This window comes from Mesoplodon densirostris, chromosome 2 (assembly GCF_025265405.1).
Source record: "Mesoplodon densirostris isolate mMesDen1 chromosome 2, mMesDen1 primary haplotype, whole genome shotgun sequence".
NCBI lineage: Eukaryota > Metazoa > Chordata > Mammalia > Artiodactyla > Ziphiidae > Mesoplodon > Mesoplodon densirostris.
Window position 1 is genome coordinate 110,477,350 of NC_082662.1, and position 119,435 is coordinate 110,596,784.

General features: G+C 41.6%; 3 protein-coding genes across 7 annotated transcripts; all 3 read right to left on the minus strand.

Moving 5' to 3' along the window:
- Window positions 1-7,191: 7,191 nt before the first annotated feature.
- On the minus strand, window positions 7,192-11,759 carry SF3B4 (splicing factor 3b subunit 4). 3 transcript variants are annotated; one of them, XM_060090450.1, is made up of 6 exons: window positions 11,671-11,759; window positions 11,054-11,182; window positions 10,258-10,800; window positions 9,489-9,695; window positions 7,800-7,973; window positions 7,192-7,598 (listed from the first exon to the last, which is right to left on the minus strand). In XM_060090450.1, the coding sequence occupies exons 1-6, from the start codon at window positions 11,702-11,704 to the stop codon at window positions 7,411-7,413; spliced, it is 1,275 nt and encodes a 424-aa protein (XP_059946433.1). In that variant the 5' UTR covers window positions 11,705-11,759; the 3' UTR covers window positions 7,192-7,410. The 3 variants fall into 3 exon arrangements, with proteins under 3 accessions (XP_059946433.1, XP_059946434.1, XP_059946435.1); XM_060090451.1 differs by having other exon boundaries at window positions 11,613-11,683; XM_060090452.1 differs by lacking the exon at window positions 11,054-11,182 and having other exon boundaries at window positions 11,671-11,746.
- An 812-nt stretch (window positions 11,760-12,571) lies between these two features.
- MTMR11 (myotubularin related protein 11) lies at window positions 12,572-21,046 on the minus strand. Of its 2 annotated transcripts, none has more exons than XM_060090449.1 (17): window positions 20,747-21,046; window positions 20,307-20,397; window positions 19,749-19,870; window positions 19,467-19,482; window positions 18,661-18,803; window positions 18,122-18,200; window positions 17,860-17,995; window positions 17,523-17,610; window positions 17,275-17,363; window positions 17,065-17,189; window positions 16,537-16,603; window positions 16,274-16,344; window positions 15,572-15,738; window positions 15,102-15,275; window positions 14,515-14,697; window positions 13,788-14,081; window positions 12,572-13,485 (listed from the first exon to the last, which is right to left on the minus strand). In XM_060090449.1, the coding sequence occupies exons 1-17, from the start codon at window positions 20,810-20,812 to the stop codon at window positions 13,339-13,341; spliced, it is 2,058 nt and encodes a 685-aa protein (XP_059946432.1). In that variant the 5' UTR covers window positions 20,813-21,046; the 3' UTR covers window positions 12,572-13,338. The 2 variants fall into 2 exon arrangements, with proteins under 2 accessions (XP_059946432.1, XP_059946431.1); XM_060090448.1 differs by having other exon boundaries at window positions 19,422-19,482.
- A 985-nt stretch (window positions 21,047-22,031) lies between these two features.
- Window positions 22,032-78,584, minus strand: OTUD7B (OTU deubiquitinase 7B). 2 transcript variants are annotated; one of them, XM_060090453.1, is made up of 13 exons: window positions 78,305-78,390; window positions 62,183-62,397; window positions 47,695-47,844; window positions 43,622-43,810; window positions 41,538-41,765; window positions 39,963-40,064; window positions 38,317-38,444; window positions 33,718-33,830; window positions 31,922-32,049; window positions 31,465-31,614; window positions 30,768-30,882; window positions 29,718-29,802; window positions 22,032-28,484 (listed from the first exon to the last, which is right to left on the minus strand). In XM_060090453.1, exons 3-13 carry the CDS (start codon window positions 47,777-47,779, stop codon window positions 27,276-27,278), a joined length of 2,532 nt encoding a protein of 843 aa, XP_059946436.1. In that variant the 5' UTR covers window positions 47,780-47,844; window positions 62,183-62,397; window positions 78,305-78,390; the 3' UTR covers window positions 22,032-27,275. The 2 variants fall into 2 exon arrangements, with proteins under 2 accessions (XP_059946436.1, XP_059946437.1); XM_060090454.1 differs by lacking the exon at window positions 62,183-62,397 and having other exon boundaries at window positions 78,305-78,584.
- Between the last annotated feature and the right edge of the window lie 40,851 nt (window positions 78,585-119,435).

Below are 119,435 nucleotides of genomic sequence, written 5' to 3' on the forward strand. Positions count from 1 at the left end.
ACCACTTGGTGAAATCTTTGCTCCAGAGGTGCGGGGAGCAGGGTGCTTTGGGGATGTTCATACTGAATGTGTCTACCTATTCTAGGTAAGGTCTTGGGTTATCTACACAGAGCACTGACCAGGGGCTCTGACTTGGGTTCTCACTTCCGATAAGCTGTGGGCTCTTGGTCCAGTTCTCTGCCTCTCTGAACCTCAGTTTTCTCATCTGGAAAATGAGGGGCTTGGACTAGATGCTGTATCGGATCCCTTTTATATTTAATAGTATGTGATTCTGTTCTCCTAAACATGGAGGTTTCAAAATGCTGGGATGTGTTACGTGGAGAGGGCTGGCAGGCTGTGTCCCAAGCAACCTCACAGATGGCATTTGTGGTGTTGAATTTACCACTGACAAGGATGTGGGCCTTTGGAGTTTTGCATACTCCAAAGCTACATCTTGGAAATACTGTTTTGTGCCAACAAACTTTACAATTTACTAAAATATAAAACCATAATACATAAGCATTAATTTACAGTGAGAAATTTAACTGTCACTCAGACTGAAGGAAAACTCATGTCTGCATGTCCAGCACATTTTCTCCCTTAAACCAAATCAGAATAATAATGTCAACATATAAACGCACAATGACATAACTGAACAGGAGTAGTTGTATCTTTAATGGCATCTGGCCATCCCCAGCAAGGAGTCGTGCCAATGGGTTCAGAAAACTCTTCTTTGGCTACAGTTCTCCACCCCCATCTCTAAGCTATGGGCAGCCTTGCCAATGCTCCTGGACTACTCTAACTCTGCTGGTTAAGGCACTCTTTCCAGGATGACTCTTGGAAAGGCTGTGCCCACGTGGGCCTCATCGACTCTCCCTTTACTGGCTAGCATTCACTGCTGACCTCTCTTCAGGTTGACATATTCTTTATTGAAATACGTTAATATTTTCAATTAGGTTATAGCCAAGTCCTGCTGGCAGGGAGCCATCTCTTCTCTTTAAGGTAACTTTGCATACTCTCTACTTATCCATTACTAAAATAGAAATCTTGTACTCTTAGAGAGAAAGGTTGTATATATTTTTCAAGTTCTGAGGAAAGACCATCATTTTTCCCTAGAACCAAGGACCCATGCACCTCACCAGCTACTCCTTCACAGGCCCCTTTTCTGGGTCCATTAACATTAGAGTTCCTTAGGGGCTCAGTCCCAGGCCCGTCTCTGCGTCCACCTACTCTCTTCTCCTTGATCACTTCAGGTGGACCCATGACCTTAATGCTGCCTATATGCTATTAATTCCCACACTTCTATCTCCAGTCCAGACCTTTCCACCAAGCCCAAACTCAGAATCACCATCTGTCAATTCAACATCATCACATGGGTATCTAAAAAGCATCTCAAACTTAACAGACTATAAACAAACTTCTGAACGAGTTCCTCATCTTTTTACCAAGGTGTTCAGGCCAAAAACCTTACAGTGATCCTTGTTTCCTTTCCTTCTCTTATCCCTATCAGCAAGTCTAGTCAGCCCTACCTTCAAAATCTATTTTGTATCTACCACTTCTCCACCACTGCCCCCTAGTCTAAGCCACCATCATCTCCTTCCTTAGCTACTGCAACAGCCTCCTAACTGGTTTCCCTACTTCCAATCTTGCTTACTTAAAAACCATTATTCTCAGCAGTCAGGGTGATCCTTTAAAAACAAATCAAATCTGATCCAACAAATACGCTCCCAAGAGAAATGAGTGCGTATGTCCCATAAAAAGACAAGTACAAGTATTTTTATAGCAGCTTTATCCATAATAGTCAAAAACTTCAAATGTCTATCAGCCAAAGAATGGTTAAACCTGGATAAACAAACTGTGGTATATTCATATAGGAAATACTATGTTACAAACTTTTAAAAGACAGAACTACTATATACAACTGCATAAAAAGATCTCACAAAATATTGAACAAAAGAAGCCAGGGCTTCCCTGGTGGTGCAGTGGTTGAGAGTCTGCCTGCTGATGCAGGGGATGTGGGTTCGTGCCCTGGTCCAGGAGGATCCCACATGCCGCGGAGCGGCTGGGCCCGGGAGCCATGGCCGCTGAGCCTGCGCATCCGGAGCCTGTGCTCCGCAGCTGGAGAGGCCATAACAGTGAGAGGCCCACGTACCGCAAAAAAAGCAAATTAATCTACTGTGAGAGAAAATAGTGGTTACATGGTGGGAATGTGCTACATTTAAATCTAAGTGGTGGCTAAAAGGGTACATACAGATGTAAAAATACACTTAAGATCTGTGTGTCTTTCTGAATGTATTTTATACTGCAATTTTTTAAAAAAAAGCTTTAATGAGATTTTTCCACTGTCCTTTCCTCAGATCCTCCAATGGCTTCTCATTATACTAAAAATTAAATTCAAACTCCTAACCAAGATCTAAAAAGCTGTGCATGTTCTGGCCCCTACCTGCTCCCTCCAACCCTCTTTCCTAGGTCTCTCCCAGGCTTCAACTCTGCTTTACCTTCACTGGTCTCCCTGCTGTGCCTCCAACATGCCCACATCTGAGGACCTGGGCAATGGGGGTCCTGCTGCCACTGCTGGGAACTAGTCTAGACTTGTTCTTACCTCCCCCCACCAGACAGCTCTCCTCCACAAATGGCTTAAATTGGGTGTGGTAAATAAGATTATGGAGTAGAAGGTGATCAATGAGTGTATAGTAATGATGTTTAACATTGTTAGAGCATTTACCTGACTTGGGCACTTTTCTGACCACGTTACATTAACTCACCCCACCTCCTCATTAACCTATGAGATGATCACCATTTACAGATGAAATTGAGGCACTGATTAGTTAAGTAGTAACTTGATATAATCACACAACTCAAAAGTGGCAAAACTAGGATTTGAACCAAGGCAATATAGATGCAGAGCTCTTATTCTTTTTAAATGCATCCATTTTAAGTGTATAGTTCCATGTGTTTTAACAAATGTATACACCCATGTAAGCAACCTTTTGATCAAGATAAAGAACATTGCCCCTAAAAGTTCCCTTGTGCCCTTCTGCAGTCAATCTCCCCATCCTTGGCAACCACTAATCTCCTTTCTGTCACTGTAGATTAGATTTGTCTATTCTAGAGTTTTATATAAGTAGATTCATACGGTATATAGGTCTCTGGCTTCATAGCTCTGGGTTTAAGAGCTTTCCAGGGTTTTTAACCACTGCCTTATACTACTTCCTGGTGTAGCCTCTTTCACCACTTACCTATCAAATTGGCTACTCCTTAGGACTTCCCTGGCAGTCCAGTGGTTAAGACTCTGTGCTTCCACTGCAGGGAGCATGGGTTCGATCCCTGGTCAGGGAACTAAAGATCCCACATGCTGTGTGGCATGGCAAAAAAAGTTTTTTTAAATGGCTACTCCTCAACATCAGCCACCCATCTATATCCTATCACTGCTTTTCCGCACGCCACTCCAAGTACACGAGACTGTCAGAATGGGGAGTGTAAAGAGGGACAAAACAGGGTCAGTGACAGCCCCTCTAAGATACCATAAAGTTCCAGTGAGAGATGCTAACAAGTGAAGCACCAAAATTCCTATCCTTTGAAGAGCTTATAATCCAGTTAAAGAGAGGGAATAGCTTATATATAAAGCCAATAAGTCGCAAGGCAAAACATTCATTCATTCAACAAGGACTTATTCAGTAAATATAAAATAGTATAATGTGACTAAGCAATTGGCTCTGGAGTTCAGACAGATCTTACTTCATCTACCACTTCTTAGCATGTGACCTTGGTCGAGTAAATTAGTATCAGTTTCCTGATCTTAAAATTGGCATAACAGCAAAATCTACCTAAGGGGTTGTTTTGAGGATTAATTGAGATAATGCATACAAAACACTTAGTACAGTACCTAGCACATAGTAAGAGCTCAATAAATATTAGCCATTATTATTTTTACAATTATTGTATATGTTAGGCACCTTTCAACACTCTCGGGAGATACAGATTAATAGAATGAGATTCATTAAAGGTTCTTAAGGGATTCAGTTTAGTGCAGGGATACTTAGACCGGGATCCATGAAACTTCTGGAATTTTTGCTTCAGGATATTGGATATATATGCATGTATGTATTTTTTCTTGGGTAGGGTCCACAGCTTTTGTCATATTCTCAAAGGACTGTCCCATGACCTACAAAACACTGAGGACCCATCGTTTGGAGCATGCATTCTCAATGGGGATGGTATCGCCCCCCCACACACAAGAAGTCAAAAATTGGCTCAGGGATGGGAATCTTAGATATTACAATGTTATGTCCTTCCAAAGGGCCACAGTACATATGCAGAGACACAGCATATTGGTGATATTAAAATTTCATGCATAGGGGGAGGGCAATTAGGAAAAAAAGTCAGAGGATGCGCAAAAACTAAAAAACAGGTGTGCAAACTGAAGTACCTAAGTGTACAAGCAATACTAGCTCTGTTCAGAGAATTGCTGAGTACTAGAGTCTGAAAGAACCAGAGGGCGGAGAGATAAAGGAGAGTTTAGGGGAGTCAAACTCAGTGAGTAGAGGAGGCACTCAAGAATCATAGAACGAAGAAAAGCTCAGAGATTCTGAGAATGAATGCCTGAGAAAAAAAGTGGCTCCAAAGAGAGAAGTAAGGAATTCAGCAAAGGCACTAATTTACTCTATGATGGTGTGAATTCATCAACACGATATCAGATAACAGCAGAAAATACCACATGGGGGAGTTCCCTGGTGGCCTAGTGGTTAGGATTCCGGGCTTCCACTGCCGTGGCTCAGGTTCAATCCCTGGTCGGGGAAGTGAGATCTCAGAAGAGTCCATTCATTTGATAGGTAACCTGAAGACAGAAAGGACACAGAGACTGAAAAAAGCCTCCCACCACCTGGGGCTGCTTCAGTGCTGTGCCGCGTTCCAAGTGCTCCTGGGACCTCAGCTTATGACCACATACAGCAGAACTCTGAAATTAAGAGGTCAGTTCGTCCCATTATGACTCAGAAGACTGGCATCCAGTCATGATGTGAAACATCACATCTAATCTTCCGAGTTTTTTTTTGGCTGTGCCACGCAGCATGCGGGATCTTAGTTCCCCAACCAGGGATTGAACCCATGCCCCCTACAGTGGAAGCAGGGAGTCTTAACCACTGGACCACCAGAGAAGTCCTTCCCCCAAGCTTTTGACATATGGAATCAGACATCCACTAGACAACCCAACCTGCATATCTCACAACACACCTCAAAGTCGACATATCCAAAACTGAACCTATCGTTTTTATCCTGCCCCCCTAAATTCTTCCTGCTGCATACTCTCATCCTTGATGCCACCCTCCCCTTCATTCACTGTATCCAATCTAATACCAAGTCCTAATTTGCCTTTTAAATATCTCCCCACTGCATCTCTCCCTTTTCTTCCCTACTTCTGTCACAGCCCTCACCTCTCACCTGAATTGCTGCCAGATGCATAACTTGTGACCTTGCCCCCAGTCTTCATCTCCCCCCATATCTACTTTCTACAGTGCAACCATGGTTCTAAAACACCAATTTGTCATCCCCTTGCTTAAATCCCTACTGTGGCTTCCCATCATGGATAGCAACTTCCCAACCAGTGTGCCTTGACAATGATGCTCAGTTATTAATTCCCTCAGCACTTTGGACTGCTAGGCAGAGCCTGGGATAGCTAGAATTCTTAAGCCAAGAGCCTCGAGCCTGAAGAACCCTCCTCTCTTTACCTGTGTTGTTTGAAATGGTTCTGTGCCCTGATGTGAAAAAGGGCTGAGAAGCACTGATCTTTGGGAGCTCCCTAACTGGCTCTGACCTCCTCCTGCCTCCAGCACCGAACAGTGTTATTAGCTTTAGCGAATTATATACCATGCTACTCGTCAATCTCCGCTTCTGCTCAGAAACATCCCATCCACCGGCAATGAGCTTCCCTTCATCTTTGTCTGAGAAGCTTCTAACCTTCCTTTAAGATTATATTCAAGTATCACTTTTTTTTCCAGGAAGTTTTCATGGACTATCATGCCAGGTTAGATACCCTTCCTTACGGTCCCCAAAATATTTTGTTTCCTATGTGTCAGTGTACGCCCTCGGTAATGATCAGACAGCAGAACCGCCTTGCTCATCTTTGCATCTTCAGCGGCCACCAGCACGGAGCCCTTGTATGTACCATGTTACATGAATGAGAATGATGCAAAAGAACAAGAGAGCTAGGCTCACCTTTTCTTTCCTAGAGTTTAGTTCGTGGTTACATAAGAGCTTCAGAGAAGGGGGTGATATAACAGGATTAAATGTGGCAAAGAACAGAATAGGCCATTGGATTTGGTCTAGTTACTGCTCTAGTTACTGAAAGTCTGAGCACAGATTTAAATATGATGGAAATCAGGTCTGGAAGGACTGAGAATGAGGAAAAAATAGGAATAAGATACAAATCCCTTACCCAAGATACCTGGTGGTATGAAGAACGAAAGAAAATGACGGCTTACTGAGCTCCTACTGTCCCATTTCAATTGTTTTGCAATCATTTAAGCCATTTATATGGTTCCAAAGAAAACCACACTAACATAGTACACTCAGAGAAATCCAGTTTCCTCCATATCCCTTCCCTTCCCCCAGTGGTAACAATTTCCATTAGTTTTTGGTTTATCCTTCCATTTTTAAAATATAGACAAATGTATATATTACGTGTCACCCCTTAGATAAGGAAACACACTATACATTCTGTTCTGCATGTTAGTTTCTTCACTTAACATATCCTAGAGCTCTCTCCAAACAGTAATGTAGAGTCTCCCTCATTCCTTTTTTACTGCTGCTCAGTACTCTACTGTATAGATGTACCAGTTTATTCCACCATTCCCTTACTGATGGATACGTGAGGTGTTTCCAATCTACTGTTATTACAAATAGTGCTGCAATGAATAGCCTTGTGCACGTTACTTTATATTTTTGCCATCATATCTCCAGGAACTTTACTTCTGTTCTCACTTAATACTCACAATAACCAATGCCATGGATACTGGGTCTCCATCTTGTGTATAAGCGTGATGTAAGGAAACAACTGCTGTAGTACACAGCAGTCCAGCAACTGCAACAGCACATTACAGAATAAGCCCTTAAAACATGGAATAAACACCCTCACTCCCACCTTACCATTCTTCTCCCAATATACACCTCTTCTTAGAGAAAAAGAAGTTATTTTGCCAAGTTAAACACCACAAAGAATAAACAAGGAGTTTAGTTTTATTTTCTCTGTGCATTTGCAAAACACTTAGGACCAACACAGAAAAAAATAAAACCTCCTGTGAAAAAAATTACACTTACAAAAGGAGGCTGGAGAGGGATTAGCGCCTTGGCCCCTGGGAGCTACAGCAACTCTGATTGGTCCAAGGAAGTGAACAGATATTGGGAGGCTATAACAAGAGGAAAGGCAATGAGAAATCACTGAGGGAGAGGGCCTCGAAGTGGGCCTCGAGGGGGAACTGGAGGCCGGGGAGTGGGTCTGGGTGGAGGGAGGGGCCCCCGCTGGTAGCCGTAGGGTGGAGGTCGTGGAGGGCCAGTGTATCCATGAGGGGGCATCAGCGGAGGAGGTCCACGCATACCATGCGGAGGCATAGGACCTGGGTGACCTACAGGAAGAAAAGGAAAACTTAGTAAAAACAAGAAACAGGAGACAGTTCACACTGGGACAATGCAGAGAGGACACACAGGGAGACAGTGAAAAGAAATCTAAGAAAGAAAAGTAAGGAAGTGCAGTGGATAAGAGGTGTGACAAAAGAAGCTGCAAGAATGCCACGTGAGGATGAGGGAGGTGGCTAGAGCCTACTCACCCATGGGAGAGCCGAACGGAGGCCCTCGGGGGGGCATGCCCATTGGAGGAGGTCCAGGATGAGGCATTCCAGGTGGTGGTCGGGGTGGTGGCTGCCCCCCAGAGCCAGGGGGCCCAGCATGGGGGTGTCCTAAGCCATGAGGGCCATGGTGGGCCAGCTGCATCTGAGACATCCCTATGAGAACAAAACAGACACAAAGAGAAAGGAGACAAAAGGAAGTTAGACAAGAGGGCAAAGGAAACGAGACAGGAAGAGAAGAAAATGGAGAAGCAAGTGACATCAGGAAGAAGAGCATGGAAAATAAGGCTGGTAAAAAGTGCCCTTATCCTTGACTCCATTCCAAGAGAACAAACCAACCAACTACCCAATCAACTCGCTGCCCCCTGCAGCTCACTTGCTCCTTCCATGATTTAGGCACTGTAATAGTGCTGCAACAGTACATAACAAATGGCGTGATTATTCTACGGAGTAGGATTTGCGAAGGTAACAAAGATGCTGTCTGAGCGAAGGTCTAATTCTAAAGGATGAAAAGGAATTTTTCAGGTGGACAGCAGAATGGGAACAGAACATTCCAGGCAGAAAAGATTAGCATGTGCAAAGCATGTGCATGATCAAAAGCATAGTATGTGAAAGGAAATCCAGTAACTCAGTAATCAGGAGCAGCACACAGTCATAGGAGTAAGGGGCAGGAGTCAGATGGTGAAAAGCCTAGAATGCTACGGCAGTGAGTTTGGGTTTCACTCTGTAGATAAAAGGGAGCAACAGAAGAATTTTGAGCAAGGGTGTGTGAACATCTGTATTTTAGAAAAATTACCCTGTGGAAGTCGATGAAAGGTAGAGATAATTAGAGTCAAAGTGTCAGGATATTACTACAATAAATTAGGTGTGAAATAATGAGGATATGAGAGCCTGAACTAGGGCACTGGCAGTGGAGGTCAATGCCAGATATAAATAAGACTTGGTATTAAGAGTGGGGTGACAGGGAATAGTCAAACATAACTCCTAGATTTCTGAATCAAGCACCTGAAAACAAAGAAAACTGGAGAAAGAATAAGTTTGAAGGGGAAGGGCAGAAGAATGGAGCTGCCCATTAAACAGCAAGATTAAGGGTATGGAATGTTAATAACCATGGAACAGAGATACAGATCTCAGAGGCATCAGTGTACAAATAATGGAACTATGCAGAAAAGAGAGCCAAACACAAAAACCTAGGTACAAGCAGAGAAAAAGGAGCCTATTAAGGTGGATGAGATTAAGGATTCAGAGATAGATGGAGAATCCAGAAAAATCAAAAGAGACAAGATTTTCAAACAGGAGGACATGGCCAGTTTCAAGTATAGCAAAGGTCAAACCAGATAAGGAGCAGAAGTGTCCCCTAGACCTGGCAATTAGGTCACTGCTTTTGGGTGGAATTCAGAGGAGAGAATGGAAGTAAAAGTTAAGGAAACAAAAAATAGCAAGTATAGTTATACTCTTTGGTAAAACTGAAATAAGAAATGAAGACAGGGTGGTAGTTGTTACAGTAAACAGAGTAAAGTATCTTGTATTTACTTTTACAAAAGAATGTCTGAAAGAAAGGAGAACTCTGGGACTATTTATTATTGCTGAAGGACAAAGAGCAGCAGCATAAGTGGTGATAGAGCTCCTCTACCAAGCTCATCCCTCTCCTTCCCAGCAAAGAACACTCACCTGGATGGGGCATCCCACCCGGTGGGAATGGGTGAGGATGTGAGTGTCCATGTCCAGGATGTCCAGCCCCTGGGGTTCCTGCTGATGGGGGGCCATGTCCTCCAGCTCCAGGAGGCATAGGTGGTGGGGGCATGGCTGGGGGTATCCCAGGTGGAAGGGCTCCAGGAGGCGGTACTGGGGGTGGGAAGGAGCCAGGAGGAGGCATGCCTATAGAGAAAATGTAAAAAGAGTTAACGACAGTGAGAAGAGAGTGCCTTTAGAGAGCCTGTTCCAATCTGGCCTCTCCAGGAATGATGAGCTCTTTCCCCCTCCTCCCAGCTCTCTAAAGTCAGAAGCAATGCTAGATGACTCAAACAACACCTTCTGGAGAAACTCAACAACTTGCTTCCCTCCACAATCATCACCCTTCAATCCCTTTCTTATCACTTACTGACTCAATGTCCTTCCCTTTCCAGGTTCTTTCCAGGTTCTTTCTCCTTCTCCCTACCTGCCAGCCCCCCAACCCAAGACAAACATATATATATATATTTTTGCGGTACGCGGGCCTCTCACTGTTGTGGCCTCTCCCTGTTGTGGCCTCTCCCGTTGCAGAGCACAGGCTCCGGACGCACAGGCTCAGCGGCCATGGCTCACGGGCCTAGCCGCTGCACAGCATGTGGGATCTTCCCGGACCGGGGCACGAACCCGTGTCCCCTGCATCGGCAGGTGGACTCTCAACCACTGCGCCACCAGGGAAGCCCCCAAACATATTTTTTATCAAAAGCTTTACCTGGTGGAGGAAGCCCAGACCCCAGTGATGATACCACAGGATTCGGAGCAGAGGGTGGAGGGGGTGCATCTGCAAACAGCTGATGAGGGCGGTCAGCCTGGGAGAGTGGGTTCTGTGCTGCCAGAAGTCGTTCAGCGGCTGAGCCATGGCGTTCACCCTTGGAGTCCTTCTTGAAAGCATAGGACACGGTGATTGGGCGGTTACAGAGGTACTGCCCATTCATGGCCTCAATCGCTGCATCCGAAGCATCAAATGAAGCAAAATTAATAAAGGCATAACCTTTGGAGTTGCCTGTGTCAGGGTCCCGCATAATCTTGGGGGTTTGTAAGATGACCCCAAAGGCGCTAAAAGTATCATAAAGCAACTTCTCATCGATCTCTGGGTCCAGGTTCCCAATGAAAATGTTGGCCCCCACATCCAGGTTTTTGTTGTGAGCTGATGCCTTGTTCACCCGTATTGGTTTCCCATAGAGTTTGATCATGTTCATGATCTTAATGGCATAGTCAGCATCTTCCTCACTCAAGAATTCCACAAAGCCATAGCCTGGGGGAGTGGAAAGAAGAGGTTAACAAGTGATTCAAAATGAGGTATAACTCATTTGCCTTCTGAAGCACAAAGAACAAGCAATAATAATCTCACTTCAACTGAGAATGGTTCCAGAAACAAACTGTGAGTTAGGCTTAAGAGAAAAAAATCCTTAGTTTGCTCATTCCAAGACAGTTATGAATACTGCTGGGGGCCTCCTGGAGCAGCCTGTCCCCTCAAAACATAACTGCAATTCTTGCCATGTACTCACCTTGGTGCTGACCAGTGACTCTATCCTTTGGCATGTGGGTGTTGACTACTGGCCCTGCCTGGAGAAATAGCTCCCACAGCAGTGGTTCGCTAACCTTCTCATCGAGGCCCCCCACATACACAGTGGCATCTGGAGGACAGGATTAGGAGGTTAGGGCAGAGATGAGAGGAAGTAGGGAGGGGACGGGAACATGAAGATGGAACCAGGCGGGGGATTTGGGGGTTGAGACAGGGTATAGGAGCAAAGAGGGAAAGAGAGAAAAAAAAAAAAAAAAAGACGTTAGCTTAAGCCCTTACACCTCCTCCTTTCCAGAAAATAGATAACCTTCTTAAGTCTAACTTAGAGTTATAGTGCAAATTCACTTCGTAATTTTTCTTTTTCTTTTCTTTTCTTTCTTTTTTTTTTTTTTTTTGAGTGGGAAGGCAGCAGGGGATTGGACATAGCATCACACCTACAGGCCTCAGCCTGCACCCGTCCATGCCGTCCCCAGCAGACATCGGGGCAGGTCTGGCACCCTTCGGAACGGTCAATCTCCCTCCCCGGAGAAAACACTGCTGACCCTAATCGGGGCCTCCCAAACTCCCTGAGTTCATTCCGGGCTTGTCCCCTCCAGTCACCCTGGTTCCGCTCGGAGATCGGCCCGGCCGCCATGGTGAAAGAGCTCCCGCCGTCTCCAGACAACGATCCCGCCCCCTGACCTCAGTCACAACTTCCACTTCCGGGGCGAAAGCTGACCTAGAGGCGGTGGGCGGGCCCTAGTCAGGGGAGGAGCCGGAAGCGGCCGCGGCCATCTTAGGAGCTGCTGAAACTTGAAGCGGCGGAGGTGACGGTGTTTGAAGTGCGTCTGGGAGTTGTCAGGGCGGGGCGGGCGAACGGAAACGCTCAGACCCTCCTAAGGCAGTGCTAGACGTTAAAGGGTCACACTGCTCCCGAAAATGTCAATTCAAGAGCTGAGAGAACAAAACTTCACTTTTCATGTATTTTGTAGCCTTCTTTCGTTTCCCAGAGAAGGGTGTGCTGAGGAACCCCCCAACGCAAGGCGTGGAGGCAGCTGTCCACCCCGACCCGCAGCCTTTGGACAGATGCGGCCTCACAGCCCCGGCCTGGGCTTGAGGTATTTCGTTTTTCCTCAGCGAGGGGATTGCGGAAGGTCTGAGCTCGCCTAGGCGTTATTGCATAGAGAGTGAGGGGAACCTGAGGCTCAGAGGTGGAGTGATAGCAAAGCTGAAGGGTGGTTGACACAGAAGCCCAGAGTCCTCCGTCTCAACGTCCAGAGCGCGCACCCTGACGCCCAGCAACCTCTGAGTGCGTTTTGCCCCATCTGCACGGAAGAGAGAACCCAAATTGCCTGTGAATTCTGCAGAGCCTCCCCTGACCCATCCGCTTATTTCCTTAGCAATAATATGGTCGGTACCTTCCTCTCTTGGGTCACACCCCCTTCGCCCACCCCCACCACCACTCTCTTACCTAGGTTCCTTTATTCAGACACAAGAAACAATACCAGCAGCGTGTATAAATACTGTGCTTTAATGAACTCCTTAAATAGAAATGTCACGACAAAAATATACAATTGGGGGCTTCCCTGGTGGCTCAGTGGTTGAGAGTCCGCCTGCCGATGCAGGGGACGCGGGTTCGTGCCCCGGTCCGGGAGGATCCCACATGCCGCGGAGCGGCTGGGCCCGTGAGCCATGGCCGCTGAGCCTGCGCGTCTGGAGCCTGTGCTCCGCAACGGGAGAGGCCACAACAGTGAGAGGCCCGCGTACCGCAACAAAAAAAAAAAAAAAAAGAGAAAGAAAGAAAAATATACAATTGGAAGAGACAGGGTGTCTCCCATACCCATAGAAAACTGTAAAGGAAGAAGTAGAAATCGGAATTAAAGGAGCAGCAAGAGGAGGTGAGAAGGAGGTCTGTAGGCCATCTTGTTGACACTGATAAATGGTGTCTCTGATCTCACAATTTACCAGCTCAGTATCCAAAATTTCCATCCAAAAGGGATGGCATTGCCCTGAAAAAAAGATGCGATCATATTCTGGATTGTTTTTGTTTGTTTTTGTTTCTTAATTCTTCAAATCACAAGAAACTATTTAAACCAAACAGGGCAGGGTAAGAGTTGGATACGGTTAGCACCACCCATCTGCAATGGAAACTCAAGTCAGTGAGCTTGTTTAAGGGCTGGTGCATGAAAGCTGAGGCAGAAAGACCAGGTAAGAAAAATTGAAGGATTAGACAAAACTCTCCCTCACCCCAGACCACCCTCTGCCCTGCCCATGAGAAAGTCAGCAATTTCAACGGGACTGGGAGAGAACGGTATTTGGATTTCTTTTCTTGGAGTGATCCTCAGGAGATATTCTTGGTGTCCATTTCCTTAATAACTCCTGAAGATGGGCTAGCTCAGCCTGAAGGCCAGAGATCGTGGGAGCTGAGAGTCCCATCTGGGGAGGGGGTGAAGAGAGGCAGAGAGGAATATTATTTTAGCTGTAGCTCACTGCTCCTGGCATCCTTAATTCTCTTTCCCCCTCCAACTATGCCCTAGTTTCCACTTGATATTAGTCGCAAGCAGTTTCCCCACACTCCCAGACCTATCCACTTTGATACCAACAAGAATGGTACCTCACCTCCCAGACCCCCAGCTCTTTCCCTTTCCAGCTCCTGGAAACATCTGGTTTCTCCTAGAACTTCTGGTTCAGCAGTCATGCCCCTTCTCCCACTCCCAGTCCCTGTTTTTCCTTCTCACCTGGACCTCAGGCCTTCCCCTCAGGTAGCAGCGTCTCCAGAGCCTGATTTGGGGTCCCAGATATCCAGGCAGCAGCAGCCCCGGGGGTAAAGGGCAAGCTCCCCAATGTGAGGGGAGCCCCCACTCCTGATCAGCCAGGCTTTCAGAGGAGATAGCAGGTCGAGGGAGCCAACGAGAAGAGACTGCCAGCAGGGAGGGACTGTCCCGCCAAGGACAGAGCTGATTCAGGGGGGTCAGGGCCCCTCTAGAGAAGAGCCACACAGAACTGGGGGGCCCAGGAACCATGAAGCTTGGCTAAGGAGGAAAGGGAAATCAACTGGCAACCTGGAAAACTGATGACCCCAGTTTCCCCAAACTGGGTCAGGAAGGAATGTCCAGCTGCCACCCACTCAACACTGCACGTGTGATCAAATTACAAGCCTCCACCTGAGAACTCTTTATCTGCTCTCCTTATTAGCCTTCAGACTAGGCCTCAGGACTGATTAACGTTGATTTTAGGGAAACATAAAAATGTTTGCGTGAGACAGGAAGACTAATAAGGATGAGGAGGACAAAAAAGATGCCTATGTTAACTTTAGGATTTCTGTCTTCCTGGGGACAGTCAGGGACTATAAATGACAGCTAACAGAAGAGGAGTGAGGAACTCAGACACTGTCTTTTCACTTCTCATCTAGTGAGATGAGCCTGTGAGAGAGTCAGAAGAATTTAGGAACTTTAGACACCTCACCTGCTGTCTAGGGAGCCATGAATCTGGGCAGTATTCTGGGTCATAGCCAAGATTATGGAATTGTAGTATCTGTTCCTTGCTGTAGCGTAAGTCCCAGTCCCAGACAGATAGCTGTGGGTTAACAGAGTTCCCAGCTGGGGGCTGGGAGTACCCTGCAGTATAGACTTGTGTATAGGTGTTGAACTGGATAGAGGAAACAAGAAAAGGATGGTTAAACAAGCAAAAATATATAATCCTTCTCCCAAGTCTAGAGAGAAATCATGAAATTCTCATCTCTTAAGAATCAGATATAGGGTGAAAGTCCAGTCCTGAAAGTGAGCACCAACCTCCCCCTTTCCCATCCACAGACCTCACTTTTCATAATCAAGACTAAACTTCAGAGAGTAGTGGGGGTTTTTGGTTTTTTTTGGTGGGGGGGGGGCGGGCGCACTGCACAGCTTGCAGGATCTCAGTTCCCCAGCCAGGGATTGAACCTGGGCCATGGGAGTGAAAGCCCAAAATCCTAACCAGTAGTCCACCAGGGAACTCCCAGAGAGTTCTTCTTAATGGGGGAAAAAAAAGACAAGTCAAAAATGGAACTCACTGACCTGTCCACTCTGCTTTCCACGCTCCCAGGGAGTGTCTCTCAAGAATGTAAGGGTATCAGGAACCCTGACGCTGTCATGAAGAGCAAGAAGGAAGAACTCAGAGAATTCAAACTCAGCTGGAGACTGCTGGAGGAGCTGCCAGACGCAATCAAGGAAGAGGAGAAACACTGGGGCCTGAGAAGAGGGAAATTAAGAGGTTGGAAGGGGTTATGGGGACCTAAATGGGGAGGATGACAAAATAACAGGGAATGAGGGGCACAGGAACAGAGGACACTAAGGAGGTCAGGGAGTGGAAATCTCAGTTGAGGTAGGGGGTTGTGGTCCCTCACTCATCTGGGTCTCCCTTCAAGCTTAGCCCAATCTCAGAACCCATTGGACCTAATTCACCTCCGATGGATTTTACTATTTAATTTTCTCATCCCTGTACTTCTTAATAATACTCTCCCAGTACCCTCCCCAAACATTCTCACCTCTTCACTGGCCCCAGTTCCCCCAAGTCGGGTCAGGAAAGGATGTCCAGCTGCCACCCACTCTCGCTGCACTAGTGATTGGAAGCCAAGCAGTGTTCGGGCTTCAGGGGCTGAAAGCAGCTGGACGAGTGAAGAGAGGAGGCCATTGAAATCACGATCACCGCGCTCTGGGTGATAAAGAGGGATAAGGGACAAAGAAGGAAGGCCAAGAAACTAGGGCAGAAGAGAGTGAGAAAAAGAAACATGGCAAGAGGAAGTGAGCAGCACAGAGGGGGAAAGTTTGGGGTAGGTAGGATTGAGAGGGCACATAAAAGTGAAGAGAAAACAAAGACTTTGAGTGATTCACTTCATACACTCCACCGAGATAGAAATACCCAGCGTCACATGTAGGAAGCAGAAGCATAAATGTCCAACCAGCTTCCACATTTTCCTTCCCACCCCAACCCCCATCCCCATCCACTGATGGAAGGACAGGAACAGAGGGCTGAGAACCCCTCTGTTAGGGACCACAAGCTTACTGGGGAGGCAGAGGTAGCAGTGAAGGATGCGTTAGAGCTGATGGGTAGTTCCTAGCAAACTGAGAGGGCGCTAGCACTGGGAGGGGACAAGGAAGCTTTGTAGGTCTCCCTCCCTGAGCAGAATCCAGTCAGATGAGTAAAGAAAAAAGGCGAGGAATGGAGTGGGTTGGCCCAAGAAACTCACCTTGAAGTACTACAGAGCGAACCCTGGATGTCACTAAGACTGAGATGTCACTGGCCTTTCGAAGACAAGACCTGGAGGGGTGGGTGAGGAAGAGAAGGGGAGAACAACAAGCCTGGAGGAAGGGAATGATGGGTCAGGGGATACAATAGAGACAGACTCCTAATTCCTGCCCCCTCTCCTTCTAAGGAGCAACAAATAACAGTCTTCTTGGGGAACCAAGGAGAAGAGTTAATGGAAGACCATTTAGGAGTCAGAGGGAGTACCTGACGTAGTCCAACCATCGTGTTCCATCCAGAGCTGAGAGCCATTTATCCTCAGCCACAGATGAATCTGAGAGAGAGCAGAGGAGTCAGAAGGGCAAAGAGATCAGGAGAGCTGGGGGTTCAGGATCCAGAACGAAGAAGGGTTAATAAGAAGTTGGGTAGTGGTTGCTTAGGTCTGGGGATAGGAATGAGAAGGAACTATAAATGGCTATGAGGTTTCTACAATTAAGTTGTGGCGATGGTTGTACAACATTGTAAATATAATGAAATGTATTGAATTGTACACTTAAGATGGGTGAAGGGTGAATTTTATGGTACATAAATTATATCTCAATAAAGCTGTTTAAAAAAAAAGAATATCTCGGGGTCAAGAAGACAGGAAATCAGTAAGTCTGTGGGACATGGGAGTTGAGTAGAAAACTAAGGATCATTGGGTTGAAGGGGTACTCATCCACAGCAGGCAAAAGGGTAAACCAGGTTAGGGTCAGCAGACCTAGAGGTGGGGTAAGGGGTCAAAGTTTATCTCACCAGGCAGGCAGAGGGCCCTCAGTCTCAGGTGGGCAAGTTGGACATCTGCAAGACTGGGGAGCTCATCCATAGTGTCTACCAGGACAACGTCTGAATGCCCAGCCTGGAGCATCGACTCCACTACTCTGGAGGGGAGAGAGTCAGAAAGTAAGGGAAGGTGTCTGCCCTGAATATCTAACGCTTGATTCTTCTCATCAAACCTCCCCTCACCTGATATCATCCTTGTTGGGGTCACTGGCTGTATAGAAGCCACCACAGCGGAGAAGATCACTACCCCCAGGGTGATGCCAGGACAGGCGCTTCACGTGGATGAGAGAAGGATCATTGAGGGAGAAACTCCTAGCCCCACCCTACCCTTGCCCCCACGCTGACCTCACAAGGATCCCCTCCCTCCACAATGACCCATAACCTCCCATGACCCTCTAATTCCCAACCGTTACCCTCACCCTCACACTGACCGGTCCACGGCCCTGATGGAAGTGGCCAAATGCTCTCCTGACCTCACTGTCCAGAGTTCGGTTAGGGACCCAGAAGTAACGGGGGAGGCTGTGAAATTGAGAGTTTATCACAGCTTGGCTCAGTGACCTCATTATAATGCAAACCTGTTATTACAAGGAAGCTGCTTAGGAGGGGATCATTCCAAGGGATCTCAAGTTTAGAGATCTAGGAGTTAAAGGGGATAGCTTTGCGGATGTCCTAGAAGGCTGGAGTTTGTGGGAAGTCCTAGTTTTAGAGGATCGGGGAAGTGTGGGAAGATTGAGGGGGCAGGAGGGGTTGGGTGGACTGGGGGATCACCTGGTGGCTACGTCGAACCTCTCGTTGACAGTGCTGACCCTCCAGCCCCTGGCCCCCTGCTTTTTCCGCTCAATTTCCCAGTCTTCTGATGTCTCCAAGAGGGGAATAGGTGGTTTTCTGGAACCAGAACTCTGGCCTAGGGCAGGAGGGAGGCACAGAGGAGGAGGAAGAAGAACCAGAGCCAGCTCAGCTCTTTTGTCTTCAGCCAGCTTCTGCTTTTTCAGACTCTACCCTTTCCTTATCCTAAAGCCCCCACACTTACCAGCCTTGCTCAGGGTTATCCCTGCATACTGCTGGGCTTGACTGTTCTGAGCTCTGGCTTGGACAATGGCCATGGTCACCTGTAGAAGAAAGGAAATCCCATCCTTTGTCTCAGACTGAAGTGAAAGAAGGAAATAGGGCTTATGTGTTGCTCCACTGTCTTTGCTGCCAATAGAGAAGAAAAGCGAAGGCAATCCCTAACGAAGGGAGCTTCCACAGGTCATGGGGACTGGAGTCAGGGGAACACGTTTAGGACCACAGAATGACAGAATGGTAATTCTGGGAGGAATCTTGGGGATAATCTTATGCAACCCTCCCTGTTTTTCAAAGGAAGAAACTTGTCTGCAGTTACACTCCTGATAATTGGCAGAGCTGGGCTAGAATTCAGCCCTTTACTCTCATTATACTATCACTTTAGTCACTCCTTGAGAAGAGAATGACAAGAGGGATCTTGGGAGACAGGGGACTATTGGGAATTTCCAGGGAAAGGATGCCAAGGTTCTAAGGGGAAGAGGGGTCCTTGGGCTGGAGGCCTCTTACCTGAAAGGCCTGTGGCTCTAGTCCTCCAGCCTCAAAACCAACTCGGAGTAGCCGGAAGTCTTGGCCATGAATCAGAATCTCCTCAGGGATAAATTTAAGCAGGGATCCTGGACGGAGGAGCTGGACTCGGGACAGGCCATTCACTGAAGTCAAGAGTTAGAGAGCGGAGTGAAGTAAGTCAGAAAGAGAAAAACAAATACCATATGCTAACACATATATATGGAATCTAAGAAAAAAAAATCATGAAGAACCTAGGGGTAAGATGGGAATAAAGACACAGACCTACTAGAGAATGGACTTGAGGATATGGGGAGGGGGAAGGGTAAGCTGTGACAAAGCGAGAGAGTGGCATGGACATATATACAGTACCAAACGTAAAATAGATAGCTGGTGGGAAGCAGCCACATAGCACAGGGAGATCAGCTCGGTGCTTTGTGACCACCTAGAGGGGTGGGATAGGGAGGGTGGGAGGGAGAGAGACGCAAGAGGGAAGAGATATGGGAACATATGTATATGTATAACTGATTCACTTTGTTATAAAGCAGAAACTAACACCATTGTAAAGCAATTATACTCCAATAAAGATGTTTAAAAAAAAAGAGAGCTAGAGAGCGGTATAGCCATGGATCAGGGTCCCTCTAGGAGGAACTCCTCCAGCCCATCCCACTCCATCCACTCAGGCTGTCCTCTGAAAATAAAGGAAGGATGAGGAGGGGTTCCGACACCCCCAGTGAGCCCCTTCACCAAGCTCCCACACTTACCAGCCTCTAATCGCCCAATGTTGGCCAGGGAAAAATCATACTCACTGCTCAGGGGAGTCTCCTAGAGGAAGCACATGAACTGATGCTAAAGACATCTGAAGTCTCATTCTTTGTCCTACCTTGGCAGCCCTAACCTCCCTAGAGATGGTCCCCATGGACAATCCCTGATACTCTCAGAAGACAGCCCTTCAGCATAACTCTCACTTTGTCACTTCCTGTCTACGTCTTCTAGACTCACCTACCCACTTCCCACTAGTTGTCCTACGTCTTCTAGACTCACCTACCCACTTCCCACTAGTTGTCCTTTGCACTGCCCTACCTTCTCACCTCACTCCGCTGCCATCCACAGGGCTGGAAGGTGACCCTCAGGTTGCTGCAGATCAGGGTTCCAGGCAGTTCAGGTTCCAGCCCTTTCCTCACCCCTGGGGCCCATGCTAGGATCTGCTCCCCTGCAGGGCAAGAAGGGAAGCCAGGTTATGACTGTTCCCAGTGCTGACCACACTTGTATACACCCACTCCTCTCAGACAGGAGGATCTAAAGAGGGAAGATTAAGATCCTCCCCTAACCCACTAGAATGAAAGCTTAGGAGGAGAGAATTTATATTCTTTTACTCTAGAGCCTAGAAAGTGCCTGGGACATAGTAGGCACTCAAATATTTATTGAATAAGTAAATGAGGAGTAACAGGGTCAAGAAAACAGAGGGACCATCAAGGTCCAAGCTGCCAGCCAGCCCTGGACAGAGAAGAGAGCAAACCTCAGGCAGAAGCACTTTGAGCCAGGAGGGGAGTACAGAGGTACCTTTGATGAGGTTTGAAACAAGGTCTGAGGAGCATGAAATTTGGAGGAGTCTTTGGAGATCAGAAGTATTGGAAGGGCATTATTACCTGAGAGGCATCCAGAGGCCAGGCAGCTGCCAAGCTGATGACTCCTGGGCTCTGGCATCCCACTCCCCTGGACAGACTTTGGTCCGGAGAGCTGTGAAGAGTGTAGGGTTAATCCCTAGGCCTCTCCAATCCTGGGGTCTGGGGTTACTTCAGCAACCACCTCTGGAGGCCTACACTCAGACACTCAGGATAAACTGAGATCAGTGGCTGTGGGGAGCTCAGCACGGGGGGTTGGCAGATAGTTAAGGGAGGGGCTGGTTAATGGATAATGAGACGATGAACTTGAAACTGCAAAAAAGACCAAGCTCCATCAACTGAGGTTGATATGAGACACACCCTCCTCCTCCTCTAGATCCTTTTCTTCCCTCTTTCTCCACACCATCCCCATTCACACCCTGTTGCCAACGCCCCCCTCGCCCAAGCCCATTTCCTCTCCTTACCCCCATCTCTGGCTCCTCCTTCTGGGGGGCGACGTTGAAACTCTGGCCCCGGCCCCCCCACCACATTTCTCTGGCTCCATCCGGGGATGGAGCGGTCAAGGGTGGGAAACCTCGAGGATGCTCAAGCCCCTTGGGGACAGGCTGAATCTTGTAGATGGGAGGAGGGAAGTCAGGGAGAGGGGCAGGAGGAAGATTCAAGGGAAAGGAGCATTTGAGGTGCAAGGAGCACGCTTTGGGGTCTTTTGAAAGGTGTGTCCAGCCCAGCTAGAGAAGGCTCCTCGGAAACTTCAGTCGACTCTGGAGAGGGCGGGAGAGATGCCCAGCCCCTTAAAGGAGAATACACACAATTTTAGAAAAGTGGAGAGGAAGTGGAGGAGCCTAAGAAAGGTGAGGAAAAAATAGGGAAGTGAGAAAATACCCAGATTCCCCGCTTTACCCCAAACCCAGATCCTGTTGTCTTCCTGTTCGTGAGCATTGGAGACTGTTTGAGGGGAGCAGCAGTGCCAAGTATTAAACTGGAATCACTGGGCCATTTCCCTGTACTCTCACTGATGGCTTCCCTGGGAAGTTGGTTTTGTATTTTTGTCTTCTTAAAGGGGGTGGGGGTGGGGGGAATGTTAAAGTAGTGCAGACTTCCTTGCTGCCTCCCCTTACAGACTTAACAGAAGTGGTTGAGAAGAAATTTATTAATGGAAATTGGCCCTCAGGATATTTTTGCCTGGGGAGGGAATTAGGGAGGGGGGTGAGTTAAAGTGTTTTTGTGTATCCTTCTCCAGAGAGCACGAAATATATCTCATGTGAAGGGTCCAGTGGAAAAGTAGGGAGAGAAATCGAAACATCTGCAGGATACAGACACAGGTACAGGTATGTTTACATGCAAGTTCTAGTGGTGGGGGTGGGAGGCTCAAGGAAAAGATCTTACCACTTAGTCCAACACACACACACACACACACACACACACACACACGCACACAACCAACCAGCTGGAAACTAGAGCCCATTCCAGGTACAGGAGCCCTCCCTCCAGCCCAGACATCAGATCTCCAAGTTAATGATTCATGTTAAGGACTTTGAAGGCTGAGGATTGGAAACCTCTGTTAAGTGCAACAGTCCCTTCCCCCCACCCTCCCCCTTGCAACCCAAGAAGCAAAGATGGGTGGGGAGGGCACTAGGAGGGAAGTAAAGGAACTGTAGGCAATGGTGACGGGGTAGGAATGCAAAAATCTAACTTTAAGTATGAAAAAGACAGAAAATAAAATACAAAGTAATGAATTCATGAGCTGCTGTTTTATTGATTTTGAGTTTGTACAGAGGCAGCAATTCTTAGGTGGGGGCCCCAGTTTTCCAGTGACAACTCTCTGTTCCCCCACCCCAGCACACACACCCTTCCGGCCTCAGCTTTAAAAGTTCCCTGTCTTGGCTGCAACTGTGGAAATAGTGAAGATATTCTGAGGCAGGGAGTCAGTCTGGAACAGAGGCATACACCTGCTAGGAAGGTAGCCCAGAAGCCTGATTCTAGAAGTCTTAAAAGCTACCAAGCCCCGCCACCCCCATCTGCATTCCATCAGCCTCAATCTCTTGGGGGGAAGAAAATATTTCCCAAGGTCTGTGGCAATAGGAAGAGCTGTGCACCACAATTTAAAAATCCATCATCCACTTTCCTTCTCCCCACCACCCTTCATTCAAGAGCCTCATTCTATTCTTTAATACTTGAGGTGTAGGAGCAGCAGAGGAATACAGAGAAAAAACATCAGGGAAATGGTGGAAGGTCAGAGGCAGAAAATAGATGGGTGACTTGGATCAGCGCCTCACCAGGAATGCAAAGGGGGCAGCAGCTGAGGGTTAAGTAGCAGGAGGACCCCCTCTGTCCATTCTACACACACCCAGTAGAGGTTTAGTGGATGAAAGGAAGGGAGAAGAGGCAAGGGGCTGTATCAGATTTTTCCATTTTTAGAATCCTGGTCTGGTTGCAGGTTTGTGCCAGGAGTGAAGGCTGCTGGGAGGGGCAGCTAGAGGAAGGAGGTGGAGCTGAGTGACTCACAAGATGAGTCACAGATCCAGTTATAAGCACAGAAAAGAGGCCAAGGTCCTCCCCACCCCCACTCCTCTCTGCGCCACTGTCAGCCAGCTTCCCTTTCTCTTTTCTACTGCCCCTTACCCAAGTGGCTGGTGAAGGGAGGTGGCGTGGAGAAAGTCTCCATGGGGGATGTCACGATATTTTGCTAGTCAACTTAAGTTCAGCGGGCAAAACAGCCTGTAATTTGCAGACCAGGTATCTACAGAGTGAAAGAGACAGACTGCCTACATGAGTCACTGAATCTGTTGTTGAAGGGCCTGGAGGGAAAACGAAATTAGAAAAATCTGGGGTGCAGGTGATTCCAGGCCGAGAAGGGGCTTCTGATTCTTCTCACCTGTGGTTGTGTGTCTGGGGCACTGACTCCTTAGAAGAGGACACAGAGTCCAGAGGTGTCCGAGTAACTGGGGACAGTTATCTTTGAACCTCCTTTATTGGGAAAGATAACATGTGACTGGAACCTTGGACATGTGGCTGTTTAGAAAGTAGTAAGAATAGCAAAAGCTAGGTTCTTAGAAGTCATTCAGAACCAGCTCCATTCTTTCCAGCTCAGTATCATTCCCAAATATACAACAAAAAGTCATTGCTAATTTCTGTTGTGTTGGTCTGTAAGCTTTAGTTTCACTTGAGAAGAAACAGCCAACAGGAGGGGGAAGGAACTTTCCTCCAGGCCCTGTACAGCACTGAGTTAAACACCATCCGCACTCCATAAAGAGACTGAATCTTTAAAAAAAAAAAAAAAACTTTTAATATAATCTTTTACTTTTGTTGTAGAATCCAGTGTGAGGGAAAAAACGTTTGGTTCAATCTTGTAACTCTCAATAAAAACAGCACAGATTAAGGGAGGAATCTGGAGGCCTCTCCTATAGTATACTTGCTCCTTCAGGGCTGAGATGGAGAACGTAGGGTGGAGGGGTAGCACTGTCTTAAATCAAAAGGGGAAAAAGAAGAGCCCTGAAAAATCTTCCCTCTCCGATTAAAACCTCAGTAGGTACCCCAGTGCCTGGATTAAAGGAACTAGGTGCACTTATTTAAGCCTGAGAGATATCATCCCTCAACCAGGGTTGAGGGGTCTGCCTCCCCCCTTCACCCACACCCTCCTTAACTAAGGAATTTGGCTCATTTTGAGTGCACATCATGTACCCTTCTCCTCCCTTTTCCCCAACGCAGTAGTTGCATGAGCTTGCCTCTTCCACCCCCTCATCCTCCCCAAATACCATAAACCAACCAGAGTCTGTCTTCACTTTGCAGGAATTATTTTTTCACCACCCTCCCATTCCACAGCCCTCTCAAAGGATGAAGCAAAACAAACTTTACTCATCCCTATGGAAAAACATCCATTGACTCAGGGTCCCTCATCTTTAGAATAGAGAGGGTGGTTTTTTTTTTCTTAATGTGTCAATAAATAGTTACCTTCCCAAATTAAAAAAAAAAATTATTTCTTAATGAAAAAGCTAAGGGCCTAAATAAAGCCCTATTTTACCATATTCACCCCTAGGCCACCCACCAGAATTTCCACCGTTTTTATTTGAAAAGAAGTCAAAAGCAATTGGGATTGGTTCATTTATAAATCAGAACAAAAGCAAACATGACACAAGGTTTCCGTTTTTGTTCATTTGTCCTCAGTTTTTAAAAACAAAAGTATTAACTAGAATCTAATAACAGGTCAAATCCAAACACAGCAGTCCAGTGGAGAATCAACTTTCCTGGTTTTATTCTCTGGGAAAATCCCTGGTCTGTTTCCATTTCTATTGGTCCAGGCCAAAATCCTATGATATAGATGGATGCCTATGGGAAAGCTAGGTGAGCTACGCAGATTCTCAATGTGAGCTTGAGCCACCTGTTGTTTGGGTGCACGTTAGGGGATGAAGATCATAAGGTGGTGGTCTCACCAGTGTTGTTCTAACCCCGGAAACAGGGTAAGGTGAGCAAGGCACTCACTTTGGGCACAAAATTTAAGGGGTGCCCCAAAACCCAGTAACCAAGATACTATTTTAACACAGTATATTTTGAAAATCAAAACTAATGAAAAAAAATCCACAATGAATAAAGTATCAAAATTTTAAATAAAGACAGGATTCAACCCGTACTTGCTCAATTCAGTGTTCCTTCCCTCACTCTAACCCCAGTCCTGTTGGATTCTCTTTTTTAAGATTCTGATATTTTGCTCATCATGGATTTTTTGCATTAATTTTTTAAAATACTGTATTAAAACAGTATTTATCTTGATTACTAAGTTTTTGGTAACTCCTTAAGTTTTGAACCTGAGGGGCGTGCTTGTCTCACACTAGTCCCAGTCCTGCCCAGAAATATATACATACCCTCCACCCTCCTTTGGAACCTATCTCCTTTGACCTCATTGCTTCCTTAATACCAGGTTTGTTTTCAAATAAAAGCCTAAGAATTAACAGCCATGGAAATTATTAAATCAACAATCAGATTTAGAAAATAAGTGACTTTTCAAGTTTGTTGAGGAGAAAGGAAACTTTCTAAATTGTGAGCAGTTCCAATGAATAGGACAGTCTTGGCTGGCTTTGTTACCAAGGGGGAGATGGGATGACAACTTTCCTGATTGGGCAGAAGCAACACAGGGCAAAAACGATTCCCCCTAACACACACACCCAGCCCACGTCTGCCTTGGATCAAATGTGGGGATTACATTCCACAAGATGGTTTATGAGTACATACCTCAAAAGAGAAATCCAAATACAGAAAAATAGCCCCAATTAACACTCTGGACACTTAAGTACACTTATTCCCCTTCCTCATATGCACCCAGGAGTGTATACAATTGCATAGTTGAGTTTTTTTTCCCCCAGAAAAAAAAAAAATTCAAAGAAAAGGGAAAATTGGCCCAGGATAGGTCCTCCAGTTTAAAGCTCTTAGAAATGGTGCTGGCCAGAGCATAGGCTGTCCAGACTTGTGCTTTGTGCAAAATGCAAAGGAGCTCCCCCCTACTGTGTCCACAGACCCACTCCCACCCTCTGGGGAAAAGGATGGGGGGGCGGGGGGGAGGGGGAAATCCAAAGACAGATCAGCTCATTGGGAGTAATCTGTGACCTGTGGTTATAGTTCACTAAAATATATTTCTCTACCTTTTTATAAATTGCCCCAACCCTACCCCAAGTTCCAACATCAGTCCTATTATCAAAAATATCTCTTCTTACAAAGTATTTTTATTATTTTAATAAACTAACCACAGATTAAGGTCAGCTATGGCTTAACAAAAGAAGCCGGGACGTTAAGTTCATTCTCCAAAAGTAGAGAGGAAGGAGAAAGAATCACTTAAATAGGAGGGAAAAAAAAATATTTTTTTAAATGTTTTTGCTTGCTGGGGTCTTTTTGTTTCTTTTTTTAAAAAAAAAAAAAAATTCCAAAAAATAAGTTGCTTTCTACAGAAACACAGCAGCAGAGGATGGTAGTGCTCTATTTAGGTTTTTGGTTTTGTTTGAAACAGTCTGGCCAAAAGTCTGTCCTCCTCCCACCCCCCTCCCAAGGCGCACTCAAACCCCAATATGTGGTTATTGCTAGTAGTTAAAAAAAGATCACCTGTGCACCAATTCACCTGGAGAAAATTCCACACACACAGCTGCTCTTATCATTCTCTTGCCTTCCCCAGAGGGAACTTTTGTTGTTGTTGTTTTTTAATAAAATTAAAGTCTTAAAAAAAAATCACAACCTTCTTAGCTCAGCCCTCAAAACGGATGAGAAAAAGATAGGGGGCAATTGGCAATCTCCTCTCGAACTAGAAGGGATGACAGATAGCTGTTTAGAAGGAAATCAAACTCAAGAGGAAGAAGATTCCCCTTTTAAGTTCCTCCCTTTCCCATCTCACTAAACTGATTTAAGCCAGCCCCCTCCTAATAAGCATCCATAAGCACACGTTACTGCCTTGTCTTTCCAGATCCTTCAGGAGGAAAAATTTATCCAACACTAAATTTCTACCTTAATTCAACTCAATAGCAAATTTGACTAATTTCCCAGTTTCCCTCCACACTCCCAACTCCACCACCATGTGCTTTTTTCCAAGCTAAAAGAACTTTGGTCTGTTTTTTCTTTTATTGACTGAGAACCTCCTTTGCCAGTTCCTCCCCCAGACTTCTGCCCACCTCCCCACCCCCTCACATCAAATCTTCCCTTACACTTTCCCTTAGGTCCTGGGATGGACCCAAGGGGTTATGACACAGAATTACCATCTTTCCCCCCTTGTACCTCCTCAGTACCATTAAGTCAAGATGGGCAAAGGACCAGTACAGCCCTTGAGGCACCATCCAGCCCTGACCTGCTCTTGCCAGCCTGGCAGCTCTCCAGAGCATACACACTTAGAAGTTTCTGGCCAGGCTCACACAAACATTACTGCATTTGCCCCATCAACATGGGGGCTGGGTCTTATGAGCCAATTAATTGAGCTTAACTTTCTTTGTTTAGCCCCCTTGCCCTCCAGGGTTTCCCCATTCAGAACCTGTGCACCAGCAGCTCCCCACCCGGTTCACGTTCCCTTCTCCTCAGTTCTTCCCTGTAACAGCAGGAGCAGAAGTTGTTTGTCTCAGGGTGTCCATAGAAGCTGCAGTTCGGTTGTTTGCATTTGGTCTGGGTTGGGGGAAGCCCCCGGGGACCTCCAGCCCATCCATCTGGCTCAGGGGGCTCTCTGTAGCCGTTGCTATAGGAATCAGCCACGCGGAAGTGGGGTGGTAACAATGCACCCCTGTGAACTCCATCCTTGGAGTGACTGCCTGGCTCCAGAGAAGGGATGCTGTCCTGATGGGGGTAGGGTCGCCCAGGAGGGCACTGTCTGGGGAAGGTGGCATATGGTGGCAGGCCCCCCCCACATGGCCCCCCTGCCATCTGCCTCCGGGGCTCCTGGCAGTGGACTCCACCCCCAGAAGGCCGAGGGATAGTAAAGCCACCAGGGTAGCCAGTAGACAATGCCACCGCCTTGGACTCTGCTGGAGGGGCAGTCAGCAGCTCCTCCCCGCCATCTGGCTCTGGCTTTTTGGCTGGAGGAGGCCCACTCCCTACCCCTCCATTCATGATCTTCCTCTCTGCCTCCTTCTGCTTCTGCTCTGCCAGGAATCTCTCCTCAGCATCAGAAAGGTAGCGTTGGATCATCTCCTCCTGATATTGGTGACGGTGACCCATCTTCAGGGTTCCAACAAAAATAAACTTTCCCTCCCCTTGCATTGCAATCCTCAAAATGCTCAGGCTTTGCATCACCTCCTGGCTATACTTGCTCCCTCCATTACCAACAGACTCAGATGTGGGCTTCTCAGTTACAGGCCCATCCCCAGCTGCCTCCTCCTTGCCACCCTTCCAACTCTTCAGTGAGTTTTTCTTCTTCTTCTCCAGTGTCTCAGTGCCACTGCTTACCCCCGACCCTGTTCCCATCCCTCCAGGCTTAGAACCCTTGCTGTGCATCAGGCCTCCCATGTTCTTCTTGAGCTTGCTGCCCAAGGTTTTGCCAAAGCTGCCCAGTTTGTTAGCCACAGAATCTGCTCTTTTCTTGTCCTTTTCCCGATCTCGTTTTGACTTCTCTTTCCGCTTGCTGCCCTCATTGCTGGCAGAACTGCTGCCAACTGACTCCTTGTCTGATTCCCCAGACTCAGGAGTGGACCGGGGCTCATCTCCAGCTGAGGCTGTCGGGGACTCAGGCTGGGCCAGGGGAGCCTGGAAGAGACAAGAACGTGGCTGACAGATATAGGATGGATAAACAACAAGGTCCTACTGTATAGCACAGAGAACTATATTCAATATCCCGTGATAAACCATAATGGAAAAGAATATTTAAAAAGAATGTGTATATGTGGATAACTGAATCACTCTGCTGTAAAGCAGAGATTGGCACCACATTGTAAATCAGCTATACTTCAATAAAAAAATGATTTTTAATTAAAAAAAAAAAAAGAACGTGACTGACAGTTATCCCATTGGTCTGGGTTGAGGGAAGCCCCCAGGAACCTCCAGCCCATCCATCTGGCTCACGGGGCTCCCTGCAGCTGTTGCTATAGGAATTAGCCATGTGGAAGAGGAGTGGTAACATCCCTATGAACTCCTTCCTTGGAGTGACTGCCTAGTTCCAGAGAAGGGTTGCTGTCATGACAGGAGAAGGGTCACCCAGGAGGGCACTGTCCTTCACCAGCTCATCAGCTCTCCCATGAACCAGGGAAAGAGGTATCTAATATCTAACTTTTATCTCACCCCCGGCAATTTGATGCCCTTCTGTAATAAGGAGATACCAAAATGAAGCCTGGATTTTGCTCTTCTAGAACAATGAGCAACTATACAAATATATGGCCTCTGGGTGAGGAGGGAGAATATCCTATAGACACTAGAATGGCCTTTATTATAAATTTCTCTATGCCAAATTCTGCTCAAAATCAATCTCAAGGAAGTCTTGAATAACCACCCCAAGTCTTAACCATTCTGCATCCCCTCAAGTTCCAGACATTCAGCACTGGAGTCCACCAGTTGGCCCTTGCTCCTGTGTTCCTGTTCTATGGATAATTATAACATCCTCAGAACCTACTGTATCAGGAGCTCTTTAAGCTATTCTGTCTCCTCTGGTGCCCAACGCAGAGGCCTATGTACAGAGGGCTTGGAACAAAGTAATAACAATCTCAAGTTCACCAAAAAGTTCAGAAAACTTTTCTTGAAGAATGTGTTTTAGTATCAGAAAGAAGAGCCTGGCCGGTGAGAAGATATAGAAAACAAAGGGCACTAACAGGTAGAAAGGCAAGAAAAAGTGTTGTTTGGAATTTATCTGATATTTTCTAGTTATTCCTAACCTTGAATCATAAGCCACTACTCAGAAGAGACTCAGAAGGAACCACCACCAGATTTCCTTGTTCTCCCTGACATGAAAATGAGGACATGCAAGGGTTGGGTGGGAGAAGTCCTCACCTGTGCATCCGAGGACACTGGGATCCACTTCACATTCATGTAGCCATGCAGCAGATGCAATTTGACCTCTAGGGACAGGATTACACTGTGAAAAGGAGAAAAAAAGAATTTCAAAATACTGTGACCTTTAAAAGGCAGAGCAGTGTGATCCATTTGGGAGGTAGGGTGGGAGAGGGCTACATGGCTGGGAACTCAGACAGGGCTGAGTTTGAATTAGGGCTCCACCAATTACTAAGCTTTATGACCTTGAGCAAGTCACTTCAACCTCCCTGAAACTCAGGGAGGGGTTGATAATGGGTATAGATAATAATATCTATCCTGCAAGGTTGCTGTGAAGATTAAAATAGTATTTGAAAAGGGCCCAGCACAGTGTCTGGAAACTAGGAAATACTTCCTAAACGGCAGCCACTATTATTGTTGTTGCTGTAAGTATTACTCTGAAGGAGCTTTTCATAATTAGGTGAGAACTTATTTAAAAAGCCATAAGCGCTGGGTTTTTAAATCAAACCGTCCCAGTTGGGTTCAGTTTTAGGAGCCCGAAGAAGGCGGCACTGGCTAAGAGGTAAGGGAGGAGCTTTTACATTCATAAGCTCTTACAGGAAGTTTGGAGGCAGGAGGAAGCCAACTTCTGGGAGGTGGCAGGAGGGCGGAGAGCATATTTTTCTTGCTGTTTAAGTTCCAGAAAGGCAAAAGCCCAGAGCAAACTGTTTTGGTCAGCTATTTAAAACCCTTCTCATTTGGGCTGGGAGAAGAAGTGTGATTGGATTATCTTGATTTTCTGATCACTGTTTTGGGGATTCTGCAAGAACACTCCTCATACTGTAAGGAGATCCCAGGATTCCCTTGTCTTTCACAGGGAGAAAAGGCAGCTGCAAGAGTCCTGGTGCCCAATCTGTCTCCCTCCTCTCCATCTTCCCAAAGACACTGCAACTAGGATGCGACTGTCTTTGCCTCTGAGCTGAGGAAAAGTCCCCAGGAGACGGACATCGGACATCGTATGTGGAAGAGATCGCAGCTACAAAGCAGATAGAAAGGCTAGGCTTGCCTCACCTGGCCAATCGGACATTGTCATTGTCATCTCTGCCCCACTCCCAGCCCTTTCCAGGGTCCACAGCAAAGTGCAAGGGCAGCAGCTTGTGCTCTGAATCTGTAAGTGGGATCACAGCTGGGAAGGAAAGAAACATGATCAAGGAGTCTCCTTGAGGAGAGAGGAAGGCAACTGAACACAGACTGACTTCAGTGAAAAGGAGGCTGAACCATACCAAAGGTCTCTAACTGCAGTCACTTCTCAGTTCGTAACATGTGAATTACCTTAGCATTTAAAAACTTAACGGGGAGGTTTTCCCTTGTAACCCAGCATACAATTTAGGCCACTAATCTCCATGACTTCCCACCAGTCAGCTAGCACCCATGATGTTCTTGCCAGTTAACAGAGATTCAGGGAACTCAAAGTCATTATCAAGACAAATACAGCAAAGCATCATTTGGAAGGTACTATGACCTTACTGTATTAGCTCTTTACTCCAGAGCAGGGAATACAGGCTGTGTTTTTCTCCAAACCTTTTTTTTTTTTTTAATTTTAAAACCTCTGTATATCTTATAGCTTAGTAAAACAGTATCAGCATGCACTGTCTGAGCTTGCATGTCACTTAATTCTTTCCTCCTACATTCTCTCTCATTTCAGTTTTTCAAAGTGAAAATAAAGCAGACCAAAAGACACCAGAGACACAGACATTGTATTCCACACCTTGTTCCTTGGCATTCTCCTTCTGTTCCATGGACACAAGTGCAGAAAAGTGGGCCTGATCGTAGGCGAGCACCAGAGGGGAGCGGTGACACTGGCTGGCTGGAACCTCCAAGGGCAGATAGATTCCCCCAAAGGGAATAGGGGCGAATGCTGCAGGAAACCACGGAGATTATTATTAAGGCTATATTCTTGCCTAGTGGGAAATCCCTCCACCCCACTCTGCCAATTGAGCCCCCTCTCATTCCAACCCATGTTTAATAATTCTTTCCTAAGAAGCCACATCAATTAACCTCAGCTGCTTTACTCTGAATCTCATGAGAATTTTGCCTTGTTCTAATTTATACCTTGTTTTTTTTCCAAGGGTCTATATAACCCCTTTCCTGCCTTCCTTCCAGTGCTTAGCCCAAGGCTCTGCAAATAGGGCTGCTCAGGGTAGAGTGAGGAGTGACTGACTCACCTTCCCCTCCAGAGTCCCTCAGCATGGTGTCTGCCACAACGACTATGGGCCTCCTAAGCACGTGGGCAAGGACAAAAACATGGAATTCTTCTAGGCTCTCATACACAGGCTCTTCTGAACTCTCCACCCTAGAGTTGCAGGAGGCGAGAGAGTGGAAGGGGTGCAGTGGAAGGGAGAGGGAAGAAAACAAAGCAAGAGACTCATGAAGACCAGCTCTGCAAAGAGGAAAAAACAACGTCCCTTCCTTGTTTTCCAGTCTTAAGGCTGCCACACACACAGCTGATTATTTTACGCTACCATGGCTGTTTCTACTTCCGTTTCACAGATGGGGAAATACAAGAAAAGAAATATGAAGGTTCAAGAGTAGTGTTAGGAATCGGCACGTAATCCCTCTCTTAATACCCATCTTGTTCAACAACCTTCCCCAATTCTTTGTCCAGTAGCTCAGTGTACAGCTGTGTAGCTTCATCCTGCTTATCACTTTACACACCACAACCACCCACACATCACACTCACCATGTCCTATCAAAAAAGGACAAAACAAAACACAACAGGAAAGAAACAAAAATCCCTCCTTCTATGTTCACTTACTGGAAGAACAGCCTCACCCATCTGCTTATAGCCTAATCAGAAATCTGTGAAATATTTACTGTTCTTTATATTTCATCTTCAATTAATCACCTGGCTTGACCAATTCCATCTTTTAAGTGTCTCTTGTAACTGTCTCCTCTGGCCTATCTGCAACCCACTACTCTTGCTCACACCCATTACTACTACTCCCCTCCGCTTCATCATCCACTCTGCTGTCAGTGTGTTCAAATACAGGAATTTGCTCCCGTCACTCACAAACTCACAATTTAGTGGCTTCCTGCCCCCTAAAGCAATGTTATTCAACATTGGGTGCTTACTACAAATGCAGATTTCTGGGCCTCACCTCAGTCCAATTCAACTGGACTTCCTTAGGGTGGAAGTCCAAAAATCTGCATTTTAAACAATCCTCCCAGATTATTCTTATGCCCAATAAAGTTTGGATAGGTTATAGTTTTTTTAACTTTCTAACTATAGAAAAATTTAAAATTTTAAACATATTCAAAACTAGAAAGAATATTATACTAAACTCTCATGTATCCATCACCCAGCCTCAACGATTATGAACACATGGTCAATCTTGTTTCACCTAGACCTTGATATATTTTCCTAGGGATGGCCCCCACACCCATGCCACCCCACCAGATTATTCTGGAGCAAATCCTAGACATCATATAATTTCATCCATGAATACTTCAGTTTCAATCTCTAAAAAATAAAGGACTCCTTTTAAAAACGGCCACAATACCATCAATACCACACTTTAAAAACTTAACAATAATGTGGACATTATTCACATTTCCCCAACTGTCTTATAAATGTCCATATATTCCAGCTGGTTGATGTGTCTCTAAAGTGTCTTTAAACTTAGGTTCTTTCTCCCTTTTTCTTTGTCTTTATTTATTGAGGAAACCAGGTCATTTGTCCTGCAGTTTCCCAAAGTCTGGATAGAATACAATTTTAATTCCTTAGCATGGCACACACAAATCTGGACTGCCTAGCCTCATCTACTATTCTGTGCCACATACTCTATATTCTGGTAACGCTGAACTACCTGTATTTCCTAGAACGTACCATGCTGTTACACCCTTCTGTGCCCTTGCCATGGCTTCTTTCCTCTCCTTCTAACATCCTCTTAGCACAGAGCTCTTTGGACACTGAGGACTCAGCAAAGATTATTTCCTGCTCCTCCAGTTAGACATACTTACCCACCACAGTTGGCTCCATTGGTACCTAGATGCATGCGGGGTTCACTTGAGGCAAGCTTGATCAGCTCATTCCATTCCTTCTGCCACTCATCCTCTGTGTATACCAGCCCCGACTGTGTGAAAGACAGGTAAGGAATATCAAGCAATTAGAGGCTAGGTTCAAGAGGCAATAGCCATTCCAACTCACTCGTGTTACTCCACTCCCTATTCTCTTACCACTTGGCTAACAATTTGTACTACAAAGTCCAATCTCTTCTCCCTTTTATAGTCAGGATCCATGAAAGAATGTCTATGATCGCTCACACTTCTTCCATTCTTTTCTGACCCACTGCAGTCTTAGCTTCTGTATCTGCCCTCCAGCCTATGCCCCCTCCCTCACCCCCACAAACTACTTCACCTAACTGACTCTAGCAAAGACAATTACCTTCTAATTGCCAAATTCAGCAAACTCTTCAGTTCTCATCTTTCTTGGCCTTCATGTGGCATTTGATCTCCTCAAACTTTCTTTTCGCTTAGCTCACACAACACTACTTTCTCTTACCTCTCTGAACTGTCTACCTCAAAAATATTGATGTTGTGTCAATGATTTTAGCCTTGGTTCTTTCTAGGTTATCTTTTCTACTACTATAATCTCATCTACTGCTATCTACATGCTCAGGATTCAAAAACCTTCTTCTCCAGCCCAAATTTCCTCTTAATTTCTATGTTCACATCCAGCTGCCTACTGAAGACTGCCACCAGCCCATGACTACCTCAAACTCTGTGCAGTCAAAACTGAACTTCTACCTCTTCAAAAACGCTCTCTTCCTGTTTTCCTACCTTTGTAAACAACACTATCACCCAAACACCCAACTAGAAACCAGGGGGTTATCTACGACTCCTCTCCTTTCACCCATCCCATACCTGGATCCTTTAGTCAACAATTATTAAGCATGAACTACTGCAATGGACCCTTAATTGGTTTTACTACTTCCAGTCATACATTCTTATGATCCATTTTCTACAATGCTACCAGAAAGATTTTTCTAAAATTAAAATCTGATGATGTTTGCTTACTGCTACAAATTCTTTTAAGACCTGTCGTTACCTATTAGATACAGTTCAAACTCCTTAAGCATAGCATAGACTCCACTTCCTGGCTCCCAACCCACTTCTCTAATACTGTTTAATTAGTCATAGTTCCTTGAATGCACTGTGTTGTTTTATACTTCTGAGCTTTTGTCTAGGTTGTGCCTTCTGCCTGGAGCAGCCCACTCCATATCCACCTGGTGAATAATTTCTCAACTGTCAGAAAAGAACTCAAGTATCACTCCTCTATGAAGCCCTTCCTAAATCTCCCTGGTACATCAACCACTCACTCCTTCCTTTGTGCCCTTCCTCCTCAACTGCTATGTAGACTTCTATCATAGAAGTCATAACCTCTTAATTTGTTGCAATTATGTATTTACATGTCCATCTCCTACTACTACTCCTAAGAACCAGGACCATGTTTTTATGCAATATGCCTAGTACCTACTATGTGATCAGTAATCAGTAAATACATGCTCAGTAAAACTATTAATTTTTATTAAAGGAGCGGAAGGAGTAGTACAAACAATCTTAAAATACCATATTGGCTTTAGGATGTATATGATGATTTGGAAGAAATTCTATATTATTAATTATATTTGGCCTATATAAGTGTTAAAATGAGTTTATACTTTAAACACACATTGACATAGTAGAAAGAATCACACTGCAAACATGAGAGGTATCAGAACAAATTTAACAGGAATTAAAGAGCTATTGTGACCACATTTTACTTTAACAATAAAAAAAAGACAAAGCTATTTTCAATGTGTAAAATTCTATCACAAATTTTTTCAACTAAAAATACAAAAGAACAATGCACAGGTTATATATGGGGTGCTCTGGTCACTCTGATAAATGGTCCCTGATACACATTCATGAGGATCTGTCTCCCTCTTGCTCTCACCTATTTTTGTTTGCTGTTTTTATACACACAGCCACTAGGTGGTGTACCCTCCTAGGCTGAAAATGTTCTTACTGTGTTTTACCACCATTTTTAACAACAAAACAAGGAGGCCTGGGAAATCAAAACCAATTTAGTTTGTTTGGTGTTTGGTACTGGCTAAAAGTAGCTCCCCAGTCCATCACCCACTTCCCCACCCCACTATAATGCTATGAATGGTCTGAGCTAAAACAATTATCTCGTTTCCATATGGAACTTTCAATGTGCTGAGCAAAAGGAGTAAAAAGATCGCTCCTTCAATATCTACTATCCTCCAGGCATGTATTTCCATTTGAGGACTTTGAGAGGGAATAGATGGCTGATCAAGAACAGGACTTGAGTATTTCTGGGTCTCCTGGCTAAATACCATCATAATCTAACCTCACCTTTAAAATAGTAACTATAACAGCTTAATATAGCTGGAATTGGGCCTACCTATCCTCTGACTGTGGCTCTCATGTCTACTTTACTAGCTGGCATGATCTGGTTTGGTGTTTTCCTGTCTCTAAAGTGGTCAAATCTAAGGTTCAGATATAGCCTGAATTCAACAATGAGGAAGGCAAACTCTAGGCTGGCTCTAGCTCAGGCAAAAAAAGCTCTCCACATAGTCCAGCTCAGCTCACCAGACTGCCAGGGGGTTTGGTGTCAATAAAGAATGCTGTTTGGGGCTTCCCTGGTGGTGCAGTGGTTGAGAGTCTGCCTGCTGGTGCAGGGGACGCGGGTTCGAGCCCTGGTCTGGGAGGATCCCGCGTGCCGCGGAGCGGCTGGGCCCGTGAGCCATGGCCGCTGAGCCTGCGCATCCGGAGCCTGTGCTCCACAACAAGGGAGGCCGCAACGGTGAGAGGCCCGCGCACTGCGATGAAAGGTGGCCCCCGCTTGCCACAACTGGAGAAAGCCCTCCCACAGAAATGAAGACCCAACACAGCCAAAAATAAATTAATTAATTAAAAAAAAAAAAAAAAGAATGCTGTTTACTTGGCCTTGCCCCTGTGCATTTCTTTCCCTCAGGAATCTTCTGGGGCAGACTGGCTGATCAAAGACCGGATTCTGATCTTAATATCATCCTAATTTTAAGGTTGAGTTCTTTATTTTTGAGAAAGAAACATAACACATTCTACTTCCATATTTCAAATCTTGAGAACATAAAATTCTAATAACTGAAACAAACAAAAATCTGTTAGTTCTATATTATGGCCAGTTATGATAGAGCAATAAAAAGAGAGGGAAAAGAAGCTGGAAATTAAGTTGCTGAAGAGATATTCCCATATTAATGCCAGAAACACCCAGCTTTATATACATGGCAAAAATAAAAAAGATATATGAAGAGCAGGAGATAAACATAGAAGACAGAGAACCAGGGCAAAAGGAAATAGGAAGACTCATTATCTTTATTTAACTGTATAACGTCATTATTAAAGGGAAGGGAATTGGCAAACTTTTTTCTGTACAGGGCCAGACAGGAAATATTTTAGGCTTTGCAGTGGGGCAATGTGCAGCTTCTATATTCTGCTGCTGTAGCACAAACACATGTAAATGAATTGAGTTGGGGAGGCCGTGTTCCAATAAAAATATTTTTTTAACAAAACAGTTGGTGGGATTTGACCCACAGGCCATATTTTTTTTTTTTTTTTGCGGTACGCGGGCCTCTCACTGTTGTGGCCTCTCCCGTTGCGGAGCACAGGCTCAGGACGCGCAGGCTCCAGACGCGCAGGCTCACGGGCCCAGCCGCTCTGCGGCACGTGGGATCCTCCCGGACCGGGGCACGAACCCGCGCGTCCCCTGCATCGGCAGGCGGACTCTCAACCACTGCGCCACCAGGGAAGCCCTACAGGCCATATTTTGCCCAGCCCGTTTATAGGGGTGGAAAGTACAAACAGTCCAGTGTTGCTTTTTTTCTGTTTTGTTTTTTTTTTTGGCTGCGTCGTGGTGGTGGGGACTGAACCTGGGCCATGGTAGTGAAACCGCCAGAGTCCTAACCACTGGACCACCAGGGAACTTCCCAGTGTTGCTTTCTTATACGAAAGCAGCCTCAACATTTACTAAACCCCTGAGAAGTACCAATTAAACTCAACTCAACATCTGCTGAACTTCTAAGAAGTACCATTCAAACTCATGCCTTTACAGTTTTTTAACAGATAAACTGAACATACGAAAAACAAACGGTATATATGGCCAAAACTATTTTTATGCATTAACATTTCTATAATGGTTGAAAACATAAGTCCTTAAAAATTGGTCTAGCCTTATTATAAGCAAAAAAACAAAACAACACAAAAATCCTATGAGCTTGTCGTATTTCATTTTGCAAAAAACACTGCCACTAAAGGCTTATTGAGTGCCTATCGGGTAGAAAAGCACAACGTTAGATACCTCCTCTACAAGTCTCCACTTCCCCACACCAGTTCTCATAACTCTATCAGAAGGCATGTACCCTATGGTGGTATCTGAATTTTCAACCATTTCCAGGATTACAAGAGGAGTAACACTGACCTAAGCACCTAAGTAGGAGACATTTCCTACTGGTAGGCACTGAGCATTTCCCCTAGGTAACTTTGGGAGACAAGGTTCTCCTGCCCAAGCTCCCTCACCTCTTTATTCTGCTGAGTTTGCTGCCACCTCCAGCGCCGTTTTAATGCTTCCTTCTCCGCTCCCTTCTCCATTAGTGCATACAAAGCTTTCCGTAGCATCAAGTCCCGATCATGGAAACCCCACATCCCTATGGCAAGAAAACATGATGGTTAAGACACCCTACCTTGACTCAACTCCACTTATTAATTATGATACACAGACCCTGGCATGAAGGAAATCAGGCTGAAGCCCAGGTTCAGAGAAACCCCTGCTGTGACTTGGGGGAAAGGTAATCAAGAAAGAAAAGATGTTCCTATTCTGGAGGTTCAGAAACTTTGAGAACCTGAAAGTGGGGTATATACCACATCCTACAAACTCCTGACAAGACGCCTTTACTCGTGATACCAAGTCTAACAAATTAAAATACAGAGTGGGAATTCCCTGGCCATCTAGTGGTTAGGACTCCTCGCTCTCACTGCCAAGGGCCTGGGTTCCATCCCTGGTCGGGGAACTAAAATCCCATAAGCCTCGTGGTGTGGCCAATTAAAATCAAATTTTTAAAATAAATAAAGTAAAATACAGAGTAGCAGCAGATAAGATGGGTCTGGCACATGGCAATCAGCATCAAAGCTTGAGGGGTGGTTGGAAAATGGGGACTTTTTTTAAAAGCTAAGGCAAATAATATATGGAATTATAAATAGGTATAACAATTTAAAGAAAACAAGTCAATAATTATGTAATATTTTTGTCTGGTAACTACACTTAACATGCTGATCATTTTGAAATATATAGAAATACTGAATCGCCATGTTGTGTGCCAGGGTATAACAGTGTTGTGGGTCAATTATACTTCAAAAACAAACTCATAGAAAAAGAGAACAGATTTGTGGTTACCAAAGGCAGGGGGAATTGGATGAAGGTAGTTAAAAGGTACAAAGTTCCATTTACAAGACTATTGAGTACTAGGGGCGCAATGCACAACCTGATAAATATAATTACACTGATGTACATTATATATGAAAGTTGTTAAGAGAGTAAATCCTGAAAGTTCTCATCACAAGGAAAAAAGAATTTTTTCTATCTCTTTAATTTTGTATCCATGAGATGATGAATGTCCACTAAACTTACTGTAATCATCTCATAATGCATGTAAGTCAAATCACTATGCTGTATAAAACTTATACAGTGCTGTATGTCAATTATATCAATAAAACTGGAAGAAAAAAAGAAAGAAAAAGAAAAATACATTATTCTAGATTAGACATACATTAAAAAATAATAATAAACAAGTTTCACAGGGGACTGATGAAAACATATCTTTTTTATATACCAAAAGAATAAATACTTAGTGGAATTATATGCATACACATACAGTATACTGCTTGCTTACTGCTGCGCATTACTTCTGGGGGCCAGTTCTCAGAGTGGGACTTGTGCTAAATCCTATGTACTCCATACGATTTCTCAGCAAGACTGAAAAACCAGGGCAGGGCTCTCTTCCATCTCCTCCTGCGCCAGTGAGCGTGCACGCACACACACACACATAGCCTTGCTCTGAGCCATCACTTCTGTGTGAGATCAAGAATGGTTGGATCAAGTCCTTCACATGAGATTTAACTACTGCTTCCTTTCTATGAGGGAATGAAGGGCCATTTTCAAGACTCACCAAGGGAGGCTGCGTGCAGGAGGCAGTTTCCATCTCCAGTAGTTGCCAAAGGAAGGAGCCTCTGACAGGTGGGGTCCACACTCACCCACCAGTTCAAACGCCCTACAGAAACAGGAGGAAAAGGAGAGGAGCAGATGATGCATAAAGTTCTCCCTACTTCCCTATTTCTAAAACAGACTCCAAATTTGCCTCCTCTAGGAAGCCTATCTAAAATCAAACCATCACTCTATTACTCTGTGTATCTTCTTCACTTATATCTGGTTCATCAGAATCTGGTGAGCACAACTGGTTAGATCAGTGGTTCTTAAGTAGGGACAATTTCGTCCCCAAAGGGACATTTGGCAACATCTGGAAATATGTTTGGTTGTCACAAGTGGTGGGGGGATGCTACTGCCATCTAGTGGGTAGAGGCCAGGAAGGCTGCTAAACACAGTATAATACACAAGGCAGCTCACACAACAAAGAATCATCTGTTCTTAGGTGTCAGTAGTGCTAAGATTGAACAACCCTGGGTTGGATGATGAGGCCTAGGTCATAGGTCGAAATCTGTGTTGGCTACTTGGTCTGGCTCTGATGTCTTCACTCTGGTCAGGAGACCAGCAGACACTGTAGCAATAAAGGTCAGCACAAATCCATCATCAGTAAAAGAAAAACAACCCAACACGTATATTCAAAGTGTCATGCAAGTATCATCTGCATATATGACAGTAAGCATGTCACCATGTATGTGGTACGACTTTAAAGACATGAGCAATAAGACAAAGTACTTAAAATACCCAAGAAAATGAGTCTCAATTCTGTAGTCATCCTACAACTGCTGATCCATTACTTATATAAGGAAAATATTTTATGAATGATACTTAAAAGTTTTTTTGAATTACTGGACAGTCTACTGAAAGAAAAACTGGCCTAAAACACAGCAGTCAGATAAATGCTTACTACTTAAAAAATTGTAAATAGATGCACACGATTAGTATAGAAGGGCACAAAATGAAAAGCAAGACCTTCCTTTCTGTGCCCCCATCTCCCACACCCAATTCTTCTTCCATGGGAGGTTTTTAATAACTGACTAGCTTTCCCAGAATTCTCAGCTGCCTCACCCCATCATACTAACAAATTTTAAATATAATTTAAGACAAACAATTGTAAAGGTAAATAAATCTTTTGGGAAAGGTTCGTATAAATAAATGTGACTTAGTTTAATCACCACTGTGCATCATCTACAGCATTGGTTCTTTCTGTCCATAAGGTGTTCCAGAGCCAATTATAATTCATTTGTATTTTTTTCATGTATTGATTTTTAGGTATTGATCTGTAGGCCTTTCACATGTGTATCTGGTTTCCTTTCAATCAAACAGGAAATTTCCAGAGGAAAGTGTCTTATTTGTGTCCTTTCTTTAACTTGAAGAAGCACCTAGCTCAGTATATGTCTCTCTGACTGACTGCCGAGTTTGACTGAAATCAATCAGATCGCAGGCTTAGACTAGAAGCTGCTTGTCAAGCCCAGCCCCTCCGCGTGGCTGCCTAGAGGTGGAGAGCAGAGGGAAGAGCATGGGAAAGGAAGTGCTCACTGACCTGCCTGCTCCAAGGCAACCAGCATGGACTGCTCAATGAGGTCTCTCTCTATGAAGCTGCGAAAGTCTTCATTGTACACAGTGAGATCTGGAAGCTGGAAGGCACAGATGGGCATTTCCAGGGGGTGCTCACTGCTCCCCCCACCCCCACCATTGGAGGAGACATGGGACCGGGCCAGGGAAACAATGCTGGAGCTGGCGTGGGAGATGCCCCTAGACAGGCGTTTTTCTGCAATGAGAAATGGAGTCACCTTAGAACAAACACAACCCACTCAGAGAACTTTCCACTCATGAGGTGATGGTTACCTCTTGACAAGGTTTCCAGTCAGGGAAATACTGTAAGTCTAACTGGCTACCAAATTTCATGACCCTCTTTCTCATGCCAAATACAGTCGGAGAAACATAGAAAGTGGCATTTTCACAGGCACTCACATTAGCACCAAATATACATTCCTCTTTCTACCCTTTTGCCTGAACTTCTCTCCACGACACTGTCTTCTTCCACTTCCATTTCCCAACATAATAGGGACCCTTCATTTGGCAACTTAGTCATTGCTTGGTGGGAGGAAGATGGAATAAGGGAAATGGAGTTTCATTTGGCTACATTGAGTCAAATAATCTCTCTGATAATTTTCAGGGCCTTGGAGAATGTAGAAAAGGATTTCCGTTATAGAAAATTAATGACAAATCTTACACATTCAGGAACTTTCTTATCTACCATCAATAACTTTATTTACATTATTTACTACAACTTTTCTTGATACTCATATTTATCAGAAATTTATAGGTACAGTCAATTCTTACTTAACATACTACAGAGGAAGGCGGTAATATAGATAGTGCCCCAAATTATTTCATTTGTTTTGAATACATGGCACTTATAATTCTCCAGCAGATATTCCAGTGTGATCATAATTTGCTCAGCATAGTATTAAAATTCATTTGCATGGCTTGAGTTATATAATGACTATCAGAAAGAGCTAAAAATTATATTGGGTATCAGGTCTTAATCCAATATCTGCCAGGGATGATGCATAAAGTAAGTAGTGTAAAGTTATTTTATAGTATTATTTTTTAAACTCTTCTTAAAGGTATTTTAAAAGTACCACATGCCCATGGTAAAAGATCAAAATACTACCAAAAGGTTTGAAGTGTTACAAAGAAATGTCCCTCTCATTCAAAATTCCTGATCCCTTCCCCAGAGGCGACGTTTTGTATCCTTCTAGAATTTTTTTGCCGTGCCGTGTCTTAATTCCCCAACCAGCAATTGAACCCATGCCTCCCTGCAGTGGAAGCACGCAGTCCTAACCACTGGACCACCAGGGAATTCCTAGAATTTTTTATGCACATAGAAACACAAATAACTTTTATAATAATTTTTTAAAACATAAACAGGAACATGCTATATATACTGTTCTGCATCTTACCTTTCTCAATAGATTTTAGAGATTTTTCCAAAATAGCACATCAAGATCTACTTAATTCTTTCTAAAGGCTGCCAAGTATTCCAATGGATGATTACAATTTATTTAACCACTCCTCTACTAATGGATAATTAAAAGTTGTTTTCAAGCTTTAACTTTCAAGCTTTACACTACATGTCTTTGTGTCTATTTATGAATTAGGTATGTATGTATTTATTTAAAAGGATACACACCACACACAGACACACACACACAACACATATATGATAAATTCCTAGAAACAAAATTGCTGAGATAGAGTATACATGCATTTAAAAATTTTGACAGATACTAATAAATATTAACAAAATGTCCTCCAAAGGGGTAGATGATAGTGATCCTTTGAATTCTATCTTTATGTGTACCTTATCTCAACAATTAGATCATTATTCTTCTTCCTCTATCTCTTTGAAGAAGGCATTTATACAGGATGGCACTCAAGATGCAGAAAGTGAGGGGTCCCAGCATCTGGACAGACTGAGGTCACCTCTGATCATTTGGCTGGGGAGGTGGGGGAGGAAAGGAATCATCTCCAAAAGATCACGAAATTCTCTGACTGGTCAGCAGCTGCCTCCCTTTCTTTCTACTCCGCATACGGAAACAGCCCTCAGCACCCGAATACCTTGAACGATGTCATCCTGCCGCTGTAGGGTGGGTCGGGGAGGGCGAGTAGACTCTCTATCAGAAAACCCTTTCTCAGGGGTCCTGGAGCCACCACTCCCCTCACTAAAGGGTGGAGGCAGGTTCCCAGCATGGACCTGACGTAGCTGTTCAAAATCACTGAGGGCGGCGCTCACATCCCAATTCTTTCCTGTCAGGACACAAAGCAAAAAGTGAATTGGGCACTGAGAGTATAGAAAAATTGAGGAAAGATACAGAACCATCATTCTAAGCATCTTATCAAAACCAGCGAGCATATACTCATGTGCACTTCAGTCATTCTCCTTTTCCTTCCCCTACTTTAATTTCCTTCATAACACTTCGATCTGGAATACCACAACTTCTTTGTTTACTTATTGTCTATTTCCTAAGAAAGCCCCGTGTGCATACAGAATTTGTCTCTCTGAACTGAAAGGGCCCTTGGAGACCTAGTAACCTCATTTTACAGATAAAGGAAATGAAGCCTAAAGAAGTAGAGTTACTTGCCCAAAGTCACGGGTAGTTCACACCAGGCCCTCAGCTGGACTGAAGCCCAGGTCTCCTAATTCTGAGATCCAGAGAGTTCTGAGTCTAGATGTGCTCTGGGGTGTCCTAAACCACCTGAAACTGTATACAAAGTTATAGGTATGTGCGTTTTTCTAAAGAAAGAGCTGATAGCTGCCATCAGGTTATCAAAGGGAATTGTTAATTCCCCTCAAATTTAAGAATCACTACTCTGCTGAAGAAAACACCTGAAGGATACAGTTGTCACAGCAGATTTTTCAGTTGCTTTCTCCAGTTAAATTAGTCAATAAATAACATATTGCATAATTGTCCACACTTCTTTCTGTTCTATTCCATTTGTCACCACCTTAATTCAATTCCTATATCACCTAGTGTCCCACCTCCAATCTACTCTAAAGGATCCCATGAGATTAATCTTTCTACAGCACAATTCTGATCATTTCAGTTCCATAATCAAATTTTTAGTGGCTTACCACTGCCTACAGAATAAAGTTTAGCCTCCTTTGTCTGACGTTCAAGGCTTTCTATGACCTAGCCTACTTTTCTAACCTTTCCTCTGTGCTTCAACTTCCCTGGCTATGAAAGTGGAGGTGATACCACATAGGGTTGTTAAGAAGATTAAATTAACTGAAAGCACTCAAAACAGTGCTTGGCATACAGAAAGCATTATATATGTATTTACTGCCATTGCTGTTATGCTTCTTGTTATAATTATAATTCTCCAGTTAAGCTGTATTAATCATCCACGCCAGATGAATTTACTTCTGAGCCATTAGATTCACCACCTGCTCCAACTCCCTTTGCTCACTCTGGACTCTGCGTCAGTCATACTGCCCTCTTTGCTGTTCCCAGAAACGGGCTAAGACTGCTCCCACCTACAGCCTTTCCACCAACTATTCCCACTGCCTAGAAGGCTCTTTCTCAAATATATCTACACAATTCCTCATCTCCTTCAGATATTTGCTCAAATGTCACACTCTTAATAAGGCCTACCCTGACTACCCAACTAAAAATCACAACCTACCTCATCATTCCCCTTACCATTTTCCACAGCATCTAACACCTTATACTATGTACTTTACAATTTACTTGGTTATCATGTTTATTGTTCATTGACGATCTCTCAGGCTAGAATGTAAGGGCAGAGATTTTTGCTTGTTTTGTTTTGTTCTGTTCAAGCATCTAGAACCTAGTGCATAATAGGTACTCAATAAATATTTGTTAAAGAATGGAGGACTTTTGTTCTGAACCAATGAATGAATAAATGATTTGTCTTGAGCACTGGATAGTTATCTCCAACTGTCTGCTAAAGTCCTTAAAATCAGGTCCTCCTAACAGTCAACATGTCTACTGTACGTCCATCATCTTCCCTCCTAAAGGTTGCTTCTTCTCCTTCTTCTACAGTCTCTAAATCAGTAATGGCATCACAACCCCTCCAGGCCAGAAACTACAGTCATTTCAGCTCTTCACCATTCCTCAGACCCCACTCCTCCTCTTCCCTCACTATCTACTGAGTTCTCAAGGTTGTTTGTACCCTTGAAACATTTCTCAAATCTATTCTCTCTTGTCCATTTTTATTGTCACTACCCCAATTCAGGTCCTCATATTTTCACCTGGTCTTTTGGGAGGGGGCTCCCTAGTCTCTCTACTCTTAGTCCCTCCCCTCTATAATTTGTTCTTTACACTACAACCAGAGTTAACTTTCAAAGGAAAAAGCAAGAGACAGAAAGATGGAGACAGAAAATGAGGATCAGGTCCTTTGGTTCTCTTTCTAAATTATACCTTAAATCTACCCACTTCTCACTCTGCTGTTACCACTGTAGTCCAAGTCACCATCACCTCTCACCTGAACTATGGCAACATTCGTAACTGATTTTACCACTTCATCTCTAGCCACCTTCCAATCAGTTCCATATCTTTTATCAGTACACTGTTCAGAAACTCAAACCCAATCATTTCACTCCCCTGATTAAAATCCTTCACCAGCTTCCCACCGAACATACACTGAAATGCACAACCCTTACCATGGCCTACAAAGGCCCCCCATATTCTGCTTCCTGCTTATCTAACCAGCTTCCTACCACTCTTTCTTGTACTACTCTTCCTACCTCGCTCACTATCAGTGCCAAACTCTCTCCCACCTCAAGGTCCTTGTATAAGCTACTTTTCTTTACATAAACACTCTGTGCTACAACCCTTTGTCTTGCTACTCCTGTGCATCCTTCTGTGTTCAGTTCACATGTCACTTCTTCAGAAAAAGCCTTTCTGCACTCTATATTCAAATTAGGTTTCTCTCTTAAACTTCCACAGCACCCTCAACTTTTCTTTCATAGTATGAGTGTGTGTGCACATGGGTGTGTGTGAGAGAAAGAGAGACGACATGCAAGAATTAACTTGTAACACACTTGTTAAAAGCCAGACTCTGAAACCAGATTGCCTAGGTTCAAATCCTACTTAACTTCTTGGACCTCAGTTTTTAAGCTGTAATACTGGGATAATAAAACATATTTTGCAGAATGGTTGTGAGAATAAAGTAATATATTTCAAGTGCCTCACACATATTGAACACATAGAAGTGTTCAACACATGTTACAAGAGGAAGAGAAGGCATTTGAGCTGAATCTGGAAGGATGAGGAGAATTTCAAGAGAATAATGGAGGAAAGGACACTGCAAACTTAGGAGACAACTTAATATGATCAGGGAAAGGAAACAGGTCAGGCCTGGCTGGAGCACAGAAACTGTGGGAGAAGGTAGTAGGAGATGAAACTGAAAATACAAGTTAAGGGCAAAGCCATACTGAATTAGCAAACTAGAATTTAAACCCTGATCTTCCGTTTCCAAACCAACACTATTCTCACAGGTGCCTAAGTAAATGTCGTATTGCCACACCTTACTAAGGGCTGAAAACCTAGAAAATTGCCTATGTGTGCTAAGAACTTGCTCCTTCCCCCACAGGCTCACCTATTTGCGTCATTATATATTTTCACCAAAAAGCATCTGTTAACTATGACTCCAAACAAAGAATCCTACTGACATGATGCCAAGCCTAAAGGACCTTAAAATCTAGAACATTCACACTTACATACACATACAGAAATAAGTAAACAAAAGCAGCTAAATGAAAACATTAAATTAATCCACTCTATATAGAATGACCCATACAAGTTAGGGAAGGAAAGACAAAAAACATGAATGATCCCAAATATGAAAATCTAATCATTTATACATAAAAAGGAAGTCTTACAGATCTAAAATTATGGTTTTAGTGGACTAATATCAAATTTCACTTGCATTACCTGAGCTTAAATTGACAGTGGAGAAAGCTACCCAAAAATTCAAGGTGAAAAGGGAATTTTGCATTTTAAAATTATGGTGGGTCATGCACAAGGTAGATTATGAGAAGTAACTTAAATGTAAGGCCTACCATACACAAAGTGTCTTTCTGATCACCTTAAATGTTCCAAATCATCCTAACAATAAATATCACATCTTATTTTCTCTCTTCTCATTCTCCCCCAAAGGCTCCTTACCTTCCAGGAGATCTCGGGCCAACCCTGGCTCTGCTCCTGTGGAACGGACAAAGTCGGACAGGACAGCGTCCATGTCCAGGGTCATGTGATCATTAAGTACTTCCAGGCAGCTGATGTAGGGAGGACATAGATCAAAATTCAGGCCTCCACCTGAGGAGCAAATAAACACATAAGGCCCAAATTACACTGGAATGGGATGATCATAGCCCAATGTCAGCAGCTTCCTAACCAAAAGGGGAAACTAATTATCCTAGCTCATTCATTTCAGTAGAATTTATTATAAAGAGTAACATTTAGTTTCCTAATTTCTCATTAACATTAGTTTTTTTCCCTTTTATTATATAAGTTTCAGGTGTCTAGCATTACAGTTCAACATCTATAAACACTACAGTGATCACCATCACAAGTCTAGTTACCATCCATTACATACAGTTCACCCACTTCACCTATATTAATTTCTTAACTACTACATTAACCACAAAACCATAATACCACTCCAAATAATGCTCTTCCTCTACCTTTCTAGAGTATTCCATTTCTACCCATCAGTTTGCTTATCCAAACTAATGGAAGGAAGCAACAGACTACCACCCTGAAGAATTCCCCACCTGCATTATTCTCTTACATAGCGCCTGTTTATTTCCTTCTTGGCACTTGATATACCCTGAAATTATTTTAGTTGGTTGCTGTCTAGCCTCCTCCTCCAACATAAAAGTTTCTTCAAAGTACAGAGCTTGTGTGTTTTGTCCACTAATGTATCCCCAGCATGTATCCCTTGGCACAGTGCTTGGCACACGGCTCTCAGCAAACATTTTACTGAATGAATGAATGAATACTATACACTGAATAACTTTAGAGCTGTCTAGTACTCTGAGGAAATGGAAGGAGCAAACTGATATCTAAACTTACTCAAAATAGGGACTTCCCTGGCGGTCCAATGGTTAGGACGCTGCGCTTCCACTGCAGGGGGAATAGGTTCAATGCCTGGTTGGGGAACTAAGATCCCACAAGCTGAGCAGCGTGGCCAAAAAAAATTTTTTAAATAAGACTACTCAAAATAAAACAATCTGTGATTATGCAAAGCAGAGTGGAGATCCCAAAGGTTCATAACAAAGGTCAATCTTTGTCCACTAACTTCATGAACCCAGGAAACATGCCTTTCTCCACTCAGGACAAATGACCACCAAGTAAGTTCACCTGAAAAAGATCGCTTCTTTCAGACTTGACTTTGGCAGAAACTATGTCCCTGACCTGTCTGCCTGGCACCAATCCACATTCCTCTGAAGTTAGCAGTCCCAGAGGAGGGAGCAATAACCGAGTGAAGAACAACTTCTCACCAAAATCTGCCACTTCAGACAGGTTTACAGTTCTCTGTAAAAGAGGACTTGTTGGTAAAGTCACCAGGCACATACCTGCCCCACCACACCCACCAGTCCCCTGCTTTGGAGGAATGCCGAAAGTAGAGTTCTCAAAGGCAACAGGGTGGCTCAGGTGACTGTCTCTTCAGAAGCATCTCCTTCTAAACAACCTAAACTCTAAGGGTGATTCTCAGGTACTTTTTCATCACACCTCCCCTGACCCCAAGACACAGATTCTTTAGTGGTGTGATCATCAGATCCTAATTAGCTAAATTCCTTAGAAATAGTAAGGTAAATAAACAGCAGTGATTTGTGGGTTATAAAACCAGTAGGCCACTAACTTAATAACTTCATGTAGAATTTTTTTTTTGGAGAGAGATGGCAAAATAGAAAGCATTCCTTCTCGTACTGTTCCATGAGTACAAGAGGTCCAGGAGCAGAGGGACATGTTTAATTCCTATTTGTAGCCGCAACGTCTAGCACAGCATCTACATTACTGTCGACAGTCAATAAATGCCTGATGAATAAATGATTAAATGACTAACTGAACCTCCACATCAGCCACCACCAAACCAATCAATTTGAGGTTTAACTCAGAAGATCAGAAATGTGAGGGTGGGACTTCCCTGGTGGCGCTGTGGTTAAGAATCCGCCTGCCAATGCAGGGGACATGGGTTCGATCCCTGGTCCGGGAAGATCCCACATGCCATCGAGCAACTAAGCCTGTGCGCCACCACTACTGAGCCTTCACTCTAGAGCCTGCAAGCCACAACTACTCAGCCTGCAAGCTGCAACTACTGAAGCATGCGCGCCTAAAGCCCGTGCTCCACAACAAGAGAAGCCACCGCTGTGAGAAGCCCACGCACCACAACGAGGAGTAGACCCCGCTCACCACAACTAGACAGAGCCCGCACCCAGAAATGAAGATCCAACACAACCAAAAATAAGTAAGTAATAAATAAAAACAAAAATAATTTTTTAAAAAAATAAAAAGAAGAGAAATTCAAAGGTACTTCATCTTTCACATCACCCCACTATTTCTAATGGTCTGTCCCAGTCCCAATCCATCTCTCAAAGTTTTACAAACTCTCCTTTCTAAAGAGACATCAACATACTGTCACTTCCACCACCCATATATCAGAAGAGTTCTACCTACACTTATATATATTAGCTGGGTGACTTTGGTCAAATTACTTACAGGGTGTCAGTTGCGTCTTGTATATCCTAGACTTGGATTCGATGACTTCTAAGATCCTTCCCAGGTTTAAAAAATGAACGTCTTTACTTCACTACAGCCTCAGAAACTTATGATCCTTACATTCTCTTTTGGTCTGCATATTACCAGTGTCTAATTTACTTCCATTTTAATATCACAACTGTCAGAAAAGACTACCATTACATAAAGAACTTCTGGCCTAAGATACCTCAAATTCAAAATGTTGTTGTTTTTAAACAATTTAGTTCCTCAGATAAAATACTTAAGAATTAAATTCCTTCAAAATTCACAGATGAATGAGTGGTTTCCCTTTCCTCTAATACATACAAGAATTCCTTCTTCAAGCCCATTTTAGTCACTGTCTTAGATCACAGGGCATGGTAGCAGCCCAAATAACTTAAACACATGAATAATCCAAAACCAAGAGCACAGATGAAAAATGAATTTCAACCTTCTCTCTTAAAAAAACATGAAAAGGAACTTGGTAAAGCCACTCTAATAACTTACTGAAAGGATGTGGGAAATATACAGTAAGTACACAAATAACAATCAACAAAAAGGTACTCAGCAGAAGAGAGAAGTTGATTAAGCCACAGGCTTATAGGCAATTTCCCAGCCAGCCAGAGGCTTTTGAGCAAGAGAAGCCAATGAAAACCATCAATGTCATGGCATCATAGAGCTCATATGCCAACGTAGTAGGATATTCTTTTAAAAATATATTTTTTAAAAATAATTTCCAAAAAAAAGAATTAATTGAGTAAGTCATCTGAAAAATTAATAAATAAATAATTTCAAGGTCCAACATTATCTAGAATGACTTACTCAAAAATTCGAAGCACTAAACCAAACTTCTTGGCAGCCCATTCTTATATTTGATGTCTCCAGGTGCATGCCATGGACTCCACCCTAACCCCACCCAACAGGTGAGGACTGCAGTTTTTGTTACATCACTACCAACACCTGGCTTGAGCTTCTTAAATTCCAAATGGGACTATCCAAGGTAATGACTAAGACTCACAGTCCTTGACTCTCAGCACACAGGAAGGAAAAAAAAAGAAAACAAAACACTGGCTTTCAAACTTTCAAATGAAACAGAAGAGGTACTCAAATATTTGTTGATTGAATGGTGTTTAGACAAATCTAAACTGGAGTCAACATCCTCCAACCTTCCAATTGGTGGGACTTTAGCGATTATTTAAACCAATGTCTGCCCCAATGCAAGAATCCTTCTATTACATCTCTGACAGATAAATCATCCAGTCTCCACATGAATACAAGCTCTGATGGAGACTCATTTCTTTGCCACAATGTCCATTTTATTGTTGCACAGCTCTAATTGTTAGAAAATGCTTTTTTAAACTAAATCACCAGCCCCCCTCTCTCTCTCACATAATGGTCCTTGATCTCTTCTCTAGAACAATAAAATCTACTCCCAGGAATGATGGAATTTTCATGGAAAAGGAACAGATAAAGCATTTCTTTCCATAAAAATTTGTTGTAGGTCAACACTGCAATGTTATCATAAGCCAGCCAGTGCCTTTTTTTTCTTTTACTAAATTCTTCCTTATATCAATACTTGCTTTTACCTGTATTCATTCATAAATGTTTATGCTGACCCTACAGTACAAACTCAACAAGTGGAATAAATGAAGTCATGTACCTTGTTCAAAATTCACTTCTGCTGCTATCTTTGCCTCTCATCCCTACTTCCACACTTTCATGCCCTCTTGAAGTGATGACAGCAATCAAGAATAAAAACTAACAAGTTAATATTAAGTAAGCACTTTCAAAACACTATCTTATTCATTAACAACAAAACCCCTAGAGCAGGCTTATTATTCCCAGTTTACAAGTAGAGAAAGGTATAAGGTTTGAAAAGTCAGGTGGGTTACCCAAAGTCTGAACCCAGATATTTTGAACACATGCTCTCTCTACTGTACTATGATGCTTCCCTAGGGACTAAGTCATTACTGATTCCCAGAACTGCACTGATTCTTATCCATTCAATTCTTTCACCATAGGAAAGGGCTGTGCCTATCTCTCAGTGTTTATTAATGACTTAGACACCTGCCTTATATTTTCCTCACTTCAAATCCTACCACCTTCCTGAGCAATTTCAACCCCCACCTGCATAATCCATCCAACATTTCTGCCTTAGAGTTTCATAATCTCATCAAATGCAAAGACCTCCATCTCCACTTCAACAACTCAGTCCTGGTCCCTGCCATGCCCTGAAACCATTCCACCTCTAAATCTTCAACTCCCAACATCTTACTCTGGCTACAACCTCATCTCCCTCCAGCTTTTCCTTACTACTAAACCTGCTATCTCACCTCAAGACATCCTCACCTCAGACTAAGACATCCAATTCCTTAACCACCTTATTCACTGATTCAACAAAAATTCATGGAGTGCCTACTCTGTGTCAGGCACTACAGTCAGGACTAGGAACACAACCATGAACTAGACATAATCTCTATCCTCACAAAGCTTCCAGTATGGAGGGAAAAAAACAAAAAATTTCACAATTATAATCATAATAGGGAAAAATATTGGGGGGAGGAGTGTTACAGCCTATAGGGAGTCAGGAAAAGCTTTCCCAAGAAAGTGACATTACACCTAAGAACTGACGAATGAGTAGGCATTGGAGACACACTAAGAAAGAAAGAATGCTCTTAGCAGAGGAAACAATATCAATGTTCTGTGGCAAGGAGGAACACAGAAGTGAAAATGGTGCAAAATGAGGATGAAGAAAGGGCCTAGTGGACCCTAATGAAAATTGAGATTTTATCCTAAAAGTAATGAGAAGGCTTTGAAGGGTTGTAGGCAGGGATAGGACATGATCAGATTTAAATCATTAAAAGATCACCCTGGCTCGGTGCTTTGTGACCACCTAGAGGGGTGGGATAGGGAGGGTGGGAGGGAGGGAGACGCAAGAGGGAAGAGAGATGGGAACATGTGTATATGTATAACTGTTTCACTTTGTTATAAAGCAGAAACTAACACACCATTGTAAAGCGATTATACTCCAATAAAGATGTAAAAAAAAAAGAAATTATAGATGGAAGGGGAAAAAAAGATCACCCTGGTTGCAGTGGGAAGAATAGTTTGTAGGGAACACAAGTGGATTTAGGGAGACTTGTTTAGAAAACTACTGGAAAAGAGATGATGGTGAGCTAGACTAGGATGAGAGTGGAGAAGACTGAGAAAAACAGATAGATTCCACTTTGTTCCTTCTTACCTACCTGAACATAAACACAATGAGTGATGACTTTATTTTCCTGTAAAAACCTATCCTTACCCTTCCATTTCATTGGCCCAACCTGGATGGACCCCACATTCAACTTCTCTGCTACTAAATAGGGCTACTGCACAAGACAAGATCACATAATACTACAGAGCAACGTGACTACAGATATATGGTGTTCCATCTCATTCCTTTCAATGAAACACTGCAGTCTTTTGCTTGACTTTGGTACCTCACCAGTCTTCTCAGCTACTACCCCACACCTTTGCCATTCTCTCTGAGCCTCCCACCAAAACCTTATTACCTCCCTTACTCCTGGTAGATGACCTTCCCTCTGACTTCACAGAAAAAATAATGAAACGAAGCAAGAGGAGTTCCTTCAGGTTTCCTCCTCTGCCCTACCTGCTGGCTGCTATTCTCTTCTTCCCTGCAAACTTCCTTAAATTAGACTACAGTCACTGATGCTACTTTCTCACCTTATGGTCAGTCCTCGACCTCCTAAAATGGGCGTCTATAGAAAGACAATGGCACCACTGTCTTATAGATAAGATTAACATCATCCTCCTTACTGCTTAGCTAAAGTATCTCTTTGTAGGGACTTCCCTGGTGGTGCAGTGGTGCTCAAGCCCTGGCCCAGGAAGATCCCACATGCCGTGGAGCAACTAAGCCCACGTGCCACAACTACTGAGCCTGCGCTCTAGAGCCCATGAGCCACAACTACTGAGTCCATGTGCTGCAACTACTGAAGCCCGTGTACCTAGAGCCCATGCTCCACAACAAGAGAAGCCACCACAATGAGAAGCCCACACACCACAACGAAGAATAGCCCCCGCTCAACGCAACTAGAGAAAGGCCGTGCGCAGCAACGAAGACCCAATGCAGCCAAAAATTAATTAATGCATTCATTAATTTTTAAAAATGCATTCGTAGTCCCCGACTCTTTCCAACTCACCCAGGAATCCCATAGGCACTTCAAGCTCAGCACATAAAAACATGAGCCCATTCTCTATCTCTGTCCCCCACCCTTTGAAGAAGAAGCTATTCTTCTTCTGGTATTGTCTATTCTAGCAAGTGGTACCACCATCCCTCCTATCACTCAAGTCACAAGCCTGGGAACCACCCCGGATTTCTCTTGTGCCTTATTCTCGCTCACAAATAGTCCTTTACTAAGGTTTACTAATTTTAACCTTAAAAAATTCTCAAATCCATCCAACACCTTCAGATGTTCATAACCTGGACCCCAGTAAGTAGCTTCCTAATTTCTCCCTCTTCCTCTCTCCAGCCACTTTTCACAGTGGTTGCTTGTAGAGGCTGATCAATCTAAAATACAAATATGATAGTATTACATCCCACTGCTCTGAATTCTTTATTGGATCCTCAGTGACTAAAGCTTAATATCCAAATTCCTATACATGACAAACGAGGCCCTTCATGATCTAGCTCTACCTAACCCTCCAGCCTTATCTACCTCCCATCATTCCCCTCCTTGTACTGGTAGTTCCCCAAGCATATACTACGTGCTTCACATTTCAGTTCCTTTGTGAATGTTGTTCCCTCTGCCTGGAATGACTCCTGGCCTAACAGGTGAATTCTTATTTCTTCTTTAAGGCTAACTTAAGTACTACCTCATCTGCAAAATCTTCCCTGGCTTCTCAAGCTAAAGTGCCTGCTTCCTCCTTGGTGTTACATCTTGTACTCTACCTCTATCATATTCTTTATCACATTGCACAGTATTTGTGTTTATTTACATGTCTGTCTCCCCACTAAACCATGAGCAATTTGAGGGCAGGAATCTTGTCTTGTTCATCCTGTATTCCTAGCATCCAAGCACCTGGTAGGTATTCAATTTTTGTTCAGATGATCTGAATTCTACTTGTACAGTATCCCACTACACACACACACACAAAACAGTATTGTTGATAATCAGATAATCAGTGTTGTAAACAGGCAAGTCATCTCAAAGTGTTTACAGTGTTGTAAACGCTGCTCATCTCAAATACATTTGCTTAAGATTGTAATATGATCTTATTTGCAACAGATTTCTCTCCCTAAGCATTTAGCTCAGACTAATATTAAAACCAGTCTGCATGATCTGAGTGCCCAACTACGTAGTAACAGAGAAAAGTGACTTAAAATTAAATACCGACTGTAGATAATACAGCTATGTTAAAATGCGTGAGAAACTACTGACCCTACATTCTCTCATCTACAACATCCCCCGAAGTGTCCACATTCTCACACTATACCCACTCTCCTGGTCCCACTGATACATTACAGCTGTGTCTGAGTACTCTCCAACTCCTCCCCAAACTCACTGGAAAACCACAACATTCAAGACTGTCAAGAATTTTCAAAGGTCAGCAACTCTTCCACGTCTATGATGTCAGTCCCAAGGAATCCAGACAGGGAGAAAGAGAAGGGACAGAAACCCTTAGACTTTCACACAATTCTTGACTAGGTGGGCGGGAAAGATGAAAGACTGTCTTGGCAGATTGTTTTTAGTTAATATACATCCTTCCAAGTGAAAGAAACAGAATATAACCTTCTTAGAAAAAAAATAATTGACCAAGTTCCATACTAAAGAGACCTATATATCACTAAATGTTATAACCCAGAGATAATAAGATGGGTCTAAATGGAAGAAAAGAAGGAAAAGGAAGTAATATGTGTTAAAGTTTTAGACATTGTTTTCATTTAAACTTCCGAACAACTCTTAGAGGTTTGTCTGTATTGTTAACTCCATATTATAGATGGAGATGCTAAAGCTCACAAAGGTTAGATAATCTACCCAAGGTAGATTGAAAAAGTGGTAGAACCAGAATCTTTATGAGTCCAGCCAATCTGACTCCCAAGACCAGACACTTGCACTAAATCACACTTAGTCCAGGGAGGAGGACTGAGCAAACACAGGCAGTCCACCATGTGAAAGTCCACCCTCACTGCTTCAACTCCTTTCAACTCCACCTGGAGAGAGAGAATAGGCTCTGGATTCAGACAGATCTAGGTTCAAATCCCTGATCTACTACTAACGGTGGTGCAATCATGGGTAAGTAATATGACTGTTCTGTGCCTCTGTTCCTTCATGTTAAATTGGGGGAAATACCTACACTTCAGACCTCTCGTTAGGATTAAATAACTTAAGATATGAAAAGCCTTTAGGGCAGTGCCTAGCACACAGTAAGTCCTCAAAAAATGTCACTTGCTTTCTTGTCTCTGCCTCACTCCACTGTATGCCCAACACAGCCTCTGTATCTCTCCTTCAAAAGCTCCCCCTACTTCTCCAAACCCTCCAGTCCTACAACTGTTTCCAAGGCACAGTCTTAACATATACACATTGTACATGCTCTATCACTCCCATTTCAGTGTCTTTCAACTCCTCAAGTCCTCAAGAAAACGTCGTAAAGGGAACTCCCTTACTTGCATCCTCTACCAGATGGTCCCTCAAAAAAAAGAGCAAAAGAAAAATGTCTGTCCTCTCCTAGAGGTACAGACATAGCTAAAGAGCTCCTTCATCCCCAAATCTCCAGGAACAGCAATTTCACACATATTGACCGAAATTCTAATGCCTTAATCTACCAGCCCTATCTCCCCACCTTACTACTCTCCTCATTCCAGATTCAAAGACTCTATAATATTCACCTAATCTCATGCACAATGTCTATTTTTTTGATTATTGGAAGGAATAATCCTACTCACCCTGCACAATTCTGAGATTTTTTCTACCTCCACTACAGTGTATACTTGGGTAATGTCTATTTTCTCCCCCAAAAACAAACTTAAGAGAAAAAAACTTAACCCGATCATATAATTTACCACTCCCAAAACAATGGTATTGTGTATACACACCAGTAAGGACTCAAGAATTGGCCCCTGGACTTTATCACTACAACTGGTATGTGTATGAATCAGAACAAGATTTAACTATTTCTTTTCAAAAGTTTCTAGTTTTGGGCTTCCCTGGCGGCGCAGTGGTTGAGAGTCCGCCTGCCAATGCACGGGACTCAGGTTCTTGCCCCGGTCCGGGAAGATCCCACATGCCATGCAGCGGCTGGGCCCGTGAGCCATGGCCGCTGAGCCTGTGCGTCTGGAGCCTGTGCTCCGCAACGGAAGAGGCCACAACAGTGAGAGGCACGCATACTGCAAAAAAAAAAAAAAAAAAGTTTCTAGTTTTTATCGGGCTACAAACAGCAAAATAAATTTCTAAGAGACAAATCCCATAAATAGTCAAATGCTAATATACAAATGAGACAGAAGTTCACAGAGAACTCCTTATGAACTGGTATTTGTCTTTTCGGTGCTACTGATAAAAGGCTCCCTGGATTACAGTTATTTGGGAAATTTAATAATTTGGAAGGCTTGTACAATGGAAGTGACCTTTGGAAAAATAAGGGCAGAGACAGTCACAGAGAAAGCCTATTATAATATTGGCACAAGAGTAACTTGAACAGAAACAGAAACCATGTTAATGTTTATTTTTTTTAGATCCAGACCAGTATGTCTATTTGCCACACACAATGAATTTTTTCTTTTTCCTTTCAGCTAAGGTCAAGGATAGCCCAAGGTTTGATTCTCAATAAGTTCAACTTTTAAAAGAATAGCCTGTAAAAACAAAAGTTCTACTGAGCCCTTAAAAATAGGACTTCCCTGGTGGTGCAGTGATTAAGAATCCACCTGCCAGTGCAGGGGACATGGGTTCAAGCCTGGTCCAGGAAGATCCCACATGCTGCAGAGCAACTAAGCTGGTGTGCCATAACTACTGAGCCTGTGCTCTAGAGCCCACGAGCCAAAACTACTGAGCCCGCATGCCACAGCTACTGAAGCCTGTGCACCTAGAGCCCGTGCTCCTCAACAAGAGAAGCCACCACAATGTAAAGCCCGTGCACCACAACAAAGAGTAGCCCCCGCTCACCGCAACTAGAGAAAGCCCGCACAGCAATGAAGACCCAATGCAGCCAAAAATAAAAAATATATAAATACATAAATTTATTTTTAAAAATTCTCATTACTGAACTTTTGACATGAGAGAAAAATAAATACTACACTATTTCTCTAGAATCAACCCTCAAATATTCAGTAGCTGACAACCTTCTCTCCCCTTCTTGATTCCTAACTACTGGTCATTTCATTGTCAATTACAGAACTTCCATTCAAGGGAAGAAATAGCAGAAGGGAAAAAAATTCCAATTACTATCCTATCTGAGATTAGTTATCCACAGGAAATTAATTCACTTTGTAAATTCCTTCTGATAAATTAACTTCCTTCAGCATACAACTACTAATTTTTATAAAAGCCTCAATTAGAAAATGTAATTTGCCTTTTATAAAATGATATAATTCAGTTCAAAGAAAGACACTTTTTATTAGTATTATTATTATTTTTTTAATTCTCCATCTGCAAGTTCCACTGTTCCATCTTTCCTGGCTATATCTAAACCTCACTGAACTCCCATAGGTACAATATGTGAAAAATTCACTGGCACTTGCTGTTATCATATACTGCCTTATCATATTAGTTGGCCTTCCGGATATTTACCTCGCCAATTTGACTAACAGTCATTCATTCAAAATTTACCAAGCCGGGTCCACCACAGCCTGGGGATACAAATGAAGGAGAAGCCAGAGTCCTACCTTCAAGGCACTCCAGTCTGCTGTGAGAAATCTAAACACGTTTTAGTGCCCAGTGGGGTAGGAAGAGGTATTGGGAGCAACTAGTTTACCTTGATGGGTTAGGGAAGTTTCTCAAACTTAGTCTTTAGGATGTGTAAGGCTGGAGGACAAGATACATTCTAGGTAGAATTAAGGTCCTTGAGCTTGGCACCTTTCTTTTACACTTTTAAAAATTCTAAACAGGCCTAACAAACTGCTTGGCACATAGTAGATGCCCAACAAATATTTGTGGTTCTAAATTATTCATGGTAGTCCATGTCTGTGGTTAACTAAGAGCTCATCTATACCTAAAATAGGCTGGTGAATATTCACGGGTTTCAAATGTCACCATTCACCCCATAGATACGTAAAATAAAGGTCTATATGAACAAATACATTTGTACAGCTGTCTGTTCACTAAGAATAGCTTCTCTTTCGCTGTAATTTTTTTTTTTTTTTCTTTTTGCGGTACGCGGGCCTCTCACTGTTGTGGCCTCTCCCGCTGCGGAGCACAGGCTCCGGACACGCAGGCCCAGCGGCCATGGCTCACGGGCCCAGCCGCTCCACGGCATATGGGATCCTCCCAGACCGGGGCACGAACCCGTATCCCCTGCATCGGCAGGCGGACTCTCAACCACTGCGCCACCAGGGAGGCCCGTGTAATTTTTTGTTTTTAAAGCACTTTCACAAATATGGCCTCATTTAATAACAATTTTTAAAATTATATACCCTTTGAGATTTTTAATCCCTTCTTTTCTGATGGAAAACACATACACAGAGAGAAGCTTACAAAGCTTGAGTGATACCCAGATAGCAAGGAGCTTGGACCTACATATTCTGAATTTGAATACAGGGTTCATATCAGTTCTCCAGGGATTTAGAGCAAAATGAAATCAGTCTAGCCATGCAAAGTCCACAAGCTGAAGAACTCTTTAATACTTTGCTTTTATAACTACTATCCACATTCACCCACACTGTCTTCTAGCCACCCCCACCCTCCCCATCCCCCAGCAATCCTGCCAACACACACCTATTTCTATTTCCAGGTTAGAGTTAAGAAGCAGAAACTCCAACCCAGGGTATCCTGAGCATTATTTGGGTCTCCTTCACTTGTATAGGTTGTACCTTTTGTGATAATAATTTCTCTTTTAAAAGCAAGCAAGCCTCTGGTGGCACAGTGGTTAAGAATCCATCTGCCAATGAAGGGGACACGGGTTCGATCCCTGATCCAGGAAGAACCCACATGCCACAGGGCAACTAAGCCCGTGCGCCACAACTACTGAAGCCCACGTGCCTAGAGCCCATGCTCCACAACACGAGAAGCCACAGCAATGAGAAGTCCGCGCAACGCAACGAAGAGTAGCCCCCGCTCGGCACAATGAGGGAAAGCCTGCGCACAGCAACAAAGACCCAATGCAGCCAAAAATAAATAAATAAACAAACAAACAAATTTATTTTTTAAAAAAGCAAGCAAGCCTCATATTTATGCACGTAAAATTAGTTACAAGTATATAATACAATCTGACAAGTCTAGTCTACCTGGGAATATAGGTTATACACTTCTAATATGTACATAATTAACATTTCACATTCAGGTCTTATGTGGAACAAGGCTGGTGGTAAGGTACAGAAAGTCAGTCTATTTTCCTTGTTTGGCACTCTAGAATTATGGACTTTAGAACTAGGATATCAGAGATCATTTCATTCCATGCCCTCAAGTTACAGATAAGAACACTGAGAACCAGGTGAGTGAGATTAAGTGACTTGCCCAAAGCCACACAGCTAACTAGCGAGAAAACTGTGTGTAGAACATAAATCTGTTAACTCCCATCCCAGAAATCTTCACTTGACTTCATATATATTGATAACTTTCAATTCTCCATGTAATCTGCACTGTGGATTGATATATGAAAACATCTTTTCCTCCTGCCACCCAGATAAATCTCTTACTTCTACAGATGTATATCAAAGAAAAAAATGTGTACCTGGGAAGTTTAATCACTTAAGCAAACCATATTGGATAAGGGAAATCATCTATAAAGAAGATCATGAAAACATGCTCAAATCATCATTTTTGTTTTGATCGTCACCACTAAAAATATAAATGGATTTGAAAATACTGTACTCTTCTATCCTATATCCCTAAGGTCTGAAGTTCTGTAAAATTTAAGTTTTATAAAATTATGTATGACATAGGGAGAGATTTTTTCTTTTTCTTTTCTATTGATAGCTTGAAGCTATAATACACTTCTCATACGTTAAGAAATCACAGCAATAACTAAATTTTGAACAGAATAAAACATAAAAACCAAGAGAGAAAGCACCAACCTTTAACACATTACTTCTCCTTGTCCAAAAATGTAAAATGCCTGGAAGCATCAAAGCAATCACTTTCCTCGCATTCACATTTATTCACGTTTATTTGCAGAAAAGTTACATTTCTTCTTCCTCTTAGGAAGGGCCACCATCAGCACAGCAGCACCGAGGTCACGCAACTCTCCCCTTATGAAAACTTTAACCTCCTGACTCAATAATTCAATAAGCACTTATGAAGGACCCGCTCAGTGCCAGGCAGTCTGCTAAGTGGAGGGGACACATCATGCATCAACTAATAAGGCATTATCCCTGCTTTCTAGAAGTTCATCTAATGGGCTGGTTCCAGAGAAAACCCTAAGATCGGTATCAGCTAACTTCCTTTATTCAGCAAAGATTTACTGAGTGCCAGGCACTAGAGACAGAAAAGGATGGCACGGAAATTTTTAAAAGTAAGAGGTCTTTTCAAAATTTACTGAACAAGTTCCTCTTTTGGATTATAAAAATCACATGTTCTTCTCTAAGAACACCAATCATCAGAAGTTGACTGTAAAGGCTTTTAATGATAACACCTAACCAAATATTTTGGTCAAAGGCACTGTTTCCTCAGTCTTCCTACACTGGGAGGCCAGGCAGATACTATCCTGGACCAACATAATTTTGTTATTTATTATAAGATCCATAATATAGGAATGTGGTTGATCTTACCAATAAACTGGGATGAGTTGTTTTCTATGTAGACAGATGCTTCCAGTAAAATGTACTATAAGCCTCTAAGGTCAAACAGATGATAAATCCTGTTAAATTTTCTTGCCACCACAGAGCACATCAAAGTAGTATAGGTAACCCTTCACGAAGACATAGCACCAGGCCAAGTTTTCAGGGTGTCAGGTCTCTGCTTTTCCTTCTCCCTTCCACAAAAACTACAAAAGGAATCAATTAGTACACAAGTCACCTGGCAAATATCCCATTGTCCTCTGAGTTCTTCTCCTTGAAATTAATCCAGGAAACCAACCCCTGTAAAAATGAATCCCATTCCATTAATATTTTTTTTTTTTTTTTTTTTTGTGGTATGCGGGCCTCTCACTGTTGTGGCCTCCCCCGTTGCGGAGCACAGGCTCCGGATGCGCAGGCCCAGCGGCCATGGCTCACGGGCCCAGCCGCTCCGCGGCATATGGGATCCCCCCAGACCGGGGCACGAACCCGTATCCCCTGCATCGGCAGGCGGACTCTCAACCACTGCGCCACCAGGGAGGCCCTCCATTAATATTTTTAATGTTATTATTAGTAATGATGGTGGTGGTGATAGCAACCACTAGCTTTGTGGTTCACAAAACACTTTCAAATATATTATCTTATTTACTAAAAAAAATGGAGAGGGGATAAAAGGAAACATCATAGGCAACTATCAAAAATCAAACCCAGTTTAACTGGAATTGAAAAGCAAGCATTTTTAATTCTACCAAAGAGCCAAGAAGTTATTTCTATTAAAAAAGCAAAGGGTTGACTCTAGCAAAGCAAAATCACAAATACCCCCTTAAATGCTAGGTCTAACTGATTCAATTTATAAATGTTAAGTCTCAGCAAGAATCTGATATTATAAATCTGTTACCCCAATCCCTTTCCCAAATGCTTTACCCACAGTTAAAGGCTCAACAAATACTCTTCTAAAGAACGAACAGTTAATGATGAGGAAGCTGCCCTAGGAAGACAAAGTGATAATACTCAGCATTCAAGTAACTTTTTAAGATTTAACTAACGTTTATTGTGCACCAAATCAAGTATCAGGCACTAGGCTAGACACACCCACATAAATCATGTCATTAACCTCATGAGCCATGCCCAGATATTCCTGGAATCCAAATACTAAATTGACTGGATCCCCATTACTAAATAGTTTTGACACTTACAACCTTGATCCCACCTTATTAATCCCTAGAATTCAACTCCTACTGGAATTTAGCTCATCACTCTCACAGACTTAAGCATCTTTTAATGCTTTCTGCTAGGTAATGCTCATGAAAAAACTCCCTGTGCCTGTTTTTAAGCTCCTAACTCCAGAAGACCACTCATTCCAGATATGGCACATGGTGATAATGGCCATAATCTAACAAGTATTCTCTTGGATCACACTTGCTAAAGAATAAACCTAAAATGCTAACAAAACTGGATTTCAGCTGGGCAGAAGACATTGAATATTAACAGTCTTCTCAACCTCGAGACTATTTTCTAGTCCTCTGAATACAGAAAGTCTTCTCTATTTGAATGAACTGCGAAAAGCAAGTGTGACCCAAGAGTCACATACTCATCAGAAAGAACCAAGGGAAAAAGAAAAAAATATTCCAACTGGCATGACCACATCACAAGGTTAACAACACATTACTCATCATTGTCCTACAAGAAAGAACTTGCAAGCAGGCAAGGAAGTCAAGGAAACAAACAAAACTCTCCCAGTGCTCAAAGCACAAACACATCCAAATGCCAAAGCAGGTCTCGCTGTCCAGTTCATGCCCAGGTATGAGTGGGTTCAGAGAGAGTGGGTAGAGGGGAGGGGAAGAGAGGAAAAGCATTACTGTGCAGGTGTGCTTGCCAGCACCAAGGCAGATTTCTTTCTCAGATTCATCAAGAGCCTTTTTAAAAAGAAATACTGGGGGAACCCACCTATTTTTATAGCTTGATTTGTGCAATTACAGAGAACATGTTGTATATGTAAACAGCAGCATATTGTACTGATAATAACTGTTGCAGACATTCCCTTTGGAATCCATCGGTTCTATACCTAAATCCTAGATCTGCCACTTTATTGCTATGTGACTTTGGGCAACTTACTTCTCTGTGCCTTAGCAGAGACTTCATCTGATATTCACTGTGATATCCCTCAGCACCTTAAACAGTGCCTAAATATTCTGGTGAATTAATATTTTATTAACATAGTAATAAATACTTCGGATGAATTACCTGCGAGCAGGTATAAGAATATCTACCTAACTTACGGAATTGTTATCAGTATTAAATGAGGTGATTATATAAAACACTTAGTACAGCTCAGGGTAGGGTCTTCACTATTAAATAGCAAAGTTTTCTTCCCTTTATGCCCCAGGCAGGTCACAAGTTATAAAAGAAGAGTAGTCATGGTAAGGATTAAAATGGGATAAGAATTGTTGAAGCCAAACCATGGAATATGTTGACTACAAGGGAGCTAACATAAAATCCAGGAATATTTAATCTTGGCTGATGAAATTACATAACAGTGCCAGATCCTTATAGTAGATACATAGTGTTAGCTGATCCAGAAAATGCTATTTTGCATCTGCAGGTATCTGTTACCAGATAGATAAAAGCCTGGTAGAAAGGAAAAGGAAAGGAAAGGAAAGGGGGAAAAAAAGGGAGTAAGAAGGAGTCACTTCTTAAATATGCCTGACTACATATTTAAAAACAAAACATAAAGAATTCTTCAGAAGGCCATTCAATTCTCTAAAAACACACCATTAGCAAAAATACCCTATTGATTCACAGTATTTACTGCACTTTTTAGGTAATAAGATCTGTGTAAGGAAACTGTTCATAACTGCTGACAGGGTAAATAAGCTTGAAAGATTTGGGTCCAAAACTCTCCTCCTCCAAAAAGACTAATGTGGCCTTTGAGGCTACTTCACCTATAGTTTGTAACCAAAGCAACCTAACTACATGCAGGGGGAAGGACTATTTTATCTTGAAAATTGGCGGTCAGAGAATATATGCAATTAAATCCAAAATCTGAAAGAATCTTTTTCCTTGACTGTGAAGAAGTGAAACTCAGAAGAAGATAGCTCTAAGAAACCTAGATTACCGTTACATTATGAACCTGACAGAAGTATACACATTTACCGCCTAAATATAAGGAAAATCTATGCAGAACTGAAACAGCTTGTGGTTAAACCTCATCATAATGTGGTCTTCAACTTCCCATTTCACTTCCAGGCATTTGCTCTGTGTTTTTAACCACCTGACCCACCTCCTCGTAAGCCGTATGATATAACAGAAAGAGCACTGAACAACAGTCAAAAGAATGGGCTCTACACCAAGTTCCACTACTTACAAGGCATGCACACCAGCCACTTAAACTCTTTGCATTCAGTATTATCTGAGTGTTGGGCTAGACTCAGTGCTTGCTTCCACCAGGGTATCCCTTTGGAGAGTAGATCAGAAACCAACCAAACCCAGCTCCCCTACTGCTATAACCCAGAATAAAAACATGAGCATTGTTCTCATCTATCCCTTTACCATAAAAGCAGTTACCAAATTCTATTTAGTTTTCTTCAAATCACTTGAATCTCTCCCCTTTCTCCATTCCCATCACCCCTGTAGAGACTCTTTTGTAACAGTCCTCTAACTGCTCTCTCTTCCTCCATTTCACACCACACGGCTGAATCAGTTTTCCTAAAATACTAATTTATACATACAATTCCCTGCTCAGGAATTTTTCACTGTAAGGATAAACCAAACTCCCCGGCCTGAGATTTAAGGCCCTCTCCAATTTACCTAACTCTCCAACTTTATTAATCTCATTGCTCTCCTAGGTGAAACACTATGTCTACTTGTTCTGCCTCCCAAGCAAGATGGACTCAGCTCAAAGTTCTTACTTCGAGTGTTTCCCCTCTGTAACTACCCAGTCTTCTCTCTTCTCTAAGGCCTAGATTATCCTAAGGGTAAAAATTTTCCCTACCCACTCCCTCTAAACTTCTGTATAACTGTATATAACTGTACCCCTCACTTGACACGTAATGCCCATGACTTTGTATTACTATTTATCTTTTTATGCAAACATTCAGTCTTCATAACTTACTAACTTTTTGATGACTTTAACTCTTTCTATACCTGAGGCCTAACTTTTCAGAGGGCAGATATCTAACAAAATGTTTGTTGTTGAGGGTAACTACCTTGAACAAGTCATTTAAATATTCTGGGCCTCATTTTCCTCACCCAGACAATGATGACAATATGTAAATTTCCTTTCCATTCTAAAATGCTATGTGAGATTATACATAATACTACATAGCCTGTATTTCTTTTTTTCTAAATATGTGTGTGTAAATATATAACACTATGTCCTATTTTAACCCAGAATATAAATTCCCAAGGGGCCAAGTCTCCTACTACTTGTTTAGTTTATTTACTGGGTAACACTTCCTTGGCATCTCCTTAGAGCATCTTGTCCAAATTCCAGTACACAGCAGGTGTTCAGTAGAAAGGAATTTATAGTCTCAGCCAGACAGCAAACATCAAGGGAAATCTGCGTAGATGATTTTTTTCAATCTTAATTTCCATAATGAACTAGTATATTACCAAAAATTACAAAGATGATGTGAGAGAGAAGGAACTTAATATTAAAATGAGAGGTCACTTTGTGTCAAATAGCTAGGAATTTATTTTAGGCATCCAAAGAAACTAGGATGCAGCAAATCTTAAGTCTAACTCTCAAATTCTATTTTCAGAATTCTGAGGAGTGTGTGAAGTCTCTATCCCTAGACAGTAAACAGGGACCAAGTATTCTTCATATCAGATAAGATTGTCCTTAGTACTGATGGAAAATTTCAGAAAATGAAGAGTCCAAACACTCAGCCAGGTGAGCTCCTAGTTCAAAGAAGATAAAAGCAAACACTCACAAAGGAACTCATTAGAGCAGTAAAGTTTTAAAATGAGAGCATGCTATCCAAAATATTTTTGTTAGTAGCATTATATTTTCCCACTGTCTTGCCTCCATTCCTCACTTGGGAATATCTTCATGTAAATATCAAGACTTACTCATTCTAAAGCCTCAGAGGAATTCTTTTCTTTTCCTTTGAAGTCAGTTATTAATGATTCAAAAGGCACTAGCAGACCAACTCATTTAAAATGACCTAACTTTTCAAAGAATTATTTTAGAACACAAAGCTGATACTTTCAAAGCTGACGTCTATATATGATGTTTTCCAAGTAGGTATGTGGCCTGGATACAACTTTGATATAGTTCAGGTACAAGGTTTATAAAGAATTCTAAGCGGTTTTGAACGATGAGAGGAAACAGAACCTCTTTAAATTTTTATACATAGCCCTTTTTCCCATTTCTGTTCCTCTGCTAACTCTCGCTCTCTACTCTGTTTCTTTGCTCTTTCTCCTGACTTCTGCATTCCTCCTCGCTCTTATCCTAAGAACTGTTTGGGGAACCACGGGTAAGAATCTGATGCCAGGAGCGAGGGCTCTTACCCTCTTCCCTGTTAAGTCTCCAAATATCAGTAAAATCAAGGGCCACAAGCAATTTTCTCTTCCCACCACCAGATCTCCCTTATCAAGACTAGAGACGAGACATGAGGGGGGCAGGAAAGGATAGTGGGGTAGTCATCCACTCAAAGGAACTGTAAGCTCATTAAAGCCAATTCAATCAATTATACGTAGCTACTGACAGCATAAGTTTTCATCTCAGCCTTATCTTCCAGGTACTCTGGCCTATAACCTTCACACATTCCCCTACAACCTTCCCAAATATACTAAATGTGTGCTGAGAAATAAGAACATTTTATCAAAAATTTGAGCTAAAGATAACTACAAAAGATAATCGGTTGTAAATTAAAGTTCAGAAGTGCATTTTAGAATTATAAATAGATTTGGGATTAGCCCTCAGAAAGGTCCATAATAACGTTCTTCAGAACCCCCATAGGAAATCAAGATGTGACATGTTAAGTTTAACCACAGTTTAAATTTAAGCAATAACCATTAAGTATAAGCTTAAGCAATAACCATTTAACATAATAACCATTAAACATAATAACCGTTTAACATAACAACATAAACATAAGTTTAAGCAATAACCATTGGTGATATTTTACTTACTTTATCTCTAAAATTGCAATTTCATTATAGTTCAACTTAACATTTAATTTCTTCCTGGTGGGGGAAGGGAAGGGCTTCCGTGAGGCCTAAACAATGTTATACTGGTACTACACATTCCAGAATTAAAAGCTTAAAAATATTTTGCTGAGATACAATCTGGTCTCATCAATAAAAAAGGTGCTGTTAGGGCCTCCCTGGTGGCGCAGTGGTTAAGAGTCCGCCTGCCGATGCAGGGGATACGGGTTCGTGCCCCGGTCTGGGGGGATCCCATATGCCGCGGAGCGGCTGGGCCCGTGAGCCATGGCCGCTGAGCCTGCGCGTCCGGAGCCTGTGCTCCGCAACGGGAGAGGCCACAACAGTGAGAGGCCCGCATACCGCAAAAAGAAAAAAAAAAAAGGTGCTGTTAAAAGTGTAAGTACAGGGCTTCCCTGGTGGCGCAGTGGTTGAGAGTCCACCTGCCAATGCAGGGGACATGGGCTCGTGCCCTGGTCCAGGAAGATCCCACATGCTGCGGAGCAGCTAGGCCCGTGAGCCATGGCCGCTGAGCCTGCGCGTCCGGAGCCTGTGCTCCCCAACGGGAGAGGCCACAACAGTGAGAGGCCCGCGTACCGCAAAAAAAAAAAAAAAGTATAAGTACATATATATGTACTAATGTGTACATTATTTAGGCTTTCTTTTTTAGAGGCCTAAGAATTCCTGTTTCTCAGCAGTATTTATAAGGTGAACAGATGGGCTACTTTTTCCCAATGCCAATATAAATCTCCAGTGAAGGTGTCAAGACCTTGATGACAATAGCAGAATTTGATAGCTGGTGAAATGAGTCTGGCCACAGGAGCACATTGCCTCAAATGCCATCAGGATCACTTCCCAGGAGTTTCCTCATTGGAATGATATCACCAATCAATTCCTATTTCATTTTTCAGGGAATGTTTGCTCTCATCTCCTACAGGAAGTGAGTCTTGACTGCTCTCAACTTTTATGTGCATTTCTATATAATTTTCAGTGCTGAATGTTTCTTTATAAGCTTTATTTTTCATTAGGGCCACTATATCGCTCATAATTAAACAGTTCACCAACTCAAAGGACTGTCTTTATTTTTTTATTCATTAATTAACCATTTAGTCACTAATAGCGACTAAATGCCTACTATGTTTAAGTTACTGTGGCAAGCCCCTGAGGGATACAAAGATTAAAGAAACTACTTATCTGCTCTCAAGGAGCTCACAGTATAGTAGAAGAGCCATGCTAAGGGCACAAATAAACTAAAATACAAGAATATACAACTACTACCAGATCAGTACCAATAAAATGACAGGCGGATTCAGAAGTAGGAAAGATCACAGCCTGCAGGAGAAAAAAAAACAGGAAAGTTTTCATGGAAGACAGGGTTTAAACTGGGACTCTGATGGGTAGGATTATTTCATGAGCAAGTGGGGAGGGCAGTGGAGGAAAAAGGCTTCAAGATTAGGTGATTAAATGAACTAGATCTACATGTACACAAATGTGAAAAACAATGTTGAGAGAAAAGGTTGCAAAAATATACATGCAATATGACTCTATTTATGATTTCAAAATAAAACTATATGTTGTTTGTGTCTATATTACACATTTTTTTAAAAAGTATAAAACATGAAATGGAATGATACATAACAATTCAGAACAGGATTCATTTCCCAAGAAAGAAGAAGGGGATAAGGATGCAGAGTAGGACTTTGGCTATATCTAATACCTAACAGTTTATATCTTAAGGACAGTGAGAGATCTAAAACAAATATGACAAAATGTTAATATCCATTAAATTTGGGTTGTGGGCTCAAAATTGTGTTAGGGTTTTTTCCCCTGAACTTTTCTAAATATTTAAAATATCTTAGTATTCAAACTTTTTTAATTAAGAAAGGGCCAGGTGACTGGAAGAATAGGGGAGTCATTAACACAAAAATAATCAGGAGCAGGTTGGTTCCCCTAAACTTTAAGCAAACAGTTGATAAGCTCAGTTTTAGACTGAAGAGGGTCCTTCAGATCCCCCACCTAGTGTGCACAAAAGGCACTTAGAACAGAGTGAGGTGGAGGCTGACATATATGGACAGAAAGGAAGTTTTTATTGCCATCCTAGGTCAGATAAGTGAAGGGAGAGAGAACCACCTTCCCACGTAGCTTAAATGCCCTGTAACCAAGTCATCTGCCCCAAAACAAAGCCAAGGAAACTTCCAGTTACACAGGAGTTCAGATAAAGACTCACTGTGAGTAGCTATTCTATGCCGCCTCTCTCCCCACCCCTCCCCCAAACACTCATAAACAAAAACGAAATGTACCCTTGCCCACTTGAGAAAGAATTAAGAATTGGCAGCTCTGCTAAAGTGGACAGTATCCAATCCAAGGCCCTTCTCTGGAGATGTTGACAGAGCCCAGAGAAAGGAGTAGAGAAATAATAATTCAGTTAAGTTTCGATGAAGAATTACCAGTGGAAGGCATCCATCCTTCCACAGCCCCTCATGTCCCAACTTTCCCCAGGGGAATCTAAGGACCTCTAAGATGTCCTCTATCCTGTTCTGTTCTTCTCCAGCAAAAAAGACTAAAACACAAAATCCAAACTCTCACTTCGCACTTTAAACCCAAATAATTTACCCTCACAAAAATCCAATGAAATTAAAAACATGGGGAAGAAAGATTTAGAATCCAAGTATAATGACAAATCTTGTTTTTTAGATATACTTTTTGTCGGTGCCCAATTTATCATAGCTTATTTCCTTTACCAAAGTTTCATTGGTACAATTTAAAATTAAGTTTAAAGGAAAACTTGAAGGCAACTTAGCAGGAGAGATAAATACATCTGCACACACAATAACACAAATACCTTGACATTCTTCTACATCTGAATCACTATCGCTGAAGAATCCTAACATCCTATTCACTCCACTCCAGAGCATCCAACTGCCCCAGGTCAAAGTCCCTATTCTCCATGGTACTCTCAGGACAGATCTTCCTCAGTCAGACCTGGGAAAATACCACTGTTCACTTTGGACTAGTAAAAAGGACAATGGAGTGAAACGTCAGAAGTCCTTCTGTCTTCTAGCTCAATGCAGTGTGGCAGAATGGAACAAACACTGCAACGGGACTTGTGAGGGAATGAGAGAAGTGAGCTAACATTTATTAATCACCTACCACATTACAGCCACTGAAGACTGAATTCCAGACCAAGCTATCACTTCACTGCTTCTGTGATCCTAAGTAAATCTCAGGTATTCCATTTGAAAATCAATGAGGGAGACTAAGAAAGCCTAACAGTCCCTCTAGTTCTGATTCCATGATTCCACAAACATGATCACTCAACAACAAACGTATTACTGTTAAACATAATAAAGTTATTTTAAAAGTCTTTTGCTTTGTTCCTCTCCAATACACCCTCTATATACCACTAACAAAATAATCTTTCTAGAACATGAAACTTACTTTATCATCCAATGCTTAAAAACCTTTAAATGGCTTATCATTTAGTGTAGCACAAGATAAAGCTGTCCATGATGGGCCTTACCTACTTCTCCAGCCTCTTCCCTCCCCTCCAACCCTGTCCTCCAGCCATAATAATTACTTAAAAGTTACCTGAAGAAGCCTGACTGTTTCGTTCCTTTAAGCTTTTGTTCATGCTGTTTTCTCAGCCTGGAGTGTACTTCCCTCTCTCATCTGCAGGGTATATCCTTAACTCATCTTTCAAGACTCAGCTCAAATATCATCTCCTCTGGGAGGCACTTTCCAACCTCTGAATGTCCAAGGCAGAACTGACCTTTAGGCCCCCACTCTGCCCCCGACATACCTCTATCACAATACCTATCACACTTCATTCCATCTATATACTGACACATCTCTCTCCTCCCACTAGACCCATAACCCCCTTGTGGTTGAGATCTTGTCTGACTCATCTGCTTCCTTAGTGCCTAAGACAGCGCTTACAAGAGACATTCAAGGGATATTCGATGGAGTGGGGAGCAGAGGAACGGAAAACATGAAAGGAGACAGAAAACCTCAATTAAGATGGCCTGAAGAGTGGAGAATAGCAGTATTTATCAGTACCACTATCTTTGGCCTTCTGCTCTTTCCCTAAACTCTAGTCTTCAGAGAGCTTATTCATCTTCTTGGCTACAGCTACCACATCTATGCTGATGAACTGCAAAACCACACTTTGAAGCATGATTAACCCTCACCTCCCCACCAGCTGTAGGCTCTTCTCTAACAACTGGAACACCTTTCATTTGGATGTTTCATTGCCATTTTAAATCCAAAACATCTCAAACTGAACTCATCATATTTCCCTAAGAAATGAGGAAACCTCCCTAACTTATTTACCCCAGTCAGTGTCTCAGAAACCCAGGCTTAAAATGCCATCGTTATGTTTGATTGATCACTCTCCATCATCTTCCACATCCAGCCCGCACTGATTTCAATTTTTTCCATCACAATCTCTGTCACTCTTTCCCCTCCTTAACCCACCCTCCACAACTCTAGCTCAGGCCTTATCACCTCACACATCCCAGCTGCTAATCTCCCTTCCCTCCAAGCCAATCTATTTCCCAATATCATCATATTACAATCCTAATAAAAAAATTCTCAGTGGTTAGCTATTTTCCATTGTTTAAGATCTAAACTTATAAGCCCGACTTTTAAGACCCTCTATAAACATAGCTCCAGACCATCCTAACCACCTGTGTTTTACTACTATTCACTGCAACTCAGGTCAGTCTCATCACTGCCCCAAGAACATTCCAAGTACACTTCTGTGCCCAGGCTTCTGTTTGATCCCTCTCAGTTCCAAATTTAAATGATTTTTTTTGTTATTTGCTTCATTTTCATTTCTTGTACCTAATACAATTTTTTTTAAGATCTGGAGTAAGTGACAATTCCTCTGTGACATCACACATAACTACCTGAGTACTCTTCTCCCAAAACACCTATGGTATGAGGTCTGTATTATGCAAATGATAATACACTTTCACATTTTAAAATTTTCTCTGACATAAAGAGGCTCAACAGGTATTCATTCCTTCCTATTCCCCTTACTCCCAACTAGGCTGTAAATTCTTCAAGGGCAGAAAACTGTCATTTTTCCTAATCCTCCATACCACTTAGTAGAACTAAATTCACAGCAGGTCACTAAAAATAACAGCTTAGTAGTCTCTCCTATCAAAAACTATTTCTTATAGTATAAGGCATAAGAGATAATCCTAAAAAACACAGTTAAAAATAATCCTGAACTAAACTGTATAAATTAAGATGCCTGATTTTTCCACCTCTGAATTTTAGCTCAGAAATACTTCAATCTCCTGACTTAAGTGGTAAATAATAATCCTGTGCCCATGACATCACAAGCACATAGTTTGGTAATGATTATGAGAAGGCTGGGGGTAGGCAAGGATGAAGGAAAGCAAGTCAACTGAAAGAACAAGGATGGGAGAACAGCTGTGTGGTTTTTTTGTTTACTTCTTAAGTGTGGACTTCTCCTCATTCCTTTTTCTTTTTTTTTTTTTCTTAAATTGGCCACATTTTCAAACAACTTTACTTCAGGAGGAAAAATCTAATAGATTTTCAAAGGAGCTAATATCTGAAGAGCCTCTACAAAGCCCAAGTCCTTCAAAAAAGCCAGCTTAATCTTCAACAATGCAGTATCACCCAGTAGGACTCTTCCAGATATTGTGAGTAAAGACTTATTCAGGCTGCAACATAGGCATCTTCTACCAATAGCTCTTAGGAATAAGGCAGACAGCCTGCGGCCCCATTGGACACACACAGATTTTGAAAAGAAATTGGTCTTCATTAACATACTCAGTATAGCCCAGTCTTAATTACCCTCATATGGATGTTTCATTTTATGAATTTCTGAGGCAAAATCTTTAACTCAAGACTGACGTTTCTTCACCATCAGTATACTTTCCTCACTATCAGGTAATTCAGGCTTAGAAATGCCAATTCATTTCATCAGTATGATCCCCAAAACACTAAAATAAGTCTGGTTTTTAAAATAATGCATTTTCAAACCAAGAAATTGCTTTCTGAAGTTCTGACTTACCTAAACTAGTGCTCCTTACAATAGCAGAGATAACTGAAAGTTCAATGCACTGGAAACATGACACTGCCCTTACCATAAGCTCTTGAAGAGAATCCAGCCATAGCCTTGAGACTTCCCCACAGGTTGGTACAACATCAGACAGTCACAAGCAGAGCTCAACATGGTGAGTAAGGTGTGTAAATACAAAAATTTCTCCAATGAATCTTATGTCTCCTGGCTGACCTCTTTAGGCCAGGATGGTCCAGAGGAGAAGTAGGAGAGTCACAATTTACCGGTGCCTGACTCCTTGTCCCTGAGTTCTTGGATCAGAGGGCTCAATACTTCTCATTAAATCCATCCTTTGTTCAAGGACCTACAATGACTCTATTGACCCTTTCATCAACACCCAACAGAGTCTGGCCTCTGAGTCCCCTCCACCCTCTCGCCTGCTCTACCCATGACTTGACCAACCCACATTGTCTCCAGTCATTCTCATTTATTCTCCCCACAAACACAACTTAGTCATTCATACCATCCTTGCACACTGTACATTCTATACTTTCTGCCCAGAAGACCTTTTATCTCCTTTTACTCCTAACACAGAATAACTATTTTATTTATTTGAATGCTCACACCTATTATATAGATAAGGATGGAGAAGTAAATTGCCCAAGGTCACATTAGTAAAAAGCAGAACCACAAGTTGAACCAAGATCATCTAACTCCATAGCCCATGCCTCATTATGACTCTAATCCATAGCCTCCCAAGTCCATTTCAAATTTTACTGACTCAGAAATCTTCCCTAATTTACTTCATTCATAATTTGTTACTTGGAATTTTCTAGTCTCTACATACTTCATTTGTAGCACATTAAACTTGGTTTTGTTTATATGTTTTTTCTTAAATGTTAAAGCTTATAATAGTCTGCTTTCTCATTTACATACTGCCTTCTCCAACATCACCCTTGACCCAAGGGCAAGAACACCTGTTTTTACATCTTTTATATCTCCCCAAAGCCTGTCACTGGCACTTGGAAACTGCCTTATCCACAGGAGTGTTCAGTCATTATGCAGCAAGCATTTATTACTTTAAAAAAAAATCAACTTCCTTCTTCTATCATATTAAAAAATCAACTAATTTCAGGCATTCATGATGAAACTGTCCTGCATCTGCATTCTAGTTACACAGATTTTAATTGTCTGATTTATCAGGGGCTGTTGAGAAGATTCCAGGCTGCCATTCCACAGCTCCTAAGTTTGCACAGGAAAGATACTGCTGAAGTCACACTTCAAAGCATTGTTTCAGGATTTTTCCCTTGATGGGATGAATGTCTGGCATAAGGAGAACGTCTGCTCCCTTATAAAGTCCTCTGCCAGCATACTTAGCATGCTTGAGACATTCAGGAGCTCTAAAACTTCAACAAGTGGCACTTAGTGCCCCCGTAACAGTCTGAAAACTTATTTTTAATACTGAGTTATTCCACCATAATTCACTTGGTTACATATATATTGAATCTCAAAATTCCAAACAAAGCCTTCTGAGAACTGAAAACAGTGATGGGCTATTGGGCTGCCCTACACTTATTCCTAGAGTTTATTCACTCCTTCAATCCCCACCCCTAACCCCTGGAATAACATGTGTAGTTCAACTAGGGGAAGTTGCTAAATACAGATATGAATTGAATTTGCCAGATATCATCACTAATATTGGCATGAACTAACTCATAAATTAAAACAATACTGATAGTCAACAGACTCTGGAACAGCATGTGTGGTTTTTAAAAATTAGATATTACCCTTCAAATTAAATCATTTTCAATAGGAGTCCCAAAAGAAAGAGATTAACGAAATAAAGCTTCAGGAAAATTTCCACGTTGTTGGTAACTAACTACACAAAGTCCAACTAGTAATTAACATTCATTACTGGTCAGCCTGCCTTATACAAGTCGGTAAACAGCCCTTTCTTTGGCAAAGGTTTACTTTTTTTTTTTTCACAAGGGAGTCTTTGGCATTAAATGAAAGGGATAAGTCAAAGCAGGCAACAACAACAACAAAAATAGTAATAGTTTGGAAACTATCTTCCTTCCATCTTTCCTTCCTGCTTGAATGCGTACTGTCCAAAGTAGATATCTGTTCAACTCTAAATTATTCATGTTAATGGATGATTATCGGTAGAAAGGTGCTGATAATCCGAAATGGAAAAAATCGAAAAATAATCTATTTCAGTTTTGGAAAATCTTTTCAGCGTATTTATCATTTCAATTATTCCTAGCATGAGCTAATATGTGTATTCATTTGTAATCTCTAAGTACATAGTAACTGGCCACTAACTCAGGGAGGTGCTCTGAGGCATGCTGGGTAGCTAGTGGAAATTAGAACAGACTGGTATTCAGCTTCCAGATGAGCAACATCAATTTCATTTATTTTACAGTTCTGTCCAGCCTTCAAAATATCAATAGACTAGCACAGCAGGTTGGTTACTAACCTTTAAAAGAAAGGCTCGGAAAAACAATGAGGACAAAGAGTATAATTGTTTGCCCATAATGTATTCATTTGTAAATTATGCACAGCAAATGTTTAATTACAAGTCTGATTCTCTCTAGGCACCCAGCATAAGCCCCTGCCGTCTTCTCCATGCCATCAAGAATGCAATCTCATTTATTAGGAAAGAAAGTTTCTGTTTTTTAAAGTTATACAGTATAGAAAATGTTTTTTAAAGATTTAGGACTAGCTACCCTTTTGGACCCACCTTATCACTACCTCTTCTACTTTGTCCTTTCCCACTTTAGAAATAGGTTGAAAGACAAAGGGATCCTGCGTCCTCTAAGATCTAAATATACAGTATGAGAAGCCAAAGACTGAACAATTACCCGTTTCGGATTTTCTAGAAAGTATTTTATACATATATGTACTAAAAGTCAACTAATTTTTGCCTTTGCATTCATGAAAAGAAAACTCCCTGAAGAGCTGGGGAGAATCTCTTACAGAAAATTTCTTTGAACTTAATTTTTATATCTGTATTGTGCCCAGAGAAGCCACCTGGGCTCCAGAGAGACTATCTAGACCGTGGGGGCGGGGGGGGGGAGAGGTGAGAAAAAAAGAGAGGAAGAGAGAGAAGGAAAGACGGAGGGGAAGAGAGAGGCGGAGAGAGAGACTCAGAGCGCTGGTCCTTGTGAGCCGACAAGCTAAAAATACGCCGGCCCAGTAAACAAATCCCGTTCCATCCCGACCGGAGCCACACCGTTAACCTAGTAATTATGAGAAGAGGAGTGAGATCACGCAGCCCCCGGCTTACTCATCATCAGCTTCTAAAGTTTCCATCGGCTCATGGCAACTTTTCTTTTTTCTAAAGTTCATAAGCCTGCCCTAGTATCAATCTCTCTCTCTCTCTCTCTCTCTCTCTCTCTCTCTCTCTCTCTCTCTCTCTCACACACACACACACACACACACACACACACTTCTTTTTCGCTCCCTTCCTCCATTACTGGACGCACCTCAGTTTGGCTATCGATAGGGGAGAACAGCTTGTTTTCGTTTCCTTTTTTTTATATTGAGACTTTAAAATGAACTTTATCCTACAATGAGGGTAGTACCCTGCACTCCTAGCCACCTTAAAACTCCACCATCCCTCCCCGAAAGTCTAGCTGACAAGGGAGGACCGTCCAAACTGCCCAGCACAGCTGAGGAAGGGAGGCCACGAACGGGGAAGGGGGGCTGGGAAGGCGGGACGCAGGTGAAAGGGAGGAGTAACCGGGGAAAGGTTGGGGCCAAGCAAGGAACAGTCAGGGCGAAGAGGGGGTGCCGAGAGGAGATGGCTCAGGGTGAAATATAATCAGAAAGGAGATGGGGAACAGTGGCGATCAGAGGGTCAGAGTTTAGGAGTCTGAAGAGGCGGGAGGGGCGGGAGCAGACGGGGGAGGGTGACAAGGCGGGGGCTCCGTTACCCTCGCGGCTCCCGGGGCAAGGCCCTAGGCCGGGGCGGAGCGCGGGGCCCGGCTGCCTCTCCTCATTCCTCTGCTGTGACCCCGGGGTCCGGCCGGCCCCTCCCCCGTCGACGATGGAGGCGGAGGCGGTGGCAGAGACTGAGACCGCGGCTGTTGTTCCGCACAGGATCAGGAGCTGGAGACTGATCTGGACTGGCCTCCCCCAGTGGCTTTTTGCCTGCTCCACACTCGACTCCGGCTGCTGGTTCAGGATCGGTGGTTTTCGGCCGTCCGGCCGGAAACAAGCGCCAGTTTCCGGCCGGAGCGGGTTGGTGGTGACACCCAAGCTGTCCCCGGGCCTCCTCCCGCCCCACCCCGCCCCGCCCCACCCCGTAGCAGCCCCGCCCTTAGCGCCACTCCCCTAGCTACGGCCAGTTTGGCGCTTGCCCCGCGCGTGACCCCGTGTTTTCCTGGCCCGTGTACCTAAAGCTCCTGTTCTGGAGAGTTCTTGAACCGGAGCTGGAGGGCTACTGGGTGGACTCTTGAGACTTTGAGGTGTAGTCAGTTGGACACAGCCCTTTGGGAAGAAGCAGAAAGAGGCGGGGTAGTTGAAGAAAGGTGAGAGGGATGAAAATACTTAGAATGAGAAGACTGAAATTCTAGTTACTCTACACGATCATTCTGGACTGACCGGAGGAAAATTAACACTTCTTCCAGACCAATCTCACCCAGTTAAGCACTCTCCCTCCTTCACTCCTGCAGTGAACATGGTGAAAGATGTTAGGGGAAAACCCGAACGAACTTTTTGGCCAACCGAATACTTTTCTCTGTAAATACTCAGTATTTATTTATTTGCATAATGATGATACCCTATTGACATATCTGCCTTAGACTGTTAGCGCAAGCAAAACAAGTTATGTAGTGCTTTTTTGGTAATACCTTTTAACAGCCTTGTACAACAACTATGCTGTAGCATAGTTCAATTCACAAATATTGAGTCCCTACTACGGGCGAGGCACTGTGCTCATTGATATTGGGGACGCAAAAATGAATAAGACATAATTCCAGGCACCAAGGGTCTTACGCTTTAGTAAAACACATAAAACTGTGTTGTATAAGGCAGAACTCACATATGTGCTGTGTGATTTACAAGGACCTATGGCTATGGGAACATAAGCCTTGCCTGGCACTAGCAGACCTTCCATATTTGTTGAATGAATAAATATTAGATGAACGTGGACAGTTTCAAGTAAGAAGAGCCACTTAATAAATACCTCTTTATGACAAACACAAAGCGGAGCCAGCCCCTGCTATAATCTGACCAAAGAAATGCTAAGTATTTTTAAGGTTTATTTATTTTATTTATTTATTTTTGGCTGTGTTGGGTCTTCGTTGCTGCATGGGGGCTTTCTCTAGTTGCGGCGAGCAGGGGCTACTCTTCGTTGAGGTGCGAGGGCTTCTCATTGCGGTGGCTTCTGTTGTTGCAGAGCACGGGCTCTAGGCACGCGGGCTTCAATAGTTGTGGCTTGTGGGCTCTAGCGCTCAGGCTCAGTAGCTGTGGCCCTCGGACTGAGTTGCTCCGTGGCATGTGGGATCTTCCCGGACCAGGGCTCAAACCCTTGTCCCCTGCATTGGCAGACGGATTCTTAACCACTGCACCACCAGGGAAGCCCAAGAAATGCTAAATTTTAATTCAGATTCCTAACATTGTGGCAACTGGTTTGCGTTTTCAAAATGTTGTGCCCGTTAGGCCTATTTAAAAACAAATATTACAGTCAACTTTTCTGTCCCCTCACTACTTTCTGAAGTCTTCAGTTTCTAAAGGGAAAGAGGGGAGCATAGACACTTTAGAATTATCCAGCTCAAGACTAGAAAATTGACATCTGAAACAAGAAACTTCCTAGACAGCTGTATCTCTTGGGAGTATCCTGGATTTAGAGTTGAAGATTTAGGGCCTAGGGCTATACCAAGGTCAAGCAGGTCAGAGTACCTAGCATGAGGCACATCCAGGACCAACAATACAGGTTGGCAGGCAGAGGCATTTGGGGGACAAGCATGTGGGGACTACAAATTTTGGATACTGTTCAGTGGCAAATTTGAGGAGGAGTAGGATGAGACTTGGTCACCGAACTCCGTGGATCACACCCACCCCTTGCCAGCTAGATCTGAGGTAGGAGGAAAGGTCCACAGATGAGGAGCCTCAAAAATCTAAAGCTGTCTTGTTTCACCAAGGCCCTCCCAGGACCAGGTTATGCCCATCTGTTAACTATGTCTTTCTAGTCTTAACTCCACTACCGCAGACTTATTATGACCAGGTATGACATTCAAAGGCCCTCTCCACCCCTCGGTACAAGGCCGACTTTTACTTTTGGCAGTGACTACAAAAAGTTTCCAAATTTGAAAGCTGGGCCAAGTTGCTGGTCAAACTCATTTAAGTGACCACACTTTATAGGCTTGCCTGGAAATTTAGGGGCCAGGAAGTGATGGGGTTGCAGTTGCTTTGTGCCTGTTTCTTGCTGTGACCATCCATCACTCATTGTTGTTTGTGCAGTTGTTCAATGGGCTGCTTGTTTTGGGTCAGCCCAGGCTGTATGGGTAGCAGTGTGGTCAGCCGGGCTGGGAGCCAGGCCACCTGGGTCCTGGTCCCAGCTCAGCCAGCCCCTAATCCATTAAGTGATTCCCTATTCCTATGTGTCAAGTTCTCTGCCTAGAAGTAGGGGACCTCTTTTGTAGTGATGTGCAGCCATTCAGGCTGTCACTATGCTAAATGCTCAGAAGCAGCTGTCCAGTGTCATTGTGGGAAGTCAGAACACAGGTGATTATTTTTTGCTGGCAGGTAGAAAAACAGGAAGGAAAGTAAAAACAGCAGAGAAAACACTACCAGTATACACAGGGCCACACAGCCTTATCTGCCATTCAGTACAAAGTTCTCCTCCACCCTAAAGGCCTGTTTACTCATTTTAGCAATTCTAAGGGCTACTCCAAGGAGTTCCCTGAGTTTTCACTTCACTTTAAGCAAGAGCAGAAAAAACAGAGCTTTGCCTTTCAGCAGAGAAACTAAAAGGAGAGATTATTTCAACACCTGGGCTAATGGATAGAGTAGAGGGAAATGTTCAGAGAAAGCTATTTTGCAGCTAACCAGGAAAACAAAAAACAAACAAAAAAAGCCACCCGGCAATTGTTTGCATTTATATGCTTTTGTGGTAGAAAAGAAAATCAAACCAAAATAACTTCCTTTCCACTACCACCACTATAATTTAGACCAGTGGTTCTGTGGAGTCTTAAAAACTACATACCGTATGTGCCTAGGAAACTCAGATGACTAACTCAGAATTCTTAGGACTGAGGACCATGAATCTATATTTTTTTAAAATATCCACTGTTCTTATAAAGTGAAACGTTTTCCTACTCTGTGACCCAGCAAGTCCACTTGTAGGTATTTACCCAATAGAAATGAAAACAGATGTCCACAAAAAGCTTTTACGTAAATGTTCATAGCAACATTATTCATAATAAACCCAAACTGGAAACATCTCAGATGTCTACCAACAGAGAAATGACAAATACACTAATCAAACAATGGAATACAATTTTTAAAAAATGAACTCCCTTTAAACACAACAACATGGATAAATCTTAAAATCATTTGTTGAGAAAAAGAAGCCGTTTATATGAAATTCAAGAACAGGCAAAAGTAACCATGATGATAGAAATCAGAACTGTGGTTGCAGGGACTTCCCTGGTGGCACTGTGGTTAAGAATCCACCTGCCAATGAAGGAGGACATGGGTTCGAGCCCTGGTCCAGGAAGATCCCACATGCTGCAGAGTAACTAAGCCCATGCACCACAACTACTGAGTCTGCGCTCTAGAGCCTGTGAGCCACAACTACTGAGCCCGAGTGCCAGAACTACTGAAGCCTGTGCACCTAGAGCCCATGCTCCACAACAAGAGAAGCCACCGCAATGAGAAGCCCGCGCGCAGCAACGGAGAGTAGCCCCTGCTCACCGCAACTAGAGAAAGCCTGCATGCAGCAACAAAGACCCAAGGCAGCCAAAAATAAATAAATAAATTTATTAAAGAAAAAAAAAGAACTATGGTTGCATACTGGGGGGAAGTGGGGATTGAATAGAAAGGGGGCATAAGGGAACTTTATTTTTATTTTTTTTTTTTTTCTTTTTGCGGTATGCGGGCCTCTCACTGTTGTGGCCTCTCCCGTTGTGGAGCACAGGCTCCGGATGCGCAGGCCCAGCGGCCATGGCTCACGGGCCCAGCCGCTCCGCGGCACATGGGATCCTCCCAGATCGGGGCACGAACCCGTATCCCCTGCATCGGCAGGCGGACTCTCAACCACTGCGCCACCAGGGAGGCCCCATAAGGGAACTTTTTGAGGTGACGGAAATGTTCTATATCTTGATGAGGTAGCTGTTACACATGTACATCAAATTGTGTACTTAAGATCTGCACATTTCACCATGTGAACTTTACCTCAATTTAAAAAGTAGAAAACAAACATCTTGGGTTCCTTCATAACACTTAACCAAGTTATAAATTTACATTTACTTGTAGATTATTTCATCGATATTTGATTCATCAGTTAAAAAGCTCCACCAGATATGTTCACCATTTTATCTATAGTACCTAGCATAATGCTTTACCCATGGCAGTCATTCATTACATATCTATTGAGTGAATGAATGAATGAAATGGCTGTTGAGAACCATTGCTTTGGTAGTACATATCAGACTCTATTTTATAATAGAGTCACATCTAGATTCATAATAATATAACTGGGTCTATTTCCAGGCCTTCTATCTGCTCGCATACCATTGCTAGATTATGCTTCCTAAAATGTTTCACTGATATTTTCTCTCTTTTCAAAAGCTGTAGCAACATGTTGCTTGCTTAACCACTGTCCATCCCCCTTCCCCTCCCTTGCTTATAGAATCCTGATCATGTTTAAGCAGCCATCCTTCTCTATGTGACCATGGGCTTCAGAGGAGATTGACTCCAGTGGAGGGGTGGGGGCTGAGTGGGAGGGAGATGGGTGAAACACTGATGGATCTAAACCAATCACGGGGTTCCATTCCCCTTGCCAGTACTTGGTTTAGGGCTATGATAAAATTCTCTCCAATGTGAGATTTGAGGAAATATGATGGACTTGCTTGCTCCTACAAAGAGACAAAGAGAAATAAGAAATGATTCTCTTTTGCTGCTGAGTGTTGCTGGATTTGGAACTGCTGTTCTGTTTGGAGGACAAGGTGACATACTAAGGATGGCAGAGCAAAAAAAATGAAAAGAATCTGGGTCTTGGGTGAACTGCTGAATTAGCCAACCCTCAGCCGTCCTCCTTGAAATTCTTATTATATAAGAATACGTCTTCCTTATTGTTTAAACAATTTTGAACTTAGTTTTTCTATTGCTTGTAACAAAAAGCATCTCAGCTAATATAAAGCCATCAACAATTCCTCAATATCTATAGGATAAAGCCAAAATTCCTCAGTCTGCCCTGTACAATCTGACCCCAGTCTAGTACTAACTCCAGAATGTGACTTGCTAATTTCCATCTCTCCAATGGTGTTCTGCTTTCTTTACATCAATGGTAAATATTAACAACCAGCTCTCCAGGTGGAAAAGGCCCTGATTTATAGCCTTTACCAATTTCCATTGTGTAAATATTTCTACTCCTGATAATTTCATGCCACTAATATGACGTCATTGAACACAGAGTCGGGAAGAGACATGCAAGCAGCACTAGCAAGCCAGTTAGAGGACTCTACCATGCTACTACCCACCTTCCTTTCATCTGTCTATAAGTTTTCTCCCTAGAGTTCAAGGCCCAACCTGTATCATGTCCTTTTGAAGACTTCCCATAAAATCCTAAACTATAAATGGCTTTACCAGTCAATTGGAATCTAACAATTGCCTTGAACTGTTAGTCTTCACAAGCATTTGCTCATCAGTCAACTATTTAATCAATTAAGTTAAGAACCTAGGAATAATAAAACAGCAAGAGAGAAGAGTTCAGTGATACCATTTACATTCCCACATCTTCTAAAGGGTTCCTAAGATTAGGCACTAGGGGAAATACTAAGCAGAAAATCCTGCCTCCAGGCCCTAGAAGTAGTAAAGATCACTGGAGGTACATTGTTGTAAATAGAACCTATCAGCTCTCAATTATTGCAAGTGCTGGTCCCCAGGAGAGCTATGTTAGGACATTAACTACAAGGCTGTTGGCAAGATTTGGGCTTGTTCCTATTCTGGTCCTGACAAATCCCCTGAGGATGTAAGAATGGGAGTTTAAGGCCATCAGAGGCCTAGCAACAGGTAGGTAAAGAAGAGAAGCCAGTTCCTGAGGCTTTGAAGAGAGCAAGTGCTACCTTACCTGACTGGAATGCCATCCAGGTGGATCAGCTTCATCTCCACCTCACAGGTGACACACCCTTAGGTTTGGAGGAAAAGCAAATAATTAGACTGCCAACACATTGGCTGAGGCAATGAGGAAAGGCGGGGGAATGGAGTGACTAAGTCACTCTGTCCCCTGAGTAGGTCAGCCCTGGGAGGCAGGCCAAATTCGGGCTACTGGAAACTGACAGAGCATTCAAGGGATAGGAGATGTGAGACTGCACCAAACTCTCCTTTTTTAATGAGACAAATGGCCCATATTGAGCTCTATGTGTACTGAACACTAGGAATGTTTTCTAAATTATAAATATGTGCTTATTTCCTGACTTGGAGAGCTACCATCCAGCTATAAGTGGTATAGTTGAGTGACTATAGGTACCCTCTGACTACCGCTTTCCAGGTTACTGAACTGAATCAGCATTAGGGTTTTTCCCATGTTACTTATGGTCTGTAGACAAGCCTGCAGATCATAGCAGCTCCTCATAGAGAAGTAAATGGATGATAGTTTTGTCTGCTGGAAAAAAAAATCTGGATTTGAAAAGCGTCAAAATGTTACCTTAGGTTACCCTTACCCTAGCATGTTAGGTAACGTTCCTAGTCGAAGAAGAGATGAAATCCTGAGGTCAGAAGAAATGAGAACAATACCAAGAACTAGGGAGATCCATGGATGAGTAAAGTACTCTAGGAGCACCCAAGAGAAAAGTGTAAGGCCTGAGGGATATTGATTATGAGAAAGCATTGACTATGGGAAAAGAAAGGAAGGAAAACTGAGGCACTGAAAAATGAGACCTGCTCGAAGAAGGTTACAAGTGCTAATCAGGGATGCTGCCCCTGCAACAGTGTTTAAGTGGGCTAGCTTCCCCCAAGCAGTGTCCTTTTTCTCCTCCCCTGGGCCAGAGATCACACACAAGTGGCAGCTCTGCTCTTACTTGCCAGTAAATGATACTGAATATAGCGCCAGAACGCTTGCCTCCTTTTTTAGATCCTCTACAGGAGCAACAAAATGGGAATTAATACCATTCAGTGAATTCTTTTACTATTTTTAGGTACCCACCATGTGTAAGGCATGCAAAAATACAATCATAGTCTTTAAGGAGATTTCATGAGCAAGACCAGGCATTAGAAGTCCAAATCCTTCTCTGACACATAGCCTTCACCTAATCCAGAAAAAAAAAGGAAGGTGGGACTTCCCTGGTGGCACAGTGGTTAAGACTCCTCACTCCCAATGCAGGGGGCCCGGCTTCGATCCCTGGTCAGGGAACTAGATCCCACATGCATGCCGCAACTAAGAGTTTGCATGCCACAGCTAAGGAGCCCTCAAGCCTCAACTAAGGAACCCACCTGCCACAACTAAGGAGCCCACGTGCCACAACTAAGACCCGGCACAACCAAATAAATAAATAAATATTTTTAAAAAAGGAAGGTGATGTAGACTATAAAAGGACAATGTGGCCTTTGACTACAGACATTCATTTCTAAAAGAAGCTGAAAGGGCCAATTCTTACTGCCCGTACTGTACATTCTGTCATTGATTTCCTGCTTCCTACATGACTTCCTTTTGATCTTTAGTTTCCTCCTCGCCTCCTTCTCTAGATGAATAGTATTTATAGGCCCTTATGCAGCAAACTGCTTCTAACACTCAGATAATGGTGGTTACTTCTTAACACTGAAGCACAGCCCAGTGCTCTGGCCTAGTCTGTGGGATACCCCTAGCACTGGACATACACACATCTACAGTTAGGTTACACCACAGACTCAGTTTGTCACTAGTGTCCCTGCTTAAACCCAAGTTAGTTTTCATTTAATGTCTGAATCTATTGTCAATACCTCTACATCGAATCATTAAATCTATTCCTTTCACCCAATTCCCACTGCCATAATCCTAGCTCATGACCTCTGACCTAAGCTACTGTAAAATAACTCCACCACTGGTCTCTTGCCTTTCATCTCTCTCTTCTCCTACTATCCTTCATGCCCTGTCTAAAACTAAGGTCTGGTCACATCATTCCTCTGTTCAAAAACCTTCAATTATCCTTGAAACAAAATGTACCTACTGCCAATAATAATAATGATGATAATAATCATTATAGGTATATTATAATATTAAATTAAATATTATAATTCTATTGCACATATATTATTATATTATAATCATATTATCATATACTTATAGAATACTTTTTTTGGTCAATGTGGTTGACACTATACATCCCTGAGGGACTAAAAGAATTCAAAGAGCTCGTAGCTTACTTTGTGATCATTGCGTAAACTGAGAAAGAAAATATGTAATGTTATTTAAAACCAAAATTGACTACAGCTGCTGCCTTTTAAAGGCAATGATGTAATTCATATAGCAAACAAAAATTTCTTCACGCTGCCTGCTTCCCCTCACAGAAATGGAAGAAGGGAGTGGTGGCCTTTGCAAGCCTCAGTTGGTCCTTCTGAGTCTCAGGATGGGAACTAGAACTGATGATCCACAAATTGGCATGACACATTACTGAGTCCTTGGCTCTAACAAAAAAAGGAAAATAAAATTATAAAAGGGGAGCCCCGTGGAAGGGGATCAGGAAAATGAGGAGTCTTTTTCATTTATTTATTTATTTTCTGTCTGTGCTGTGTGGCTTGCGAGATCTTAGTTCCCCGACCAGGGATTGAACCCAAGCCCTCAGCAGTGAAAGCGCAGAGTACTAACCACTGGACCACCAGGGAATTCCCAAGGCGTCTTTAAGGGAAGAGAAAGGAACAAGCAATATGGCAATATAAAACTTCTTCATCGCCTCCAAATCTTCAGCAAAGCTTAACACATACACAAATATCCTGTGTGAGGAGTATTTTCTGGGGGAAATGAAAGTGGTCCTTTCACATCTTGGGGCAATGTGGTGGAAAACAGCAACAGCCCACTATAGATGGTGAACCGATCCATCCATTGAACCAATCAGTAACAAGGAAAGGCATAAGGCACACCCCCACCTCCAGAATTCCAGGAAAGACTAAGGGCTCTTACCATACAGGAGAACGGGCTTAAGGCAGTTTCCTTTGAATCTCACTGGTATCTGTACAAAAACACTGGAACCTTCACAGAAACATGGGTTACGATTTGATGAGAGATGTGTATTCTCTTTTGACTCCTGTTCCCTGTGAGTATTCCGGGGGCCCAGTGTGTGCTCAGTGCCCACTACATGAGTACTAAATAAATACCTATCTGATAATGGTGTTGACATTTTTTCATTTTCCTTTCATTCAAAATGGTCTGCTCAGAGGCCTGTTCCATCGTGCATTTTCTGTTCCTCCAGCTGTGGTCAGCAAGCAGTGTTCCCTCCCTCCCAGTGTGACTGTTACAGGGGCCACCGCTCCTCTACCCAGGGGTGGAATCTGCCACAAACCCTGAGAACAGTAGTATTCTTAAGGCCTTCTCCTCAGTGAAAACAAAACGCCATGTCTCTTCCCCAGACTTATTGCCACCCACATTCTTTCCTCCCCTGGGTTAACTTTGCTAATAAGAAAGGTCCCAGATAATTAGTAGAGGGAATTGGAAACAAAGAGAGAAATAATGGAAGATACCATCCTTGTGTCCTATTTAGTAAAACTAGTATCTGAGCAGAACAGTTGGTAACCTCTGTGTATTTGGAGGGAAGACAGTAGACAAGAAAAGAAGCAAAAGACAGGGGCTTTGTAGTAGAGTAGGAATTATAAAGGGTGGTTCCCAGGTGACAGATTATACCACCCACTGGGCTCATGCAAGGGCCCTCTGCTTTGAGCCCTGAACTTGAAAAGGTACCATTCTAACCTTCCTCCGATGGCCATAGGATTCTGTAGAATCAGGAGACATACGCATCTGGAGCCTGGGACCCACTTCTAGAGCACATTCTGGGTGCTTGGGAATCTGGAATTCCTGAGCCCACTTCCAGGTCCTGTGTGGGCCTCTTTCTGGGTCAAGATTCCTGAGGGTGATCACCAACACCAGTAGGCCAGCTCCTCCCACGCTGCCACACCCCAGGCCACAACCCCAGGAGTCCAATAATTCTAAATTTGAGCCTTGCCTTCCAAGTTGTTATGCAAATATATTTGTTAAGGTAGGAAGATAAAACATATTTTATCTAATAACTTCTTAGCTCTATGCATAACTTTTAAATATTTAGGCTTATGGTATATGGGCCTCTATCTTTACTCTTGCCCCATGCCTATGAATGTTAGAAGTGACCCTATTTAAAATAAAGTGCTTGGGACTAGAGAACTATATATTTAAGAGAAAATATGCTTCCCTGCTATTGATTAAAACTTGACTACAAACCTAGATTTTTATTTACAGCTACTGATTTATCTGGAAATTTTTTTCTAAGGTGAAGTAGACCCCTATCAAATAATTGTCTGTATCTAAAAATTATACTTTCCCCACACATGTTTCGTGTAACAAAATAATTATGGGCACTTGTTGATTTCTTAGCTTCCAAACAAGGGCTTGGATCCTGGCCCTAGTCTGCCTTATCTGGTCCTGCTCTGGTCTCTGCTGGGGCTGCTGCTCCCACCTTTTCTCCTCTGCTTGGCCTCAGTCTCCCTCTTTCCACTTCCATCAGCCTTCTAATAAAAGGAAAGTCACATATTTTTTAAGTACATAGATTAAAAGACTTTTTATTCAATAGCAAATGAATCGACTCTTTTGTATTCCTTTCTCTCAAAAGAAAAAAAATCTAACAATTTTTTTTCAGTGACTCAGAATTTCCCCCTTTGGGTCATATACTTTTAGTAGGAAATGCTCTATTTTGCTCTAATAGTGTATTGTAAGGCTTTTGATGTCTGATTTTTTTTTCCAGTGGGGGTGAGGAGGAAGGCAGGCCAGCCTTGGGCAGGGTCCCAGAGGCTAGGAGGACTTGAGAAAGGTATTTACTCACAGCCGCTGGGAGTGAATGAAGCCAGAGGGTGAGAGTAAAACTATATTAGGGAGGTCTGGCAGGGGTTAATTATTAATCTGGAAAAGCAAAATCTTGTCATCAAGTCCAAGGGGCAAATTCAGAGCCAAAAACAGAAGATGAAGTCAGAGAGCAGGAACTCAGTAAACTCAAGTACCATGATTAAGGCAGGTATGAGGTAAAAGGGCCCAGTACAGAATGAAATAGACTGAGCACCAGAGCTCCCCGGTATGAGATGAACAAACATGGGCTAAGCCCAGGTCAGGTTTAGTGAAGAAGACATGACAGCAGCAGCCCAGTGGAATCCAGGCTCTTGTGCTCAATGGATACTTTCAGATGAGGAAATCCATTTATTAATTAGTCAACAATATGTATGAAGAATATATAAGATGTATTAAAATAAGCCTATGGCCAGCAAACTCAGCAGCTTTCCTGAAGAGAGGCAAAAGGGAGAAAAAGGTGTGAACGTGGACATTTAAAATTCACTAACATTATACACACAGTGGTTACACTAGACTTTCTCTTGCCACCAAATACAACATCTAACCCAGTCATTTCAACAGTTTCAACAGTTGTTAAGAAACAACAGTTTCTTATTCCAAAATGAAGAAAAATCTAGCATATCTCTCTCTTTAAAAAAAAACTATTCTTCCTGCTTCCCTGCCCCAGCTTCTGGAACTCAGAATGGAAGTAGTAATGAGTCAGAGTTAGTTCCACAGTCTTCAACTGTAACCAACACTATAAAGCCTCATGCCTAAGTCTGAAGCAGCTGATCTGGCTGAGGGAGCAACTCCAGCCCTTGGTACCTGGAACTGTGCAAAAGAGCCACGTCCACACATGCTCACGTGAACAGAGCACGTACTTCACGTGGTTCTCAGACCAGCAACAGTACATCACCTGGGAGTTCATTGGAAAGTAGACTTGTGGGCATAGACAGATTCCACAGGCCATATAATGACATCTTATCACCATGTCTCTAAAACAGGGTCTGCAAACCACAAACAACGGATGGGAGTCTGTCCCCTGGGCAAGTCAGTCAGGAGTCACTCTCCATTTACCTTCAGTTTTATTCAGCTATCTAATATTTCATTGGATTCATCTTATGTCCAATGGTAGGTATATTTTTAAGAACATAAGAGAAAAAAGAAACACCTCAAAGTGCCCTACTACTAAAAAGCCCAAGGAGTCTCTTTACTAAAAGGCCAGAACATTATCTGCAGGAGCCTCAGCTAAGGGACATTAGTATCCAATAAGATTTTATTGTTTGCCATCTTTGTGGCAAGAGGTTTATACAATTAAATGATACCTGGCTGTGGGGAACTAGGCACTAGAAAAGACTGGGAGACTTCTCTTACCTGGTGTATAGTGTGAAAGCAGAATCAGGAAGGGCTATTGACTTTAAATACAGAAAGGTATTGTAACCTGACCTAGTGACATCCATACTTCCTGCTTCCTTCTACACGTGTTAGTGAGTGATGACAGAATTTAACTACTTTAGCCGAGAACTATTTCCTTCCTAGTTGTGACACATCAGTTAGTGGTGGGTTCTAGAGACATGAAAGGCAATTATTTCTCAGTGGAGCACCACTACTTAGCATATTAATAAAAAATACTTCACAAACATTTATCTGCATAAGGCAATGGAATAAATATTCCATTTTACAAGTCAAATCTAGTTCCTGCTTAGCTTTTCTAAGCCCCTATGATCTATTTTAGATCACAAATTATAAGTCCCTTCAAACAGAGCCATTTTCATTTTTGTGTCAAGGATGAGACTACAGCAAACAATAATGTCTGGGGTAACAGTTTTTCTGGCAGGAGCTTGTCCCTGATTATTGCCTAGGCACTCTGGGGAATAAAGGATCTCACAGGCTTATGAGGGAACATTAGCTTAAATAGGAGGAGAACAATAAAGAGGATAAGGGATTTGAGTACAAGGTGATAAAGCCTAGGAACAGACGGCTTGATGAAGAACACTAAAAAGGGTTAAAGATATTGATCTGTATGCTGCTTTCCATGTTCTTCACAAAAGCTAGAAAAATTATTTTTGATCTTTTAGGAGTTTAGCCTGAATGACATTATATGACAAGAATTGTAAAGACATAAATATAGCGATTTGAGAACAAATATCTCAATAAATAGAAATAATTGCAGCTATCATTTTAGAGTGTATTGTATGCCAGGCACAGAAAACTAAAGGACTGATGATAGTTTTCTCACTTAATCCTCTCAACAATTCTTCTTTTAACCCCAAGTCTTCAGTGAAGTTTTATAAAACACCACAACCTGAGCTGAGTTGCGGAAGGTCCAACATATGAGCGATCTCAGGAAGGAGTGACTGAAACCAAGGACTCAAATGTTTCCAGGATTCTCTGCAGACTTCATCATGAGTAAAGTTCTTTCTACGTTTGAGCTTTACTCTCTCCCAGCACAGACTGGCTTCTTTCACACAAGAGGGAGTAACAACTCCAAGAGCCACACGTCTCACAGTGCTCTCACCACCAGAGAAGATCTGAGACCAGCTTTCTCTGGCCAAGTTAAAAAATCTGGAAGAAGGGCTTTTATTGAACCACAGTGGGTCTGGTGCCCATCATCAGACCAATGAATTATGTCTAGTGTTGGGGATAGTGAAATATTATGTTTGAGTCCTGTGTCTGGCCCTAGACCAATGAGCATGGCCAGCTACATGGAGTCATATAAGAACATGGAAGCCGGGACTTCCCTGGCAGTCTAGTGGTTATGACTCCATGCTTCCACTGCAGGCGACACTGGTTTGATCCCTGATTGGGGAAAGGGGATCCTGCAGCATGCAGCACAGCACAGCCAAAAAAAAAAAAAGAACATGGAAGCCTCCATAAGAATTACATGATTGGAGAAGGCAATGTGGTCAGGGGCTTATGTTCATACTTGGAACAAAACAGTATAGGGGAAGCAGAGTGGGGAGAGTCTTATAGGGCTGCAAGGGGATCTGGAGAGCTCTGGAGCAACAGTGGCCTTGAGTGAGAGCTTTCCAGTGTTCCTCAAAAGGAGGAGGAAAAAAATGAAGAAGCACATGTTCTTTTAGAACATTTCCTGGACACTGCACACAATAGTTCTGCTTACATCATTGGCCAGAACTTGGTCATGTGACCACACCCAGCTGCAGAGAAAGTTCATAAATGTAAATATATTATTTATTCTGGGTAGCCGTTTGCCAAGTTAAAATGAGAAATTCTTTTACTAAGGAAGAAGATCGGAAGGAATAGTAGAAGAAAACTAGCAATATAGGCCATGCAATGAATATTTACTATTTTGTCTGATTATAACAGTACTTATCTTCTTCGGGGAACTTTTTCTCTCCAACTGTAACCATGTGATATTGGAGGGACTTGCCAATAATAATATTCCACTTCCCTGGCCACAGAGATGAGCTGCTGACCCAAGTTCTTTCAAATGTAACATCACCATCCACCTTGACCTCAGTGATTAGCAGAAAGATGACACATAACCCAAGTTCAACATATCAGAGACCCTCCCTGGAATTTTCTAGTTGGATTTTTCTTAGGTTATGAGGTCATAAGGATATAGCTCAGGGCTACTTAAGGCTATGCTTGAAATATGGTGACAGCAACTTAAAAGATTAAAGCCAACACAGAGAAAGAAGTAGAGGTGAAAAGTGAAAAGAAAGAAATGAGGAGACCCTGGATGATATCTAAGATCTTGGAGCCAGTCAGCTATGAGAACAACTCGACTCCTGCCCTTTCTTCAGTTTGGCAATACGAGCCAATACATCCCCTTTCTTGCTTAAGTTCATTCCATTTGACTTTCTGTAATTTGTAATCAAAAGTATATTTGTATTTAAATTTAAAATATTTTAAAAAAATTAATTTCTAGACAAAGCTATACTGTATGCATATACATTGTATGCCATTAATGGTGTGATGAGCTCCTGCTTAAATAATCTTTAACTTTCAGGCTTCAGATAATGTAAATCAAATATATTGTGTTCTATAGTATTGTACTGAGTGCCTTCTATATGTGATAGGCATCCTGATAGGTTGGTTCCAGGGATATAAGATTATGCCTTTATCCCTATCCTCTGTAGGGGAGGCAGAGGAAATAAATAGTTACAATAGTATAGAGATAAGTAAAAGGTGGGCAATGGTACAAAGGAAGGAGTGATCAGCTGGACATTTCCAACTTTATTTATCAAAGAAGATTCTTTATAATAACTAATTGACTACTCTACTAGTCTCCTCCAGTGCTAAAAGAGTAAGTGCTAAGACAAAGTGCATTTCCTTAAAATTCCAAATTAGAAATAGTTCTTTTCCTTATCCCTTCCCTATGAAATATATAAATTCTATTCTATTCTATCATGAGAGATTTCAAGTAGAAAAGAAACTTCCTCAACTAATTTGACGAGTTCAAATTATTAAGATGATTAATTAGCCAAGACCAGAAGACATTTACAAATTTTATTTATTTATTATTTATTTTTGGCTGCATTGGGTCTTCATTGCTGCACGCGGACCCCCTCCAGTTGCAGCGAGCGGGGGACGCTCCTTGCTGCAGTGCGCGGGCCTCTCATTGTGGTGGCTTTTCTTGTTGCGGAGCATGGGCTCTAAGCACACGGGCCTCAGTAGTTGTGGTACACGGGCTCAGTAGTTGTGGCTCACAGGCTCCAGAGCTCAGGCTCAGCAGTTGTGGTGCACCTCGGCAGGTGGGATATTCCCAGACCAGGGCTCAAACCCATGTCCCCTGCATTGGCAGGCAGATTCCTAACCACTGTGCCACCAGGGAAGTCCTCAGACATTTTTAATACAGGGAAAAATACTAGAAAAAAAGCTTTCTGAAATAGCCAAAATAATATATTAATATCCAAATAATGAAACCAGAAATTTAAGTTGAATTCCTTCAGATAGAAAAATTAGGTTATTAGATAGTAGGTAATCTTCAATGATATTCTTGTTTTCATTAGGTGATCTGTACATAACCATTCTGCTCAAAAGCGTTATTTGTTTAAATCAAACAGGTTTGGCAAGGCTCTAGGATACAGTTGTCAACTGTGTCCTTAATTCCACAGACACTGTGAAACTAAGCACAAGGAACCAAGCAGGTAGCAGCAAGCTCTAAAGAGCCTGGCTTACACTATAGTAACCACTGGAGTAAATCCTATCAAGATCATTTGGCCTAGTATAATGTTGTGTGAGGTCTATGTTTGAACTGTGACTCAGGTGAAGTCTTATTTCCAGCAGAGAAGTAACTGAAGTTTGACCCTATCCCTTGAGATTGCTTTAGATTTGTACTACTAAATAGCTTAGATAGTATTTTAATAAGTATACTTAGTTCTACTTATTAAGATACTTTAATAAGTAGAACTTATTAAAGATTCCAGGAGAAGTTTCAGAATTTAACCCAAAGCAAATCTAGGAACACATTTATTTACAGCTGCCTCCAGCAGAGGTTGTTCATTCTTTCAGGCTCCACAGTCCCTGAAGATAAACAATTTGGTATTAGTATTCTTCTGGCTTCCCATTTTTCATATAAGGAAACAGAGGATCAGAGTGATTTAAGTAAGTCATCCTAGGTCAGATAACCAGGAAATGCAATGTGTTCTCCAAAGTCTTTGCTCTTTTTACTGCACCACATGGTCGTCTCTGAATTTTAATTTAATTTGACTTAATTTATTTATTATTTTTGGCTCCATTGGGTCTTCATTGCTGCGTGCGGGCTTTCTCTAGTTGTGGCAAGTGGCAGGTATTCTTTTTTTTTTTAACATCTTTATTGGAGTATAATTGCTTTACAATGGTGTGTTAGTTTCTGCTTTATAACAAAGTGAATCAGCTATACATATACATATATCCCCATATCTCCTCCCTCTTGCGTCTCCCTCCCACCCTCCCTATCCCACCCCTCTAGATGGCCACAAAGCACAGAGCTGATCTCCCTATGCTATGCTGCTGCTTCCCACTAGCTATTTTACATTCGGTAGTGTATATATGTCATTGACTCTCACTTTGTCCCAGCTTACCCTTCCCCCTCCCCGTGTCCTCAAGTCCATTCTCTATGGCTGCATCTTTATTCCTGTCCTGTCTCTAGGTTCATCAGAACCATTTTATATATTTTTAAAATTCCATATATATGTGCTAACAAATGGTATTTGTTTTTCTCTTCCTGACTTACTTCACTCTGTAAGATAGACTTTACTTCACTCTGTATGACAGTCTCTAGGTCCATCCACTTCACTACAAATAACTCAATTTCATTTCTTTTTATGGCTGAGTAATATTTCATTGTATATGTGCCACATCTTCTTTATCCATTCATCTGTCGATGGACGCTTAGGTTGCTTCCGTGTCCTTACTATTGTAAATAGAGCTGCAGTGAACATTGTGGTACATGTGTCTTTTTGAATTATGGTTTTCTCAGGGTATATGCCCAGTAGCAGGATTGCTGGGTCATATGGTAGTTCTATTTTTAGTTTTTTAAGGAACCTCCATACTGTTCTCCATAGTGGCTGTATCAATCTACATTCCCACCAACAGTGCAAGAGGGTTCCCTTTTCTCCACACCCTCTCCAACGTTTGTTGTTTGTAGATTTTCTGATGATGCCCATTCTAACTGGTGTGAGGTGATACCTCATTGTAGTTTTGATTCGCATTTCTCTAATAATTAGTGATGTTGAGCAGCTTTTCATGTGCTTCTTGGCCATCTGTATGTCTTCTTTGGAGAAATATCTATTTAGGTCTTCTGCCCATTTTTGGATTGGGTTGTTTGTTTTTTTGATATTGAGCTGCATGAGCTGCTTGTATATTTTGGAGATTAACCCTTTGTCAGTTGCTTCATTTGCAAATATTTTCTCCCATTCTGAGGGCTGTCTTTTCATATTCTTTATGGTTTCCTTTGCTGTGCAAAAGCTTTTAAGTTTCATTAGGTCCAATTTGTTTATTTTTGGTTTTATTTCCATTTCTCTAGGAGGTGGGTCAAAAAGGATCTTAAAAGGGCCTTAAATCTAGGTCTTTAATCTATTTTGAGTTTATTTTTGTGTATGGTGTTTTTAAAAATAGTTTGCCCATTTATTTTCTTGTCTGTAGATCATCATGTCATCTTCAAATAAAAACAATTTTCTTTTTACAGTCTGTATGCCTTTTATTGTTCTATGTTTTCATATTTGTTTGCCTCCCAATGAATGTTGGATAGGAGTGATGAATTCCCCTGTCTGGAAATTCTTCTAAAGCTGCACTATTAAGTATAATGTCTGTGTATACATTAAGAACTCTTTATCAAATTAAGAATTTTTCTTTCTATTCCTTTTTTGCTAAGAATTTGTATTATTTATTCAGGAATGGGTGTTGGATTTTATCAAATCTTTTTTATCCATCTACTGAAATGATCTTTCCCCTTTTAGTACATTAATCTAGTGAATTATATTTATAGACTTTCTAATATTGAACTATTCTATAAACGTGGAATAAATCCTATTTGGTGATGATGGATTATTCTTTTAATACACTATTTGGGCTTCCCTAGTGGTGCAGTGCTTAAGAACCCACCTGCCAATGCAGGGGACACAGGTTCGAGCCCCGGTCCAGGAAGATTCCACATGCCGCAGAGCAACTAAGCCCATACACCACAACTACTGAGCCTACACTCTAGAGCCCATGAGCCACAACTACTGAACCCCGTGCACCTAGAACCCATGCTCCACAACAAGAGAAGCCATGCAATGAGAAGCCCGTGCACCACAAGGAAGAGTAGTTCCTGCTCCCCGCAACTAGAGAAAGCCCATGCGCAGCAACGAAGACCCAAAGCAGCCAAAAATAAATAAATAGATAAATAAATAAATAAATAAATAAATTCATTAAAAAAATACACTATTGACTTTATTTGTTAATATTTAAGATTTTGCACTGTGTTAATAAGTAAAAATGGGGTATAATATTCTTTTCTGGTGCTAATTTGTATGTTTTTGATATCCTGGCTTTGCCAGGTTATAAAGTGAACTGGAGCATTTTCTTTCTTTTTTTGTGCCTTTACACTAGGCTAAGTTATAATTATTTCTCTGTCTTCAATGTGGGAATATGAGCTCAGTGAGAGCAGGAACTGTGTTTGTCTCGTCATCTGCAATCTTCCCAGTATCAAGAACAGTGCTTAATAGGTGGCAGGGGCTCAAAAAAATTTGGATAAAGGAAGCTCTCCCTGCACATTTAATGTACAGCATGGTGACTATAGTTAACAATACTGTATTATATGCTTGAAAGTTGCTAAGACAGTAGATCTTAAGTGTTCTCACCACACACACACACACACACACACACACACACACACACACACAAATGGTAATTAAGTGAGGTGATGGAGGTGTTAACTAGCCTTATTGTGGTAAACATTTTGCAACATATAAGTGTGTCAAATCATCACCTTGTATGCCTTAAATTTATACAGTTATATATCAATTTTATCTCAATAAAGCTGGAAAAATACAATAAAGCTCTCCCCACTTTGACCTCTCAAGGTACATAGTATCTTTTTACTGTAGTGATCATTTTCTAGTACTCCCTAATCTCACTTACTAAGGTATAGACTCCTTAAACAATTTTTAATTGTGTGCTCAATTGTGTCTAGCAAGGAGGAACTTAATGATTATTTGTTAAATACATCAATGAAAATTTTAAGTGATATGGAAGAGCACTGTAACATATTTTAGATGAGGTATAGGGGCAGGCCCAAACAAAACTGTTCTCCAGCAATAGCCACCCGCATTGCATTCCTCATTAACCTAGTCTTGCTCTTTCTTGCTCAATGCTCTTCTGCTGTCCCAAAGAACCTGTTACTGATGTGCTTTCCCTTTCACCTCCATAAAATTTACCTGTCCTATTTTTTATTTCCTCAGGGTCTAAGGTTTCAGCCAGCAAATCAGACAAACTAATTTTCATTAATGGAGAACAGTAATTAGAGAAGCCAAAAGGAGCACACACTTAGGCAATAAATGTGCACTTTTAATAAAATATTGTGCTTTTTCTCATTATAAAATACATATTTTTAAACATCTTTATTGGAGTATAATTGCTTTACAATGGTGTGTTAGTTTCTGCTTTATAACAAAGTGAATCAGCTATACATATACATATATCCCCATATCTCCTCCCTCTTGCGTCTCCCTCCCACCCTCCCTATCCCACCCCTCTAGATGGCCACAAAGCACAGAGCTGATCTCCCTATGCTATGCGGCTGCTTCCCACTAGCTATCTATTTTACATTTGGTAGTATATATAAGTCTACACCACTCTCTCATTTCGTCCCAGCTTCCCCTTCCCCCTCCCCGTGTCCTCAAGTCCATTCTCTACGTCTGCGTCTTTATTCCTGTCCTGCCCCTAGATTCACCAGAATCATTTTATTTTTTTTTAGATTCCATAAAATATGTGTTAGCATACAGTATTTGTTTTTCTCTTCCTGACTTACTTCACTCTGTATGACAGTCTCTAGGTCCATCCACCTCACTACAAATAACTCAATTTCATTTCTTTTTATGGCTGAGTAATATTCCATTGTATATATGTGCCACATCTTCTTCATCCATTCATCTGTCGATGGACGCTTAGATTGCTTCCGTGTCCCGGCTATTGTAAATAGAGCTGCAATGAACATTGTGGTACATGACTCTTTTTGAATTATGGTTTTCTCAGTGTATATGCCCAGTAGTGGGATTGCTGGGTCATATGGTAGTTCTATTTTTAGTTTTTTAAGGAACCTCCATACTGTTCTCCATAGTGGCTGTATCAAGTTACATTCCCACCAACAGTGCAAGAGGGTTCCTTTTCTCCACACCCTCTCCAGCATTTATTGTTTGTAGATTTTTTGATGATGGCCTTTCTGACTGGTGTGAGGTGATACCTCATTGTAGTTTTGATCTGCATTTCTCTAATGTAAAATACATATTTTTTATGGAAGACATTTTAACTACCAAAAAACATAAAGAAAATAAAAAACACAAAAAAAATCTCAGAGAAGAAATCATAACTTTTTTGTGTTAGTATAGCATAGTAGTTAAGAGCCCAGACTCTACTGCCTTAGCTTGAATCCGATCTCTACTACATTCTAGCTGTGTGACCTTGAGCAGATTACTTAACCTCTCTGCATTTCAGCTTTATCATCTATAAAATAGGGATAGTGATAGAATCTATTTTTGCCCTGAGGATTAAATGAGTTAACATGTATAACGTGCTCAAAACAATCCGAGGCAAATAGTAAGTTCTATGTAAGTGTTTGCTATTGTTGTTTTGGCAAATATTCTTCCAGATAGATAAGACCAACCAACAGACAGGAAAAGGATAGGTCTATAAAAACATGTTTTTAAAAAAATATTGGAATCATCCTTTACTATACCACTTTTCTTATTTGCTTTTGTCACTTAAAAGTATACCATGCATTGAAATAATGCCATTTGCAACAACATGGATGGACCTAGAGATTATCATACTAAGTGAAGTAAGTCAGAAAGAGAAAGACAGGACTTCCCTGGTGGTCCAGGGGTTAAGACTCCATGCTTCCACTACAGGGAGCGCAGGTTCAATCCCTGGTCAGGGAACTAGGGTCCTGCAAGCCGCACAGTGCAGCCAAAAAAAAGAAAGAGAGAGAAAGACAAATACCATATGATACCACTTTATGTGGAATCTAAAATATGGCACAAATGAACTTATCTAGGTAACAGAAACAGACTCACAGATATAGAGAAGAGACTTGTGGTTGCCAAGGGAGAGGTGGGTTTGGGAGGGATGAATGGGGTATTTGGTATTAACAAATGCAAACTATTAGATATAGAAGGGATAAACAGCAAGGTCCTACTGTATAGCATAGGGAACTATATTCAGTATCCTGTGATAAACCATAATGGAAAAGAATACGAAAAAGAATGTATGTATATGTATAACTGAATCACTTTGCTGTACAGCAGAAATTAACATGACATTGTAAATCAACTACACTTCAGTAAAGTAAAAAAATTTTTAAGTATGCCATGAATATTTTCCCACACTTTAATATTCTTCAACAGTAGGTGTCTCAAGCTGGTAAACTTATGGGCAGAATTCAGACTTCACCCTTTTTTGGCCAAAAAATGTTGTTTTATAATTTGAATTTTAATGCCTTAGAGTGGTGCACGAACTCTCCAGTTTATCATTGTCCTCACCACTTGCTAGAGTCTCATACTCAGATGTTTCACACATTTAGTTTACTGGCTAAGCTTTTTATACCCAACGTGATTTTTAGCAGTTACATATTCTTTCATTCTATGACTAAGCCATACTTTACATAAGCTGTTTCTATTGTTAGGCTTTTAACTTGTTTCCAACTCACTATTGTAAATAATGCTGTGAAGAACATCTATAAACACATATCTTTTTATACATCCTTGTCTCTTTTCCTTAGAAAAATTTCCTAAAGAATAGAAATGCTGGGTTAAAAATCTTTAATACATATTGCTGAATTGCCTGACCAAAATATTGTACCGCTTTACCTTTCCACTGGCTCATTTCCTTGAACAGCTATTGATACTGCCCAGAAAAGGTCTACTAAACAATAATAAGCAACTTTTAAATATGGCCTTTGAGGACAAAATATTTTTTCCTCCAGCTGGCCAACCTCATTCTTTTCCTTGCTGTCCAGACAACTAAGTGAAATGGTCAGAAGAAGATAAGAATCTTAGCTATGTCCTTAACTGATATCAACATTACCCAGATGTCTCTATGCCTCAAAGAACTTGCCAGTGGTAAATAATAGGAGTAAGATATGGAATATCTTCAGTCTCTCCTAACCTCTGTCATTATGGTATGAAATTACCATCAGTGTAATTATTATTGTAATCATTAATAACAGCAGCTATCATCTACTGCACACTTTATTATGTTGAGGGGCTGTAATATAATTTCAGTAATCTTCACAGTAGCCCAGGAGATAAGTATTATTTTAAGTATTATAACAGATAAAACTGAGGGTCACACGGGTTAAAGAAACTCGTTTCAAGTTACATGATTATCGGTGGCAAAGTCAGAATTCAAGCCTTGCTAGTCTAACTCCAAAACCACTATACTAAAATGTCTCTAAGAATATTGTTATCAAAAATAAATCTCTTCCATTAAATGCTTTTAATTTCTCAAAAGGATTTCACATATATAGTTTGGTGCTGATGATAATAAGTCTGTGGAACGTAATGAAGAGACCTCGTGATCAGTTCACAGATTAGGTAACTGCAGACGTCTGTTGCAGGATAACAAGAAACACAACATCTCACATGGTCATTGCTCTCCATTAAGGTCATAACCAGTTCTATACTTGCATTAGAACTTAAAAATTACTCACATCAGCACTTTGAGTTAGATGTAGATGACAGCCTTATAGATCTCCCACACAATTAGGTTTCTCCTAGCGGCAGCAGGAATGCCAATTACAGAATTATGACAGAAGTTCTGGCCTACTCCAAACCATCCTCATTCAGCAAGTTTGTTCTTTTTCTGTTCTCCAGCTGACAGAGCTACTTTAAAAAAAGAAATCATTTCTGCAAACATTTGAAGCAGCTCAGCCCTCTGGCTTTTAGCATAATAGGACTCTGTCAGAATAATATAGAAATCTGTTTTCCAATGCTTGTATAAAAGTTCCTAAGGTTTTTACTGTAAATTTTTGGGGGCTGTTATGGCATTAGATTAGGCCAAAAATATAAATATAAATGCAAGCTTTGACTTGTACAAAATAACATATTTTATTTTTTTAATTTACTTAGGGGCCTTTAAAAAATGTCAATATGACTTAGAGTAATAACAAGGTTCATTGCATACTTAATTTTAGCAGCTTTCTTCATAAGATCAACACACAATAAAATGTCATATAAAAAAAACTTTTAAAAAAATGTCATATTAAACTTCTGTTTCAGTGCTCTCAATCTTTTTGGTCTCAGGAACACTATACGCTAAAAAATTATTGAGGACTTCAAACAGTTTTTTTATTATGTGGGTTATAGCTACTGATATTTACCATATTAAAAATTAAAACTGAGATATTTCAAAACTACTTATTTTTTTACTTTTTTAAATTAATTAATTTATTTATGTATTTATTTTAACATCTTTATTGGAGTAGAGTTGCTTTACAGTGGTGTGTCAGTTTCTGCTGTATAACAAAGTGAATCAGCTACACATATACATATATCCCCATAACCCCTCCCTCTGTCGTCTCTCTCCCACCCTCCCTATCCTACCCCTCTAGGTGGTTACAAATCAATGAGCTGATCTCCCTGTGCTATGCAGCTGCTTCCCACTAACTATCTATTTTACATTTGGTAGTGTATATATGTCCATGCCACTCTTTCACTTCATCTCAGCTTACCCTTCCCGCTTCCTGCGTCCTCAAGTCCATTCTCTATGTCTGCATCTTTATTCCTGTCCTGCCCCTAGGTTCATCAGAACTTTCTTTTTTTTTTAGATTCCATATATATGTGTTAGCATATGGTATTTGTTTTTCTCTTTCTAACTTACTTCACTCTGTATGACAGTCTCTAGGTCCATCCACCTCACTACAAATAACTCAATTTCATTTCTTTTTATGGCTGAGTAATATTCCATTGTATATAAGTGCCACATCTTCTTTATCCATTCATCTGTCGATGGACACTTAGATTGTTTCCATGTCCTGATTATTGTATATAGAGCTGCAGTGAACATTGTGGTACGTGTCTCTTTTTGAATTATGGTTTTCTCAGTGTATATGCCCAGTAGTGGGATTGCTGGGTCATATGGGAGTTCAATTTTTAGTTTTCTAAGGAATCTCCATACTGTTCTCCATAGTGGCTGTATCAAGTTACATTCCCACCAACAGTGCAAGAGGGTTCCTTTTCTCCACACCCTCTCCAGCATTTATCATTTGTAGATTTTTTGATGATGGCCATTCTGACCAATGTGAGGTGATACTTCATTTCAGTTTGATTTGCATTTCCCTAATGATTAGTGTTGTTGAGCATCCTTTCATGTGTTTCTTGACCATCTGTATGTCTTCTCTGGAGAAATGTCTATTTAGGTCTTCTGCCCATTTTTGGATTGGGTTGTTTGGTTTTTTAATATTGAGCTGCATGAGCTGCTTGTATATTTTGGAAATTAATCCTTTGTCAGTTGCTTCGTCTGCAAATATTTTCTCCCATTCTGAGGGTTGTCTTTTCATCTTGTTTATGGCTTCCTTTGCTGTGCAAAAACTTTTATGTTTCATTAGGTCACATTTGTTTATTTTTGTTTTTATTTCTATTTCTCTAGGAGGTGGTTCATAAAAGATGTTGCTGTGATTTATCTCAAAGAGTGTTCGGCCCATGTTTTCCTCTAAGAGTTGTATAGTGTCTGGCCTTACATTTAGGTCTTTAATCCATTTTGAGTTTATTTTTGTGTATGGTGTTAGGGAGTGTTCTAATTTTCCCAGCACCACTTACTGAAGAGGCTGTCTTTTCCCCATTGTATATTCTTGCCTCCTTTATCAAAGATAAGGTGACCATATGTGCATGGATTTATCTCTGGACTTTCTATCTTGTTCCATTGATCTATATTTCTGTTTTTGTGCCAGTACCATACTTTCTTGATTACTGTGGCTTTGTATTATAGTCTGAAGTCTGGGAACCTGATTCCTGAAGCTCCGTTTTTCTTTCTCAAGATTGCTTTGGTTATTTGGGGTCTTTTGTGTGTCTATCTAAATAGTGAAATTTTTTGTTCTAGTTCTGTAAAAAATGCCATTGGTAGTTTGATAGGGATTGCATTGAATCTGTAGATTGTTTTGGGTAGTAGAGTCATTTTCACAATGTTGATTCTTCCAATCCAAGAACATGGTATATCTCTCCATCTATTTGTATCATCTTTAATTTCTTTCATCAGTGTCTTATAGTTTTCTGCATACATGTCTTTTGTCTCCTTAGGTAGGTTTATCCCTAGGCATTTTATTCTTTTTTGTTGCAGTGGTAAATGGGAGCATTTCCTTAATTTCTCTTTCAGATTTTTCATCATCAGTGTATAGGAATGCAAGAGATTTCTGTGCATTAATTTTGTATCCTGCTACTTTACCAGATTCATTGATTAGCTCTAGTAGTTTCCTGGTAGCATCTTTAGGATTCTCTATATATAGTATAATGTCATCTGCAAACAGTGACAGTTTTACTTCTTCTTTTCTGATTTGGATTCCTTTTGTTTCTTTTCCTTCTCTGATTGCTATGGCTAAAACTTCCAAAACTATGTTGGATAATAGTGGTGAGGGTGGTCAACCTTGTCTTGTTCCTGATCTTAGTGGAAATGGTTTCAATTTTTCACTATTGAGAATGATGTTGGTTGTGAGTTTGTCATATACGGCCTTTATTTTGTTGAGGTAAGTTCTCTCTATGCTTACTTTCTGGAGGGTTTTTATCATAAATGGGTGTTGAGTTTTGTCAAAAGCTATTTCTGCATCTATTGAGATGATCATATGGTTTTTCTCCTTCAATTTGTTAATATGGTGTATCACATTGATTGATTTGTGTGTATTGAAGAATCCTTGCATTCCTGGGATAAACCCCACTACATCATGGTGTGTGATCCTTTTAATGTGCTGTTGGATTCTGTTTGCTAGTATTTTGTTGAGGATTTTTGCATCTATATTCATCTGTGATATTGGCCTGTAGTTCTCTTTTTTGTGACGTCTTTGTCTGGTTTTGGTATCAGGGTTATGGTGGCCTTATAGAATGAGTTTGGGAGTGTCCCTCCCTCTGCTATATTTTGGAAGAGTTTGAGAAGGTTAGGTGTTAGCTCGTCTCTAAATGTGTGATAGAATTCACCTGTGATGACATCTGGTCCTGGGCTTTTGTTTGCTGGAAGATTTTTTTTTTTTTTCTCCCTGCCATACGCAGGCCTCTCACTGCTGTGGCCTCTCCCGTTGCAGAGCACAGGCTCCGGATGCGCAGGCTCAGTGGCCATGGCTCACGGGCCCAGCCGCTCCGCAGCATGTGGAATCTTCCCAGACCAGGGCACGAACCTGTGTCCCCTGCATCGGCAGGCGGACTCTCAACCACTGCACCACCAGGGAAGCCCTGCTGGAAGATTTTTAATCACAGTTTCAATTTCAGTGCTTGTGATTGGTCTGTTTATATTTTCTATTTCTTCCTAGTTCAGCCTTGGAAGGTTGTACTTTTTTAAGAATTTGTCCATTTCTTCCAGGTTGTCCATTTTATTGGCATATAGTTACTGTAGTAATCGCTCATGATCCTTTGTATTTCTGCAGTATCAGTTGTTACTTCTCCTTTTTCATTTCTAATTCTGTTGACTTGAGTGTATTCCCTTTTTTTCTTGGTGAGTCTGGCTAATGGTTTATCAATTTTGTTTGTCTTCTCAAAGACCCAGCTTTTAGTTTTATTGATCTTTGCTATTGTGTCCTTCATTTCTTTTTCATTTATTTATGATCTGATTTTTATGATTTCTTTCCTTCTTCTAACTTTAGGGTTTTTTTTCTTCTTTCTCTAATTGCTTTAGATGTAAGGTTAGGTTGTTTATTTGAGATTTTTTTCTTGTTTCTTGATGTAGGATTGTATTGTTATAAACTTCCCTCTTAGAACTTCTTTTGCTGCATCCCATATGTTTTGGGTCATCATATTTTCATTGTCATTTGTTTCTAGGTATTTTTTTATTTCCTCTTTGATTTCTTCAGTGATCTCTTGGTTACTTAGTAGTGTATTTTTTAGCCTCCACGTGTTCATATTTTTTACAGATTTTTCCTGTAATTGTGATATCTAGTCTCATAGCATTGTGGTTGGAAAAGATACTTCATATGATTTCAATTTTCTTTAATTTATCAGGGCTTGATTTGTGACCCAAGATATGATCTATCCTGGAGAATGTTCCATGAGCACTTGAGAAAAAAGTGTATTCTGTTGTTTTTGGATGGAATGTTCTATAAATATGAATTAAGTCCATATTGTTTAATGTATCATTTAAAGCTTGTGTTCCTTATTTACTTTCATTTTGGATGATCTGTCCATTGGTGAAAGTGGGCTGTTGAAGTCCCTTACTATGCTTGTGTTACTGTCGATTTCCCCTTTTATGGCTGTTAGTATTTGCCTTATGTATTGAGGTGCTCCTATGTTGGGTGCATAAATATTTACAATTGTTATTTCTTCTTCTTGGATTGAGCCCTTGATCATTATGTAGTGTCCTTCTTTGTCTCTTGTAATAGTCTTTATTTTAAAGTCTATTTTATCTGGTATGAATTGTTACTCCAGCTTTCTTTTCATTTCCATTTGCATGGAATATCTTTTTCCATCCCATCACTTTCAGTCTGTATGTGTCCCTAGGTCTGAAGTGGGTCTCTTGTAGACAGCATATATATGGGTCTTGTTTTTGTACCCATTCAGCCAGTCTATGTCTTCTGGTTGGAGCATTTAATCCATTTACATTTAAGGTTGTTATCAATATGTATGCTCTTATTGCCATTTTCTTAATTGTTTTGGGTTTGTTATTGTAGGTCTTATCCTACTTTTGTGTTTCCTGCCGAGAGAAGTTCCTTCAGCATTTGTTGTAAAGCTCGTTTGGTGGTGCTGAATTCTCTTAGCTTTTGCTTGTCTGTAAATGTTTTAATTTCTCTGTCGAACCTGAATAAGATCCTTGCTGGGCAGAGTAATCTTGGTTGTAGGTTTTTCCCTTTCATCACTTTAAATATGTTCTGCCACTCCCTTCTGGCTTGCAGCATTTCTGCTGAAAAATCAGCTGTAAACCTTATGGGTATTCCCTTGTATGTTATTTGTTGCTTTTCCTTTGCTGCTTTTAATATTTTTTCTTTGTATTTCATTTTTGATAGTTTGATTAATATGTGTCTTGGCATGTTTCTCCTTGGATTTATCCTGTATGGGATTCCCTGAGCTTCCTGTACTTTATTGACTATTTCTTTTCCCATATTAGGGAAGTTTTCAACTATAATCTTTTCAAATATTTTCTCAGTCACTTTTTTTTCTCTTCTTCTTCTGGGACCCCTATAATTCAAATGTTGGTGCATTTAATGTTGTCCCAGAGATCTCTGAGACTGTCTCACTTTTTTTCATTCTTTTTTCTTTATTCTGCTCTGCGGTAGTTATTTCCACTATTTTATATTCGAAGTCACTTATCCATTCTTCTGCCTCAGTTATTCTGCTATTGATTCCTTCTAGAGAATTTTTAGTTTCATTTATTGTGTTGTTCATCATTGTTTGTTTGCTCTTTAGTTCTTCTAGGTCCTTGTTAAATGTTTCTTGTATTTTCTCCATTCTCTTTCCAAGATTTTGGATCATCTTTACTATCATTACTCTGAATTCTTTTTCAGGTAGACTGCCTATTTCCTCTTCATTTGTTTGGTCTGATGGGTTTTTACCTTGCTCCTTCATCTGTTGTGTATTTCTCTGTCTTCTCATTTTGCTTAACTCACTGTGTTTAGGGTCTCCTTTTCACAGGTTGCAGGTTCATAGTTCCCGTTGTGTTTGTTGTCTGTCCCCACTGGGTAAGGTTGATTCAGTGGGTTGTGTAGGCTTCCTGGTGAAGGGGACTGGTGCCTGTATTCTGGTGGATGAGGCTGGATCTTGTCTTTCTGGTGGGCAGGACCGCATCCGGTGGTGTGTTTTGGGGTGTCTGTGAATTTGTTATGATTTTAGGCAGCCTTTCTGCTAATGGGTGGGCTTGTGTTCCTGTCTTGCGTTGTTTGGCATGGGGTGTCCAGCACTGTAGCTTGCTGGTCATTGAGTGGAGCTGGGTCTTAGCATTGAAATGGAGACCTCTGGGAGAGCTTTCTCTGTTTGATATTACCTGGGGCTGGGACGTCTCTGGTGGAGCAATGTCCTGAACTCTGCTCTCCCATCTCAGAGGCTCAGGCCTGATACCCAGCCGGAGCACCAAGACTCTGTCAACCACACGGTTGAAACACCATCTGTAGGCAACCTCTTCTTCTCCAACTTGTCAGGATGAGTGGCAGGAGAGATTCATGAGCTGAGATGCTTTGTTAACTGGAGGTCACACTGCCAGTTCAAGTGGAAAATCTGTATCCGCCAAACCTTTAAAATAACTTGTAATAAGTTTTGAGCTCTATAAATGTTTACCTATTTAGCAAATGCTGGAGAAAACATCAGAAACTTTGAGGATGAGGCCAACTCTCTGTAAGTGTGTCATTTCTGTTGCACGTGATCATAGATCTTGGTAACCTCAGTATACGACTTTTTTTTCTCTTCTTATTAAGTCGAGAACTTTCACTTTTCACTTAAAGGAAGCACTTTACAGCTTCTCTTTGGCATATCTGAATTGCCAGCATCACTACTCTTGCAGTTAGGGGCCATTTTTAAGTCAAATAAGAGTTTCCTGAACATAGTGCTACCATACTGATACCTCAACTGTCCATCTGGTCAAAACTACTTATTAATTCATTTTAAAATAAACCCATTATATGTTAACATAGACAACGTTTTAAGAAAAATAACTATATTTTTCAAAATAAAAAAATAGAAGAGGATGGCAATGGTTTACATTTCTGCAAATCTCTTTAATATATGGTTTAATAGAAGACATCTGGATTCTCTCTCATATCTCTTTTCCATTCAATTTGTTGGGATATGTTATTTTAAAAGGTTAAAATAGTTGAAGAAAATCCAGCCTCACACAGATGTATAGTTATAAAAACGAGGAATATTTCAAGGGTTTCTTCAAATAATTGTGGATATTTTTCTTTGATACTACACCAAAACTCAACAAGTAGTAGTCTCTAAAAGGCTAGTTGCAATATGGAATCTGAAAGCATATCAATGAATTTTTCACACTCTGTTACATTAAACCCCATTACTCTATCTTGCACTTATTTTGTACTGGTCATTTGAAAAATACTGAGCCACTGAATTATGCAGATCTTCCAAGTGTTAACACACTTCATTGTATAATATCAATATATTACATTTATGAATATAATCTCACTAGAAAATCTTTAAGTGTGGGAAGCTGTCAAGTTTACAATGGCAGATACAACTTTCCCCAGATTCCTGTATTTGTTTGAAAGCCCAGATTTTATCATTGGCAACAAATTTGGTCAGTTGTTTTCCTTGAAGTGATGGGCTCACTTTGCTCATTTTTGAGAAAATACCTGCCATATACCCATGTCTCAATATCCGTAGACTGTCAGACATTCTTTCAAGTAGAATGGTGTTCCATGACAAAAAAACTGGGTAGTTCAACTCACAATTCAAACAATTGCAGAAATGTTTTTCCACAAAACAACCTTCATACCATGGTATACAGCAGGAGTGCTTATGTTCACCTATTTCATCACCCAGCATATCAAAAACACACGTACTCAGTGGTCGAAGTTTTATAAAATAAAATTTCCTGCTTCATCAGCAGTCTTAAGTGAAACTGGCATTTCTTTCTTTCCTTGCTTTCTCTCTTCCTTCTTTCCTCTTTCTTTTTTCTTCTTTCTTTCCTTCCTTCCTTATTCTTCTTTCCTTCCTTCCTTCCCTCCTTCCTTTCTTTCCCACCCTCTCTTCCTTGCTCCTTCTCTCCTCTCCTCCCCTCTCCCCTCTTTATTTCTGCAATTGCCTGGCAGTGAAGAATATAATGACTACAAATAGTATAGTTTGGTGCCTTGCTTAATTTGTGTTAAGGGACTAACAGTTTTATCCACAATTGCTTTTGCACCATCAGTGTAATATCAACAGAGGGGGAAAAGGGTACATTATGTCTAAAAATTTTTTGAAAATAGTTTAACCTTGCAACTCCTATAGTCACCAATATACTATACTACTATAGTAGTCACCAACTACTATTGTCAGCAATACTCTTGCTAACTAAGGTCTACTGATTAGCAACCTTAATTCCATCTGCAACCTTAATGCCCCTTTGCCATCTAACATGACATGTTCACAAGTTCCAAGTATCCTAATGCTAATAAGAAAATCTTTCAGGCGGAGGGCATTATTCAGCTTACTATAGTAAGCTCCACCCTTGAGTTACCATCCCAAAGAGAAGCAGGTGCCATAGCCCAATGCCACTATTACAAGAACTTCATGTGCTTTGTAATTTCCCAGTGTTTGCTCTTTGTGACTCCCCAAAGTGGTTTGTAATAAAAATTTTTAAGTGAAAAAGTCTGGGAGGAATGATAAATACAGTCTTCCAATCCAGAGCTAGGCTTGGAAGAGATTGAGCCCAATGGTGTTGCATTGGGGAAGAAAAAGGCAGCCTGAGTCCCTGAGGCCAAAGCCTCAGAGAGAGGAACACATGGTGCAGGTGTGTGTGGCATGGGTGCCTTCACTTACAAAATACAGTGACATTTAGAACATCTAATATCCTCTTACACAGAACTGTCAACTGCCTGGGTTCCAGTTTCTAGAAAAGCAACATACCAACCATATCCCTAGCACTGGGGTTACCATATTTGTATGTTTCTACTATCTCCCTTAGGTTTAAGTCTGTTTTATGGTTGCAATAGTAGTAGGTGCTCAAAGAATGTTATCACTGTGTGCCAAGGGCAGTGCTAGGTAGGGGTTTAATTCTCATCTTCACAATAAACTTGCAGAGTAGCTAACAATATCCCATTGGATAGACGGGGACACAGGTCCAGGGAGGCAAGCACACAACTTGTGAGGGGGTTACACTGAGATTGAAACCTTGGTTGCTTTGGGTTCAAAGTCAGTGTCTTTTCATGACATCACACTGCCTCCCGCATGAAATAACTTTGCCTGCTACTTGCTCACACATTGTTCTCTTGTGAGAATTTACCATGTAAGTGTGTTCTTCATCATAACTTTTATGACTGCTCAGTATTCCAAGGAGGACAGCCATCATTATGTAATCAATCATTTTTCCACTGCTGAAATTTTTATGATCATAAATAAAGCTATGGTGAATATAAGAAAAATCATTTCAATGGAATAATCCACAAGGGAATGAATCCAGAAAAATATTGTGAAATTAAGATATGCTTTAGGGTGATTTTCATATTGATTGAAATAACTCATCTTACTTAACAAATATTTGCCCCACAACAATTTAACAACAACAGCCATAAAACTGAATCATTTGAGCTCGTGTATGTCTTAATTCATTCCTAGAATTGAATTATTCATCAGGTAGATTTATACTAAAGCTACATAAATACTCTGTGGTCCAGGCCTTTAAAAAGTAATGGTAAACTGCTTTTCCACTGCTCATATTCATCCTATAGACACAAAAGACAATAGTTAATTTTTACATTAGGTATTTTCTTTAGTTATGCATATTTTCAAGCATATATGAGAAAATAAGAGCTAGCAAAAATTAGGTCAGATATGGTCCAGTCAACTCAGAATTTTATCTAATGAAAGTGATACTGAAGATCAATTTCTAAGAATGTATGCTAGCTGTCCGTGGTAGATCTCAAAATGTTCAACAAGTAGCACAAAATACTACCACCTCCCTTTTAAAATAAAATCTTTTTTACCTTATTGCTCATTTTTTAATCTGAAGAAAAAGACTATAGACAGTGGATTCAAGTGTTTACCTTGTGTAAACCCCACTAAAATGGCAATAAAAACATATGCGTTCTGGAACAAATAGAATGAGAGACAAGATGACAGCAACAAAATCTTGAAAGTTGGGTAATAAGTATCTACTTTAACAGACTTCACATCTTATTTCACAGATTTCAGGCCTTATCATATATTTTCCTTTTTTTTAGTTAAAAAATTACATGAATATTTGCTAATTATAAAAAGTCGATACTCTGGGTGTAATCTGGACAGTATAGAGTTTTTTTGGTGTTTTTTCTAATTTATTTATTTTTGGCTGCATTGGGTCTTTGCTGCTGCATGCAGGCTTTTCTCTAGTTGCAGCGAGCAGGGCCTACTCTTTGTTAGGGTGCGCGGGCTTCTCATTGTGGTGGCTTCTCGTTGCAGAATACCAGCTCTAGGCGCACAGGCTTCAGTAGTTGTGGCACGCGGGCTCAGCAGTTGTGGTCACGGGCTCCAGAGCGCAGGCTGTGTAGTTGTGGCACCTGGGCTTAGTTGCTCTGCAGCATGTGGGATCTTCCTGGACTAGGGATCGAACCTGTGTCCCCTGCCTTGGCAGGCAGATTCTTAACCACTGTGCCACCAGGGAAGCCTTCTAAGTGCATTTCTAAAGCTATGTATTTTCTTTTTAATACTACTTTCTGTATGCTATAGGTTTTGCTATGTAATGTTCTCAGTATTGTCTTCAATTTCAATTTTGCTTTTTTTCAACCCAAAAGTTATTTACAAGAGTTCTTCTTATGTTACAAGCAGATAGTTACTTTTTAGCTACTTGTTGGCAGTATATATTTTTTTCCTCCCACCCTCCCCTCCCATATATCTGCCCAGAGAACCAGCACCCACTTCAGGGAAGACTGCCCCCAAGACTGGCGCCATCAATTTAGCTAAAGATCAGCAAGCTTTGTCCAGCCTGTGGTCCCCAACGTTCATTTCACCCTGTTCTGCCTTCTAAGGGTCATTTTACACATTCATCTTTCTCACCAGCTGAGGCCTTATGGTAAGGAATTCAGAGATCTCTTAGTACTACATTTTGAAACAATATTTCTCAAAAGGAGGCCCAGAGACCTCACCCATCAGAATTACCAGGCAGTACTAATTAAAAGCAGAGCTTCTACAGCCCCATCTCAGATCTATTAAGTCAGAATCTCTGGGTAATAGGATCCAGGAATCTACATTTTTTTAAATAAATAAATTTATTTACTTTGGCTGCATTGGGTCTTCACTGCTGTGCGCAGGCTTTCTCTAGTTGCAGCAAGTGGGGGCTACTCTTCCTTGGGGTGCGTGGGCTTCTCATTGTGGTGTCCTCTCTTGTTGCGGAGCACCAGCTCTAGGTGCACGGGCTTCAGTAGTTGTGGCACACGGGCTCAGTAGTTGCAGCTCGCAGGCTCTAGAGCACAGGCTCAGTAGTTGTGGTGCACAGGCTTAGTTGCTCCGCGGCATGTGGGATCTTCCCGGACCAGGGCTCGAACCTGTGTCCCCTGCATTAGCAGGGGGATTCTTAACCACTGCATCACCAGGGAAGGCCTGGAATCTACATTTTTAACAAGCACCCCATATGAGTCTATTCTAGCACACTGAAATTTAACAACTATTGCTTTACATGAAACCCTGATAAGCTTCAGTAAGTTCAGAGCAAGTCAACCAGGTAGGAAGGTCTTAGGAACCATGTCACATAAAGAATTTTGAAGAAACCTGGGATGTTTAAAGCTAGAAAAAAACTTGATAGGAAGAACAAAAGAGATGGCACTCATATGAAAGATACTTTAAATTTATGCCATATAATTTTTAGAGGGTAAGTCCAAAGGGCAAAAAATAGAGGTAGACAGATTTCTAACAATTTGAACTCTTCAAAAATGGAATAGCCTTCTTGTGAATTAGTGAGTTCACTTCTATTTGGACATATTCAAGCAGATCACAGATGATTTTGTACCAGAGATGTTGAAGAGAGACTTTACATCAGGCCAGATGATTTCTACATTCCCTTCCAACTCCTAGGATTCTTAAGATTCTCTAATTTTAGGTTCATGATCTCAGTAAGAGTTATAATCATTATAACACTTCCCGACGATACTGGAAGCCTATTTCTCCATAATCAAGCATTCAAATACATTTGGTGGTTTAATACAATGTATACAAAAACTGGTCTGAGTAAATAAAATCTCACACAATTATGTTTTTTTCAAATTTAAGAGTTGTTAAAGGTTTAGTTTAGATCATATTTCTGTGTATATATATGTGATGGCTAATCCCAACCTAAGAGCTAAAAATACAAAACTCTTATCAAAATCAGGTGTGCAATGAACAAATAAACTCATTCATTGCTTACCTGAAAGTCAAGGAAATATGGCAAAGAAAACTATATATAACAAGCCAATATTATAATCTATCTACACAATAATTCATCTACTCCTTCCATCTATATAAGGTGAAAAAATGAGTTTAAAATTTAAAGCAGAGACAAGATGTATTAATCTGTGAAAATGGTTCTTCAACTGTGTGCCTTTAATAGAAAAAAGAGACACTTAGTATTAAAATAGATAAATTATATATCACTATGTTTATGTAGTAGTTGTAGCCAAGGTCCCTAAACAGAATATTGTCCAGCGGTGCCAAGGGGATCGTAATAGTATCAAGAAGTGTTAATTCAGATTTCAAGTTCTAGTTGAAAAAAGGATAACATTTTATTTGTTTTTAAACTAAGCTAAGCTCTTAAGGTCAGAAATATTCCTCAACTGTCATCCTCCAGAGTTGAGGGAAGTTTTTGGGAAAAGGAGACAAAAAAGCATTGAGAAAGATAACATTTTCTAGAGAACTCTGCTAATATTAGAATTAAATGTTTTAATTAGATAGTAATTTACTTGCTTTCTTGTACGTTATATCATCTTCTCTAGTTTGTGTTGTTACAGTTCTGCATGTGAAATAACAAAAACATATCATATAACATAACAAAAACTGTTCATATTTTACATGATCAGTATGTTACAACATTAAGATCAGACTAATAATACAAATCCACTCCATTGCCAACTTTTAAATTCCCTGCAATCTTACAGCAAGTCCTCAAGAATATTAAAATGTGAACAGGCTTTATATTTATCTTACAGAAGGTATAAACATCAATTATAAAGAAGAGATGCAAGCCTTTTTAAGTAAAACATAATTAACGTGATTATAAACCATCTCTAATAAACCAGAGGCAATAATTATATTGCTTGTAGTTCTATTTAGCGTTCATTGAACAATTAAAAACTTCAAAAACAAATACAAAGGCAAATCCTTGTTATAGAAACAAAATAAATGCATTAGCTATTGATCCAGCATTTGCTTTTCCCCAATCTAAACAAACTAATCTTAATTCCTATGGCATACAGGGTGGATTGGAAAAGGAAGAAGCTAAAAATCTGTTGTTGCAGAGTTCCTGGTGCGTAGCATGTGAATGATGTAGTAACAGTGAAATTGAAGGGGGAAGGGCAGTCTTCCCTCACAAAACCTCTTTTCCTGCAGTCTTCTCCATCTCAGTTCATGGCAGCTTCATCCTGCTAGTTGTTCAGGCTAAAAAAAAAACCTGGTATGTTGTGGGGACTCCTCTCTGTCTCACATATCCTTCATCCAAACCACCAGCTAATTCTGTCACAGTCTCCAGAATCTATCCACTTCCTCACCACCTCCATCTCCCTGGTTAAGACCTCCTACCTCTCACCTGAGTTATTGTAAATGCTGCTAACTAGTCTCCCTGCTTGTTGCCTTTGCTCTCTGTAGTTTACTCTCAACCCAGCAGCTGGATTGATCCACTCCTTAAAGCTCTCCAGTGACTTCTCATCTCATTCAAAATGAAAGTCAACACTCTCACAATAGGGTCCTACACAAACTGTTTCCCATTATCTATCTTTCCCCCTCCCGGCCTCAATTCCAGCTACACAGGCCACTTTGCTCTTTTATGAACAGGTGACTCTCACCTCAGGGATTTTGCAATTGTTCTTCCTTTTACCTGGAAGTTTCTTTTCTTTCTTTCTTTCTTTTCTTTTTTTTTAGAATTCTATACCCAGTGAAAATATCTTAAAAAAATTTTTTATTGGAGTATGGTTGATTGATACCTGGAAGTTTCTTTATTTAGATAACACATGGCTTACTCCTCTCACCTCCTTGAGGTTTTTGCTCAATGTCCACTTCTCAGTGAATGATTCCCTGACCACCCTATCTATAACTGTGAACTTTATAAAAAAGAGACACAGTATTAAAATAGATAAATTATAGATTTATCTATAATTTTATAATTTATAGATTTATCTATAATTTATCTATAATCTATAAATACTCCTCCATCTCCCTTCTTTAAACCTGTTTTGGTTTTCTCTATAGAATTTATTACCATCTAATTACCATAAATTTTACCTATTTTCTTTGTCTGACTGTCCTCACTAGATTGATTGTAAACTCCATGAGATTAGGAATTTTTGTCTGTTTTGTTTAATGCTTCTTTCTTTTTTTTTCTTTTTTTTTTTTTTTTTGGCCAAGCCGCATGGCTTGCAGGATCTTAGTTCCCCGACCAGGGATTGAACCCCAGTCCACGGCAGTGAAAGTGCCAAGTCCTAACCACTGGACCGCCAGGGAATTTCTGCAATGCTTATATCCACAGCTAGCACACAGTAGGTATTAAATAAATGCATTTTGAAAGAATGAATACACTCTACAAATCCTCTAGTAACCAGAGTTGAGAACTAGATGTTTTTATAAGTAACCCAGACAATTTTCTCTAAGAACCACACAGAAAAATGACTTTGGGGAAGTTAAGTGTCATTCAATTTAGGTGTTTTAACTCAATTAAAAATAGCAGCATTAGGGCTTCCCTGGTGGCGCAGTGGTTGAGAGTCTGCCTGCCGATGCAGGGGACATGGGTTCGTGCCCCGGTCCAGGAAAATCCCACATGCCGCGGAGCAGCTGGGCCCGTGAGCCGTGGCCACTGAGCCTGCATGTCCGGAGCCTGTGCTCCGCAGCGAGAGAGGCCACAACGGTGAGAGGCCCGCGTACAGCAAAAAAAAAAAAAAAAAAAAAAAAAGTAGCATTAAATAGTCACATAAAAATTAGACCACCATTCCCTTTACCTCTTTCCTATCTTAAGTCTGGATGCCATTACTTTACTTCCAGAAAGGAACAGTTCCTAAATACTCTGCAGGAGAAAGCAAAAGAATATTAATAGAGATACTCTGCCCTTACATTTACACAGTCTTTCCTCAAAAAGTTGATAAAATCCACACCCCCCTCCAGGAGTTTAAGAAGGGAGATACATCCTTCTTCTTCCCACACTTCAGGAAATGCTTTAACCAACATTTAAGAAAGCAAGAACAAGCTATCCCCAGGAACCTATGCAAAGAAAGAAAATGACAGCATGTCCTAAGAAATGTCAAAGACAAATGACTGTATTTCCATGGCTAGTACATAGTAGGTGTTCAATGCTTGTTGATAGAATAAATACCCTCCACAAATCCTCTAGTAACCAGTGCTGAGAACTAGATGCCTATGTAGAACTATTCTGGGGGCTGGCTCCACACCAGTGCTAAAGCAGGCATTACACTGTTAGATTTCTATTAATATATTGCTCCCAGAAATTGAAAAAGATGTATAATATGAAGATATAAAACAATTTCCATATGCAAAATATAAAACTCAAAGATTTATGAACTGAGGTTTTCTAGTCCATTTCCTTCATTTGAAAGACAGAGGTCTAGTGAGCTTGAATCATCTCTGAAACTCATCTAAATATTAGTAGTGAAACATACTATAAATCAGATTACTTGGCTCCCAATTCATTACTCTTTTCATTCTATCATGGTACCCTCTAAACTTGAGTGTTCCTTGACCAGGAGTTCTATAGCATCTGAGTTTAAATTACTACATCACCAGGAAATTAAAAGCCTAATTTCCCAATATTATGTCTAAATTAAGTTTTGGTGGGCCTGGATGTTGCTGTAGTCTTTCAACAATAACTGGAAAAAAACTAATTTCACAATTAATTGCATATTTCCTGCCATGAACAGAGGAAACTGTCATTTGCAGTATAGTTTTCTGGTATAAATTTTCTGGTATGAATTCTGGTGTTCACACCTCCCAGGTTCATATCCCAGTTCTGTCACTTTTTAGCAGAAATCTTCTTAACCTCTCTAAGCTTCAATCTTCTCATTTTAAAAAAGGAGTAAACAGGGAATTCCCTGGCAATCCAGTGGGTAGGACTCTGCACTTTCACTGCCAAGGGCCCAGGTTCAATCCCTGGTTGGGGAACTAAGATCCTGCAAGCCACATGGCAAAAAAAAAAAAAAAAAAAGGATCACATGCTGTATTTAGCTGCATGGAAAGTACCCAGCACATGGCCTAAAACATACATATTCATGTTGACAGATTTACTGTCAATTGCAGTCAGACATGAATAGAAGTTATAATCAGATTCCCACCCTTCAAATTTTAGACTTTATATTTATTAAAATAATCTCCCAAACTGAATGCCTGTTGATTTGAACCTGGTAGCTATTAGTTTTGTCTAGTTCCTCAAGAAATGAAAAAATTATAGAGCAGTCAATTCATGTAACAGTTCAATAAGATTTAAAACCAAAACAGATTAAACTCAACATTAAAGCATTTTGTGATCTATTTTGGCCAAAAAATGCATTTTTCCCTCATTCGTGTAACCATTACTCGGTGAACCAGCACCCAATGTTACAAAGATCTTGTAAGTTTGTGTGTGTGTGTGTGTGTGTGTGTGTGATATTCAACACTTTATTATAAAATAGGCTTTGTGATCAATAATTTTGCCCCACTGTAGGCTAATGTAAGTGTTCTGAGTACTTTTAAAGTAGGCTAGGCTAAGTTATGAAGTTTGGTAGGTTAGGTATAGTCAATCCATTTTCAACTTATGATATTTTCAACTTACAATGGGGTTTATTGGGATGTTAACCCCATTGTAAGTGGAAGAAGAAAAGATCCTGTAAATTATTGATACCTTCTTAGTGGTCCAAGGGCGCCCTCTGTCTGAATGCAGAAAAAGTTCAACGCTAAATTACTTTTTTAAAGCTGATGCTTTTCAAGTAAATTCTTAACAAGTCTATGAAATTAAACTTCTCTTTAATCACTGCTAACGTATTGTCAGAAAAGACAATGTCATTGTTACAAGAGTACCAGAATGGTTAGGTCTTACATCCCTATAATTTACCTGGGAATTGGAAAGAAAACCCATGCTATTTTCCCCAGAATTTATTCTACATCGTTCAATAAAATTGTTGGCATAGATCACCTAGATAAGTATATTGATCTCTTTGTTTGTCTTGTCCATGTAAAACTCTA

What these genes read in the sequence shown, in the direction of transcription:
- SF3B4 (XM_060090450.1), bottom strand. Translation starts at nt 11,704, where the DNA reads ATGGCGGCCGGGCCGATCTCCGAGCGGAACCAGG. An exon ending in AGTCACTGGTCAGCACCAAG is followed by an intron (nt 10,801 to 11,053) that starts GTGAGTACATGG and finishes CCACTCCCCCAG; the next exon opens with GCTATGGCTTTGTGGAATTC. An exon ending in GGGTGGGATGCCCCATCCAG is followed by an intron (nt 7,974 to 9,488) that starts GTGAGTGTTCTT and finishes TTGTTCTCATAG; the next exon opens with GGATGTCTCAGATGCAGCTG.
- MTMR11 (XM_060090448.1), bottom strand. Translation starts at nt 20,812, where the DNA reads ATGTGGTGGGGGGGCCGGGGCCAGAGTTTCAACGTCGCCCCCCAGAAG. An exon ending in GTGGATGGCAGCGGAGTGAG is followed by an intron (nt 19,483 to 19,748) that starts GTGAGAAGGTAG and finishes TGCTTCCTCTAG; the next exon opens with GAGACTCCCCTGAGCAGTGA. An exon ending in TCGCTCTGTAGTACTTCAAG is followed by an intron (nt 15,739 to 16,273) that starts GTGAGTTTCTTG and finishes TTTATCACCCAG; the next exon opens with AGCGCGGTGATCGTGATTTC.
- OTUD7B (XM_060090454.1), bottom strand. Translation starts at nt 47,779, where the DNA reads ATGACCCTGGACATGGACGCTGTCCTGTCCGACTTTGTCCGTTCCACA. An exon ending in GCAGGATGACATCGTTCAAG is followed by an intron (nt 41,766 to 43,621) that starts GTATTCGGGTGC and finishes TTCTCATTGCAG; the next exon opens with AAAAACGCCTGTCTAGGGGC. An exon ending in GGAGAATGCCAAGGAACAAG is followed by an intron (nt 30,883 to 31,464) that starts GTGTGGAATACA and finishes TTTCCTTCCCAG; the next exon opens with CTGTGATCCCACTTACAGAT.